The 114241-nt window shown below is 34.2% G+C and overlaps 17 protein-coding genes across 26 annotated transcripts; 8 read left to right on the forward strand and 9 right to left on the reverse strand.

Moving 5' to 3' along the window:
• Positions 1 to 4604: 4604 nt before the first annotated feature.
• On the reverse strand, positions 4605 to 7682 carry LOC117906008 (G2/mitotic-specific cyclin-2-like). Of its 2 annotated transcripts, XM_034818936.1 has the most exons (10): positions 7390 to 7682; positions 7150 to 7232; positions 6882 to 7014; positions 6533 to 6592; positions 6380 to 6434; positions 6016 to 6294; positions 5757 to 5846; positions 5434 to 5655; positions 5064 to 5341; positions 4605 to 4974 (listed from the first exon to the last, which is right to left on the reverse strand). In XM_034818936.1, the coding sequence occupies exons 2-10, from the start codon at positions 7208 to 7210 to the stop codon at positions 4827 to 4829; spliced, it is 1326 nt and encodes a 441-aa protein (XP_034674827.1). In that variant the 5' UTR covers positions 7211 to 7232; positions 7390 to 7682; the 3' UTR covers positions 4605 to 4826. The 2 variants fall into 2 exon arrangements, with proteins under 2 accessions (XP_034674827.1, XP_034674828.1); XM_034818937.1 differs by lacking the exon at positions 6533 to 6592.
• A 1003-nt stretch (positions 7683 to 8685) lies between these two features.
• Positions 8686 to 11805, reverse strand: LOC117906400 (U-box domain-containing protein 15-like). The gene is made up of 4 exons (XM_034819407.1): positions 11311 to 11805; positions 11033 to 11149; positions 10154 to 10579; positions 8686 to 10020 (listed from the first exon to the last, which is right to left on the reverse strand). Exons 1-4 carry the CDS (start codon positions 11662 to 11664, stop codon positions 8968 to 8970), a joined length of 1950 nt encoding a protein of 649 aa, XP_034675298.1. The 5' UTR covers positions 11665 to 11805; the 3' UTR covers positions 8686 to 8967.
• A 4721-nt stretch (positions 11806 to 16526) lies between these two features.
• Positions 16527 to 20468, forward strand: LOC117905700. The gene is made up of 4 exons (XM_034818585.1): positions 16527 to 16566; positions 17931 to 18446; positions 18552 to 18635; positions 20107 to 20468. The coding sequence occupies exons 2-4, from the start codon at positions 18137 to 18139 to the stop codon at positions 20205 to 20207; spliced, it is 495 nt and encodes a 164-aa protein (XP_034674476.1). The 5' UTR covers positions 16527 to 16566; positions 17931 to 18136; the 3' UTR covers positions 20208 to 20468.
• Positions 20469 to 21692: 1224 nt separating this feature from the next.
• LOC117906373 lies at positions 21693 to 22404 on the forward strand. The gene has a single exon (XM_034819369.1). It carries the CDS (start codon positions 21713 to 21715, stop codon positions 22112 to 22114), a length of 402 nt encoding a protein of 133 aa, XP_034675260.1. The 5' UTR covers positions 21693 to 21712; the 3' UTR covers positions 22115 to 22404.
• A 261-nt stretch (positions 22405 to 22665) lies between these two features.
• Positions 22666 to 24315, reverse strand: LOC117906372 (WEB family protein At1g75720). Its single transcript, XM_034819367.1, has 2 exons — positions 24021 to 24315; positions 22666 to 23344 (listed from the first exon to the last, which is right to left on the reverse strand). Exons 1-2 carry the CDS (start codon positions 24162 to 24164, stop codon positions 22847 to 22849), a joined length of 642 nt encoding a protein of 213 aa, XP_034675258.1. The 5' UTR covers positions 24165 to 24315; the 3' UTR covers positions 22666 to 22846.
• Positions 24316 to 29374: 5059 nt separating this feature from the next.
• Positions 29375 to 34089, forward strand: LOC117906935 (hexokinase-2, chloroplastic). The gene is made up of 9 exons (XM_034820219.1): positions 29375 to 29788; positions 30259 to 30409; positions 30519 to 30701; positions 31549 to 31623; positions 31710 to 31865; positions 31950 to 32045; positions 32137 to 32267; positions 33002 to 33083; positions 33472 to 34089. The coding sequence occupies exons 1-9, from the start codon at positions 29532 to 29534 to the stop codon at positions 33796 to 33798; spliced, it is 1458 nt and encodes a 485-aa protein (XP_034676110.1). The 5' UTR covers positions 29375 to 29531; the 3' UTR covers positions 33799 to 34089.
• A 226-nt stretch (positions 34090 to 34315) lies between these two features.
• Positions 34316 to 38046, forward strand: LOC117906936 (AP-2 complex subunit sigma). The gene is made up of 6 exons (XM_034820220.1): positions 34316 to 34626; positions 34709 to 34807; positions 34880 to 34930; positions 36350 to 36523; positions 37652 to 37711; positions 37794 to 38046. Exons 1-6 carry the CDS (start codon positions 34624 to 34626, stop codon positions 37833 to 37835), a joined length of 429 nt encoding a protein of 142 aa, XP_034676111.1. The 5' UTR covers positions 34316 to 34623; the 3' UTR covers positions 37836 to 38046.
• Positions 38047 to 39412: 1366 nt separating this feature from the next.
• LOC117906768 (mastermind-like protein 2) lies at positions 39413 to 45117 on the reverse strand. 5 transcript variants are annotated; one of them, XM_034819950.1, is made up of 14 exons: positions 44949 to 45117; positions 43854 to 44075; positions 43384 to 43607; positions 43220 to 43277; positions 42629 to 42753; positions 42331 to 42541; positions 41913 to 42201; positions 41758 to 41818; positions 41628 to 41664; positions 41422 to 41491; positions 41192 to 41279; positions 40709 to 41059; positions 40412 to 40636; positions 39413 to 40164 (listed from the first exon to the last, which is right to left on the reverse strand). In XM_034819950.1, exons 2-14 carry the CDS (start codon positions 43942 to 43944, stop codon positions 39706 to 39708), a joined length of 2289 nt encoding a protein of 762 aa, XP_034675841.1. In that variant the 5' UTR covers positions 43945 to 44075; positions 44949 to 45117; the 3' UTR covers positions 39413 to 39705. The 5 variants fall into 5 exon arrangements, with proteins under 5 accessions (XP_034675841.1, XP_034675842.1, XP_034675843.1 ...); XM_034819951.1 differs by having other exon boundaries at positions 42331 to 42538; positions 43854 to 44083; XM_034819952.1 differs by having other exon boundaries at positions 39413 to 40158; positions 43854 to 44083.
• A 7751-nt stretch (positions 45118 to 52868) lies between these two features.
• On the reverse strand, positions 52869 to 53680 carry LOC117907910 (snakin-2). The gene is made up of 3 exons (XM_034821592.1): positions 53543 to 53680; positions 53405 to 53453; positions 52869 to 53326 (listed from the first exon to the last, which is right to left on the reverse strand). The coding sequence occupies exons 1-3, from the start codon at positions 53606 to 53608 to the stop codon at positions 53145 to 53147; spliced, it is 297 nt and encodes a 98-aa protein (XP_034677483.1). The 5' UTR covers positions 53609 to 53680; the 3' UTR covers positions 52869 to 53144.
• A 4587-nt stretch (positions 53681 to 58267) lies between these two features.
• LOC117907909 (ER lumen protein-retaining receptor erd-2.2-like) lies at positions 58268 to 64196 on the reverse strand. The gene is made up of 6 exons (XM_034821591.1): positions 63682 to 64196; positions 61244 to 61443; positions 60974 to 61114; positions 60007 to 60087; positions 58845 to 58969; positions 58268 to 58755 (listed from the first exon to the last, which is right to left on the reverse strand). The coding sequence occupies exons 1-6, from the start codon at positions 63902 to 63904 to the stop codon at positions 58707 to 58709; spliced, it is 819 nt and encodes a 272-aa protein (XP_034677482.1). The 5' UTR covers positions 63905 to 64196; the 3' UTR covers positions 58268 to 58706.
• Positions 64197 to 68422: 4226 nt separating this feature from the next.
• On the reverse strand, positions 68423 to 70590 carry LOC117905412 (probable alkaline/neutral invertase B). Its single transcript, XM_034818338.1, has 4 exons — positions 70162 to 70590; positions 69456 to 69887; positions 68810 to 69368; positions 68423 to 68718 (listed from the first exon to the last, which is right to left on the reverse strand). Exons 1-4 carry the CDS (start codon positions 70588 to 70590, stop codon positions 68423 to 68425), a joined length of 1716 nt encoding a protein of 571 aa, XP_034674229.1.
• Positions 70591 to 86916: 16326 nt separating this feature from the next.
• LOC117906278 (CAP-Gly domain-containing linker protein 1) lies at positions 86917 to 89815 on the forward strand. 2 transcript variants are annotated; one of them, XM_034819256.1, is made up of 5 exons: positions 86917 to 87266; positions 87386 to 87497; positions 88539 to 88612; positions 88694 to 89335; positions 89446 to 89815. In XM_034819256.1, exons 1-5 carry the CDS (start codon positions 87063 to 87065, stop codon positions 89563 to 89565), a joined length of 1152 nt encoding a protein of 383 aa, XP_034675147.1. In that variant the 5' UTR covers positions 86917 to 87062; the 3' UTR covers positions 89566 to 89815. The 2 variants fall into 2 exon arrangements, with proteins under 2 accessions (XP_034675147.1, XP_034675148.1); XM_034819257.1 differs by having other exon boundaries at positions 88706 to 89335.
• A 1081-nt stretch (positions 89816 to 90896) lies between these two features.
• On the forward strand, positions 90897 to 92929 carry LOC117907342 (flavanone 3-dioxygenase). 2 transcript variants are annotated; one of them, XM_034820847.1, is made up of 3 exons: positions 90897 to 91340; positions 91953 to 92381; positions 92482 to 92929. In XM_034820847.1, the coding sequence occupies exons 1-3, from the start codon at positions 90981 to 90983 to the stop codon at positions 92767 to 92769; spliced, it is 1077 nt and encodes a 358-aa protein (XP_034676738.1). In that variant the 5' UTR covers positions 90897 to 90980; the 3' UTR covers positions 92770 to 92929. The 2 variants fall into 2 exon arrangements, with proteins under 2 accessions (XP_034676738.1, XP_034676737.1); XM_034820846.1 differs by having other exon boundaries at positions 90898 to 91340; positions 91953 to 92384; positions 92485 to 92929.
• Positions 92930 to 94753: 1824 nt separating this feature from the next.
• On the reverse strand, positions 94754 to 95155 carry LOC117905413. The gene has a single exon (XM_034818339.1). It carries the CDS (start codon positions 95153 to 95155, stop codon positions 94754 to 94756), a length of 402 nt encoding a protein of 133 aa, XP_034674230.1.
• Positions 95156 to 95852: 697 nt separating this feature from the next.
• On the forward strand, positions 95853 to 98649 carry LOC117905899 (protein PXR1). Its single transcript, XM_034818767.1, has 4 exons — positions 95853 to 96127; positions 96433 to 96564; positions 96659 to 96729; positions 98168 to 98649. The coding sequence occupies exons 1-4, from the start codon at positions 95936 to 95938 to the stop codon at positions 98442 to 98444; spliced, it is 672 nt and encodes a 223-aa protein (XP_034674658.1). The 5' UTR covers positions 95853 to 95935; the 3' UTR covers positions 98445 to 98649.
• A 660-nt stretch (positions 98650 to 99309) lies between these two features.
• Positions 99310 to 100771, forward strand: LOC117907163. Of its 2 annotated transcripts, none has more exons than XM_034820596.1 (4): positions 99310 to 99765; positions 99937 to 99984; positions 100080 to 100109; positions 100324 to 100771. In XM_034820596.1, exons 1-4 carry the CDS (start codon positions 99409 to 99411, stop codon positions 100627 to 100629), a joined length of 741 nt encoding a protein of 246 aa, XP_034676487.1. In that variant the 5' UTR covers positions 99310 to 99408; the 3' UTR covers positions 100630 to 100771. The 2 variants fall into 2 exon arrangements, with proteins under 2 accessions (XP_034676487.1, XP_034676488.1); XM_034820597.1 differs by having other exon boundaries at positions 100340 to 100771.
• Positions 100772 to 103449: 2678 nt separating this feature from the next.
• LOC117907508 lies at positions 103450 to 105605 on the reverse strand. 2 transcript variants are annotated; one of them, XM_034821058.1, is made up of 4 exons: positions 105206 to 105605; positions 104250 to 104309; positions 104067 to 104141; positions 103450 to 103956 (listed from the first exon to the last, which is right to left on the reverse strand). In XM_034821058.1, exons 1-4 carry the CDS (start codon positions 105569 to 105571, stop codon positions 103612 to 103614), a joined length of 846 nt encoding a protein of 281 aa, XP_034676949.1. In that variant the 5' UTR covers positions 105572 to 105605; the 3' UTR covers positions 103450 to 103611. The 2 variants fall into 2 exon arrangements, with proteins under 2 accessions (XP_034676949.1, XP_034676948.1); XM_034821057.1 differs by having other exon boundaries at positions 104250 to 104312.
• Positions 105606 to 114241: the final 8636 nt, after the last annotated feature.

Consider the following 114241-nt stretch of genomic DNA (forward strand, 5'->3'; position numbering starts at 1 on the left):
AATTAAAACTTCTAATGACCATAAAAATTTAGAAATATAATAAGTTAATCACTCAAAATAAAAATATATTTTAATTAAATTTTAGAAATTAATCAAATTTAGATTTAGATTTTAGAAGCTTTGTGAAATTAAGTTTCCTTTCCAACAATAGCAAGAGTCCTTGGATTTATAAATCTTTAGTTTGTGAGGATCAAACTCTAATCATAATCCATTTAAGTTTTCAATTTTCATTTTCTCAAACTCTTAAGCTTGTGAAAAACAAACTTTATTCCTACTCCAACTTGAACTTGGGGTTTTGGAGTTAGAATCAAATACTACAAATGCTAAATAAAAGGTCAGAGGTAGGGCCAAAAAAGAAGAGAAGAGTTGAATAAAAATAAAAATTAACTATTTTTCAAGATTGAAGATAGTAGAGCTGATTTGGTTTGATGGGCAAGGGAAAGGGAAAAGGAAAGTTGAAGGGCAAATCCGTTGGTATGCGTCAATTCTCCACCGATGAGGAGATTGTGGCTAGTATCTCTATTCATTCTAGTACTTTCAATCAAGAAGAAATTGAAGGAGAAGAAGAATACTCTGGAGAAGAATTTGAAGAAGAACCTCGTGAGGTAAGGCGAAAAGGTGTCCAAGGTTTGATTGAGGTTGAGAATCCTAATTGGGGGAAGCCAAATGTCTTGAAAGTTAAAGACATTGATGTTGAAAAAATAACTCAACTTTCCAGGCATGAAAAAAATGAAATAGATAAGCAGAAAAGACATGAACGAGGTATGAAATTACATGAGGAAGGGAAAACAGAACAAGCAAAGAAAGATTTAGAACGTTTAACTTTGATTCGGCAACAAAGAGCTGATACTGCTAAGAAGCGAGAAGAAGAAAAAGCTTTCAAAGAGAAAAAGAAGGAAGAAAAAGCTTTCAAAGAGAAAAAGAAGGTTGAGGCTCGCAAATGACCTTAATTGATGATAGAAAATCATGCAAATAGGCATTTTTATTGAATGTTTGAATAGTATTTTTTGTTTTATTTTATATTTGATTTTTTTCAATTGAATCCCAAAGAGTATGTTTGGAATGGAATATTAGTTTAAAAGTATATAATAAATATTTTGTTTTAACATTTTCTCTACAGAAAATAATTTTTTGAAAATTTATTTAGAAAAAAGGGTGTTCTTTTAGAACATGTTTTTAATTATTTTTCAATCATGAAAAATGTTTAAAAATAAAGCATTACAATTAAAATTTATTTTTAAGAAATATTTAGATACACAGAAATCACATTGAGAACATTTTAAGTTAATAAATAGACTTTTGTTTTATTTTTTAAAAACAACTTTTTACTTTTCTTAATTAAAAAAGTATTTTGCAAATCAAACACAACCTAATATCTAACTCTTTTTTTTTTTTTTTTACGTTATTTAAAGTAATATAAGATCGATTGATTGAAAAAATATTTTCAAGATTAAATCGTAAATAAGTTTTATAAATATTGTTGCTTCACTATTTAATAATTTAAGTTATTAAACTAATTGATAACTTAATATAATATGAATGTCCACCCAAAGTGATTAGTTGACTACTTACATTAGTGCATGACCATCTAACCCCATCACTTTGGTCGATCACCCTTGAATCCAAAATCTTAGATATTAATATCGATATTTCATAAAATTGAATTATCATAAAAATTTTATGGAATCCAATATTTTCGTCATTGCATATGATATGGAATACCTTTTCTTGTCCTGATGAAGAGTTATCCCAAATTGAATTGTACGGCAGGAGAATGAAGGAATCAAGAAGCAAAGCAGAGATTCCAAGCCCAATGACAACTTGTTTGGGCTAAGGCCCATATAATCTTGGGCTAAAAGCCTAAATAAGGGTCACTTATTTTAATGAAACACATAAATAAATGTATAAAGAGAAAAATAAATTTGAACCTTTAATAGGATTAAAAACATAGAAAGAATTACATTAAAAATAATATTATTGTAAAAAATAAAAATAAAAAATTGTTTTTTACTGATGTGATTCAAATATGAGAGGATACTTAAATATATAGAAATTAAAATTCTAAGTATAAAGATTTTAAGATATTCAATTACTTTAATGTAGAAATTAAATCAATAGCTCAAAATAAAAATATTTTAATTGCATGTTAGAAATTAAATCAAATTTAAATTTCTAGGAAATTTGTAAAATTAAGTTTGAAGAGAAACATGAGAGAAAAATAGCAACTAGCTCGTTTTCAATATTGGAGATTATAACAAGATAAGGGCAAGGGGTAAACCTATATTGGCATGCGTCAATTCTCCACCAAGATAATTGAGGATGAGAATCCTAATTGGATTTTTTATTTTATTTTATCTCACTTCACTATTATCTTTATTTTTATTCCCATTTTTTATTTTTATTAATTCAAATATAATTTAATTTATTTTAATTTAATAAGAGTTAAAAATATCATATGAATTGGATTATTATTTTAGTATTCTAAAAGGTCAAGAAATATTGTGCCTAAGGAATGATTAATAGTTTGTTCTTTTTGAAATTTTGGGAGAAATAATGTGTGTTTATTTATTAAATAATAATAAAAATTTATTAGGTATAATTATATTAGTTATGATTTCTTAATTTTAAAAAATAATTAATTATTTTTTATTTGATATCTAATTTTTTTATTATCCATCTAAATATATTTAGAAATTTTATCTAGATATTTAAAAGTTTTTCAAGAATTCAAACAACACATAATAAGTATTCATATGAGATAATAATTTCTTTGAAGATAATCCGATTTATAAAAAGATAAAGAGAATTTTAAATCCCTCCGGGATTTTACTAAAAATAATTAAAAAAAAACAAAGAAATAAATAATATTTAAGGATATCTTATTTGTGGTCTGTTTTAAGAATTTTATTAAACATCTTAAAAACCCATATTTAGAATAAATATTTAGATTTAATAAAAAAATCTAGATACCAAATAAAAAGTAATTAATTATTTTTCATGAAATTAATTAATCATGATTAAAATAATTCTACCTGATTATTTTTTTTGTTTAATAAATAAGTATATGTTATTATTTGTTGAAGTCGGTAGGTAAGTATAGTCTAATTAAATAGAATTTATTTGATAAGATTTTCTCCTGAAATTTTAAGTAATAAAAAAATAATTTAGAAAACTAAAATAACTATGTTATTTAGATAAGAAACTTAACTTTTATCAAATTAAAATAGAAAGAAATCAATCACAATCCTCTAAAAAAACAAAAATATTAAAGTTAGCCATCGAGGTGAGAGAGTTTACAAATCCCAACAATATAATAATTACAAAATAATTTAAAAATTAAAATTAAAATTAAAATAATTATTTGAATTTTGAAATGAATCTATCTTTTTATATATATATAAATATAAGTAAATAAATTATTTATAGTAAAAAAAGAGAAAAAAAAGGTGAAAATAGTTGGTTTTTTTTTTTATACCATTTTACGGAAAAGGGATTGGAGTTGGTTGAAATTACAGAAATGTCACTAGCCACTTAAAGAAGGGAATGGTCATTTGTACTTTATACAAATCACAACAAAATGTGTTCAAACGGGGAAGGAGGGTTAAAGTTGGAAATTACAATATAAAAATAACAGTAAACATCAGTCTGAAGACAAAACCAGAGTGTTATCGTGATGGTTAATGAAAAAACAAAAACAAAAACAAAAACTTTATAGTATACGGGTGGGAATTTTGAGCAGGATTTAGCGGGGGAGAATGATGACAAAGCGAGGGGAAATTCAAAGGGAAGCCATAATTTTCTTGAACACTGAAAAGCAATCAAGAGACTATAATTTTCTGGAGGAAAAAGGACGGTCGAGAACAGTTTTCTGAAGAAGAAAAAGGGACAGAAAACCAGAATTCCCAAAGGGGATAATTTTCTGGAAACTGGTCCTGAGTTCCCTGACGAGATTGGATCTACAAAGAAGAACCAGATTACAAAGATGAGCTTCACGTTGGGTAATATCTCTCTTAATCCTTTCTTTTGATCCCTCTAAATTAAATTCTCATGCAGTTGTAAGAAGATATTGGTGGCTTTCATGTTTGGCCTGCTAATGAATAAGGGTGGTAATGGGACGGGTTCGGGATGGATCGGGGAAAGATTGCGCCGATCCCATTCATTTCAACAAAAAATAAAAAAGAAATTTATTGTAATTTTTTTATTATAAAATTAATAAATTTATTATAAATTCATTTATTACCAAATTAATAAAATATTGATTTATTGTAATTTTTTATAAAATAAAAAAGTATATTTTAAATATAATATATATATCTACCATCAATTTAAAATTTAATTTTTTGATTTGTAACCTTTTTTTTTTTGTCATTTGTAACTTTTTTGTTTTGTGCGTTTTAAAAAACAGCATGTTTTTTTATGTCATTTAATTGTTTGATTCTTTTTTTGAAAAAAAAATAAAAATCCAGATGGACATCTAAAATTGGGTTTTTTTTTTATTTAAAAAGGGAGTATTATTTTCGGAAGATGTCAATTTCTATGATTTTATTACAACATTGGTTACTTTTTTCTCTGCCTACAGAAATTTAATTTGTACCCAGACCAAATATCATTTAGATGAAAACATGAATGAAGTTCAAAAACTTCAAAATTATTTTCATCAAACTAAAGATAGAACTTTGGAATTATTTCAGATCAGTGTTTATGTTCACAGATAGACATGGAAAACTAAAATTCTCCCAGGGGCAACTTATGTTGCTCGATTTCACCCACCCCCCCACCACAGCAGAATATAAAGTTAGCATTATCCTGTCGTTTTCTTCACTAGCTTAGCTTGGTCGCTCCTCTACAAGAAAGTGAGCCGGTTCAGATTTTGCAGTATGTCCAAACTTGGATGTGCTATATTTTCGGTGAACCCCTGTGAGTTTCCCCGTTCCAGCCTGCTGATGGAAGGAAACCATTAACCTTGAGCATTCCCTATAAACATTCCAAGAAAAACAACTCATCAGTAAAACCCCAACTGTTATCTACTGGCTTTTTTCAAAAAGGCCACAAAAATTACTCACAAGAGCTGCTCTTCTGTGTATCTAGTGTACCATTCACAAGTCCTGCTCCAATGCTTAGACCCGTTAAGAGTACATTGAGCAGTGAAGATTGCTGCAGCCGCTAACAAAGAAGGTGAAAACTTGAGCATTTCATACTCCACCAGGCATAGTTCAATTATGAAAAATGACAGAAGCTCAAGCTTCTTGTCAGATTGAGCAGCTTTCAGAAACCTTCTCATAAACACATATGGCGTGGGGACAGACATGTTAAATTGTAACGTATTGACCATTAATTTCTCCTGCAGAATCATACACCCAAATTGTAATTGTACAGAAAGAGAAACAATTCATCACCCCCACTCAACCCCATCACAGGTAATGAAAAACCCACCATGTCAAGAACTTCCTTTCTACTGTAAGCCTTGTCTGAGATCAAGATGAGATCCTCCACAATTGGAACAGTCACTTCCTCATACTTGCAGGCAAGAAGCATGGCTGTGACACCAACCAGCTGGAGCTTCTTCCTCACCACTGGTTGGAGCGCCAGAAATCTATCAATAAGATTGACAGTAAGATATAATGTCTCATCCATCAGTTCAAACTTGTAGTGCACCTGTAAGCACATAAGGTGGTTAGAAACAAATAAAATAAAATTCGTGCAACAGCCTATTTAACTAATTAATTCTATGCCATGTAATGCAACACTTCATTTACCTCAATCAGCCAATCAATAAGGATGCCTCTCATCCTGTCATTAATGTCAAATTGCTGTGACATATAATCTGGTGAGACACAGCTAGAACTCTGCACAAGGAAAAAAAAAAAGGAAGATATGTTATTTTTCCAGACTTTCCCATAAATCATCATCCTGTCAAATATCAATCAAAAACCCACCTACTGATCCCTAAGCATTGGACAGAGAAAATACGAATCTAAAGGTAAATAAAGCACGAAAGAGAAGATTCTGTATCACCTCTGTTTTCCTATAGTATGCATATATTTCATCAATGTACTCAACAACTGCAAGTGAATTCTTGTTATCGGAGCCGTCTATGTCCATCACAGGCTCTTTCACCAAATCTTCCATCTCGATCTCCTCCTCCATCCTATCAATTTCCTCTAGCATTGCCTCAGTATGTTGCACAGACATTGGCACAGGTAAGTCACTGGTTCCCTTGCAGTCTTCCGCATCAACAAAGACACAATCCTTTAATTCACTAGGTGCTGACTGTAGGACCAATTTCCTTGATTCCTGTTCAATAATGGACTATCATCAATCCAGAATTCATTCCATCAAGCCAAATGCGGACAAATAAAGTGGAAGAAATAAAGGGTACCTCAGGTATAGCTGCTCGCTGCTGCTTGTTGCTAGCCATTTGTGCAGCGAACTTCCTAAACGAAAGGCAAAAATCAAACAGAAAAAGCTTGATGAGAACATGAATTTTGCCAGAATCAGAAACATGGGAGACAAGGAATGGCCAACTACCAACCTAGTAATGGGTCGATGCATCGGAATTGGTGGGTGTTTCTTATCACAGGCTGCTTCTTTTCTGAATTCAAAATGAGAAAAGAAAAGGAATGAATGGCCGTTAAAAGATTACTTGATTGCAGTGAAAGTCAAAAGAAAAGAAATTTAAATTTTAAATCGTATGAAGTTTTATCATTATTTAGGCAGGGTATAAGAAAGGGAAAACTATCCTCAGGCGAACTAACATCTATTATGATTCAATTGTGAAGAAAAAAGACAACAGGAAAAAAAAAATCATCATTGTTTTCTTTTCCTCCTACATTTGCTCAGGAACCAAACAAAAGTGAGGGATCAAGGGTCAAAGAAATTACTCTGACAAAGCCCTTTTGTTTACTGCACAAGGGTAAGGAGGAACTCCGATTATATTCCGGTCAATGCTGCTCAAAGCTCTTCGGTTGTGCCCGATCCCAGTGGTGAATTTCCCAACTCCGGCACGTAAACCTCCTTTTGATTCACGATTAAAAAAAAATAAAAGATCATTTCTTAGATTGGGATTATTAGCACAAATCTCAGTAAACGAAGTTACTGATTTCTAAACACAAGACAGGGGAAAATGGATTCCCACTTGGTTCTATTTACCTTGATTATTTGCGGGTCCGATCACACCCACACCTGGGTTATTCTCATCTGTTCCGACCATTTTGACAAACTTCTGATCACAACTAAACAAGAAAACCCCAAAGAAATCAAAACCCGATCTGAAGAAAAAAAATCCCCTCAATAAAAAACACAAAAAGAAAAAAAAATTCAAATGATTCAGAAAATGAAAAAGAAACCTTCAAGAACTAAACCCCACACCATAAGACAAAAAGAACTAACCCACAAAATCAAGAATCCCCAAAAGTTCCTTTTTAGATCTCAATCCTAGAAATCGAAATTCCGGCAAAACCTCCCTTTTGCCCCGTCTCCTCTCTCCGGAACTCCGATCTTCAAACGTGAAGAAGAGAGAGACTACTCTCGGAACCCCATTAAACCAAGCAACACTCTCTCTCTCCCTCACTCAATCTCTCTCTTTCTTTGTCTCTCTCTCTGGTCCTCTCTCGCGGCTCCTTTCTTTGGGTTTTGGGATAACACAGAGAAAAGATGCCGAAAAAAGAAGAAATGAATAAGCGAAATTGGGACGACAGCAGCGGATATATGTCCGCAGATATGCCCTATGCATTTTTTTAAAACCAACGGCTAGTGAATTCCAGCCGTTGGATCTGTATATTGAAAAGTCACATTCCTCTGTGTGACCTTAACGGTTACTTCAGCACATGCTTTCAAATACTCTTTATATTTTGAGCTCCTATTTCTGTTTTTGTATTCGCCCTTTAATTAAAAGTTTGGTTTTGGATTGGTCCAGTAACTTTGCGACACGTTTTAAGAAGTCCATCTATTCAGAGAGTAGACCGTGATCTTATTGGACTTTGAGATTCACTTCTGTGACTGCATGTTACCAAATCAAAGATTAGTTTTTCTAAATTCTCTTTTTTTACGCAGCATGGGTGGCATGAGAGGCCTAGGAGCTTCGTTGTAACACGTGATACCTTTTTTCAATCTCCTGCCGTTTGAATGGCGCGTGGTCGCCACCTCCTCCTCTGATTTAAATGTGACACCCCGTAAAAGTCAATCCGCAACACCTTTAACCGTGAATTGGCGGTGGTGATGATGAATCCAACGGTTAAAAACAATTTGAAAACAAAGGAATTTTAATTTTAATTCTTACGATGGGGGGTGAATGGGAGTGATGGGGTCTTCAATAATCTGAACAATCGCCGACAAATGACGAATAGAGGGCTGACATTTGGGAAGTTTTTGCAGTGAGCACAGTCCTTGAAAATGCCGTTGGACCGAAGGAGTGCCAGTGGACCGTTGCTATTCCCACACAAGGACATCAATGTCATTTTTTATTACGGATTTTATTATGATCTATAATTTGAGTAAATATCAAAGATGGTGTGGATTCCTTTGTCTCAATCCAATGCTCTTTAACAGAATCTGAATAAAACTTTTGCAAAGTAAAGAAATATGTTTTTCTTCCTTAAGATATGGTTTAATTATGCCGTCCTCTCGCATGATTTAAATCACACAGACATGTTCTCTATCAAGAAAACAACTGTAAAGAGACGAGTGGGGAGAATGTGTCGTAAAAACTTCTTGCCAAAAGTAAGTATATTCACTACACACATCTGCCTTAAGAAACTGATTCTTAGAAACAACAATTTGATGAAGTATAAAAGAGTTTAGCCAAAGGTACAGTAAGGGAAAGAACAAGAAAGAAAAACAAGAAGGCTGTGTTTGGACAGGGTTCATGAAGATCAGCCCAAGCACTGAAAAGGTACAGTAGACGAACACCATTGTAAGACTCCAATGCAGGATGAAGGCAAGCGAAACCACCAACCTGAAATTATAACTTCAAGGAATTTGTTCGCACCTACTCATGAGCTGTAAAAGTGAGTTAGCTTTCCTTTGGGCTCTGCTGTTTCCACTCTTTGTAATCTCAATCAAATGCTCTAACACACCATACTGAAGTGCAGCCAAAATGAAAGAGGAATTGCTAGACCCCAGCTCAAGAAGAACCGATGTGGCGCATTCCTTGTTCTTGGTGGTCCCATCTCTGATAAACTCAACAAGAGTTTCAATGACTGAGAGCTGTCCAATCTCTTGCCGCCCGTCCGGATGTGATGCAAGGAGGAACAAGATAGATAGGGCCTCGTCAATCATGCCCGAGTTTGGGCTCTTAATTAACTGGAGTAAAGGTGGAATAACACCAGCCTCAATGGCCCTGGTCTTATTTGCCTTGTTGAGAGATAGGTTAAAGAGTGCTGTGGCAGCATCCCTTTTGCCTCTGATTGTCCCATGCTGCAACAAATCCACCAACGGCGGGATGCCATTAGAGAGCCCGATTGTTGCTTTAATATCATCATCTATCGACAAACTGAATAATGCCGCTGCAGAGTTCCCTTTAGCCTCAACGCTTCCTTTCCGCAGGACATCTATTATAGCTGGAATGGCTCCTTCTATAGCAATGAGTTTCTTGTTGGCCTCATCAATTGACAAGTTCAACAGAGCTGTTACAGTGTGCTCTTGAATCTTGGAATCTGGATAGGACAGGAGTTGCACTAATGGTGGGATTCCTCCACTCTGGGCAATCAGAACTCGGTTCACTGGATTCTCTTTCGAGAGCATTCGGATCTTCTTCACTGCTTTTCTCTGCACTTCCAATTGATTAGAGGATAGGTTTTGAACCACAGACAAGACAGACTCTTTCTGTTCAGAGGAGCCCTCAGTGCTTGAAGAAGCATCCTTTTTGGGAATTTGAAAATTATTGTTCTCACACCACTGAAGGATCAGGTTTCTGAGGGCATAGTTTGGCACAAGCGAGGAGTGAACCAAAGGTTGCATTGTCTTTGGACAGGTTTTATGGTTGGAGTCCAACCACTTCTGTATGCTTTCTCTTTCATATGTCTTCAGTGGATAACAAAGACAAACATACTGTTAGTTTCCATGGCAATACATGATGACTGAAAGAAATACATTTGCTTCTTCTAAGATGTAGTTCCTAAAACTAATTTCTATGAGTTGGCAAATTTGAGATCACCTGTCCAGTTGCTACAAAAACAGGATCAGTCATTATTTCTAATGTGATTGGGCAGAGGAACTCATGAGGGATAGCCAAAGATGGGGATTTCTCAAGAGTTTTAGGCACAATGGGATCATCAAGCACATTGATCTCTTCAAGCCCTTCACTTTGTCTGAATTTATTCAGAAGTTCAATCACATGCTGGGTGCTCTCTGCATTTTGTCCTCCTCTTTCTTTCACAAATTTTCTTACAGCTATTGTTTCTGCATTCAAGTCCTCAACTGTATGCAGTTCCAGCTTCTTTGCCAGCCTCACTATTATTGCACTATCTGCATTCCGTTCATCGTCTTTTGAGAATACCACCATCATATCCATTGCAAGTTCAATATCCTGAGTGTCTGTTCGCCTCTTGGATCGTTTGAGGTGCATGCGCACCAAATCAAGCTGAATGAATGAATAAACTCAACTCACAATCTGAGTGAAAAGAACTTATCGCAGAAAATTAAAACACCTTACTACCAATTTTCAAACCATTGCATGTTTAGTGAAAACTTTTGGCTTAAACCCGTTCTTCGCTCAGATGCAAAACCACGCCCCATTCGAGCCTCTCAGGCAATTTTTTATAAATTTTTTTTTTTTTATAAACTCACTCGCTTTTGAACTTCCATTCTTCCAGCTGTTCCAAGTCATTTTTCTCTCTCTAAACATGAGATTTCCACATCATAATATGGTGCAAAACTACAAAAATGTAAGTTAATATTTCAGTGTTATGCTAATGAAAGCAGCGCCAGATTAAAAATCGTGTCTGTGCACGGGATAATCTCAAGAGAAGAGGCACAAAGAGCAAGGAAAAGGAAAAAATATATTTAAAAGAAGGGAAAGAAGAAGAGTGCACACCTCTTCTTTTACTTCCTCTGAGACTCCAAGCTCTTCATAAGGCAAATCTTCCAAAGCTTGACTTAATTTGTCATTGGCACGATGAAATCTAGCCATGACTGCTTCATTCTCAAGTGCCTGAATCAGGATACGCAGAAAAATAAGCAATAAAAATCTCAACCCTAATAATATTTCAAAATAAACCATGTGTCCGTTTATTTCATTTTGCTATGATTTGTCGGGAACCAATCAGAGCGCTCACATATTAAAAAATGAAAATAAAAATAAAAATCCCTTACCAGATAAATCTTGCTTCCCTCACTGCAAGTTATCAAGAGTTTCTTGACACGTAGAAGCGCCTTCTTCAAATTCCAGAATGGATTTAAAGACTTCTCGGAAACTTGGCCATGGTGGTCCTTTACATCTTCTAAAAGCGGCAACAATAACTTCAACCGCCTTACTAGGTTTTGGCACTCCTTCTTCTGCGTCCTCCTATAATCTCCAATGGCTACAATGGACCCAATCACGACCATCAGTTCTTGAACCTCACAGGTGCACCCTTGAGTGTTGGACGCATTGGGAGCAGTCTCCTCCTCCCCAGTCTCCACCACTTGTCCTCCTCCGCCTTCTTCGACCTCGCCATCCATCACCATTTGCAAACCGAACACACCCCTGTAATAGTAAGGATTTTAGAGTAATGGGAATCTGGCCATGCAAGAAAATTAGGCCTTCTTCCAAAAGGGAATGGAGATTTGCCAGAGGGACGAGTGAGAAGAAACGTGAAGACAAAGAAACCCTGGCCCTAATTTCCATGGGATTCAGGTGGCGCCTGTTTCTTGATGGGGCGTGGAGCCTTTCGCGGGTTTTCAAACGTAGGACTTATGGTCATTATCGATTTTGAAAGTTCGTTATTTTCAAACCTACTTCCACACCGTTTGTTCGATGCGATTCCCCTGCCTCTCCGTCGTTCACCCTTCTTCTTCTTCTTCTTCTTTTTTCTTTTTTCCTTATTTTTTCCTTAATCCTCTTAAATTATTTTGCCATTATTTTAAGAATAATAATGCTATAAATAACAATCTTATATGTTATCTATCAATTCAATAAATTTAAAATTTTAAAAAAATAATTGAATAAATTATTAGAAGCTATGTGTTTTGAACTTACATGTTTTCTAAACTCAAAGACGATATACTTGGACAATTTAAGCCTTTTGATCTTACTAAGTTACAATTCAAGCTACTTAATCTTGTTAAATTCGTCTTGCGATTTAACAATTATGATGCTCAACGAATACAACATTTAACTAAGAAGGAAGCTTTGTATTGTATAAAAATACTTTATAATGCTAAGAATCTTTCAATTTGCTTAATGTCTTGATCAAATGAGGTCACCTTCTATTTATAGGTACCCAAAGAACTCTTTGGAACCTATAAAGGTTCTTACATTTTTCAAGTTCTCTAAAACTTCTATATAAATCATAAATACATGTATGTACAAAATGATTCTGAAACTTTTTAAAACACTTTACTTTTTTACCTTGTTTTCCATCTCTTATGTCCATGTAAGTGTTTCTAGCCTTCCTTACAATCTTTCGTACTTTTCTACTAGTAGCCAAGTGTAGATTACTTCAAGAAGATTCATAAGCTTCATGCTCTCCTATGTAAGCTTAAGAAAAGGTTATTTGAGTAGGTTGTGACTTACTATTGATATTAATCATCGTTGATATTAATCATCAAAAATATTTTCTTGAAATTGACTGTTTAAGAATTTAAAAATTCTTTTAGGCCATGCTATCTTTCCTTATTTTATTTTATAATATTATTAGTTAGAAGAAACTTTGTTAAACCAAATAATAATAAGTAATTTGAGATATTATAAGAGAAGGACAATCAATTTGAATTTTTGAAAAATGATAAAATCATGCCTTTTTTTATTTTATTTTATATATTCTTACAAAAAATCAGATCAATTAAATGACATCATATGTGTACATTGAAGTTTAATTATTTTATACCAAGTTGGATTTAATTGCTTCATATTTTTATTTTATTTTATTTTTTTTTATACTTTGATTTCATAGTCTATGTAAATAACTTAAAATTTATTATATACTTTTAGCAAATAAAAAATTTGGTAAATTCCGAATCTTAAGTTGATGTAATTATATTTGTATTTATCCTATCTACTTAGTCCACACTTGATTTTACTATTCCTTTTATATCTCTATTTTTAGTATTGAGTTTATAAAATTATTCTCCATTTTTAAAATTTAAAATGATTATTCAATTAATATACTTTTTTTTTTAATTACAAATCACCCATCCATGAACATTGTCAAGTTGTTCTCACTTACAAATAATAAAGGTTATTGAATTAACTTAAAAATCATATTTGGTAATCAATTTTTATTACTCATGGGAGTAGCATTGAACCACGCCAAATCAGCTTATCAATATGTTCAATTAGAGCCAAACCCAACCCAATGTCATGTTGAGAATTCCTAAACCATGGTAAGGCTACCAACATGGCCAAATAAGTAAAACAATTCCTAATCGTCCCCTATCAACACGTGTGTGTGAGACCCCCTCTGCAAGGCTATCTTGTACTCCTCTGCTCTCTCATGACTGTTTATGTGGACAAGCCATTTGGGAGACCATTTTCGGTTTTATGGCCCAATGGCTCTAAGGCCAAGTGACTAATTTGTCTTAAAGTAGGTCAGACGAACAAATCTTACGTGGATACAACAAGATTGATACCTGATTGTACTTCATGCATTTTTTCACTTATTAATGCATAAATTGCATGTCAGACACATTCCATGTTAAATCCAACTGGAAAACATTCCATTATGATCAACTCATCAATACAAGACAATTGTTATGCATCGATAATCAATGTCATAATATCGAGCAATCAAGCGCAGTTGAAGTACTATTAAGACACCTGAAAAGGCGTTACGTTGTAATAAGTATAAATAACCATGCAGACTCCATAAATGTGATGCACTTTCTTTTTGACAAATTCCCTTACTTAAGCCACTTATTGACTTTAGCATCGGAGGGGCGTGTCCAGATAAACCATTCGAACAACCTTTTATGTAGATATTATAGTCGTCTGCATCTCGAGCGAGCTAGACAGAACCATTGATCGTGCCATTCATCCGATTCTTGGAAGCTAGACGAAACCATTTATTTGGACCGTGCAACAACAGTGTGGTTCCACAATCTCCTTGGAGGATCCATTTCTTCCTTCTCAAAATTATGCACTACCTCCATTGCCACGATATAGATCCCATTTCTAGAAAGAAGAGATTGGAATTCTTTCTTCAATGTTCACATGATAGAAGAAGAAGGTATATATACGAGAATATGGTAAATGGTTTAGCATAGCTTTGGTTCATGTAAAAGGCTATGGTGACTTACAATCATGATCACTTTATGTGGGGTCTACCCACAAGCTTAGATTTATTATGCTTGCTGCATTAGAAGAAGTTGTCCAGCATTGAAGAAACATTTACTAGAGAGCCTAGAAGTACGCCAATTTAAAGGACTTGGCGACCCCTCTTTCAAAAGTGGTTGCCCCTGCTAACTTTGGTGGAAGAATGACTAATGGAGCTATGTCAAGGGTAAAAGGAAAGTGACAAAGGGTAGGACGAAACTCTAATTCTTTGAGGAAGAAAAGACAATAGTTAGGGTTCTGAATACAATTTTAACAAAGTTGATGGAATCATACTCTTTTAATCTTCAAAGAATCATCAAAGTTGTTGGATTTTGAGTGGCTACCCTATCCTTAACGAGACACTTTTAAGAGGGACCCTATGAAATATATTTTTATGTTTTTAAATATTATATTATACATAATATATTATTTTTAAATTTTATAAATATAAAATTATGTATAATATAATAAAATCGAGGAAAGGAATAAGATTCCCGACCTAATTCCAGTTTTTAAATTTTTCTCTATTATTGATTTTGAATTTGATTTGTTATTCCTTATCCTTGTCCCATTAGTTTATTTTACCAACCCTAATTTTTTTTAGTGAAACAAAATCTTCGAGGATGTTCCACATATGCAAAGTTAATGGAATTACTACTTTGACTAAAGTTTTAGGCATTTAAGCATTCTCTTTCTTTATCTTCTTAAGAATGTACAAGAATGATCGATAACATAATTATATTGGGGTGAATTTGAGAGGGTTGAATGTTGAAAAAGTGTAAGCCACGTAAAATTCAAAAAACAAAGCCCTTCTTAGACGGACGCAACCACTCATGAAAGCCACTATGGCCACAAAGCATTGAATGGCCGCACGATAGGAAAACTGGATTTCTCTCTCTTATGGATTCCATGTGTGGAAGCAAGCCTCGTATGAGGAGTGTAGGTACAACAGTGGATGAAATTGGCAAATCTTAGTGTGCCACTAAGTTGGTGTGAAGGCAAAGTTAGTTGGATCCGTCTCCCTTTTATCCCTTCAAATTAGGGGAACGTGGCAAGTTGCAGATGGGAATGCTTTGGATAGTTTATAACAGTTCAAAGAAAAAGAAGGAAGACGCCTTTTTAGTGTTAGGACATAAATCAAACATGTGTAATGTTTCTAAAAATTTGAAAATTTATTTTTATTTTTATTTTTTTAATAAATAAATAAAAATAAAATAGATCAAAACTATAATGTTTTGAAAGAACAAGCATTGCAATTAAATTTACTTTTCTTTTTATTTTTCCAACATTTTCCTTTAATTTTTCTAGTAACCAAACAATGGGTTGAATGATTGAGAAGGAATGAATAATTCAAAGCAGACAATTGAAAATTTTGAACCCCACTCACTAATGTAGTCCGCGCCAGTATGTTTTTTTGGATCATTGGAGTCTGGACCACCATCGATTGAGTGGACCGTCAAAAATTTACGAAGTTGACCCATTTTCTCTTCTGAATCGAGAGACTTTTCTTCATCATGTGGGCCACTGGTCAGTTCGAAAGCGGTCTTTGGTGTAACATAAGATCTTGCTACGTGGAAAAGGTGGCCCATTGCAATGCTGATGTGGCGAAATCAGGGTGGAGTGCTGGACTTGCAGACTTGCCGTATCGTAGGTAGTGATCCCGCTATGTGTGCAAGTGCAAAAAAGGCGTGGGATGTGGTGTTGGAGCCAAAGCCTTCCCCTTTTGAAAACCTCTTCTTTCTCTCTCTTCATCCTCTCCAAATTTACACAGCGGAACGGTGATTTTCTCTCTCTATCTGTATGAGTTGTGATTCTGCTGTGTTTGGTTCTGTTGTGCTTGAATTTTCCGTTTGGTGGCCGAGAAAACTGAGGAGAGAGGGGAAAGAAGGAAAAATAACTTGAAGTTTTACAGTTTCTGCTGTTTTATTTATTATTATTTTTAATTTTTTTTTCAGTAAATCGAACAGTTCGATTTTACTGAGCAACCATGTGTTAGCAGAGTTCATTGCCCCATTTTCTCGTGAACTGAAGCTGAAACAACGGCAAAAGTAAGTTTCCAATTTCTTCTCTTTTCCTTGAATTTCTCGGCGGCCAAACGGGAAAGCAACCGGTTTCAGGTGAATTGATGGGGGTTTTACTTTTCCACTTCTAGCTTGTGAATGGCTTATATTGGTAAACTTGGATAATTTTTTATATGGGTATGTAGGAGTCGCTGGGATTCGATCCCTTCGAGCTATGGTCATGTGTTATTAAAGTTCGGATTTTTATGGGCATTTCTCATTTAGCTTATCTAAATGCTATGAAAGTGACCTGCTTTGGGTACTCTCCGATTTGATAAATTTGATTGACATGTGAACCTAAATTAATGGCAGATTCTTATTATTGAGCGCTTCAGATATTTGTATTAATTTTATTTAGGAATCTTCCTTCTTTGGTATGTAAACGTGTCTGATAATTTTGGAATGCATTAATAGGCTGTGTTTTGTATTGCTTCTTATTTGAAATGAGTCCTTGTTCTTGCGCATGTAATAGGATACAGGGAACTTCGTTAAGAATTCAAGAAATGACATCACTTCATTTGCTTTGATCATTTTGGTCGAGGACTCGGCCTTACTGTACATTAGCATGTCTGGTTTAGGTATATTGCTTTTTAAGTTTACCAGCATAGCTTGAGAACTAGTAATGGACCCTTAGCTGACATCTACACATCTCATTTAAGTATCCCCTTTTAGTTTACTGACATAGCTTGAGTTTGTGGGGAATTGGCAAGGGGCTGTCAGGATGCCTAGAGTTGATATTATGCACATGAACGAGACTTTCTTAATAGTATAACCGATAAAGCATTAGTGAGCAACGGCACATTTTGTTTAGGTATCTGTTTTAGTTGATGGGCATGGGCCTAGCTCAAGCAGTAGTTAATGTTCTTTATTGTTTATATGGTAGGTTTCATTATTTAATTGACAAGTTTCTTTATTTCTTGGAATGGAGCTTGCCTTTAATATTCACCCTTGCATAAGGAAGAGATTACTTAAAAAATCTTTATCTATGGATCATGTATTAGTTTTGTGTTTAGCACGAAAAAAATGGTTATATGGGTGTTGGTGATTAGCATCAAGAAAATTGGCAGGCATCTGATTGTGAATCTTTGTCCCATATGGACCATTAATGTATTCTAAGTGAATTGCTTTACAAAAATTGCTTGATTATGAGGGTGGTTTTGTTGATTTTGTCTTTCATCTTGTACTTAATATCTCCAGGCTAGTCCTTTGGCATTAGCTCTGAGTTGAATTAGTTCTGCTGGTTCCAAGAATGATCAACTCTAAACTTAATAGCAACAGGCTGGGGGACAATGGGAGTGGCTTGCCTACTTACCATAAACAGCCACCTGTAGCAATAAAAAAGATACCATTGAGAGATGTACAGAATGATAACAGGAGTTTGTTACACAGCCATACTGAATCGGAGGGAGGTTACATTGCAGATGCTATTAAGACATCGGGAACGAAAAGGCTTACACCTGACTGCCCTCAGAGTCCCCCTTGCCATCAGTTCTTCAGCAGTAATGGTGCGAATGACCATCTTGTGTATGCACGTAGAAGATTTGAGTCAGAACTAGGAAAGAGAAGAATTCTGGACCTGCCCAGCAAAAATGCTGATAATCTTCATTCAACACAGTTTTGCCAGAATATGCAGCAAATACCCCAACAGCAAACTCAGATGAAGGATCGTAATGCATATTGTGCTCCAGCTTTTGCACCAATTCCTTTGGCCTCTCTAGTGACCTTTGCATTTGGTGAGCCATCAGTTCCCCTTTCTATGGGGAAGCCTAGTAATGAGTTGCTAGATGTCGAATCCAATTACCTAAAGGTTACTTCTGAGGTTCCTCATTCAGTTCATTCAAAGGAAACTGATGATCAGCAGAGGAAAGAACGGTTTCTCCGCCTGCAAAAAGTCTTGAAACAGTGTGATGAATTTGACCAAAATGACTACATCCAAAGTAAGCCATCGGATTCCAATGGAGCCCCTTATAAAATTCTGTTATTTGCTGCTGTCTTTAATTTTTACAGTCCTGAACCTGCTCTTTGTTTATGTGTTTTGTTAGTGCTGCGAAGCTTTTCCCCAAGTGAGCTTAGCAGACATGCCATTGAGTTAGAGAAAAGAGCAATCCAGCTTACGGTTGAAGAAGGTAATAGTATTTTGGCACCTGCATTTCTTGCCTTATTCTTTGATCACATCTAGTATAATTTTTAGGTTTAGAATTCTTCTAACAGGGGAAATTTCCAAATGCTCTCAGTAATTTAGTAGAAATGAAATCTTAAACATAATTTGTCATTACAGAACTATAGCTTTACCAAGTTAAGATGCTCTATATGCTACTTGTATAACATGGACAGGACTCAGGCTTTTATCATTATGAAAATAGCAAGCCAAAAAACTGCTTCATTGGGTAATCATTTGGCATACCACAGGATTAACATCTGGGTATGGCAATACATAATTGGCATTCATTTTTGTTTGATAGAGTAGAGTCAGTAGACATGGTGAAATTTACAAGCCAAAAATTATTAGGCAATCCACAGGTTTAAAGAGAATCTTCTTCCATCTAGAGGAGATACTCATTTATTCAGTATCATGAGTAGGACTCCGACCATAACATAGTCGACAGATCCAAGATGTGCTCTTAAGTGTATGGCTAACCCAATAACGAAAGTTTCGCATACTGATATCTGATTGGTATTTACTTTTAATTGATGGAGTAAACATGTTGGTGCACATGCACAAGCTACTTGTAAAACTGCTTGACTGATCTAAATATTCGACCTAGATATTTTACTTCTTTTTTTTTTTTGTTCTTTTTCTTTGATGTGTTATTAATATTTATCTGGGTCCAATGAATGCATGGTTGTTCTATCATGAGTTTCCACATTGTTAAGTGAAAGTTTAGACAAGCACATGAAATGGATCTCAAGGCTGTCCAAGATATAATGCTTAGCATTAGGCTTGTATGTAAAGAAATCCATAAAACCAAATTTGCTGCAATTAAAGAGCAAGAAAGGCTTTTGTATTGGAGAAACTTCTGTAACAGATATCTATTTCTTTGTTTCCAAACCACTTGTTTTTCTGTGTTATTAAAATAAGGATTTTTTAGGATTTTTATAAATGATGGCCTAATTTCTGTAAAGATTATTATGGCAATATCTCCATAAAAACAGTCCTCTTGATGATTCAATTCACATAAGAAAAATGTAAGTTTTCTTATATTTTCTCACTGGGTTATGTTGCCCCAGGATGGAACATGGCACAGAGAGGTCAAAACAATCAAAGCATTACCGCTCGAAATGAATTGTAGTCCTTTCATCTTGAAATGGCAATATTTCTTTCACAGATATTCTATAAAATAACCGTGCTTGCAAGCTTGCCAATGCTACTTCTCTTCAGTACCCTTCTACTAATGACTTTTCTGCCCCCTCCTGAATCCTTTTATCTAGCTCTTAAGATAGCCTATTGTACCATTATTTTTTCTGAATCATTAATCTTCCTTCTTTCCCAGTTGGGGAAGTTCTGTTTATGCATTAACCAATGCTGGTGATAGATAGCAGTATGGAAGTTAGGGGCCAATCTGATAGAATGAGCTCATTGGTTATCCTCTATTGCAGGCAAAGAAATCCAACGAATGAAGGAGCTGAATATCTTGGGGAAATCTGTACCAAAAAATAATCCATCACCAATAACTCAACAAGTCCCGGCCAAGAAGTAAACAAGCAGTAACGAATCTCGGATAGATATAGTCTGTTTATTGTGTTGATCAGCCCAATGGGCTCGCTTCATCCGCTTCAGAAAAGAGTTTTAACCTTTATATTGTACTCTTTTGACTCCTTTTTTTCTGCATAATGAGCCATTTTTGTAGTTTGGCTAGTGTTTCTGTGATTGAGCCGTTGAGAATGTAGTTTCTGAAAACACAATAATGGGACGTTTCTTCAATAAATCCGACGTTATTTTATGAACCCAGTTTGGGTTTGTGAGTGGGGTTTCTGGGCAATGCACTATCGCATCGAGGTTATTTGTGGCATCCTAAGTGTTGATGGTTTCTATTTTCAATTTGGGTTACAAACTTACAACTTATGTAGTATCATTATCATCATCATCGGACCAATTGGACAGCGCAGGTGTTATAGAAGAAGCTGTCATGAGACTTGACGTTGTCTGATGAAAAATTGATGAGGCCGGTGGAAGCCACATCATTGCACCACTTCTTTAGTTTTGGGAAAACAAAAGTACAAAGCATGATTATAACATGTCTTCCTAAAATCATTATCTCAACCCCTTAATCTAAGTCTTCTCATTTTCATCTTCTCCTGTTAATTTCTTTTCAATTCAGGGCTCCCTTCCCCTGATCCACCTCAACTGATGGCACACATCTGGCAGCCAATAGAATTCTGCCACATTTGAATATTGATCTCCTCTTTTCTACATGTACATTTGATTCATGCCAGTAACTTATTACATCTACATACTAGATTCCTGGTATTAAGAAACTGAACAAAAGCTGCTTGATTATCAGACAATTTGGAAAGATTTAAAATAAAAAGGGGTTTGGGAATATAATTTTTGTGGTCAGACACATCAGAGAGACCCCACAGGATGTTCAAGTGGTCATTGGCAAGAGATCCATTAAAGGTCCATTATGGGACAAAGGAGGTCAGTCATCATTCTCTCCTTGCTTTTAAACTTGGGAAGTCAATTATGGCTTGGATTATCAACCTATGAGCCCCCAACTAATACGAGCCATTTGATGAAAAAGATGATTCATTTTCTCAATTGCCTTTCCAATTTTCTTCACCATAATCTCATAATGCCACATAAATGATAAAACCTCTTTCGAAAAATGTAAAAAAAAAAAAAAAAAAAACATTCATGCACTTGGCTTGAAAAAGGCATTTGAATATTTGACTCAATCAAAGTCATGGGCGAATGGGTCCAGTGGATTTGGGCAGAGTTGAAAGCAGGCCAGTGGTTGAAGCTTTCTAACACTGCTTTTACTAGAAGATAATCAAAGTCAGTCTAATAAACAAAGAGCTTGGTGTCTGGTGAGGACAAGGAAAGCCCATATAAATGATTTGGTCACATGGGGGTTAGCCTAGGCAGCACCCTTTTTAATTTTCTCTTAATGAATATGCTGTTTGAGTCATCCCAAATAGAATAAACCCCAAGCTTGGAAAACCTAGCTCACACTTTTTATATCCTCATTACCAAACGACACACATGATAGCATTACACTTCCCGGTGGTGGTGGTGGTGGTGGAGAGAATGTACAGGCCTCAAAGAGAGAGCTTTGTCATACAAGTAAGAGCTGAAGCCCTTGAACTCCCTCAACCTAATCCCAACCCTTCTAGCCTTAACTTCTCTGCCATGAAGCTCTTCCACCGCTTCCGCAAGATTCTCATGCGCTTCTTTTTCTCCTTTCCCTCCCGTGCTGCCTCATCAGCAACAACGTCATCAGCCCTTTCGCGACAGAAGGCCTACGATAAACCCGACCCTCCAAAGACTTCATGCAGCTCGTATTACTCATCCAACTCCCATTACACCGAGGCCATTGCTGACTGCATTGAGTTCTTCAATAAGGAGGGCATTTTGGATGGCCGCAAATCTGATGTTGTGGTCTGATCGATGATCAATTGATCATCATCATCATCATCATCATCATCATAATCATCACTGCTCTTTCTACACGTACGGTTTCATGGGTGTTGTGATTCAGTTTACTTGTTTTGCTTTTGGTTCCAAGCTTTTTATGTACACATTTGGGGGTTTTAGGTGTTTGATTTGTTAGCTTCTTCCTCTCTTAAGTTTGCGGGCTCTGTTCACATGCAGTACAAATACATGTTTTGTGCTTACAGCCATTGAGGTGTAAAAATGGAAAATAATTATCTTCATATGAGGGGGAGTGCTTTTGCGGTTTTGCCTATTTTCTAGCTTGGGCCTATTGGGTCAATAGCTCCTTCTGGAAGCTGGCCCAAAGTGGAACCCATGGGCCGTAGGTTTCTCTGGCAGTTGCAGTATATGCTTTCCCCTACACCAAGGGGGTATCATATCCTGTGAGGAACATGTGCACAAGCATGTCTTTAACAAGACTACTTGGTTTTCAAGAAACCATGATTTCATCAGAAGCAAGCAAGAGACCAATCCCCACTTAGTTAGCAGCAAGTCCATCTACATTGAAATGGAAATTTTTTTATTTTTCATTATGGTTTCTATCATATTTTCTTAGATGCCGCCTCAATGGAAACAACATTGGCCAACTATGGCTAGAGTAGTAACAAGTTCAAAGGGAAATTTTGGGGAAAGAAAAAAGGTAAAACGGTTGGGTGGTGATTATTGGGATGAATGAGGTAAGACTTATGGAGTGGCTGGTGAGCCGACTTGAGGGCTTCCTCTTCTCTTAGAGAAAAGGCCTCCTATGAGAGGGATGAGCGGCTTTTTTTTCTTCTTTTTAAGAGAAGGGTGTCTCTCTAGTACTGCCCTGCCTTGTGGTACAACGAATTGAGGTACTGATGGTGGATTTGCGAAGGTTACGTATCTCTTCTTTTGAAACTCAGTACTTGTTTCTTCTTCGCTAGTCCTGTTTTGTGTTTTCACCTCAACCACCTTTGCTGAATCTTCAACAAACTTGACATCCTCAATTTCTGACTCCATCACTAGCCGTTTCTCGGACTCTCGCTCCTTCAATCGTTCCAGCTCTAGCTTTGTGCGTTCAAGCTCTTCCTTGAGAGAAGAGAGGCAATTCGCCATCAGCATGCCTTCTTCTTTTGCTTTGCCGAGGCTATACTTTGTCTCTTCTAGCTCCGCCACCACTGTTCCAAGCTTGGACTGGCTTTCGCTATGTCCGTCGTGCATCTACACATTAATCAAACAAACAAATCATTTCTTAGGCATCAAACACCATACAATAAAACTTGGATTATGAAATTCCTATATCAAAATAAGCGAGAATATGGACTGTTACGGATGGATTAATTATGTGTTTATTTATTATACGTGGGGTATGAACAATGGATGGTTGCTTGTGACCCCTCCCAATGTCACAGGGTTTGGCATCTCTTCACCGAAAGCCAAAGAGATTGATTCCCATTTTCCCAATAAAGTTGAGTTAAATAATTGCTTGTACTAGAGTACTAAAAACTATTTGTTTATTTGTTTGTATACCTTTACCCCATCAGACACATGACCACCACAGACAGCCACTGTGGCAGCATTTTCAGGGTCGACCCACATACTGTAAGGAAGCTTGCACTCTCTCTGAAGCAAACATTATTTTTCACGGTATTCTTTTGGACCTTATGCACCCATAACTAATTACTCAGAAGAATTAACAAATTTAATGGCGAATGATTTTAATCTTGAAAGTGTCAACACTACTCGACGATTTTTCTTGAAAATGAGAACAAACTTTCAGGTGATAACAAATGAATGAGAGGAATGTAGCAATTAATCCCAGAATGGCCAATGTGTAGTCAAAGCTATTCGTATATGAAATAAGCAGAGAATGAATTAGGGAATAAAAGGTGATCACCTCTTTGATTTTATTAGAGGCATAAACCTCCCCAGCTAGAACTCTCTCCCCGAACAATACTACGGCCTCCTTCACCGATCGGAATGGCGCCCTTGTGTCGATCTCCGCCCTTCTGATCATCACCACTCCATCTTCGCCCTCCATGCTCTACTTACTTACGCACTTTCCAAGGAAAGAGAAGGGGAGAAATTCTGGGAATAAGATGGCAAAACCAAAACCAACAAGAAGGTTGTCCTTAGTTTTAAATTTCAGAGAAGGGATAAAGAGGGGTGGTTACAAGTAGGAGTGATTTGGTGCGGGCGATGTTACATACTTTTATATATATAAGAAAAATGAAAAATAATTGGGGTGGAGCTTCGTTACTTCGCGTTCACTTCACTAGAATTCTGTTATGTTTGAAGGTGAAGCCGGTGAGGATATCTGCATACATGGTCCCTTATTGTTTATTTATATGGCCATAGAGTGGGACGCTTCACCTATATGTATATAACTGAGCCTCTCATATGCCATAACCTCTTTCTGCATGTGGGTTCCATCTAAGCATGATAACTTTGCTCCACAGGTCCAACTGAGTTACCTTTGAGGCATGACTTAATATTCCTCCAAAAGTATTTGATGGGTTTGCTATAGAAATGGCCAAAACAAAAATTTTAGGTACCACATCCAATTGAAGTTGATCTACTCGATTTCTTTTCATGCTTTATGTTATTTATATCTGTTTTACAGGACAAACCATATGCTCATTAAAAACTACTTGGATTACGGGTGAAGGAGCTTGAGCCTCATTCATCCTCTATAGTAGTCAAGAGACTTGCCCATAACCTAGCACAACCTTCAGATTTGTAATTCCATACAACTTGATATTGGTCTATAGTCACTGTTTACAACTATATATGATTAAGGTTTCCCCATGGTCATTTTATTGGATTGTAAAGCTTGAATCAATTTTATTATGTTTTATTCGAGATGTCGAGGATCGATCTGCCTGGTTAGCTCGCAAGGGTTGAAGGGGCAACGGTCCTTAGAGAAATTCTATTTTAGTGATGATTAATAAGTTTGTTCCTATTATATATTTGAACTCTTTTATGTAATAGGATTTTTTTTTTGTTTCATTTTTTTAAGAGTGTGGTCATAATTGAGAAGTTTTTTTTTTTAAGTTTCACCATCATACTTCTTCTTATTCCTTTTTATGAGTGGATTCTTAAGTGTTGTTATATTTCATGTACATACGGATCACATTACATTATAGTTTTTGCCTAATGACTTATCTCATTCTCAATGAATTCCATAAATTTTTTTAGATTTCTCATTCAAAAATGGAAATAACAACAATAAAATCATACATTTGTATTAGATTTACTAAAAAGTTTTCAAAATTCAATGTCTTAAAATAAAGTTGAAATAAAAACACTATCACTAATTCTAATGAAAATTTAAAAATATAATTCATACTCATCTAAATATTTACTAAAATAGAAAATTCAGTTAATTTTGAAAATTAAAAAGTTAAAATTTGATACTCTCTCTCAAACATTTGAAAATACTAAAATTAATGAATTAATCTCAATAATTAGGTGCACAATTCAATCACAAATCCATGAATCCAAATATACACCACATAAAAACCATTGAATAATTAATGAAATTTAACCAAAATATTTCAAACATTTTGTTAGCAACCAATAAAATAATTAGAAGTTGCAATTACTATCCAATTAATAGTTTTCTAATTGCTCATTATAAAACTTTTATTAATGTAATAAATTATGGTATTGATATTTAGAGATAAATTAATTTTTTTTTCAAATTATTAGTTTTTGAATTTCTTTATCTTAATCATATAAAATAAAATAAATGTAATAATTAATCATGTTTTTAATATATAAAATAAATATATTTAATACTTATAGTGTTCAAATATTAATAGAAAATAATAAACAACTTAACCTTTAACAACATTCACGTATCAATAAAAACACTTAAAATGTATTTAACAGTGATTTTAAGAAGTGTTTCTAGTATTTTTAATACTTAAAAGATAAAAATTTTCAAATGTTAGAAAGATTAGAAACACTTTCTAAAATCACTGTCAAACGCACTCTTAATGACATTCAATTTTATTCAAATTTTAGTCGAATTCAAGTCTATTAATATTTTAGACCAAAAAGTAAATAAATGGACATTGGTGAAACATCTACAATGGTGACTAGCATCTTTCTCCATTGTCATTGAAACTCACAAGGAATAATTATGGTTTTTGATGCTCACTAGTTCTTCTTGCTATGCAAGCTCACGTTTTTTAAGGTTATTTACTAAGAACAATGTTTTATCCCCCTTGTTTTATTATGATTAGAGATGATGATTCTTCTTTAATCCATCTAAACTTTGTGACCTAGATTAGAACATATCGACTTATCTTGAGTTGACTTCTTTCTTCTCTTTTTAAGTCAATGCTTGTTATATTTTTCATTGTAATACTACTTTTAACATATGATGTACTTTTGATCATTTATTCATCATCAACTCTAAATATCAAGTTCAACATCTTCAAAATAAGTTGCAAGAAGTTTTAAAAGGCTATTTGAGTATTATTGATTATTTTATGTAATAAAAGAGTTTGCATATACTTTGTTTACAATTGATGAGCCTATTATCGATAATCAGTTGCTAATGTATATATTTGGTGAGTTATATAATGAATTCCGTTCTCATCATTATAGTAAAATTAATCAAACTAATCTAACTCTTTGAATAAAACTTTTGATCCTCTAGAATAATGCATTGTGATATTTGGGATCCTTCGCCCAATTTATCTACAAGGAGTTATTGATATTACATTCACCTTATTGATGATTTTAGTCATCGTACTTGGATCTTTCCAATGAAGTTAAAAATTAAAACTAAAGGAATTTATAGTGGTAAATGTAGGTCTAACATGATGTGATTTTCAGACAACAAAAAGATAGACATATAGATGAGGTTGGACTGACACTCATGGCACACATGACTTTTTCCTTTTTGATGCTTTTGTCGTTACTATATTTTTTATTAATAGGTTGTCTGCTCAGGTTCTTAATCATCTCTCACCCTTGGAATCTTTGTATCACAAAAGAAAAGAAAAAAATCTTAATCATTTTTTGCAAATTCTCATAAAAACTATGGTGTTTTTTTTTGTATAATATTTTGAAAAATAAATAAGAATGTGAATAATCAATAAACTTTTGCATCGAACATAAAATAGACAATCCTCACCCATAATGAATCGAGAACCTTGAATCATTATTTAAATTCTTCAATAAAATTTTGTTCTTGATTACAATTAAAAATTATTTTATAAATTATTCTCAAAAATTATTTTTAAAATATCCCCTCCTCGTATACTTGATTTTCATTGTCTTGATTGTGTGCCACCAAACTCCCACTTCAAGTGCCTTGCGTTAGCCCTCAGGTGAGGGGTGGGACCAAAAGATGTGCTCGAATGGGACAGATCAGGGCCTCAAATCAGTCCTGCTGCTGCCTCTATCCTCACCCAAGGGGCAATTACAGCAAGCATTATTCACAAAGTTAGTGTAGTGGGTGGGTTTGTTCTCCTCAATACATGATTAAACTCCAAAACCGTAGGACAGGGCAGCCCAGAGCCCACTAAAATTGGAACGTTCATGGGAATATGAAACAGGACAAATATGGTACTCCTTGTGCAATTTACAAAAATTACTCAAAATTAGCTCCTCAAATTTGAGCCAATCGAGTGTGGGAGCGACGGGCCCTGGCGGTCTGAAAAATCAACAATTCAAAATAATCGGTGATTTTTTTTAAAATATATATATATATATATTAATTATTTATTTTAAATTGTTATTATTATTTTATTTTTAACTAATTTTCATATTTATCTTATAATCATATTTTAAAAAATTGCTATCACTTCACTCTTAATTTTTTTCTTTATCTTTTTAATTTTAAATGTTTTTATTTTAAAATATAAAAATATAATTTTACTCAAAATTGCTACATTATAAAAAAAATAATAAAATCCTAATATTTTATAAAATAAAATTAATTTCATAAAATAAATTATTAATAATTTTAATTATTCAAATAAATTAATGTTAATAAAAAATTTCACCACATATTTCTAATAAAATTTTAGGAATTAAATATCAAGTAAAATATTTTATATAAATTAATTTAAATTTTTATGTAAAATATAATAAAACATATTTTAATAAAGGTATTTTTTAATTTTTAAAATAAATAAATATAAATATATTAAAAAAGCTTAAACTAATTTTTTATGAAAATTTAATAAATATTATCTTTAATAATAGACAGATAAATTACACTTATAAATTTATTTTAATATATGTATTTTTATTTATTTTATTATTTTTTCTTTAAAAAAATTAAATACTTTTATAAATTTTAAATAATTTTTATTATAGGGAGAATTATGTTTTGAGGGTAGATAGGTCCCCAAATTAACAAAAGGTCCATGTAACTCTTCAAATTGAGTCCAAAACCCAATGAAAGTATGGAAATTGAGTTGAAGGATATCATCCTTCAGTATTTCCAAAAATGTCATTTGTTGATTTTGAGAAAAAAAATTAATATTTTTGAAAAATACTTTTATTTAATTTAATATTTTTAAAAAATACTTTTATGTAATTTAATATTTTTTAAAATACTTTTATTTAATTTAATATTTTTAAAAAATAAATTTATTTAATTTAATATTTTTTAAAAATAAATTTATTTAATTTAATATTTAAAAAATATTTAATTTAATATTTTTTAAATACTTTAATTTAATTTAATATTTTTGAAAAAAAAATAATTTAATATTTTTGAAAAAAAATATTTAATTTAATATTTTTGAAAACTACTTTTATTTAATTTAGTATTTTTGAAAAAAAATTATTGAAAAAAAATTATTTAACTTAATTTTATAAAATATTTTATATTGTTCTTAAATGGTATATTTGTCCATTACTATTTCATATCCTTCAACTCAATTTGAAGAGTTATATAAACCTTTTGTTAATTTGAGACTCATCTACCTCCAAAAGATAATTCTTCCTCTATTCTATCCATATTTTATAAAAATATTCATTTCTCCAATATTTTTTATATATATTCATAAAATTTAATACCCATATATTCACGTTGACCATATTCCCGATCATCCAACTAGAAGTCAAGAACAAAGTCGAAGATTGTAGCGTCAACATCGTCATGTCCGCCCCCAGACCAACCGCCATTGGCTGTTAGCTACCCAACGCAACCCCGTTAACGACCAACTAGTTCTTTATTCTAATTCTATCAGTTTTTTTTATTTATTTAAAAAGGAAAAGAAAATCTCCGAAGGCCAACTGTTCAAACCTCCCCCATCTACGAATAAAGATAGTGGAGCAAATATTCACCAGGTCTCTATGTTTCAACGTCCCCATCAATCCTTCCCCGTTCTTCACTCTTTTCTTCCTTCCTTTTCATAGATCTCACCGTCTACCGACAATGTCGGTTTCCGCCGTCGGATCTTTCTGGCTTTCCCCATCTCCCGGGAAGTTGCCACGGCCCAGGATGGTCGTCCGATCTAGCGCCGTCTCCGTCGCTCCAATTTTGACTCATTTACAGAAGCAGTGTGCCACTCCTTTGCCTGTTCTCCGCCACGTGGCAGACGCCATGGCCGCTGATATGCGGGCCGGGCTTGCTGTCGACGGTGGTAGTGATCTCAAGATGATTCTCAGCTATGTCGATACTTTCCCCACTGGGTATGTCATGTTAATTAATTATAGGTTTTTCTCTTTTTCTTTGTGTCTTGAGTAGTAATACTTCAGTTGGCTTCTATTTGAGATCTGATCGTTCCCTGTTTTGGAAATTTGTTACTTTTTTCTTTTATTTCTTTATTACTTTTGTTTTCTTCTGTTGACTATCAAGAAATGATCAAACATATAAGATTTTAGCAAGAAAAGATCAAGAAAGCTGTAATCCTCTGTTTGGTTCTTGGAACCAATGAGAGAAAAGAAAGAACATGCTTAAATGGTTCGTTTTTTCTTAAAGTAGGTTTAAGCCTTTTTTTGACCTTTTCCCTCATTGATTTAAATTTCTATTGAAAATCGAAAAAATACAATAGCAGATTGAGTTCTTCTCCCCATATTCAGAGTTCTCTCTCCACCAGCTGAATTTTTATTAGTATACTTCTTTAACAATTTGTACTTCTTGATATTTTGTGACGTGAAAGGAATGAGAAAGGCTTGTTTTATGCTTTGGATCTTGGTGGCACGAACTTCCGAGTGCTGAGGGTGCAATTAGGGGGGAAGGATGAGAGAGTGATTGCCACTGAATTTGAGCAAGTAACAATTCCTCAAGAGTTAATGTTTGGTACCTCGGAGGTATGAGTTCATCATCACTCTGATAAAATGCATGGGGTTTCTGTTAAATTTCAATTTCCTTTTATTTTCTTGATAATGTTAATTGAACTCAGGCCTTTCCATTTGTTAGGAACTTTTCGATTTTATTGCTTGCGGACTGGCGAATTTTGCAAAGAAGGAGGGTGGAAAATTTCACCTGCCGAGTGGAAGGAAAAGAGAGATTGGCTTTACATTTTCTTTCCCAGTCAAGCAAACATCAATTGACTCTGGCATACTAATGAAGTGGACAAAGGGTTTTGCCGTCTCTGGAACGGTTTGTAATTTTTGCACTTTTATATTATATAAACAGCAATTATTATTCATGGTTTTATGGTGACTTTCGAGTTAGCAACAAAAATCATATTTGATGCAGATTATAAATTTAGGCTCCCAAATTCTGTTCCCCCTCTTAGATGATAAAGGGAACTGGGAAACCAAATGCAGAATTCTAGCACACTTCAGGGAAATCCTAAATGGAAACTGTGTTAAAAGGATAGAAAGCATTTCAGTGTAGGAAAACCAAAGTGTCGAGAGATTTAAATCTTTTAGTGATGCTTGGAAACCATTTTAGAAAGTTCTATAGATATTTCCAATGGAAACACTGAAAATTTTACATCAGTTTCATATCAGTTTTGGAAATGGATTTGTTGGGAAGCAGATTTCCCTACTTGGAAGAAATCTGGTAACATTGGTTCAATGTGGTATCCAGTGGAGCTCTAAGAACTATGGGGGTTAGTTGTTTACATTATTACTGGAACTCAGGGTAGGGCTTAGGTGAGGGAATCTGAAGAGAGGATGGTTGTGCAACGACTTTCACCCATGAGTTCAAGTCCAGTTAGGCCAGGTTGTCATAGTGGCTTCAGGCCTTCATGAGAAAGCTCCGTTTTAGCCAAAGATAATATGGTAAGATCTGTTTTTATGGGGCATAAACTGAAATTAATATTTTCCCCTCAGTGCTCTAGCATTGATGTTCCAAAGACAGAGAGAACTTATGTTTTCTGCTGTATGTCAAAATAGTAGTAATGTGCTTTTCTTTTATATATCTACTTTAGCTTTGTGACATTTCAAGGATCATGCTTGTTCTGAAATATGCATAATGGAAAACTTCAAACTCATTACAGGCAGGAAGAGATGTGGTTGCTTGTCTAAATGAAGCAATGGAAAGGCAGGGACTAGATATGCAGGTGTCAGCTCTGGTACGTCTTTCTCATGATGATGTCCTCCTTGAAGAATAAATCTGGATTGATAAAGTGACTAATTAGTGTTAACGTATGTAAATTAGGTTAATGACACTGTAGGAACATTGGCCGGAGCAAGATACTGGGATGATGATGTAATGGTTGCTGTCATTTTAGGAACTGGAACCAATGCGTGCTATGTAGAAAGAACAGATGTTATTCCTAAACTACAGGGCCAGATGTCTTCTTCTGGAAGAACGGTGAATCTCTAACTAGTTAAAGTGATGTTCCAAATCATGGTTTAGATTTCTAATGTTATTTTAACAAGTGTTTTCCTGATTCAGATTATTAGTACTGAGTGGGGGGCATTCTCAAATGGTCTACCTTTAACTGAGTTTGACAGAGATATGGATGCTGCTAGTATCAATCCTGGTGAGCAGGTATAACTTTAATTTCTATATGATAACTAGTTTATATTTATGATACTAGGTATCTAATATTTGGATTATTGTTCATATTTCATGGACACAGATATTTGAGAAGACAATCTCTGGTATGTACCTTGGTGAAATTGTAAGAAGGGTGCTACTCAAGATGGCTGAAGCAGGTGCTTTGTTTGGCGAATACGTCTCAGAAAAGTTATCCACACCTTTCATACTCAGGTAATTGGAATTTCTATTCTTTAGCAGGATAATCAGATAGTGCTAGAGGCCAAAAATGTTACCCTGAGCTACAACCCCAGTGCTACATGGTTGAGTTTTTGTGTGCATTAACATGATCACTGTCCTGATGCTATTTGAATCCCACTATTAAACCATTCTCCTTTTAGTGGGTCTCATATTCATAGAAGTAGGATCTCATGCTTTGGCCAATGTGTTCAGTACAAGCAATTCATAGATCACCTTTCACTGATTTTTCTTAAAATACTTTTTTGTTATATTTTTTACAATATCTGTTCACTAAAGAAGGAAAGATTAGAAATATATATATACACAAATAGGCTGCCAAGTTTCTTGATTGAGAAGCAACTTTGTACATTAGATGCAAGATAAAATGGATTGATAGGCGTGATAGCCTCCATAGGAGTTTCTAATATTTAGTTGATCATTCACATATGTTGCAATGTTCTATCGAAAGGAAAAAGTTTTTTGATTGTTTTTTCATGGCATCTAAAAGATCCCATTTTACCTTTCATAGTGTTTAACACATGAATTTCATGTTTGTATTTTTTCCCCTCTTATTGAGGGTTATGGGGAAAAGGCAGCAGTGGTGAGGGTGTGGACATCATTAGATTTTTCATGTTACAACTACTCTGAAGGATGATGCAACCAATATGCAAATTAATCAAGTAAGATTTGTGTTTGTTCTGAATTCTGTTCTGAACTGTACTTTGTAGGACCCCAGACATATGTGCAATGCAGCAGGACAATTCTGACCATCTGGATGCTGTTGGAGCAATCCTGTATGATGTAACTGGGGTAAATTCCACAGATCAGAACCTCCTTTTTGAAATTCTGTCTTTCCATGAAACAATAATAAACTTGAGATTTGGGATATAACCCTCACTGAGGTAAATTAGGAATATGGGAATTAATCAGGAATATATGCTGGATAATTTGCAATATGTAAGAATAATAGAGTAGCTTAAATAGAAGCAAATAATGCCAGAATTATTCACAACTAGAATGGGTGCAAAGGTTATGCAGATGAATAGCAATTACTAGTAGAAGAATCGAATATATGTAGGAATGATTTATAAATTACTGAGTTACAGGGATACATTACGTATGCATGTAAATGTCAAGCTTTAATGAAATCTTATCCCAATAATCTACAAATATGTTTTCTCCCCAATCTTGTTATCAGGTAAAGTCAGACCTGAGTGTCAGAAAGATGGTCGTGGAGGTTTGTGACACCATCGTGAAGCGAGGTGGGCGCTTGGCTGGTGCAGGCATTGTAGGGATTCTCCAAAAGATGGAGGAAGATTCAAAAGACCTCATCTTTGGGAAGAGAACCGTGGTGGCCATGGATGGAGGCCTATATGAGAACTACCCCCAGTATAGAAGATACCTCAAAGAAGCCGTGACAGAGCTTCTGGGGTTGGAGATGTCAAAGAATGTAGTCATAGAACATTCAAAAGACGGGTCTGGGATTGGAGCTGCTCTCTTGGCTGCTTCAAACTCCAAGTATTAAGGAGATTTCTAGGACAGGGTAAATTTCTTGCCCTGTAATTTTTTTCCAGTGTTAAAGCATCCCATGATTGGGATTTTGTATGTAGTTACTGGGTTGTGAATAAAGAGCGAGTAAAGCAGCCATTGAACAGAATTGAAGTATAGTTGTTTCAGGTTTAGATTGTAATTTTTAGTAGGTGCTTGAACTAATAAAGGTGATAGTCTGAGAGATGAACACAAATTTGTTGTGAACTAATGCAGCTGCATGCATTAATCCGATGAGGTGAACAAGGGTCTGTTTGGAAGTAGAGAATAAGAATTGTCTCTATATTTTAAATTAGTATAATTAAATATTCCCACTAAATAACCTCTTTTAGACACATTCCATGAAGGTTGGCAGGATGTCCAAACTAGCATTCAAATATTAAATTTTGTGAAAAATAGATTATTTTTCTTGGAATTTTAAAAAATACTAGAGTTGGAAGGTACAAACTTAATTAGTTCATATCGTGGATATAATATTTTTATATTTTATATTTTTTAATTTCATTTCTGAATGTTGAGGAGAGTAAGGTGGGAATGTGGAAGACGCGATGGTGTGGATGATTACGTGGAAACCTTTATCACATACATCGCATTCAGAACGACGTCGTTTCCATGTTTACAGCGAAAAGTACACCTTGGCGCTCGGCAGCAGCACCAAATCGCATTCTAACGCACGACCCGAAACGGAACCACGTACACTTGAAGTTTCGAAACCCAAAAGAAAGACAGCAAGGACGACCGTCATCGGATCTCGGAGGTTCACCGTTTGTTCTGTGTGCCTCTGCAGCCAAGTCTTTGGAGAATGGTACTCTCTCGATTATGATGATTCAATCTTGATTGCGAGGAGATTGAGTTGCTGACTCGTTCATTAATCTTTGATTTGGCAGATCCGATTCATAATTCTACAGAACAGGCAGGGCAAGACCCGCCTCGCCAAGTACTATGTTCCTCTTGAAGAATCCGAGAAGCACAAGGTCGAATACGAGGTATTATCCTCTTGATTTTCCTCTCTTTTCTACGGTTTTCTTTCTAGGGTTTTGAATGTTATTGTCTTGTAGGTTCACCGATTGGTTGTCAACCGGGATCCCAAGTTCACTAACTTCGTTGAGGTATTTTCTTTCTCGACGTTTGGCTTGTGAGAAAATCTAGGGAACAATGCAAATGTAATTATTTTATGTTGTTTCATTTTCACAAGAATTTTTAGAATTGAAAGTCTCTTCTGTTTTTTTTTTAATTTCTCTGCATCCAAGCGGATAATTTGCTTGCTAACATTAATATTACCCCCTTTTTTTAACCCAGGATTCAAGAAGAGAAATAAAAGTTAGTGGATGAGCCTTCATAATCACTTTAATCTTGTTTGGTTTTAATTTTTAATTGCGCCTATTACAGCACTAGGAGTGGTGCCTCGCCAAAGAATCCTTTAACCCCCTTGCTTTTCTTCAATTTCAAAGCACTATTCTTCTTTCCAACTCTAAATAAACCCGAAAAGGACATTTGGATGCTATATTGTTATGGCAGATTGGATGTTGAATTGTATTGGAACTTCCCTTAGGCTACATTTTATTTAAATTTCAATTATATATAATTGGAGTTTTTTTTTTTTTTTCCTTTTTCCCTTTCTCCTTTAGCTCATTTAGAGGCGGTGGGCTTGAGATTAAATTGCAAGTCCACTGTTTAAGATTTCTTGTGTTACAAACATAATTTGTATTTATATCAGGTTAAAAGAGATCGATTGTTACAATTTATTCCTTAAAATTATTGGAACTCATTCTGACCCACTACTGCCTTGCAAGTATTCAAATAATATGTATTGGCCTGCCTAGTTATGCTGAAGAATCACGCAAACATGGACCCACCTTGTTGGAGGAGACTGTTTCTAGGCAAAAATTTTGAATTACAACTGGAATTTAAAATTACTTTCTTTTTTCTTTTTTTCCTTTTTTTTTTTGTGGCTTCTCTTTCAATGTCTTACCTTTGGATGTCTGATGTGTACTTTTGGTGTACATTTTCTTTGGCTATTTATATATACATATCTTTCTTTGCCTGTAAAAAACCTATCATTTTTAGCAAATGTACATGCCCTTTATTGAGACTTAAGCACCTTTCCTTCCCAAATCCTTTCATGATAATTAGCTGACTATGTAACAGAAAGGGGCTTTGCTATTTTCTTGTTTCACTCATACAGATGTGTTGAATTATTCTTTCTTGAGGAACTGTTGATACCAGATTGCAGAACTAAGCCATATCTCTTGGTATATGGCTACAATATCTAACTCATGCCTTGCTTTCTGTCACATTCTTGTTTGATGTGACACATCAAAAAATTCACTTAAGATGTGAAAAACAGTTCTCTCTACATTTTTCTTCTTGCAATGGATTGCATGGTTAGCAATACACTCAGGTCATTGTTATATCTGATTTTTTTTTTCCAGCACAATTATTATCAATTATTTTACAACATTTCCTTTACATGCTGTTCTCTATTGGATTAAGGGCTGATTATACCTGATAATAAATTTTTCTTGCAGTTCCGCACACACAAGGTAATCTACAGGCGATATGCTGGATTATTTTTCTCACTGTGTGTTGATATAACAGATAATGAGTTGGCATATTTAGAGTGCATTCATCTGTTTGTGGAAATACTGGATCATTTCTTCAGCAATGTGTGCGAGCTAGATTTGGTATTTAATTTCCACAAGGTTTGTTACTTGATTTAGCGTTTCTTGTCCACTGGAATAATACCTTCCAATTCTCATCTGCTGTCAGGGAATTTTTTAATTGTAGCTTATGACTGATTCTTTCCCTCTTATTCTCCTGCCTTGCATGTGATTGTTACTCCTATTTAGCTACTGAGTCAATCGGCGACTCAATATTAGTATCATCAGTGAATGAGTTGAACAGAGGGATGGCATCCCTTAAGAGACTGGTGAATTAAACTTTCCCTGATGACAAGTGGTCACTGGGAGCTAAGTACTTCATAATGGAAAATTTGGAATAACATCAAAATGTTTCCTTGTATATCTACCCATGTTAGCATTGAATATTTTCCTCTTGATTTAACAGATAGATTCAGAAACATTAAGTTTTTACTGCATTTTTCTGTCAGATATGACATTCTTAATGTGTGTATGTGTGTGTGTTTGTGTTTTATTTTTTATTTTTAATTCGCTTGGGCATTATGGTATATGCAATCGTCTTTTTAGTGTCAAGGAATTTAAAATTGTAGACACTTAAAAACCCTACCATTTTAGAATTGTACATTTTATATGCACAAGATAAATTGAGTAAAAATGGAAATGGTTGCTGGACCTTATATGAAAAAAATGAGTAACTGATGATCCTCTGAAGTTACACAAATCTTTATTCAAACTGTTTTGAGAAAACCAATTAGCTGCCTTAGTGGCTTTTGATCGATTCTGTGGGCATTTACATGATTTGTCAGAGAAACATCTGGTGGCAATGTTCTGTGCTTATATTTTGCATTAAACCTTACAATTGTAATTTCCTGCGCATGTCAAAGCTAACCTCTCTGCAATGTGTAGTTAAAAATTTTTCTGCTCCATATAGGCATATACTGTTCTTGTTCATGCTTTCCATTTGAGGATGCCAGGTCTTCTGTTGTACATGCTGCTCTGGCGACATTCTTTATAATCTTATGCACTGTAGTCACTGTTAGCTATCCAGGAAAATGAACTACTGACCTTACATGCTTCATTGTGTCCAGTGTTTATGTGTTTGGGCTTGCTGACGTGTAGTTTGGTGTATATTATTGCTCATCATTATATTCTTTCCTTTTTGCTCATGGAAACTGTGTTTGTCTGATAAAGGTTTATCTTATACTTGACGAATTCATTCTTGCTGGGGAGCTCCAAGAAACAAGCAAAAAGGTGTGCATTAGTTTTTTACTCATTTGTTGACATTGTAAACTCGAGGATTGAGCCTGAGACTGATTTTCCCTGTAACTTGCAGGCCATCATAGAGAGGATGGGGGAATTGGAAAAGCAAGAGTGAGAACTTATTCTGTAGCAAGGATCTTTGGTTTTCTTGATTTTATTTTATTTTATTTTTTCCCTAGTTTTGGATTTTTATCCAATGTTGAAAGACACAGTTTCTCCATTATAAGATCAGAAAAATGAACTTTATTGAGACAGATGGAGTTGTAAGAGGTGCATTCTTAAATTGTAATATCAGAAAATTGAAGGTGATTGCTTCTTTCCTTCTCTACTGTTATACCTCCCCATGAATCCCTTTCCATAACCTGCCACTGTCCACCAGCTACCACCCCTTTCTCCTGTTTGCGACATAATGGGTAATTGTTATTCAGCAGCAATATCTATAAATAAGTTCGTCTTGCAATAAACTTATCAGCAAGGCCAAATCAATCCATTTTCGCACTCCTATAACTAATTAAGTGTAACTTTACTCGCATCCTCTCAGGATTGAATTAAATATACTTGGTCAACATAAGTTCAAAACTTCATCAAATACCTTTTTTATTTTTTAAGTTAAAGAAAAAAGTAAACAAAATTAAAAAATGAAAAGAGAAAAAAAGCACATTCGATGAAATTGTAAATTAATATTGATTAGAACTGGGGATTTTGTGGGAAGACTCAAAATCATTCTGCCGTGTGGCCTGCGCCCATTAGGCTTTTAATCTCAATATCATTCTTATTATCCTCAACTCACTTTTCAACCGCATAGGACTCAGATTTCCAGGGCAGCACATCCCCACTACAAGTTCACCCAACTTTTCCTAACAAATATGCCGTCTCTGCAGACTGCTCAGAAGCACTCTCCCTTCCTTTAAAAGGAGAAAGCACAGCGAAGTGGGTGCTCTACAAAAGGACCAAAAGGAATTGCTTTCTTTTTCTGTAGAATCTAAAGGAGAGTCAAAGCACCTCATGTTAGTAGGACCTCCGGAAGGCATGTTACCAACAACTAGTGCACCTGTTGCTTAAAGTTTACTCTTCCTTCTCCACTCCTAGGCCCTAGCCCCTGCAACTTCTTATTCATGATTCGTATCATAAAAATCATTTCTCATGACAGAGAAAGCGAGGTGTACTTTGTGGACCAGTAAAGCTGTAACAAAATTTAAATTTTCTCATTGAATTTTAATGATTATGATTGATTTCCAAGCATTAAATGATCATAACTACCAAGCACAGCGCAAGGTACCGTCCAAGTATTCAAACCCACTAGAAGAGAATTATTGAGGAGCTGAATTTCCAATATTGGTTCATGGAATAATGACAAGGAGGGACACCCATAACCAAATCCTTTGGCGAATTTTAGAATTCAACATCCACTCTTGATATGGGGGCCCGGCCATGCCAGTAAATGGGCCAGCCTAAATGGCCAATCGGTTCATATAACACAAATGTTGTTATGTCACCTTCACGAGGTGAAGATCTTTTGGGACACATCCAAAGTAATGATCTAAGGGCATCCAAAACTCATAATGTTGATATGGACATTTCCCCTTAACAGGACCCACTTACTAACAAATACCACAAGTCACTCGTTGTTTGCTTCTCAAGTAATCAATTCATCCAAGTATTCACTGTAAGCAGTCACACAACCATGCATGATAAGGCACAGGAAAAATAAAAATTTACTTTCATATTGGCAATACACCTTTTTCTTTTAGTTATGAGCAATAATAAGCTTTAAATACGCTCACGAAAAGATGACACTACAAAGGTCCTGGATTACTTGCCTCTGCAGCTGATAGCATTCCATTAATCCTCCTCCTGGTTTCCATATTTTGGCGGATCACCACCCACCACATGCCCACTTCTCTCCCCACTTCATCAGGCGAAGTTGAGCACCAAGTTGAAAGTATGAAAGAAAAAAAGGGAAAAGAATGAAACAATATCCCAGTTTAAAGATGCTCGTTGCAGAGTAACTGCAATGGCATGGCACTGTCGGAACGGAATCCACCACCGTTCTCATCTAAGCCTGAAGGGAGATGGTTGTGCTGCCTTTTGGCCTTGGCAGGTGACAAGGATGAAGTAATGGCAATGAGTTGCTGCTGCTGTTGCTGTGAGATTGGAGCATATTTGGGGCCTAGTACTTCTAGTGATGAACTGGGAGGGAGAATGGCTTGAGCATATTGGATTGGAGGGGTTGGGTCATGTCTTCCATTTTGCCAATTTGGAATATGGGATGCAGAAATACCCGCCGGTCTGTATTGAGTTGCCAGCTGAGCCCACATCCTTTGTTGCTGTTGTTGTTGCTGCTGCTGCTGCTGCTGTTGCTGCTGCTGTTTTGAGCCTGAAAGGGCCATATGAGGGGATCCACATAAATTGTTGCTGAGATATGGAGATAGCTGCAGCTGCACCTATAATCAACCATTATACTGTCAAGATGAGATGCTAGACAATTAGCAACTATAAGAAAAATGGTACTTGTATACCCATTTCCAATTTGGGATTCCAGTGGCTTAGCCCAAGGGATTCGTACCATTATCAATTATCAAATCTTTTCTCTGGACACCCCAGTTCAGTTGCAAAGCCATTGCTTTTAAACTACTTCTCTGGACAATCCAAACATACTGATGAAACTGAGATAAAAAGAAAGCAAAAAACCTGCTGAGCTACTGCTGCTGCGGCTGCTGAAAGCTGATCTGGGTAAGGAGAAGCAGAATAGCGAGTTTGATGCAGAGAAAAGGGGATAAGTGTATGATGTTGTGGAAGTGGATGTAGGTAAGGAACATGGAGTTGAGATGAGGGTTCCAGATCATTTACTGCTCTGTTAGAACTATTATTAGCTTCCCCACCACCTCCAGCCGACAAAGACAAGAAATCGTAACTCTGCCAAGAACCAGAGAATGATCAGAACTATAGGAAGGAGGAAATTTCAAGAGGTGTCAATATCAAGCTTACCTGCTTTTGAGAAGTGTAGGTCCCAGAAGCAGGAGCCCGCTGCTGATCTTGATGGAGCCCCTGCTGCAGAAGAATATCTTTTCTAGCTTCAGTTGAATTGTTCTCCACGGCTGAACCACCTATGCTGTTAGCAGAAACAACTCCATTCAATCCATTTCTCAGGCCACTGGGATTGTTGCCTGCCAGAGAACCTACTTGCTTTGATCCTTCATCTGTTCTCAATTGGTTTGGCTGCATTGACAACCTTTCCTTTCTCTCTGAATTTTGTAAATCCTGAATAAGACGACTTATGCGAACATGAGCTGCACATCTTTTCCATGGTTGCTTTTTATGCACCATAACTCTAGAAACCTGTATACTCAATAACACAACATAAACTCAATCAAATGCTTAAAAAAATTATATATAAAAACTTCTGCAAAGGAATGAATACCCATATTGCAGAACTTGTAAGCATCAGCTAGATTTGCTGGTGGTAGTTACCTTTTCGGTTGAGACACCATTTCCAAATGAACTAGGTCCTGTAGTGCCAGTAGCATTATCCAGCCAAGCTTGAGTTTTAGCTGAAGAACTGAAACAGCAATATGATCTAAGGATGAGAGAGAGAGAGAGAGAGAGAGAGAGAGAGAGAGAGAAGGGGGGGGGGGGGGGGGGGGGGGGGGGGGGGGGGGGGGGGGGGGGGAGAGAGAGAGAGAGAGGGAGAAGCAAATTACTGTAAGGGCAGGCCATGAATTGCTGTCCCAATCGACCCTGTTGATGACAAGCCCGGCCACAATACCAGATCTTCCAACCAAAAATCAAAGATTAAGGCACAATGAGAATATTAATATGCAGAATTACACACACGAGCTATGTTCTGCATTCTAAGCAATCACCAAAAAACCATGAAATGGGATATGTTCAAGGAAAAGATACATACCATTTTTCCTGCTGTCTTTGATGGTATGTTGTTGCTCCTGTTTATTTCCGAACGTTAATGGCCTAAAGATATTTCAAACTATGCTTATTCCTGAAAACTAATGTGACATAGGCTGGAAAATGAAACTTACAATCTCTGGTTTTGGTTTTGTCTCAGGAATAGGGGCCTCCTGTTGTTTTAACTGCATTAGTCTGTCCCCGAACATAAGAAAGTACAAGGAATTAAAAAAATAAAAAGAAAAGAAAAGGAATAGGAGCAGCAGAGTCAGTAGAAAACTATACACACCCAGTATCCAGGCTTTGTTCGTATGGAACATCAAACTTGACAGATCTGAGTACCAACTTTTCATCAGCGACTTCACCCTTGGACAAGGAAGGTATTGTTCGTATATTCACTTGAGGAACAGATCCATCTGATCCTGTATGTTCTTGCTCGCCAGTGGGAATGTTACCCTGTTCTTGAACAGTGGGTTCGTTCAAAGATTTTACTTTTTCCACAGTTTCTCCCAGTGAATTAGACAAGGGATTGGCAGCCACACCAGCTCCAGTTAGGCATTTAGAGTCCTCTTCTGAAACTGCAGAATCAGATAAACTATCAAAGCTTAACAAACCAGAACCCAAAACCCCAAAAAAAAAAGTAAATAAATAAATAAAAATAAAATAAAGACAAAAGAAAAGCGATCAATAGTAAATCAAGAAGAGACCTAATGCGGGTGCAGGGCTCTCCCCCTCCTCTGGCAAAGTTAAAGGCTTTGATTCTGATGATTCGCCAACCAATTCACCCTTATTGTCCGTCTTATCATTGTCCGGGAACATTCCTGCCAATGCGTACAGGGACTCCACTGCTTCTTCCTCCTCTTTGGTAATTGGTCCTGAAATGGGTTGCTTCTGAGACCAGTCTGAGCCACCATGCTTCTACAGTAGCAAATCCATTAGTCTAAGCACAAGAGCCCCATCAAGTAAGAAGGAAAAAAGAAATGAAAATTTGGGTAAGTGGCTAACCAAGTTCAGTTTAGATTTCTTTACACCACCCTTTGGAGGAGTGTCAACTTCATTAATTCCATTGTTCAGCTTCTTTGGCTCCGGCAAAGGCGGAGAAACAGATTCACGGCCGCGCTTCTTCATGGCTGTAAATGCAAAAACAAAATTCCCCAAAACATTAGTTTCAAAAAATTACAATCACCCCCCAACCATGCTTTTCTTCCTTTACTTCAGAGAGCCTTTCTGATTCATAAAAAGCTAAAGTATCTCCCTTGGAAAAGTAAACTTCAAAACAGAAAGAGGCAAAATTTCGAACTCAATATATATGCTTATATTAAAAGAATCAATACACCATGAAACCAAACAATCCGTATATTTAATTGAAGGGGAACATACAGAATCTACCATCCCTCAAAAAGTAGAAGGCCTCACATTCTCATTTAAAAATACCACAAAATATGACAAAATGAGGAAACTTCCTTCAACAGCTACCAAATATAACTAAATTAAAATTCCACAGTTCCAAAGTAATTTATTAGAAAAACTGAGACTGTAAATTTGAGTGTGATGTAAGCCAAAATTTTCCATTTTTGATCCTACAACAACACCCACCTGACCGAAGCTTCCGGGGAACAGAGGAATGATCCACGCCATTGCAGTCATCAAAAAACTGTAGATATTTTAAAATTAATAATAACTCCAAAAAAAATTATTTAAAAAGAAAAGGAAAAAAAAAAAGAAGAAAGAAAGAACCACCCTGATATATAATAACCTACCTTTTTGGGAAGCTTGAATCTCTTGCTACTGCCAGGACTAGGAGCTTGGGATCGAAGCTGCTGATCTTCTTCTTCTTCAGACCCATAAGTCCCAGAACAACCCATTTCCACGTCTTCGTTAACGGAATTGGCTCTACCAACAACACTCAATTTTTTTACCCTTTCTTTCTTTGGTTTCTCCGGGAAAACAGCGTCCCCACCACGACCCTCACAGCCATCCAAGCCTACAAATCATTTCAGATGCCGATGAAAATGAAAAATTTTCAGAAAAAAGAAAAAGGAAAACGCAGATATAAAGAAGCACCCAAGAAAAGGAGATAACGAGGAAGAGACTTTATCCGCGAACTCTTTATCACAAAGCAAATGAGAATATACAGAAAACGACAACAATGGGTAGTGTTTTGTATGTTTGTCGCGAGCGTCAATGGACCAGAAATGAGGGAGGGTTCAGTAATTTGTCATCTGCTTACCAGAGAGGAGCTTGTGTACCGATTGCTTAATCTGTCGCTTGGCAGGCGAGAACCGACTCTGTGCACGCCTCACGTCTCGACCTTTGTCCATTTCTGAGATAATAATAACAACGCTAACATCGAATTGAAAACGGCTTCGATGGCTCACAATCCACCAAAAAAACGTATCAGCTAGCGATCCCCAGATCTTTCATCTCTCTTTCTCGCCCCCCTCCTCACAATCTGGCTTTCTTCAATATTCCGGGAAAAAAAAAAGGACATAAAATTTAGAGCTCAGAAAATTTTCTTTGCTGTAATGTAATCAAGAAAAAGAACAGGGGAAATGTGAAGAACTGAATAATGAGAAAGTCGTAGCGAGTTGAGAGGCGGGAGTGTCGTATGAAGTATGGTTTGGTTTTTACGGAAAAGTTCGCCGGTTTGGTTTTTCCAAAGATGAAAAGAAAAATCAATCTAGTTTCCAAATATCTATCTCCCTGAGTGCGTGAGTCGAAAGTAGAGTTGTAAAGGATCTCGCCGGAGGGAGAAAAACAGAGAGCAGAGACAAAAAGATATCAAAGAGACTTAAAGAAAGAATAAAAGTGAATTCGTTTCTCGTGTTCAGAGAATCGGGTTCTTCACGAAATAAAGCAGATAAAGAGAGAGTAGTAAAGAGAGATAGAAAATGGGACGGAAAAAACTCACAAGAAAAATAAAGAAAAGGAAAAGAAAAGCTCTGAAACACCCGTGAAAAATTCTAGAGAAATACACCCGATCTCACCCAAATAATATAAGAATAAAATAAACCCATTAATCTCCGAATCTCACTCAACAAAACCCATATCGCTGAATCCAAAAATTCCCACTCTCTTTTATCGATTAAATACCACATCCCATCAAAGTTTATACGCTAACAGTAACAGAGAAGCAAGATATACTCGGTTTTTCCCATTCTTCAGATCTTCACCAACCCACTGATTAGAAATAACAAACAGAAACCCAAAAACGCTTTCAAGAAATGGAAACGGATGAAAAACATCACTTGCTATGGAATCTAAACGGCCATTTAATACGAAGAGAGTTGAGAGTTGAGATTAGTAGCCTCAACAATGAAACAACCTCTAACAATTCACAATCACCATGAGAGATTCAACACCAGAAAGCTCTGCACAGCTCATTCTCCCTCCCTCTCAAAGCTATCTGAAACTCTCCAAATTCCAAAGAAAAGACGGGACGGAAAAACCGAAGCTTTACTCGCTCTGGAAACTCGCGTTTAAATGAATGCATCACAAAAACGGCCAATCTCTCTCTCATCGCATTTATACAGACCGCTGTTCTCACGTCATTCCACGATCGACGGTGCACAGTCACTACCCACTCACAGCCGTTGGATTCTCACCGAATAATCCGACAATCAACATCCACGTGTCAGCCACATCAGACATAGCCACTGCCTTCTGTTGCAAGACTTGCCACCGTGTAACCTTTCCACGTCGCAATACATGCGCCACCTCAACATGGACGGTCCGGATTCCTTCTTCAAAACCTCGGCGTCTTTCGACCCTCGGATTTGTTTCCTCTTGCGATCGTACCTTCTTTTTCTGCGATGGAGACGGTTAGAATACTGAAAACCCACTGCTTTTACCTCAGAGTAACCGAAACCTAATTCCTTCATCCAACGGCTGTTATTACACTCCCAGTCGATGCCCTCCACGTGTACGTCTATATGCACGAAAAATTAGCCTGCTTTAGCCCTTCCCACCCATTTTTTGCTTAAACTTATTTCTCATTTTATGATTTTCGCTCCCGATGAACAAATTACAAGGAAATGTTCACACGCGTTTGATTGCTGCGAGGTGCACATGCCCAATGGCATGTGATTTGAGTGAACTGAGACTTCCTCACGTGAACGGCACGCGCACGTTAGATGCGTGAGGCTACTAGACCACTGGAGAGACTGTCTGCGTCTTGCGAACACGGAAATCCGCGACGCGAACTCTAGAAAAAAGTTGCCAGTCACGAGGTGGATGAAAGGACTCGGCGATTAATTGCGGGGAGGATGTGGGGGAAAAACCACGCCGATTATTTGATAGGGATGTGATGATTTGATTCTCTGCATCACGGCGTGGCAGAGGTCATGTAAGCTGCGTGACTCCTCGTTCCTTTCAGGTAGATCAAGCAGAAGTTGCGAAAATAGCCTTCCTTGTACCGTATATGACGAATTTGTCCTCCAAATATCAAGTGTCGACAAAAAACAAAGGGGGCGATGTAAGAACCAAGAACTAGGAAGAGCCGAAGAGGTAGGTCGGATGCCTAGCTTATTAAATAAAATCGTTCCCGCCTTCCCAAAAATCTCTCTGCCTTGTAAGTTTGTAACTTAATTCTTACTTGTCCCATGTCTATTTCTTGTCTTCGATCTTCTCATGCTTATCTTCCCCATTATATGCTCATTCTCACATTCATTATGTCCATGTCCCTACGAGGTTTTATTGCACTTCCTTCCATTCATTTCCTCGTCTCTAACAAATTTATATTTTTCAACTAGTTTAATTTTTCTCATTTTTTAAATCTAAGAGAATACAAGTAATTTCTCGTTAAGAAATCTTTCTTAAATTTTAGATTAATGCTAGAAAGGAAAACATTGACATCATGTGGTGGTTGAAACTTGACTATTCAATTGGGTTAGAGCCCATAAAAATTGATAATTTTGTAGGAGTCCTTCTAAACCCGAAATGTGCACTTCTTTAATGGGTGAGGTTGGTGCCATTGCTACCAATTCTCTATTTAGAATATCATAGATCAATTTGTCTTCATCTATTAAATCGTATTAAAGGTTCGTTACCCAATTTTTTCTTCTTTTCTAACTGTTCTAAGATTTGTTTAGCATTAAGGACCTTTCCTTTCCATAGGTACGTGCATCCCATTTTAAGCCTTTGCCCCACAACCTAAGCCCAATGCTTGGTTTTTGAACATTGTTTGATTGGTTTGTATATATACACAGATATAATTTGATTTAAATCTAATTAATCTCACATATAGAAAACTAGTTCCATACTCAAATTAATAATTGGAATCTAGTTTTTGGAAAGCAAACGTAACCTCATGATTAAATTATGGTTTGCAATGGCCTATCCTTGTTGATGCCAATTTCCCAAATGGATTCAATTTCTAAATTCATAAAAGTTCTTGTGCATCAAATTTTCATATGTTAATTTGCAGTTCTAGTATGGTGTTTCAATCCACAACTTTGAGTAGCAAAGCTTCTTGGCCGACGACCCAGGGGCCATTACTTAAAAACCGTTAAGACTACTTGATATAGATCTTGTTCGCAACGTCTTTACCTTTTGTAGTCAAAGTAAGCAACAATGAAGTACCACGACCAAGAGACAATGCCCCGTTTCCCAAACTCTTCACCTCAACCCGAGCCTTCTTCCCCAAATCCAGCCTGGAAACAAAGGCTGCTACTCCTCCGATTGCAATGTACTGCCTAATCAACGAAATCTGCCCCTTTGACTCTGTCATGTGGGTTGTGTTGGCAACCTTGGATGCCCCATGATCGAATTTTGGCAGTTAGGAGACGCTCCACCGCCGTTAGGAACGTTGAAATTTGTTACTCTCCCCTTTCTTTCCACAAAATTGAAGCGTTATTTGCTAAAACTTAATACTTTAACAACTAAAATTAACTTTAACTTAAACTTAAAACTTATTATTTATTTTTTATTTTAAATATTTAATTTTTTAATAAAATTAACTTAAATTTTATTTTAAATTATTAAATTAATGATATATATATCCTTATTAGTTATAATTAATGTTTTATTATTAAAAAATTTAATTAATATTTATTTCCATAAAAATGAGCCATGAACATGATTATTAAATATATTCTCATTACATTACATGTATATAAATAAAACAAAAAAAATTGAGATTAGGAATAAATTATTTATTTTAAGTGAATACTTAAAATTATTTTAAATTTTAAATAATAATATTAAATTATTTTATTAAATATATATTTTTATTTAATAACTTAAATTAAATTATTAAATGATTTAGGATTGATTTACCAAATACCCTCATCATTCTCTATCATTGACTTGACTAGGCATGTTCACACAATGAAGCTATAACCATACAAAGAGTTGGCGAAGACCAGGTGCAATCCGAGGAAGACGGGGCGGAGGATATGGAGAACGCCTCTACTGTATACTCCATGCTTAAGTGTAGCGGAGGAAATGAAATTGTCTTGCCTCTATAGGGGTTACACATCCGCAAGATCGTTGTGGAGGCTTAGATAAACTTTAGCAACAGCCAACCAAAATACACCGTCTCATCAGGATGAAAGCATGAAACCATGTAGTTATCAACCACATTTCAAATAGAAAAATAGGTAAAAAAATATTCTAGATTTTTAAACATAATTTTATTATAACCTCGTGATTAAATTATATTTTCATTATTTAAATTGTTAAATTGTATAAATAGAAAAAGGTTGTTGATGTCAATTTCCAAAACTGTCAAGACTCCTTGAAAATTTGTGGTGAAGATCTTGTCCGTAATTTCTTCATCTTTTGCAGTCAAAGAAAGCGACAGTGAAGTACCACGACCAAGAAACAACGCTCGATTTCCCAAACTCTTGACTTCAACCCAAGCCTTCTTCCCAAAAGCCAGCCTGGAAACAAAGGCGGCTACTTCTCCGATTTCCTTGTACTGCCTAATCAACAAAATCTCTCCCTCGGACTCCACCATGTGAGTTGTGCTGGCTACGTCCCTGGATGGCCCGTGATCAAATTTTAGTATGTTAATAAGGACGTTCCATTGTCGTTGAGCAACGTTGAAATTCGCGAGTCTTCCCTCTCTTTCCACAAAATAGAAGGCTCCTTTAAGGTAAGCAACGTCCATTCCTGCGTCGAAATTGCCTGCAAATTCACACTTACTCCATTCTTTATCACTAACACGACATGTTCCCACAACAAAACCACGGTATGAAGAGTTGGCGAAGACCATGCAGGTGCAATCTGAGGACGAAGGGGCGGAGGATATGGAGAGCGCCTCCACCGTATACTTCATGCTCAAGCGTAGTAGAGGAAGTGAAATTGTCTCGCCCGTAAAGGGGTTATACATCCGCAAGATTGTCGTGGAAGCTTGGGTAAACGTTAGCAATAACCAACCAAATTTAGTCCCATAATACGTAGTCAAAGCATGGAACTATGTATTCATCAAACATGCCTTTATGGGCTTTCTTGTAGTAAGGATCGTATAACGTAGTTGTGTGACTTGTGTCTACGTCCACTATTCCCAGCCATGGAAGTTGGCGGGTGAAGGCAACTCTATCAACAGAATACCAATCCTTGCATACTCCGCGTTAACTGATCCATGAAACTACATTTTCTAACGACCAAAGTCAGCATGTCTTGTGGAAGATCCGACCAAGGCCTCTGCAACTTCTTTATCCACTTGGTCTCTTTTTACTGTCATCGCTTTCTTCTTTGGACGCGCCATCCAGAGAGAATGAAGCATTCAATTTTTACAAGAGGATGTGCTTCTCTCTCTTCTGCTTTAATACGAAAAAGGATTTGAAATTAATAAGAAAAAAGATTACTAAGTATGTTATAATAAAATAAGGATTTTCAGATTTTTAAATTTTATAATAAATTGATTTGGGTTGTTGGTTAAATATAATTAGTAACATTTTCAAGTTTGATATGCCAAAAATTCTTTATTCATTTATTTTAAATTTACTATTTATCGTCCTCAAGCTTTTTGAATCATGTAAGGAACCTTGGCAATGTTTGTTTCTTGAAAAAATCGAGGAAAACAAAATAAAAAAGAAAAGTGAAAGGAATAAAATGAAAAAAAAAATTATGTTATGATTAATCCTCGAAAAGTAATAAGGAGAAAAATAAATATTAAAAAAATTATTTTCTGGTTTCAACATAAAAAAAAAAAAAAAAAGTTATAAATTTATATATTTTTAAATTAATTAATCATTATATAAAAAGGAAAAAATAAACAAAGCAGTTTGAAATAATATATAAAATAATTTATTAATTTTAAATTTATTTTTTATTTTTCTTAATTCTTTCTTTTCTTTCACTTTTCCTTTTTATTTTCTTTCCCTCACATATTCTAAGAACCAAATATAACCTTAAAATCAATAAATTATGTTCATTCAAAATCATTTCACTTATTTTTCTCCATTATTTACGAAATAAACAATTTTAAAATACATAAATTTTTAACTAATTTTAATTATATTTTATTTTCTTTCATATTTCTTATAACAAAACCAAACATAAGAAAACCATTTTTTTTAACATTTTTTTTCTTTTCTTAATACTTTCCATGAACCAAACATAACCTAATTTCTTTAAATCGAAATTAATTTGAATATTCAGATGTATTTGTTTTTAAATCAATTGAGTTTTTTTTTTCTTTTTTTTTCTTTTTAAATTAAGTTCTTTATAACTTATATTAGCACTGTTTATTTACCGGTATAGAAAATAGGATTGATTGAAAATGTAAAAATTCAATAAGGAAAAGAAGAATAAATATAAGGTGCAAAATAGGTTTGGGTTGAGAGATTGATTTTTTATTTATATTTTTGCTCTTATTTTTGTTTTTTTTTGTATATTTAATGTTTTATTTCTATTAATTTTCATTTAATTATTTAAGTTTGTATTAATGCCCAATATAATGAAATAAAGAAATAATTAACAAATGAGCATCAAGCTTCAAAAATATAGATGAGGATGGAATTTTTTGCTTGAATTTAGCAAGAGGTAAAATTAGGTTTTCCTTTTATGGCACTTGGGCGGCCGTTAATAAAATTTGAAGATGGCCCATCCCAATATTGATAAAGACGGGCCGCCGGGCTTGTTTGCTTACTGGACTAAGCAAATTAAGGGCCGACAAGATCCAACCTCTGTGTCACACCACAGGAAAAAAAAAAAGGGAAAAAGAAAAGAAAAGAAAATCATATAATATTGTGATATTAAAAAGTAACATTAGATCACCCATGAAGTAATTTTGTAAAGTATGAAAAGTAATTTGGTCAAATATTTCTTTAATGTGACCATAAATTCTTGTTTGAATACATTTTCTATTTTTTATTTTTAAAATGAAAAATAATAGTAAATTCTTTAGAAAATGTGAAAACTTACTTGCTTTTAAAAAAATAAGATTTTTTTAAACTAATTAAAAAATGGAATTTTTTTAAAATATTTTCTATTTTTAAAAATAAAAAACTATTTTTAAAAACTCTTCCAAACAAGCTCTTAAGATATTATAAACCTTTTCTTCATATTTTTCATACAAAAAGTATTATATTTTATATAAAATATTAAAATGAAATTTGCATGGAATACTCAAATGATGAGATTATTTGACAAAATACCAATTATATTACATTAATTATACTTTTTGGTTGAGGTTGTAGTAATGCCTCTCCATCTAAACAGTGACTCTAGAGTCTAGAAACAAACCAGGATGAATGAGATACGGCTAGATATTTATTACATTGTTGGGTAGCTATTTTTGAAAATAATTTTGAAAAATAATTTATAAGAACAATTTTTGAAAATTATTTTTTTTATTTTTGTATAACAATAATATATTTGAAAACTTAAAATACTTTTAATTTATTTTTAATATTTTTAAAAATAATTTTTATATCTAGTGTTTTATATTTAATGATTTTACATGTTTACATAATTATTTCTTAAAATAATCATTAAAAAAAAAAACAAGTGAAAACAAAAAAAAATTATAAAAAAATATTATCTAAAAACATACTATTTTATGTTCTTAAGAATGAAAAATAAAAAATAACTTTTTATTATCAAACCTTGTTTTTTGTTCTAAAAAATATAAAATCAATCTAAAAATTAGTTCCCAAATGAACTCTTAAATTTCGATACAAACAAAAGTCTCATCCCGAAATAGCCAAAGCCACATCCAACACATTTAGAATAGAATAATTATCATTGGTTAGAAAGGAATATTATAATTATTTTTACATTATACATTTTCTTGCTTGATATAAGTGACAAAATGAGTTAGAAATTAGATTACCCTTGCAAGACCGGGCCTAAATTTGATCTAGCCCAAACTCCACAAAAGGTCAGTCCATATGGGGTATTCAACCCAGAACGAGGTGGGGTTTCAACCCAGACTGGAAAAACACATTTAATAATTTGTTAACAAAAATGCTTTTTTTTGGAAAATAAGGATTTTTTTTAGAATATATTTTAATTATTTTTATTCGTTTTTAAAATTATTTTAAAAATAATTATATAAATATCGATAATAATTGAAAATAAAACATTAACAAACCTTTTACTGTCATGGAGACCTTTATGAAGCTTTCGGGTGACTCGAAAGCTCACGAGGAACATGTAGTAGCTCTGAAAAAAAAAACATTGTATCCATCATTAATGTTTTTGCTTTCTGATATTAAATTGCAAGTGAGGGTCCAATCTCATTTGCCCTCTACATGTTGCTTTTATTCCACTTTTTTCTTTTTTAATTTATTTCAGAATTTAAAATCTCTCAAATGGAAAATGTGCATTTATCATATACACACATTAAAAAGTGACAAGACACTGACCAATAATACGTACATGCATCAAAACATTTGAAGGTAGACAAATCATGTTCGACCCAACCCTTGATTAGGTTTGGATCATATTTATGTATCCCACATTCATCATGATAAATATGTGCCCTTTTTCCGAATCTAGTTGTACTAATTGGATTACTCCATTTCAATCTTGTCGTAACTATATATATGATAAATTATAACAATTATGATATCCTCTTTAGATACGAGAGAAATTTTTTAATATTGTATAAATATGAGTCTCTTTAAATCATATCGACATATTTTAAAATCGTGGAGGCTCAAAGATACACTATCATTGAAAAAATAATGAAATTTAATAATTTATAAACATTAACATATACTTCTATTTGATTTTTTATAGTAAAATTAAGCAGAAAATTATTTTTGTACTTTTCTATAAACCAAACATGGTATTAAACTAACAGGGAAAGTACTTCTTATTTCTTCTCAACTCAATATATTACACAAGTTTACGGGGATTGAATTGTAAACCATAGAAATGCCTAATTATTATTACGTATGGTAGAAGGAAGACAACAAGAGCGATTGTTCTCCAGTACTACTGTTCTTGGTAAGAGCCCACACCGAAAGAGAAAGCCACTCAGACCATATACAATCTATCATACTCATTTATTAATTATTAAAGGGCCCTTTATTTCAACCTGCCGGGTTCCACCTTAAGCAGTGGTTTAAGGGCACTTGCGTTTGTTGCCACGGGTGGTCATGTTGGCGTAGCAGGGGCAGATCTCTTGGTTACCAGAAGTGCCTGGAGGGACGCAGTTGCAACGAGCGCAGCAAGTCCCACATGCCCTTTTGCACAGATTTGGCCTCGACGACAGCCTACACCTCGCACTGCATGCTGCCCCGCAATCTGAAAATGGTGTATATATTAATTCATCAACCCTGCAATTCAAAGGAACTATAACTAGATGAATTCAATGATATCTACCCATTTTCTCGGTCGGAGAACTCGCTCCGTCGCCGCTGGTGGTCGCCGCCTGAAACTCCAAACGTATAATTAGTATTATAAGCAAAAATATTGAAACCCTGACATATACCAAACCAAAAAATCTTGAAAACTTACCGCCTCAGTAATCTGGTAAACAAGAAGAGAAATGAGAAGTGAAGCAATGAGAGTTTTGGAGATGGCCATGGCTTTAAGGGTGGGAAAGAGAGGTTTTGGTTTGTATCTTAGGATGGGAGGTATGGTATATGAAATGAGAGAGAGGTGTGTGTCGTATTTATAGGGAAAAAAAAACAGGAGAAGAACGCAATGAATAGGGTGGGTGCATGCCAGGACGCGACATTCCTAACCTATCACTGTATTACGCGGAGGCATTTGATCTTTTATTTGGGAAGAGGACCCCGCTTCAAGCCAATCAGCTAGTGAAAGTGGGCATACTCTCAGGCATATGTGGTTGATGTATCTATCTGGCCCTGGCTCTTTCTATTATTCCTTCTTGCGTCTTGGTTGGCGCTCCCTGTGCTTTTAGTAAGAGACGTTGTCTTCAAGTCTACTTGCTTTTACGCTTGGATTTTATGATTCTTCAATTCAAAACAAACGTCTATGAATAACATGGCCCTCCGGATTCATACACATTGAATAGAAAGTGCAATACCACTCGTCTTTTACCTTCTACCTTCTACTTGAAATTGTGGCTAAACAAGGAAAAAACATAAGATTAATGAACCCTGTAATGGGGTTACGTCAATTAAAAGATTTGATAAATCTGAAGTGGTTGATGGAAAGGATAAGGGGAGGGGGCAGGTCTGAGAGCTACATGGTGACCACCGTGATCAAGCGGCGGAGATTAATCCAATCCATGGTGCCATTTAAGCCTAATAAAATCATACACCTGTTACGCCGACTCTTTTGAACCCTCATATGTATTATTGTAGATTCCTTTCCTCTTTATCACAACCTAATCCGATTCCCTTCCAGGGGCCCCCACAACCAGCTATGTTTATCCTACTTCCTAAATATGTTTTTGTTTGGGGGAAGTACATCTTGGCGGTGCCATGCAGAGAAACATTACCCAGGGGAACCAAAGCCCTGTCAGAAGGAAAAAACGAAAACAAAGAGAAAACCACAACAACAAAACCGAGACGGAAGCAAAGGGGTGAGTCAAAGCGTCCACACGTGCGCTATCCGAAGCGGCGTCACTTTAGGGGAGTGTTTGGGGGCTGAATTGGAGTTGGTGAGAGCTTTGGTATTAATTAACTAGGACAGCTAGACAGTGTCTGTCATGGGATAGAGGGATACAGCTGTACTTGGTTGTGTTCAATGATCATCCCCTGCCACGTCGTCAGTCCAGTCGCACTCTTGGTCCGATTTGATAGCGTGAGTATCCAAGTGGTCCAAGGCTCCAGGCCCAACCCCACTCTGGGCCCCCAGAAAGGGCCGTTAGTTTTGTTTTTCTCTTGAGCAAGAGAACAGTGCGATAAGACGAGTTTCGTGTGACAATTTTTAACCATCGTGTTTTCGAGAAAAATCTTGGAAAGTGCTTCTTTTTCATTTTTTCGTTGAGATATTATAAGGTTATTCTACGCGTTTCTTTGAGTGGGTGGAAGCCTTTAGACTGCTTTTGTTTGGTATGGTGGAAAAGGTGTGATAGGAAAAAAAAATTATTCTAGGATGACATGGTACTTCAGTAACTCATGTTTCATACCAAGTGTTTTGGTTGTAAATTTTTTATTAATTCGCTCACAGAATCATGCTTCCTATTTATAGTTTGGTTATTTGGACAAGTGTACCACTTTGGAAGATGTGTCCAAATAACAGAAAAATATTCTCTTTCTTGATGAATCATGCTTGAATCCTTATTTTCTCGGAGAAATGAATACTCGATTTCTCGAGGAAATGAATACTCGATTTCTTGAGGAAACGATTCAACGTAAACAACTGTAAATGAGTTATATGGTATGTTTTGGAGTGATTCAAGCTACTCAAGTACAGTAGTCGAATTCACTTGACCAATACACTAGGTAATTTGATTTGTTGTTTTGTGTTCATTGTCCATCAACCTTTTTGAAATTCGTTTGAATTATGTAAAGTGTCTACCAATTAATATTTCATTTTCCCTTAAAACAATAACAAAAATAAGCCAAGGCTGATTTTCCAAATTAATAAATGAATAATCATTTCTAATAGAAATAAAATTGTTTAAAATAAAAATTAGAGAATGCAATATCATTGCATGATAAGTTTACAATGTGTTAGTAATCAATATTCATAATGATCCTTTGTTTAACAAAGTTAGCACAAATCCTCGCTCTTGGGTGACTTGTAAGCAAAGAAATGCTGGGGGAATGACTCGGAGATTCATCTTTAATGAATACATCGATAATCTCTTTTCTTTTAAAGATAAAGGGATGGAAGCCTAAAAAAGACTTTTTATTCTTTTTTACATATCTTGTTTTTTCTCACAATCATTTTTTATAGGCTTCCTAGCATTGGGCAAGTATCACCCACCTATTTTAGTGCTTATAAGGCAACAAATAGGTAAAAGCAACACATAATACCCTACTGGATTATCTTAACAAAAGGTAAAGAAAGACAAAGAGATTCTAGATAAAAGGATTTATTGAATAACAAAAATAGAACCTATGAGGAGGAAATCCCTTTGTACTTGGTTACAAGATTGAAGTCATGATAATGACAGATATCAAAATGTTTATACTAAGGGGAGTGTTAAGCTAGACCTATTGGAATAACAATGCGAGGTAATAGAATTAAGAATTTCCAACTACTAACAACATATTGTCGGTGCATATGGCAAAATGGTTCAAAAAATAAGGTTTGTTGAATGAGACTTGGTTCTCCGCAAAGTGTTTTGAGAATTTTAAGGACTCTAACGAAAGGAAATTACCCAAATTAGGAAGGACCATATTGAGCTTTGGCAGCCCAAAGGAAAGGAGTGCAAAAGTTGGCTTGGATGGATGAGATGGTCATACCACACTATAACATGCTTGTAAGTTAAAAAACTATATCAATGAACCTTTTTCCACAAAATTGATTCAATAAGCACCTTGTGCTTTTACCTTCAGAGTATCAACCTAAAGGTATTAGATAGTCCAAGAAAAGCAATTCTTGAACTAGTCTTTCTTATAAACACTTTGTACCTTCATCATAAAAGTCATCACCGTAAGGGTACTAGACAATCCAAGATAAACAATTTCTAAATTGAAACCCTCTTACTAAATAACATGAGACTTCATACTACCAATAACACATTAAGAAACGAGTAATAAAATAACGAAATTTCATTAATATAAACTCATATTTATATAATAAAAGGGTTCTTTGGCCCCATGACCATCGACCACTCCCCATCATTTTTTTTTGCCTTCCTCCTCTTTGCCCCTAAACTCCACAAAGGCATTCGCATAATCCCTCATCTTACTTTAGTTTATAAGATGCCTCTTTGATAAGAGTCTCCATGTGAGGACATCCTTAAGAGTCTAGGCCACATTCGCTCTAAGGATTGTAGTGATTAAAGTGTGACATTTCAAAGTTGAGGACTTTGGAACCATTGATATGGCAAAGGAGGTAGCAAAAATAAGAGAGTATCTTATATTGATTTATTTTTCCTTATCGGTTGTCCCCTTTATCCATCTTCACCTCCTCATTCTAATCTAGTTTTGATCACATTCCTCCCCTTACATGTGCTTTCGGAGTGCTAATAAAATGGACATAACAAATTCCATTAAGATAAGTAAAATATGCCTATATGTACAAGTTTAGAATGTTTCATCTCAACTTTAATTTTATCTTTCTTTTTCATCTTTCAACAAAGAATTGAGCATTTAACATTAATCATGGATATACCTTTTATCCAACACCCCAAAAGGTAAGTGGCGAGTGAGAAAAAAACTTGCAACATTTTCTCTTCAAAATTAATGAGCAATTTTCATAAAATTAGAAGGATATACCAATTTTAGAAAGAAAGAGCAATTTTCGTGAAATTAGTTTGTCCCGTAAAAGGATAAACCAATTTTTTATTTTTTATTTTTTTAAATCACAACTATTAATGCCAAACGAGGGACCAAGATCAGAAGGACCGTCATATATTTTGTACAATTCCAAAATTGAATAAAACAACTCCACAACATGGCCACTAGAAGCAAGTGTATATACATCAATGGCTCCATTTTTTTTCCAAAATCATGCAAAATTATAAATTTAAGATACTTTTCAATTCAATAATGGACTTTCATACACGCCTCAATTATACATATGGTTTCCATATATTTTTTTATTGCCACACACAACTCCTCCAATGCATCACCGCCGACACGATGTACTTAAAATCTTGCTTGAATTTATATTCATTAAAATAAATAAATATAAAATGAATATTCAAAATCCAAAAAATCCAAAATTTGAATGTCTTATCATTTTTGTGACAAAGAGTTAACAAAGCATCGACCATATTTTGAAAAGCAATCGTTTTCGTTCAACGAATTCAGAATTGCATTAAATATATTGCCTCATCTCACTAGGGTATATGAGGGCGATATGTTGAAATTTCAACCATCCTATGGATAAAACTGTAAACATCACTAGGAAAATATGTTAAAAAATGGAGTGGGATAAAAACCCAAATTTATAAAATTCAAATTTAATATGAATTTATATATTTTTTTAATAATATAGATATTTCCTTTACTTGAATAAATGTTACCTTTAACTAAGGATTATATAAGTTTTAAATTTTTTTAATTTTTAATTTTTTTTTATTATTATACCATACCACACATTTCCCTATTACCAAATAAAAATAATAATAATTAAAAAAAAAAAAAAAAAAAAGAGCTACAAAGCTAGGAGCCCACTCCATTATTCTGCTACAATGACACCCATTGCTTAGTGCAGAACAAAAGACCTGCACTTCTTTTTTTAAACATCATCTTCACATAACAGGGCACTCCATGCTGTTCTAAATTCTAATCACCATGTCGATTCTTTTCCCATTCATCAAAGTCTTCTAATTTTTTAAGAGCTCTATAGTGTAACAACTAACAACAGCTTTGGTTACTAAATAATTGTAAGGATAGCTTTTGGGAGCATGCATCATTTGAAGAGAACATTAACCCACTAGCTAAATACCAATGCTGACACCAATAAGTTAACTTGGCTTAAGTCGAATCACTGCTAAATTATATATTTACGGCAAATTGAGAGTACATTAGAGCGGCAAAACTTGCACATCTGCATTTCTTATCCTACCTGGGAAGCAAAATCTTTTAACTCACACCACTCCAGAGGGGAGGCGTAGCACAAGTTGTCCACCTACAAGGCTGCAACCAGAAAGATTTTTCAGTGTGCTCTCTAGTCAGGAAACATTAAATAAGGATGGATTTTTGGAGCATGAAGACACATTGCGCACCTCTTCACATAGTAATAGCAGAAGTCCGCCAAAATAAAAGTCTGGACAATTTCTGAAAGGAGGACCATTGAAGGCCATAGTCCATACCCCAATGCTGTTAGTATGCGTCCCTGCGAATCCATTACCTGCATCAACAAGGAAACAAAAGTCGATCAGGTTAGACCTATAGATAGCTGCATATTACCACAAACACTGACAATTTGTTGACCGTAATGTCTATAATATTAATTGAGTAACCAAATATTTGTACCCATCTACCATGAGATGGGCAGAACACTCCCCAACATGGATCTCCTAAGGCTTAAAAAAGAACCAGAACCAACCATCAAGTCTCAACCTCTTTCATTTCATTAATCTAATTCCTATGAACAGAAAATGGGAAACTTTCAAGTGCATTAAATACCATATCAAATCCATCAATCCTCTTGCTTAATGGGCAAAGCTTTGCTGATTAGTAGTTTAATACAATTGTCAACTTCATGAGACATAAGGATTCCTATAACAATTCTCCAATACACTAGATATATGTGTATGTGCTCTGTCAAACTTGGGACATGTGTATAGCTGTTTGGAATAGTGGGATAACAGTAGAAGGACCAACTCTGATAGTAAAAAGTCCAAAATTAGTGATCACAATTTAAACAATGTATCTCTTCCATGGGCATCACTTCATCTCAAATATTGAATAAGAAAGAGTGTAAAAACTTGTGCAGTTTTGTAAACGACAAAACACTTAAGAGGGTGTAAAGTATAGAAGAATATACTAAATATGTTTGCTAAAATGACTTTTGATTCTAAATTAATTTTACCAAACAACCCTAATACTTAAAGTAAGAATTTAGTAATATGTTTTAAACAAAAAAACTAAAATATAATTTAATTTAAAGTCATTTTTAAGTCATAAAACATTATGTTCTACCAAACGCTACCTTCACATCATACTTTCTCAACATATTTCAAAACAAAGATTAGCTTGCGAGTCCCCAAACTAGTGTTAGGCATTCCCATTATACTGAAAAGAGCCCCGGACTAATTTTTAGTATCTAGAGGTATCCTACAGAACATACTGGTTGGGAAGGTGATTATCGTACCACATAAGTTTCCATGAACCAAATCATATCAACACAGATGGAATTTATAGGAATTATCTGCAAGATCAAACCTGGAGGACCCAATGCGCACAACTCAAGAACCTTGCAACTCCCAGTGCAAATACATAATGAGCCGTAAAGGGCTCAACAATCTGAAAAAGAAAAAGAAATGAGAGAGAAAATAGTTGCATGACTCATCTGTATAAACAAGAGAAAAAATAACTGTATGATTATGATCAAGGATTTAATTAGATAGGGCATTAATTGTATCAGACATTTTTGAAAGGACATTAACAGAAAGTTTACCAGAATAGTTGTACTTGTCATTTCAACTTATGGAGTTAAAAAAGCAAAGGGGATTCCATTTGAACCACCTTTTCCCCCTCAAATCCCCTAATGCATTTTTTTAAATGAAAAAGGATATGTGAAGTTACAAAAGTATACTCATATTCTTCCCTTGTACAACACATAACCTGAATCTCATCTTCTAGCAGCTCCTCCCTCTCTCTCTTTTTCTTTTTCTAAAATTTAAAGTGGAGAAAAACATGGGATGAATGGGAAGGAAAGAAAATGAAATGGGGCACAGGAAGAAGGCAAGGGAAAAGAATGGAAAAAAATGGGATTAGAGGGGTTTGGAAGAAGGAAGAAGGGTACTTCCATAATTTCTCATATCATTTTTTATTTAAAAAAAAGAATAACAGAATTAGAAGCACATCACTAAGGTGGTATGTATATAGATATACTTTTCATTTTTTGTTTTCAAAAAAACAAAAAATAACAAGAACTCTTATACAAATAGAAGAGACTTACCTTAAAAAGATGATTTTTAAATCAGTTTACATAAATATAATAAAGTAAAAAGAATTTTACTACCTCAATGTAAAGTAAACTCCTATACTTATCAAAAAAAATGTAAAGTAAACTCCTACTCTTTGTATAAGAGTTCCTAACTTAAGTCATTCTGTTTTTTTAGCCTTACAATTTTTCCTTTTTGTTGGTTCAAAGGCATATATTTCTCTATGTCACTCTATATTATACCTTTGTGTTCTGCATCACACGTAGTTGGGGTAGTACAGAGATAGCTTCCAAATAAACACAGAAAGCCCAACAAACCCTGTTTATAATATGATGTGGAGTGGATGGATGAATAATAAGAGACAGTAGAGCACAAGGTATGACCTAGATCCAAACCAAAAAAACACACATTGATTAAGAAAAAATTAAATGATCAAATTGCACTGTTGAATTCGCTAATATCATTTAGTCAGGTTAGAAGTATCTGATTTTAAAATGGGTGGCAGCACTCACCACATAATAAATTTTAAAGTTGTCCTTGTCATCCATATAGCTGGACATCAGTTTAAAACGAATCATATAAATAACCCACAGGGTTGTTCCCAATGTGGCTGAATCAAGTATGGTGTGTATATCATATTCCATAACCAAACTGCAGTACAGTCTAACAGCTAAAAATATAGCAGTTAGTTCTTGTGATTTTAGCGAAAGTCCTGCAAAGAGTTCAAAACAATGAAGGACCTATCAAAAAGGTAAAATAAAATAACATAATAGAGCCGAAAGAGAAAAAATGGAAGTTACAATCAAGATCCATCAACAGCCATGTGAAAATAATACCAAAAGAACACGAATTAATCAAAAAGTCTGTGGTATAGTTTAGCTATATTGACCTCATTGGATGATAGAGCTACAACGAGACATAATGTCAAAAATGCTATATACACAACATGCTGACAATTTTGGCCCAATCAGACATTTAAGTGTGCCACTTCTGTCTTGGTCTTATTTGAGTTCAAACGGTGATAGCAGAGTTTCAATATGTTCATAAAGCAGATTTCACCTAAATTTCAGGTAACTATGGTGGTATGACTGATGGCACAATAATGAAATGTCCTGCTTTAAAATGGCATGGGCTGGCAGATCATCCCCTAGAGCCAATTCATTGTCAACATGACAATTTGTCTTCAACAACTTTCACATTCATGAACAATTGATTCCCCTTGAATGATGGATCAGCTTGCGATTTTTAGAGGTAAAAATTGATTTTCTAAATGTCTTTTACTAGCTAAAAATTAAAGAACTCATGCGTATGAATTCTAATCAATTAAGAATTTGTTTTTTTTAATTATAAAAAGGCTTCCAAATACGAAAAATCATAAGGCCTAATCGTGGAGAAAAAGTTAGAAATCTATGGTGTTATCTCTCATCTTTTAGAATTCAAAAACCTCAATAGTTAGAGATCAAGTTTTAAATTCACCTCTCAAGAAGAAGAAGAGGCGTTTAGTCAGCATGGTTAAGAAGGATAGGAGTTTGCCATGTCAAGAATGTGAAAGAGTGTGAGCATGATCGGGTATAAGACCCTCAACAGGAGTATCCATCTCAAATATGCTAAAACTCCATATCCCCTTGAGATTTACTAATTGTTGTTATGGCCAGAATATAAACCCATGGTTTTACCCCCAAAGAAAAGACATTTCAACAATGGTGAGTGTTGTGTGGTTAGGTTGCTTTCGTTAGCATAATCCCTTAACATTAAATCTTAATAAAGAGTACTTAGTGTTTATTTGGATGCACTTTTTGTTTTCTATTTTTAAAATTAGAAAATAGTATGGACTTTTATGTAAACTATAGAAATTTTAATATAAAAAGTTATGAATTTATCATATCCTTATAAATTAATTAGTAAAATTTTTAAATTTGAGGTAGTAAATTTTTTTTAATATCACAATTTTTTTAAACAGTTTTTTAAAGTTATTATCCTTTTAAAGTATATCCAAACGACACCTTAAAGATTGAATTTTGGATTAATGGAAATAAAATTTAAATTTTTTAGGAAGGCCTCTTCACTCCTGTCTAGGTGGTTATTTCATTGTGAAAAAATGAGTATTTATCCAATACACCCTTGATTGATAATACTCCATAAGCGGCAGAAGGGTTTGGTACTGCAATTAAATTTACTTCATAGAGGTAAATTGGACCAACCACAGGCCTGATTCAATTGTGTTGCCCGGGACGTCAGGGTGATACTATTAAAAATTTAACAGATTCCCCTTTTTTTTAAGACTATTTCTCCAGTTAAGGCAAGATCTTCTTCCAACAAACCTTGAACCTAACCCATCTTGAATATGGCTGGGCGTCACTATCACTGTTATCATTGAAGAACATAAAGATAGAGTTTGAAATTGTGATCTCTACAAAGAGGAACCCTTCAATTCCCACCCATAACATTGGGCTACAAAGCATTGGTAGAATTGATACAATCAAACAGATATATTCCTCAGTAAAAAAATTTCTGTTGTTTACAACAGTCAAATTTTCTCGTTCAAGAGTTTTCTTTATTTTCTATTTTTTTGGCTCCTTAGGGTCTGTTTGTTTTGATAGAAAATATTTCACAGAATTCAGAAATACAGAACCATTCGTTTCAATAAATGCCTGATGGTAAACGGCCAAGATAAAATTTACAATGCTTGCTCGATCCGAGAATCAGAGGAAAAATAATGACTTTCTAACAAATTATCCCTTTTTCTTTTTCCCTCGGGAAAATTTTTTGCATCCAAACAGACAGAACCTCTCCCAATAACTATTGAAATACGAGGAAAAAAACACAGAACAGTAATTCGAATTCGAAATCTATAAAAGGAAAAAAAAAACAGAAGCACTACGGAATATAGACAAAAATGAAAATAGATTAGAAGGGGAATGCAGAAGGAGAATGCAGAAGGAGAACGTACCGGCACAAGTCCCCTCCTTCGTGAGCTTGTAAATGAGAATAGAGATACCGAGGGCGTGAACAGCCTCGGCAGCAACAAAGAGACTGTCGTGATCCCGTACAACCATTCGGAGGAATATCACTGCCACAATCCCTGAAGCCACCGCCAGAAAGGCCTTCACCTTTGGCGGTTGTTTCCTCACCCATGTTGCCACTGTGTGGATCGGCGTTCTCTTTCCCTTCATTTCCCCCTCTCTTCTCTCTCTCCAACCACCTTTTTAGCTCTGCGAGGGACGCAAATCTTCCAGAGTTTGAAAATGTTTTCCCGAGAAAGATGACTTGAGATCTCGATCGTTGATTCCAACAATATCTGACGGTGTCGGTTATCAGAGTTCGGAGAAGATATGCAACACCGAGTAGCTGATTGGAGAGCCTTCGACACTTCATATTTTGTTTCTATGGTAGTGGAGGAAACCGTTGCACTTTGGTGAGCGGTCTTCGGTGGGGATCCGGACGGATATGAGCCGTTGCATGACGTCTGGGCTGGGCTGGTCAGCTACTAAGCCCCCACCCCACGCACCCAAAAGAGACTTTTCGGTTCAAATGTTCAATTCTTGAATACGACTATGAATATGAGCTCAATTTTAGCTTTCTTATTTTCTTCTTTTGGTAGCATGGCCCTACTCACTAGGGGATTTCTTGTAGATTTATTCAAGGGCATAGATTGGAGAAGTATTTTATACTATTATAAAGCAACAAATGACCTCCCAAAATTAGTTTATATAATAGATAAATCTTCAGCAAGTAAATAAAAAAGGAATTTTTTGTTAAAAGGGGCAAAATAACCCTTCATTTGTAAAATTAACCCTTTTGTTGTAGAAAAATAAAGTGAAAAAGAGAAAGTAGAATGCTCGATAAAAAAACTAAATGGATTTTCATTACATGTCTCCCCATTTTATAAGGAGTTATAAAGATATATACGTCATCACAAATGATCATCCATAAGTTCCCACTATGTTACAAATTCTCATATTTTATAGCATTCCCCTTGAATAATCATAATATGGTGATTATTTTGTTAAAACCTTGTTAGTAAAACTTAGTGGGACAAAACCTGGATGAAAAGAAAAAAAAATACGGTATATTTATATTAGTATCCTTTTTTTTATGTAGACATGATTATGATTTTTTCAATATGTCAATTAGTAAATCTTTCGATATTCACATTTCACTGTTGTACCTTAACTTTTTTAACATAGTCAAAACAAAAATTTTTATGAGTAGATCTGCTAGATTATCGCATCATCGATTTTGTTGAACCTCAATTTCACATTTTTTCTTGAAGCCTATGAGTATGAAGAATTAAGGAGAGATATATTTAGTTCTATCATATTTTATAAATCTTCATTTTATTTGTGTAATACAAGAAACATTATTTTCATATAACTCAATTGTATTATCTCTGATGGAGGACAATTCACATGTTTTCATTGTTTGTTTGATTGATCTATATGATATTGTCATACCATCATAGGTAAATACATATCCCATTTGAAATCAAGCTTTGTTGGGGTCTGAAAGATAGCCAACATGTGCATATCCAAACAACTGAAATTCTAATCCTTTAGAATAAAATAAACCTATGTTGGTTGTTCCACGAAGATATTGTAGTACATGTTTGACTCTATTTCAATGTCTTTGAGTTGGCATAAAACAATATCTCGCAAGCAAGTTAATAAAGAATGCAATATCTGGTCATGTATAATTTATAAGATACATCAATGCATCAATAGCATTGAGATATGGTACTTTTGAACCAGGTAGTTCTTCATTATTTTTTTAAAGACGAAATGGATCATTTTTACTTCAAGTGAATAAACTACTATGGGAGAACTTAATGGATATGATTTGTCTATATGGAAGCACTTTAGGAATTTCTCAGTATGTGTTGATTGATTTGTTCATATGGAAATGTTTTAGGCTAAAATAGAACTTTGTTTTTCCAAGATCTTTCATTTCAATTTTTTTTTTCTTTCAAATAATTTATTGTTCTTTGGGAACCCCAACAAGAGTTAAGTCGTCAACATATACTATAACAATTGCAAATTTGATTTCTAATTTCTTAATGAAAACACATAAACATATAGAGTTATTCATATACCCTTCTTTTAGTAGGTATTTATTAAGACAATTATACCACATATGTTTAGACTGTTTTAATCCATATAAGGATCGTTGTAACTTGATTGAATATATGTTATGATGATTTGTAATATTTGCTTCAAATAATTTAAATCAGGTATATATCATTATATATGGATCCATATAAATATATTGTGACAATATCCATGAGACGCATATCTACTCTTTCTGAAACTATCAAATTAATTAAAAATCAAAATGTGATTGTGTTCATGACGAGAGAGCACATTTCTTTATAATTAATATTAGGTCTCTATGAGAAAACATTGCACTACTAATTGCGCTTTATATCTTATGATTTTATTTTCCTCATTGTGTTTTCATATAAAAACCCATTTGTACCTAATAGGTTTTACGTTTTTAGGCGTTTGGATTACATGTCTAAATACTTTTCATTTTGCTAACAAATTTAGCTTTGTTTGGATTGCTTCTTTCCATTTGGCCAATAATATCTATATTGGCATTCATTCACAATTTTTGGTTCGGGATTCTCATCATTTCTTATAATGTCAATAACCACTTAGAAAGAAAATATATTATCGATAACAAGAGTATCGTGATCCTATTTTTCTCCCATATGTAAGTAATTAATTGAGATCTCATTATTTTGAGGTATTTGTGTGTCTTTAGGGGTTAATTGTATAATTTGTGTCTCTTAAGGGGTTATTTGGTTGTCAACTTGGGGCTAATCAATTAATTTTAATAACCCACTTTCAGGTGTAACTTCTACAATGACATCAATTCATGCTCAAGTATTTGCGGCTAGAATAAAAACATGCTTGGTCACTTTCCTAGCATCAGTGAATGATCTTTTGAACTTCTAGTTCACATTTATTTGTTCAAGGATCAAGGTGAGACAAAGTCGATGCATTCTAAGTAATTTTGTTATTTTCAAGTCATTATTATATGTAGTCAAAAGCTATATATTATGAATCTCTTTCTTCCTTTTTATTTTTCTTTTCATTGTCCATTTGTAAAAATACTTGTCATATATATATTTCTACATATATACATTACTATTCAAACCAAATTAAAAAGAAAACCTACACCCTCTATAAGAAATAAGGCTTTTGATTACCTTCTTAAATGCCCAAAATCCAAATTGGTTGTTTCATCGATGAATTTTCTATCGGTCTTTTTCTCTCTCTCATTCTTCACTATACATTTTTTATCCCTAACTCCCTCTTTAAGTTTACACTCTTTCAAAAGATAAAGATTAGCAGTAAAAGTTCTTCCATCTTTCTTTCTTCTTCAAGACATTCTCCATCTTTCTCTTTATTTTTTTATTGAGCTTCTTTTGTTGGAATTTTTTTGCAGTTGTTTTTTAGTTTTTGCCATATCTTTTTTTTCAAGATTTTTTGCTATTATTTTTTCTTGGGGATCTTATAATTATTTTTAATTCAGATTTTTATGCATTTATTTTTTGTTAAGGTTTGTAGTTGTTTGTGTTGAGGTGTTTTGGTTTTATATATTGTTATTAGGTTTTTCCACAATTTTTTTTTATATATAATTTCATTTAAACTTCTATCATGTTTTTTGTTAAGATATTATATAAATGTTTTTTCGAGGGGGTTTTTATAAAGTTATTTTTTGTTAGAGATTTTGGAGTTTTTTGCTGTTGTTTCTTATTAAGATTTTTTTGGTAGTTGAATTTTTATTAGGTTTTGAAGATGACTAGATGAATATTTTAATTAAGATTTGTAAATAAAATGGAAACTTAATCTCATTTTGATTCTTTCAAGTCATTCTAATTAAGTTCTATAAAAGGAAAACTTTAGGTAAGATTTAACCTTATTTATGTTTTTTAAAATCAAACTTAACTTTCATGCAATTGAGGTGAACATCCTTAATGATAAATTAATCTCAGTAAAAATAAAATAAAATGAAAATATAAATGTATTATAAAAAATAGCGAGAACAATATAATGAAAAAAGAAAAGTGGAAAGGTGATATTTTTGGAGGAAGTGCAATTTAGATGATCACCTTGAATAAGAATGAAAATAAGTTGTTTGAGAGATAAGAAATTGGATAGAGTATTAGGAGACGTGAAAGAATTTTCTCAAAGTATCATTAAGAGAAAGAAAAATAAAGTAAATTAAAAACATAAAAAATGTTCATGAGGCCAAAAAGAATGAAAGTTTGAAGACACCCTTAGAGTGAAAATGAAATGTTAATTGGGATCACTTTTAGGGTAAGCAAGAAAAAAATAGAATTCGAGGGATAAATTATTTGGAAAAAGATGAAATGAACAAAATAAATGATGGATAAAGCTTTTAAAGGAAAAATAAAAATAAAATAAAAAATAAAAAATAAAAAAAAAAGAAAGCACAAGTGTTGAAAAGGGTATCTTAGCAAATTAAAGAGGGAGACTATTTTTGCAATTTGACGGTTGTTATGACTTATTTGTCCTAATAACCCTATGAAAAAAGGAAGAGAAATCAATGACAAATTAAAATGCTATGAAACTGCATGGTCTAAAATGGTAAAAGCCAACAATGGATGCACAGATACACAGAATTAAGGATAGAACAACAAAAATAGAGAAAAAAGATATACGATATCAATGGGACCATGACAAGGATCTTTTAAAAAGGGGCTTCAGCTGTTTATCTTCTTCCAGAGATATCATGCCCAAATGAGATGGATCATCAAGCATCATCTTAGCCACCAAGTAGCCAGCAATGGACCAGGTCTGGAACTTACGAGCCTGCTTTCCAATATACCGACCAAGTTTGCCATCATAATACTCCGGCCAGTTATCTTTTAACAACCGGCTCTCAGCTAGTTCAATGGCTCGTCTTGCAATCTGTGGACGTCCAGTCTTAATACATGCGGCGGTAAGAAGCCATATAAGCACTGTGGCAACCAAACACAACATTAAATGAAACTTCATATATGAAGAAAATTCAATCCAACAGCAATATTAACCAAGATCAAGAAAGTCTACCTGGCCAGGATCCGCCATTGTGGTAACTCCACCTTGTATTCTTAGGGTCACAGCCAGTGACAATTCTCCATTCATGACTTTCAAAGGCTGGATAACAGATCTTAAGTGGCATTTCTCCAACCAACTCTTGCCAGCGTGATTCAATAAGATCCATGATGGCTGAAGATTGCTCAGGAGTTGCCAAAGACGACAAGATTGCAACACAATTTCCCAGGCAAAACCAACGGAAATCCATTTTCGCAGGACTTACATTTCCGATGAAGTAACCACCACGACTTGGCATGAAATCAAACACCCAATCCGGAAGAGAATCGGGCATTACATTGAATTTATTAACTGCTGTATGAGAGTACTCCTCTGTTTTATACCGATATATATCATTGAGCTGCTTTATGTCCAGCCAAAAGTAGCTTTGCATGTGGTAGCTTAAAGCATGGAGGCGTTTAGATATTAGCTCCACGAACTCCTTGCCCTTATCATCTTGCTTAAGCAAAAGCAATGCACATCTTAAAGCCATAAAGAAAAGTGCTTGTATTTCAATAGGATACCCATATACACCCTGAAAGTAATAGCAAAGAATAATAAGCTGGACGAGAATTCAACCAGTTATCATATTACAAACACAAAGAAGAAACAAATAACTAACCATTCTGCGGTCAATCATACAACAGCCATCAGCACAGAGAAGAGTTGGATATGTATCAAAGCCTTCTGAAAGACATAGACTCAGGATAAGACGCATGCCCCTTTGGCACTCAGGCATCTCAGCTAAGGAAGAGTCCCCTGTGGACTTTGTATAGGCACGAAGTAATATGATCCACCAAAATCCAGAATCAACAGGCGCCACTCTTCCAATTGCACTCTCGCCAAAATCTGCAATTAGGGTCTCATAGTTCCTCACAGGGTCGTGAAATACTTTAAAGCTTGCTGGCATTACTCCTTCTCCTAGCTTGAACTGGTCAACCTTTTTCTCCCATGATTGGAGACGAAGAGTTTTCAAGATGAAATTCTTAACTATTTCAGGTTCTCCATTCATCAAGAAAGCCAAAGCACTAGGGACAAAGTCTCTCACAAACACCTGCCAAATAAAGGGAGTTAGCACCTACAAGCATCAAGTCACAGCTTCTGATACTTCCCAGAAAGCATCAAAATAGAGGTGAAGAAATTGTAAGCTGGAATGATAATTTAAAGGGAAACAATCAGGATACCCAGCGCTAAAACCTTTTCCCTTGGATGATGAAGATGAAAGCAAAGTAACATCGATACAAAAAGCATATGTTATGAGTCAATACTGCTTTTCTAGTAATTTAACTGTCAAATGGAGAAATTGGTAATCCAACAGGACAACACACCTGATCATAGTTAAGTTCATCAGAAGAATGGTCGATCGCAGCGATGGTCCCAACCGGTTGTCCACGGAAGTAAACCAGTGAACGCCTCAAAGCCTCCCATGCATCAGTGAACACAGGATGTGGCTCAAAGCAATGGTTTGATCTGGGTGTGTTCAAACTGGACCTAACAGGAGAAAATGTGTGATCAAGAAGGTCAAATATGTGGAAGGAGTTCTTCTCCACATTTCTATGAAAAAGAAGGGGCGATAGAGTGGAAGACAATTCATTGAATGACTTCTCTTCAAATGATCTATTCCTTTCTATGCTGATGGGTCTGGGTCTGTCCAATAACCTCAAAAAATCAGAGTCATCAATTTGAACAGTGGTGGATGCTGTCTCAAGATTTTTCACATTTCCATTTGAATACACATCCATGGGAACTGGAGACATTCTTGATATTATTCTTCAATGTTCAAACCCAAAATCTGCATTGATTTGATCAACAAAAACAAGCCCTTTTTACTATCAAATGTCACACCGAGAAGTCATACTTCCAAAAATGAACACCAACAACATCTCATAAAGTGACAAACTTAACCAGGATTATTTGTGGGTCATGTTTGAAACATACAAACATTAACAACTTATCACAACATATCATTCAAAAAAAGCAAGCATGCAATTACCATAAAATGTCAAGAAAAGGTTAAATCACAATGAGAACTAAGAAAGAGACCTTGGAAGCGCCGGGGGCGCGCAAAAAAAAAACCTACACCACCTTGGAGCACGACAGCTTGCTAAAATTTAAAATGAAAGAAGCATGTCTGTTTCCAGTGGAGGTATTTATAGGTGAGAGTTGTTGGTGGTGGGTGCTGGATGAAAAGGGACTTTGTTGACTGGGTACCGGCAATGTTTACCACACGTGACCGGCTAAAACCGTGAGATGTTCGGTTTGGGAAGTTTGAGGTAGGTGGGAGTAACCGCCAGGACAGGTGAGACGTGGGACGACATCTTGGTACCCCCGGACAAGGGCATAGGAAAAACACCCAAGATCTTGTCCTTTCTAATTTTGAGGAGGCTCCGAGCTCCAAGCCCAAAAATGGAATAGTTTCAGAATTTTCCTTGCTATCAACGATCTTTGGAGATTCCCGCGAGGCCACCGCCGTTTGTCAATTCTAATCATTTTTATAACTAATGTTAAGCATATTATGGTGTTATAAAAAGGTCCAGATCATTTTATGATATGGAATTTTATATGTATATATATAGAAAAATACAGTAAAGTGATGGGTATTTATTGATACACACATTCATTAATTTAGAAATTGTCTACTCTTAAAATTATATTTTTAAAATCAAATCAAAAAATTTATTGAAAATTTTTGTTTGTTTCAAATATATATATATAAAAGAAACGTTTTGACCATTTACAATTTCTATTATCAAATAAAAAAAAATCATTTTTTAAATAAAAGCCAATTAAAATAGTTTCTGACAAATTATCATAAATAAATTTTTTATTTGTTTTACATAAAAATTTTAATTTCGAGAAGAATCTATTTGGATGTTACAAAAAGATTCAAATGATGTATGGTAAGTTTTTTAAAAATAAAATCAAAATCTATCCAAATTTTAGAAGGATGTGTGAAGTGCTCACTTGCATGTGTAAGAAAGCATATGTCCAATAATGGTCAATAAAAAGCATCATATGTTTATATAATTATTAGGCTTTGTCCACTCATGCAAGATACATGAATGGTTAGCTAATAACGTATTTTTTTATATTTAAATTTAAATTTAATTATTTGATATTATTAAAAAATTAATTTTCATCCATTTTATGGTTGTACATGTTTGAATATATTTTATTTTAAAATATTTATATTTATTAAATGATTATATTAATAGATAAAATCATATTTATTTTATTGAATAGAAAATAAAATAAAATTTTATTCATTATTTTTAAAAAATTTCAAATTATAATTTAATTATTTACCATCTATATCAAAATTAGAAATAAGTTTATAATAAATTAATAAATTATTTAATTATTTTCTATATTTATTTTTATTAATACTTAACTTTATTCAAAATTGAAATTAAGTCTTATAATAATTTAATAAATTTATTATTTATTTTTCATATTTGTTCTTATTAATTTTTTTTTATTTTTTTAATTAGTAAATTCAAATATGAACTCAAATATATAACGAGTGATTAAAAATATTGAAATTAGAATTAGAAGGATTATGACATATCTATGCATATATTCTAATGTTAATATTTTGAATAAAAAAATAGATATTAAATAAAACATAATTAATTATTTTTTATTAAATTAATTAATCATAATGAAAATAATCACACTTAATTTAATTTATTCTTTATTATTAAATAAACAAACATATTTATTATTTGTTGAATTTTGAAAACTAAAATAATAATCCTATCCAAATATGATTTCTAATTCTTATAAAATTAAAACTAAAAGAAACTATACTTTAATCATAATTTTCTTCAATAATGTATCAAAGCTAACTATAAAAATAGGGACATTTATAAATATTGAAAAAAAAAAAAGTAGGCCTTAATTTTGTGACACCTATCATAACTAAAAAAATAAGTATATTTTAAATTAAAAAGAAACTTAAATTTTAAATTTAAATAATTATTTTAATTTTGAAATCAATTTATCCTTATTCATAATTTTATATAAATAGAAAAAATATTTAGAAAAAAAAAAGTGAAAAGAGTTAGATAAAATTTTATAGTTTTGTTGCAATTCTTATTAGTTTTTTACTAAGTCTATCAAAAGAGCAACATCTTTCAAGTAATATTTTCTATTTGGAAGATGGGATAAAAAAATTATATATTTTTTGTTCTAAAAATATATCAAATTCTTGATATTTTCTTATTCTTTAATTTCATAAATTGAAATTTTTTCTTTTAAAATAAAAATAACAGTTTAAATTACAAACTATTTCTATCTTAATTTTATTTATTTCATAAATATTTATTTTGCAATCATTAATATTTTTTTTTGTGATGAATAACTTTTTTTTTTTATTTTAACTAAAATAAAAATGGAAAAGAGAATGATCGATATTTTATTTTTCTATATATATATATATATATATATATATTTGTGGACCCCGCATTTCGGCTTATGCGTTTCCCACTCGATGGCGAACTCGATTTTTATTTGAAAATTTGATTTTTATTTGATTAAGAAAACTGACTTAGAGTTGCCACTTATTTTTGTTTTATTTTTAAAAGGGTAAACAAAATAAGAAAGAAAAACCCTAAGTGTGACTCCTTATTTGAAAAAGGTGGTCTACGAAAAAAAACCGGATTGGGTTCGGGGGTCAGGTTACTTATCGAGAAGGTACGGTAAAGACCGTAGCACCCCTCTAAGTCCCTAAAAACGGGTCTCTACTAATAAAATAAAGCTGACGTGACAATTGATGTGTAAATCAGAGAATACCTAGAATGATTATGCACGTATGAAAATCAGAACACTCAATGAAGAATGATCAAAGTGAGAGTGAGGCGTACCTTAGCATCAAACGATCAATGTGCTATCACAAAAAATTGGGTCAGTGTATAATAAAAAGCATAAACATAGCTCACATGTCACTAAATCGAACACAAAAGTCATCACATGTCGCAATTTATTCAAATTGATTTTTATTTTAAAGAAAATTCTTTGATGTAGGGCCCTCACCAAAGCCCGTTTTATTTTGAGTGAATTAATTTCATAAATTCTATAATTAAGAATTACGAAAATAAATTCGCTTATTTCAAAACATTTTAAAATCATGAAAGTTATGAAGGTTGCATGCCAGAAAGAAAAATGCCAGCAAAATTTTATTAATAATGGGATTCTAAAAAAACCCGAGGATGAAAATTAAAAATAAATAAATAAGTAAATAAATAAAAATGGAGTTTGGAAAACTAAAAAGAAAACTAGAATCGGGAAATTATATTGGAAGATGAGAGTTCTAAGACCTAAAAATAAATCTAAGGATGAAAATTTGAAAAACAAAATTGTTTGAGGGATTTGTAAATTGGAAAATTATTTAAGGAAATAAGAATTTTAAAAAATAGAAATCATTTGAGAGCTAGGGGTGCGAGAAGCCACTTATGAAAACAGAATAATGATGGAGAAGTGGGAATGTGCCACGTGGCCACAAAGTGGCCATGCAAAAGCATTTTCTTCTAAGTCTGCTTAGTCTGGGGACTAATGCAGTTTCGTCCCTGTTGCTTTGCTAAAGATGTATCCAAAGAACACTACCAAAAAACCCCATGTAGTATGTGTACCATTTCCAGCGCAAGGGCATGTGATTCCCATGATGCAACTAGCCAAGCTTCTACACTCGAAAGGGCTTCTGCATCACCTTTGTCAACACCGAGTTCAGTCATAGGCATTTGGTTCGGAGCAAAGGAGAGGACTAGGCTAAAGGCTTTGATGATTTCTGGTTCGAGACAATATCAGATGGATGGCCACCTTCCGATCCAGATGCCAACCTAAATCCCACTATGCTCTGTTACCACATTCCAAAGCACTGTTTGGCTCCAGTTCGACATCTGCTAGCTAAGTTGAATTCATTGCCAGAAGTGCTTCCAGTTACATGCATAATTTCAGATGGGGTTATGAGTTTTGCGTTGAAGGCTACGGAAGAGCTGGGTATACCTGAGGTTCAGTCCTGGACTGCCTCAGCTTATGCCTTCATGGCATATCTGCAGCACACTCATAGGAAGATGGCTCAATGCGCTGCCAAATGATGAATCTTGATTGTCGTCCATCTCTAGTACTCCTGATTTTAGCTGTAGTGTAATTTGATCCACCTAAGTCTGCTCAAAATTCATACCACCACACAGGCAGTAATATCACTTAGTGGCACCTGATAAGCTAAAGCCATTCTTCTCCCGACAGCAGCACCCTGTGTCAGATCAAGGCCCCACTTGTGACTCCACAAATCACAAGGTACACGAACACCAGCGCCGCCGCCATCCTCGTCTCACCCTTCAACAACTCATAACTCTTCTGATGAGAATTTAAATTGCATAGGATCACATGTTGACAATTAAGCATGCATTTAATAGCAAAACTCAGTCCGTTACCTTGGTTCGTGCTTTGAGAAGCCATTTATGCTCCCTTTGATTTCCAATGATTTGCTTTCCGGGTGCGTGATGCTCCGAGGATGAACAATCAATGAGCTCTTCCCTTGTCTCCCAAAATTCAGTCCAAAGTGGAGTGTGTGCGTGTGTTGCCGGGAGTGCTCTTCAAAAAAAAAAAAAAAAAAAGAGAAGCTACTCCAAAAAGGCACACACTTCTCTATATATATATATATATATATATATATATATATATATACAAATAAATACATATTATATATATATATATATATTGCACATTACACACTTTAGTTGGACGACTTGACTTAATGGGCCAGTCAAGTGAATTAGGGTGAACCCATAAAAAATCAAGCAACAATATGTATCCAGTCCCATTATAGACCACAATGCAAAAAATAAATTAACACTGATTTATGATATTATCAAATTAATTATGTAAGTCCACACATAAAAATTCCAACAATTCTCCCACTTGGACTACATAATTAAACATCACAACATATACACAATCATAAATCAATGTCCCATAGAATCTCATCAGAAATAAATAATCAAAAGCAATCATATATGCTTCATTGCTTGATTCATAGGGAAATGTACAATAATAGCAAACCTTTCAACAATAACATAGTATTACAATACCAAAAAATGGCTCCCACTAACTTAATACAACCTAGGCTTCCAACAACCCTATTTGAGATACATGTTCCTGAAATGCAATTATGGGTAAGCCTTTTGTTAATGGATCCGCCAACATACTTTTTGTGGACATGTGTTCAATATCAACAAGAGACTCTGCCACTTTCTCCTTAACAAAATAGAACTTTACATCAATATGTTTGGAGTGAGAAATACTCCTAGTGTTCTTGGAGAAAGCAACAGCTGCGGAATTATCACAAAATAATTTCAACGGTCTAGAAATGGAGTCAACAACTCCCAAAGCTGAAATAAAATTCCGCATCCACATAGCATGACAACAAGCCTCATAACATGCCACATACTCTGCCTCCATAGTTGAGGATGCTGTAAGTGTCTGCTTGACACTTTTCCAAGATACAGCTCCTCCTGCCATCATAAAAATATAGTCTGTAGTAAATTTCTTATCATCTATGCAGCCAGCAAAATCAGCATCACAAAACCCAACTACATCAAGTAAGCTGGTGCGCTGATATGTCAACATTAAGTCCTTAGTTCCTTGCAAATACCTAAGGACCTTCTTAGCTGCTTTCCAATGTTGACTCCCAGGATTGCTCGAGTACCTTCCCAACATGCCCACAACAAAAACAATATCAGGGCGTGTACATACTTGAGCATACATAAGGTTGCCCACCATAGATGAATAAGGAATGATCTTCATTTCCTCTCTCTCATCATCATTTTGAGGACACTGAGCCTTTGAAAATTTATCACCCTTCACAATTGGCGCTTTAGAAGATTTACAGTTGTGCATATTGAACCTCTTCAATATCTTTTCAATATAGGCTCTTTGAGACAATTTAAGCACTCCATTAGCCCTATCACGAAGAATCTTTATACCCAAGACATAAGAAGCCTCACCAAGATTCTTCATGTCAAAATGGGTTGACAACATGTGTTTTGTCTCAATCAACAAGTCAGGATCATTTGATGCGAGTAGTATATCATTAACATATAAAACAAGAAATATGTAACTACTCCCACTGACCCTCAAATATATGCATCTGTCAACTGTATTCTCATTAAAGCCATTTTGGGTGATAATCTTATCAAACTTCAGATACCACTGCCTCGAAGCCTGTTTAAGACCATAAATGGACTTATTGAGCTTGCAAACTAAATCTTCCTTTCCAACTTCTACAAAACCAGTAGGTTGCTCCATATACACCTCCTCATCCAAATCACCATTCAAGAAAGCTGTCTTGACATCCATCTGATGTAGCTCCAAATCAAAATGAGCTACTATGGCCATAATCACTCTAAAAAAGTCCTTGGTCGATACAGGTGAGAAGGTTTCTTTGAAATCAATTCCTTCTCTTTGACTATAACCTTTAACCATAAGTCTAGCTTTATATCTCTCTATTTTCCCGCTAGAATCACATTTGGTCTTAAAGACCCACTTACACCCAACTGGTTTACAACCATGTGGCAATTCAACCAAGTCCCAAACACCATTCATATACATAGAATTCATTTCATCATCCATGGCTTCTTTCCAAGATATGAATTGAGAACGATGAATTGCTTCTTGGTAAGTGACTGGATCAAAAGCATCATAACCATCATACTCATGCTCCTGCAAATAAACCATATAATCATCTGAAATAGCCGGCTTACGAACCCTCTATGATATTCTCAAAGGAACCTCATCAACAACAATATCATCTACAGGAAGGCCGGATTCCACTTGATCACCATGCTCTCCTTGATTAGTGGCTGGTTTTTGAACAATAGGAACATCCATATTTGGAACATGAGATGTAGGAAAAGGAATCACAACATGCTCTTCTCCAAAAGGTATCTCACGAGGCACAAAATTTGGATCAGCATTAACTTCATCCTCAAAATATACAGCCCTATCTGATTCAATGATCCTGGTGGTATGAGATGGACAATAGAATCTGGAACCCCTTGATCCAATGCAATAGCCAACAAAGAAACCACTAATGGTTTTAGGATCAAGTTTCTTTGACTGTGGGTTATAGAGCCTAACCTCAGCCTTACATCCCCAAACATGGAAATGGTGAAGGCTAGGTTTCTTTCCTGACCATAGCTCATAAGGTGTCTTAGGCACAGACTTACTGGGCACTTGATTCAAAATATATGCCGCAGTCCTTAAGGCTTCACCCCACAGAAATTCTGGTAAAGAGGAATTGGACAACATGTACCTCACCATATCTAACAATGTGCGATTCCTCCTTTCTGCAACCCCATTCTGTTGAGGAGTGTCTGGCAATGTATATCTTGCATCAATGCCACATTCCAACAGAAACTTAGCAAAAGGTCCAGGATTCCATCCAGTCTCATCATATCTCCCATAATACTCACCACCTCTATCAGACTTCACAGCTTTAATGGGCTTTCCCAACTACAACTCCACCTTAGCCTTAAAGGCTTTGAACACATTCAGGGAGTCAGATTTCTCATGGATTAGTTCAACATAACCAAATCTAGAGAAATCATCAATAAAAGTGATGAAATATTTATAACCCCCTAAAGCAGTTGGTGACAACGGACCACATATATCTATGTGGATCAAGTCTAAAGTACTTCCACACTTATCAATCTTCTCCTTTCTGGTCTTTGCTGTCATCTTCCCCTTTAAGCAAACAACACAAGTTTCGAAGTCTGAGAAATCAAGATTAGAAAGCACACCATCTTTTACCAATCTCTCTAATCTTTGCCTAGAAATATGACCTAGGCGTTTGTGCCACAACATGGAAGAACTCAAATTCATTCTAGCATGCTTGCAACCAACAACAGAATTAACAGAAGATGAATCACATAATAAACCATGATGCAAACTGAGATTATAAATATTTCCAAACAAAACACCATTGCCAATTAAGACTGAGTTGCAAAAAATATCCATTTTTCCACCTCCAAAGTGAAAAGAATAACCATGTCTATCCAAAGAAGATACAGAAATCAGATTCCTCCGAAGTGAGGGTATGAAAGCCACATTGTGTAACAACAAAAAACTTTCTGTGATCAACTTCAGCTTTATCATGCCAAAAAATTCCACTTTCACTTTGCTTCCGTCACCCATATACACACATTCTTCATGCTTTGACGGCTTCCTTCTGTTTGTCATCTCCTTTCTTTTTCTTCTCTAGCCAATTTTTAAATTTGAAGCAATCAGCTTGCTTGTGGCTAATCTTATGGCAAAAGTTGCACGTCCCCTTGAATTTCTCACTCTTTGCAGTATTAGAAGAAGTTGATGCATTGGAGGTTCCTTGATTTGAATTCTCTTTTCTCTTGAACTGCTTAGAGCCTCCAAAATTCTTGTGTGGAGGTTTTTTCTTTATATTACTGGCTTGATCAGTTACAAGAGCAAGGGAGTGAGTCTCATGTTTCTTCAATGAGACTTCATGTTGCACTACAATGGACATCAACTCCTCCAGAGTCCATTCTTCCTTCAAGGCATTGTAAGTCAACTTCACTGCATCAAAGGAAACAGGAAGAGACTCAAGTATCAACCATTTCAGAAAATTTTCACCCAACTCCACTTTCATCTCATTTGCCTTGTTGAAGTAGTGTCTTAGCTTAATGATATCATCTCTAACCCCACTGACTCCGTCATATACAGTAGTTGTGAGAAGCTTCAAATGAGTTGTCATTTCTGCCTTATCAACTTTGGTATAATTGGCCTTCACATATTCCAAGAAGTCTTTGGCCCTTTCCGTCTTTGGCCCGCATTCTTTGATAGATTTATCCATAGTGTATTTCATCACCATCAAACAACTCCTGTTGGAGTGCTCTCATCTTTCATAAAATAATCTTTCATCTGTAGAGCTCACATCAGTGGGCTTACTTGGCTCATCAACCCTCAAAGCCAAGTCCAGATTTTGCAGAATCATATGCACGTTAAAGGACTCAAACCATTCTTCAAAATTATTTCCAGTAAGAGGTTTGATGGCAGATAATTGCAGAGAAATACCAGGATTGCTGGTAGCTGGAAAATAGCAAAATTCAACAGTATGCATGTTATTACAATATCATGCATTTGCTAGTTTCCATAATTTCTCAATTTAGCAATAACTTGGAATTTTGAAAATTCCACGGCGGTAAGGACAACTAATTAAATATTACAACCAAGATGTACTAATTTTATTACCGAAAGGGCAAAGAAAATTAGTACGGTTCATAATATACAATTAATTTCCTTCACCAATCTAAGCATCCTACCAAGCATTGTTATCATCGATAGGACAATTACAATACCCATATGGATCTTAGTAATCACAATAATAAAGCGACTAAATGTGGGAGTTAAATTATCTCAGCAAAGACAATTTGACACATATAGGGTCACGATAGGCAACCACATATATGTTCACTATTGTCATGATAAACTGAAATATTTAATTTGCGCAACTTGACACACTTGGAATTGCGATAGGCAATCACACAAGTGTTATAAATTGCCACAATAAATTCAAATAGTTAACAAAATTGACCTTGGACAACATTATTGGTACAAAATAAAAATTATACCATAAAACCAATAATTATAATAATTGTCCCAATAAAGTCAATTTTAACAATTGCATAATAATTCTAACATATACATAATCAATCCAAGAACACCAAGGCAAAAAAAAAAAATGTTTTTTTTATGACGTCATGATGACGTCAGCATGCTACTATTCATCTTCTCCCCCGCTGAGCACGACCTGGTTCTGGAGAAGAAGAAAAAAAAATTTTCGCCCAAAATTTCACGCATTTTTCGACAAAAATACTTAGATTTCCTTCCTCAAACATCAATTCTTCAATCCAAACCCAAAAAAATGCACAAAAACCGCATAACAGCAAGAACCAAACAAACCCTAATTTTCGTAATATCATCAAATGAGCTCCAAAAATCACAAAAATTGATGGGTTTTGCTCCAAACAATATTCTCTACAAGTTTCCAACCTCAATCAGGCTTGAAAACCAAGAATTAACACCAAACGGAAAAAAAAAACCCCCAAAAATTGTCTTCCGCAACCAGAAAACGGGAAAACAAAAAATTAATCCAAAATTGCAGCTCAAATGTCAATCATGCTTGCTCTGATACCAATTGATGAGAATTTAAATTGCATAGGATCACATGTTGACAATTAAGCATGCATTTAATAGCAAAACTCAGTCTGTTACCTTGGTTCGTGCTTTGGGAAGCCATTTATGCTCCCTTTGATTTCCAATGATCTGCTTTCCGGGTGCGTGATGCTCCGAGGATGAACGATCAATGAGCTCTTCCCTTGTCTCCCAAAATTCAGTCCAAAGTGGAGTGTGTGCGTGTGTTGCCGGGAGTGCTCTTCAAAAAAAAAGAAAGAGAGAAGCTACTCCAAAAAGGCACACACTTCTCTCTCTCTCTCTCTCTCTCTCTCTCTCTATATATATATATATATATATATTGCACATTACACACTTTAGTTGGACGACTTGACTTAATGGGCCAGTCAAGTGAATTAGGGTGAGCCCATAAAAAATCAAGCAACAATATGTGTCCAGTCCCATTATGGACCACAATGCAAAAAATAAATTAACACTGATTTATGATATTATCAAATTAATTATGTAAGTCCACACATAAAAATTCCAACATCTTCTTCATCGCCGCGAATCCGTACACCGGCTCCAGTATGCTAGCAAGGACTCCGGCGCCACTACTGGCAGTGGCCAGTGTTGTTCTGCTGTAGAACGAGCTCGTCAGGCATCCAGAGCTTCATGGTCTTCATCGAGAGAGCCAGTGAGGAGGAGCACGGGTCGGGATTCGATGGCAGGAACCCAGGCGGTAGCCCACACCGATTCATCATGAGCGTCTTCGATGGATTTCAAGCTGGCGAGTTTCATGGCTTGAGAGAGCCATGAAGCTGGGACCCTCGCTGATCATGAGTCCATGGCTGTGGTTGCTTGGCGTTCTGGTGACGACAAAGGCGTTTCGCCGCCGGCGGCTCTGAAAATCAAAGCTCTCTGCATCATAAGTGATTAAATTCTCTTCCCTTTCAAATGGCACTGTTGTTTCCCTAACAATAGACTTCAAATCTTCAGAATCATTGGTTGTTTCAGATGGAATTCCAGTTTTTACTTGGACAGCAGAATGCTCAACTCTCTCATGCTCCAATTCCTTGCACCAATACGTTCTCCTTCTCTAAAAAATACTCCTTCTCTGTTTTTCTTTTCCAGACTTTCCTCCAACCAACTGTCCAAGATATACTTCGATACACTATTTGAGGTAAGGATTTTTGCAACCACAGCTTACACTACAAGGGATCCCAGGTGATGATATATGGGCCAAGGCACTCCGCAACCAGTTACATGAGAGCAGAGGAGTACAGAGGAGGGAATGGCTAATAACAGAGTAGAAATGAAGAAAAACTCCAGGGGTTATTAGGCAAAGCCCCGTTTCATGAATAACGAACGGGCTCAAAACCGGTGGTACAAACTGGAAATCTACAATATAACTATCAAACATCGAACTGAGCTCCTCAAGTAAAATGGTTCAACTCCTTCTCCTCTAGAATATTTAGTTCCTCTGCAACTCTCCTCCCTCGTTTTGGCTTGGGTAAATACTCAGCTCAAAATCCCTTTTAAAAGGCTCCTCAAGCAATATAAGACCAGAGAATATCCCCAAACAGAATACTCTGCTCTTTCCTCAATCCTTTCCATCTCGTTCTCTTTTTAATTCCCTTTGGTTTTCCTCCTCCCAGTTACTCTTTAAACTCTGCTTCCCCTTCTTCCTCTAAAGCTCTCTGGTTCTCTCAGCTTGCCCTCTCTGTTGTCCCTCTCTCCGCAAAAAAACCTCCAAAAAAAATATCTTCTCAACGGCCAAAAGAAGGATCCCTGCAACTGGCAAAACGGTTTGCAGCTTTTGCAAATTCCTTGGACGCGTGTCATCTTCTCATTGGCTTCCTAATCCCACTAACCTGATTATTCAGCAGCCAATGAAGAGGCAACACGTGGCCTCCTGAAGCTGCTCCACTTGGTCAAATAAATATCATAAAAAATGACCCTACGTGGGGTCTACAATATTATTTCCATCCAAATAAGTGTAATTATTTTATGGCATTTAATTTCTTTATTTTCCACTCTTTAAATGAGAAAAATTCTAGTTTGAAGAAAAAAAATTCAATTTTTAAATGAATTCTATAATCATTCACAATACTAAAAAATAATAATAATAATAATTAAAAAATTATTATCTAGACAGCTTCTTATCTATAATTTTATATAAATAAATTATGGATAAAATTTTCATAATCTTATTATACTCTCAGCTAGAGACAAAATAAGAAAATTATATATATTATTTATTTAATAACTAGAGACAAATAAGAAAATTATACATATCTTTATTTAAAAAAAATATCCCCAAAGAGTGTACTAATATATTTTTCTTTTAAATATAAATTTGTTAATATATAATTATTATTTAATTTCATATATTAACATTTGAGTTTATAAATTTTATTATGTGATGTGTATATTTCAAAAAATATATATATATTATCTCTAAATCTTATATATTTGATAATGCATGGGGTAAGCACGAGAAAATCATCAAAGGGAAGAAAAGGGTGTCATCATTCTATCTTTTCTCTCTATTAGCACTACAGATTATATAGAAGTAAAGAAATCGCAATTTGACTTTTTTGCTCTCCTTCTCCCCCATATATATATATATATATAATTATCAAAATAAAAAAATATGATGAATTAATAATTAAAAATTTATTATTAATTCTTATAAATTAATTTAATTTTATCTAATATTTTCTCCAAAATTTACAAATATATAATTTTGATCAATAAATAATATTTCAACTATGAAGACTATTCAAGTTTTTTGGACAAAATAGAAATATAAAGTTGGAAGGATGACTTAGAAACCTTAAAAGCTCTTCAAACATCACTTTGATAAGCCAAAATTCTAACATTCTAAATTTTTGAAGTCCAAATTTGAAAAATTTTCAAAATGAAGTCAACTTTCAAAGATTCTCCAAGAACAAAATTAAAGATTTAAAGTCTATTAAAAATACATTCCACCCCTTTGGAATCAAGTTTTACATGAGTCCGATAGGAGATTAAATATTTAAACTCTTATATTAATGTTATTTCCTTTTCATACAAAGAATATGATAAATAAAGGCTAAAGTCGTTCTTCAAATCAATAAAAATTTAATTTGACTACCCAAATTTCTTAAAGAGAAATTTATGGTACGACATGTCTCCCTTCCTCTTGATTAGACTAAAATATTTTGACCTGAGCTGATTTTGCTTATTCCACAATACATTTCAGGGAGAATTGTGTTTTGGGTCCGGTTGGGCCCAAAAATTAACATTTGGTCCTCCAACTACCCATATTTAAGCCCAAGACCCAAACAAAGTATGAAAATTAAGATGAAAGATATTGTCTTTCATTAATTCCTAAAATACCATTATCCCTTATATACCTACAAGTGAGTGTGAATTTTAATTTTTTTTTGTGTTTTTTTCCTTTTCTATTCCCTATTAAATATTACTCATTTCTAACTTTTTTTTTCCTTTTTATTCCAATATATATTTCTATTTTATGTCAAATAAAAAGCAATAATATTTTTTTATTTTTCATTTTTAACGATATTAAATCTTTTTGCTCTTATTAAAAGCAATGATAAAAATTTTAGGATTTTTCATCCAAATATTTTTTATCTTTTAGTTTCATTTTCATTTTTTATTTTAAATTTATATTACCCTTTCATCTATATTTTTCTCTTATTTTTAATTATTTTTTATATTTTCTACATTAACCATATTTTAAAAAAATTTAAAATTAACTATCACTTCACTTTATTTTATATATATATATATATATATCTTTTTAGCTTTTTAATTTTTAATGTTTTTATTTTAAAATTTTTAAAAAGATAAATTTGTTGAAAAAAAAAACTAAGATATGAAGTTCTAATACTAATATTATATTAATAATTTTTCTTATCTAAATAAACTAATATAAAGTATTTTAACCCACAATAAGAAAATTGTCAATACAATTTTTTAGTTGAACTTTAAAAATTAAGTTTCAAATAAAATATATTATATAAAATTTTATCTAAAAATTATTGAAAGTGGTACTTAATTTTTTTATTTATTAACTTTCAAACTTATCTAATTTTTTACTTGAAAGGTAATAGAACATGTTTACAAAAATATATATATATATATATATATATATATATATATATATATATATATATATATATATATATAGTTTTTCATTTTTTAAATAAATGAGTATAAATATATTAAAAGAATTAAATATAATCTTAGTAAAAATTTTTATAAATATGATTATAATTTTAAATATAGATTCATTTGGATAAAATTTCACAAAAAAAAAAAATAGTGAAAAGAAAGAACATTGCTAAAACTACAAAAACAAAATATGCAATTACAAAATTTTGATGATAAAATTTAAAAATAAAATTCGAAACAATTCTTGAGTGAGAGAATTTGAGTGAGGGAAAAATCTTTGAGTGAAAAAAAATAGGAAAGTTTTTCAAAATCACTTGAAATCCTTAACAAAAAGTAGTTTTATACACCCTTGTACAATTAGTAAATTTGTCTTGTACAGTTAGTGTAATACCCTTGTACAATAACTCAAATAACTCAAAATTTTATTTCTTATGTGTTAATTTTTGTAGGGAATGTCTTAATGAAATAGTTTGGTAAAAAAAAGAAAAAAAAAACTATCAATAATCGTCTTCATGTCAAATTCAAGTTGTTTAAAAATCGTACAAAACCTATTAGGAGCCTTGTACAATGACACAAATTTTATATTTGTCATAACTTAAACGTATTTTAAAAAAGAGACAATATAGAAAATAAAAATAAAAACTAAAAAAATATTTTAAAACCAAACTCAAATATAATTTATATAATTTTTAGTTACTTGTTTTCATCTAAAACAAGTAAATATACATTTCAACCCTTTTATATATATATATATATATATATATATATATATATATATATATATATATATATATATAAATCAATCTCTACTATATATTGATATAATCCACTTTTAAAATTAGGTCATATGAAAACATTTTAATTGAGTACTTAAAATAAAAACTCTTCATCCATCCTCATTTTAATCGAGTACTTAAAATAAAAACTCTCAATCCATCCTCTTTATTTATTTTTCTTTTTCTTATTTTAATAAATTTTCAATTAATTCAAATCATTAAAAAAAATCCTTAATAAACAAATTTGTAGCATTTCATATAACTTATTACTAAAAGTCATGTTCAAAAAGTTATTAAAATAAGGAAGGAAGAATATTAAAAAAAAAATTGAACTTTTTATTTTATAATAGTAAAAAAAAAACTTTAAAATACTTTTTAATATAAAAAAAATTAAAATAGTGAATATATTTATTTTAAATGGTATTTTAATCATTAAATTATTTACTTCTAAAATGTAAACGATAAAAATAAATGTAAAAAATAATTTTTATTTATTTAAATTAATATTTTTTAAAAAAATATTTTCTAAAATAGTCTTTGAATCATTAATATAATTTTTTTATTTATAATTTAAAAATAAAAAATAATGTAATTTTTCAATTATTTATAAAAGAGTTTTAAAAAAATGAAAAATTCAAAAATTGTTAAATAAGAAAGAAGAGTGACAAGTAGAATAAAGACAAAAATGAGTCAAATGAGTATTTTTGTCAATTACTATCTCATATCATTGGGCTTAAATATGGGTGGTTGGAGAACCAAATGTTAATTTTCGGGCTCAGTTGGGCCCAAAACACAATTCTCCCTACATTTCAGCTAACAATATCCAATCAGAACTTTTTCACGGATGTGGAAGCAGCAAAAAGTGGTTGCGGCAATAACAATCCAAAAGCCCGAAAGAAGATAAGCGTAGCCACACCAGCGCATCTTAGAGAGAGCAGCGCTTTATGGGCTATCAAATACGCCGAGAGTCGACCGTTGGGAGCCCCTTTTGAGTACAACGGTCGTATTCTCATTCAAATCTAAACGATTGAAACAGCTTGTTTCTTCTTCTCCTTCGTTTTCGTCTTCTTCATCTTCTTCAATATTCAATGGCTATAGATAAAGATTCTCACGTCTCCTCAGATCGGCAAAAATGGCAGAAAATCTTCAACGCTCTGGTACACATGTTACAGACCCAACAAACACAGGTCGAATCCCTCGCTAAAGAGAGGAAACTTCTCGAAGATCGCATCAAATTTCAATACGACCGATGGCTATCTGATGTCCATTCATTACAAGATCAGATCGCTCAGGTACTCTCCTGATTTGCTCACTATTTCAAACATTAGGTTTCCTTTGAAGGCAATTTAGGGCTTTTAGGGTTCCCGAGAAATATTTCTGTTTTCATTATTATTTTTTTTCAATTTTACAGATGGAGATGAAATTTACAGTGCAAGAAAAAGAGCGCTTGGTTGAGGCGGCGAAGTTGGACTTGTTGATGGGTTTGAAAAAGAGAGAAGTTTCGCTTTGTAAGCTTAAGTTGGGTAAGTTCATTTTCCTGTGGATTAGGGTTTCTTCATCCCTTTAATATGGTTCATCTAGGAGGATTTCGCCCTTTTGTTTCCCCAAACCCCACCCCACACCACGCCCCACCCCCACCCCCACCCTCTTTTTTTTTTCTGAGAAATTGTAAGAAAAGAACAGAAAACTTAGGATTGGATGGTCTCTCTGAGATTGTGACCTTGATTTTCTTTTCCTTAGGTTTCTCTGAAATCAAACGTGGCATTCAGTTCTTTTGACTTTTTAGACCTATTTTGTATCGACAAAAATAAAAAATTAATTTCTGTAAAAAAGAGAAAGAAACCCAGCTTGCCGCTCTGGTATTGTGTTTGAATTCTTTCTCTGCCTGATAAAGATGGAACTCCCTCTACATTAGAGATGGTTTCTGTGGCAGGGCAAGGTTCACCAAAAAAATTTCAGTGACCTGCCCTATCCACTTTACCTCAATTCCTTTTGGCAGGGCCTTGAATACATTCCATTGGTTTTTGAAGTTCATATGCAGTAATGTCTGCCTAATCACAATCTGTGAATTTTAATAACACCTAGTGAGACATGCATCCAAGATCCCACTGAAGGAATTTGGGAGAATTTAAGTAATACAGGGTGTTCATGGGACACCGGCATACCTCAGGCCGCCACCATGCCACACATCGGCACATGCCACTGCAAATCCGAGGTCCCTTTGGAGGAATTTAACTCACATACAAAATAAAGAGAGGTTTTGGTATGGCAGAACTCATGCTGCCTCCATTCTTATTGAACTTAGGTTTAAGTTTTATTAAGAAATTGAGGGGTGTCATCTTCCTAATAGTTTTCTTGTCATCTACAATAGTTATCAATGCCTCTCGAACATACTACTTTTGATTGGTTTATGGTATTATAATAAGTAATCATACAGTTTTAGAAATTTAGGGTGGTTTTTATCTGATGAGGGTTGGTTATTGCCTGCTATGTTTTGAGGCGAGATAACCCTTTTTTGCATAATCTAATTATCCTCCATACCCTTTTGTCTTGTTGAACTGCAGAAAGTACAGACGATGAATTGGTAGATTTCAAAGTGTTAATTGACTTCCTCTCTCATGAATGCTTGGATCCAAATGTAAGTTCAATTGCATCATGTGGAGACCTTGTCATGGTATTTCTATTTCAAATTGAATGCGAACATTCAAATGATTTGCAGGATGATTATCAGGGAATTTCCAAGGTAGGTGACAAAGAAAAGGGAAGCAGGGGAGACAACAATTTAAAGTCTGTTAAAACCTCCAAAGAAGAAGAGCAGTGTGCCAAGAGATTGGAAGGTGAAGTAAGAAAGTTAAAGCGGGAATATGAGAATCTTGCTTCAAGAAACAGTGCTGAGGTATCTGCACTTTTGGCAGAGCAGAACTTTGTATGGAATCAGTATAAAATAATGGAGAGCAACTATTCTAACAAACTAAACAGTAAGCATGTTGAAGTTGAACAAGCAAATGAGAAGATAGACAACCTTCTTGTTGGTATGGAGCAATTGGAGTCATTAAACAATGAAAAGGATGATAAGATTGTAAAATTAAAAACTGACCTGGCTAAGATGGAGACTGAAACAAAGAAAAAGAATGAAGAGATCTCCAGACTTTCTAAGGAAGTGGAATTGTTAAGAAAGTCTAGAAGTGCTTCAGTTACCCCTATCTTAAATCGTTGCACAGAGAAACAGAAAACTTCTGGCCAAGGTAAAAACAAAAGCTGGATTGGAAGGAATATCTCTATCAAGAAAGAAACACCTGCTTCAGAGAAGAACACTGAAAAGAAGAAGGAATCATCTGCTTCAGAAAAAAACACTGAAAAGGTAACTCTGAATCAGATACTGGCTCTTGGGATTTTTGGATTGGTAATTTGCAATTGTAATATGGGTACTAATCAAACTCTTTTTTCATTTTTTTTTTGTTTATGTATTAGAAAAGCAGAGGTTCAAAGAGGAAGGAAATTAATGTGACTCCCACTTCAGGGACTCCCAGGTTGTTCACATCCACATTCAAAATTCCAAAGTTGAAGAACTCCTCACCTCAGATCATGTAATTTGACCTTCACCACATTTTCTGTGGGTGTATTATCAGGGCATCTAGTATGTATATGTTTGTGGAGCTTCTCTAATTGCTCCGAGTGTATTTCATGTGACCTGCTCTATAAATTAAGCAATTATTTCAGCCAGGTAGCAAATTTTTTTGTACAATATGTGTCCAGTTTCAAAACTGTTGATCTGGTCTAGCAGCATTCAAAACTGTTAATGAAGGGTATGCATCATACTCTGAAATTTTTTGTTCGTCAAGTTTGACCCTTTTTTTGGTGGATAGCCTAATTTGCTAGCGAAATTTGGTAGATGACATCATGACCAATTTTTCAATAAAAGTTTTAGGTGTGTTCATGTGGTAGTTCTTCTCATACCCAATCTGGTAATGGTAGCAGCTGGGCAAGGCTCCTACTACTTCTTCCTCTTTGCTTCTACCATTCAAGCTAGGGCTCACAAAAGCACAACAATGCTTAAGAAACTGTAACCCAAATTGTAACACTGTGCTTAGACACAGGCCCAACTGCTAGCTGACCCCTTAATGGGCTAGGCTTTAAATTGGGTTAGCCTTGAATCCGATGGGTTGCCTCAAATCTCATAAGCATCAAATTTTTCTCGGAAATTGTCTAACTTCTTGATTATATCCTCACTCCCTGTAAAACCATGTTCAGTCGAATTGTCTGGCTTGAAAAAGAAAGGAATGAAATATTTAGTCCTATCCTATTATTTTTCATAGTTTCAAGATATATATCTCCATACTTATTAAAACTTAAACCAGAAAATCAATATTTTTTTTTATTTAAAGAAAAAACCACGATTTATTCCACGAATCTAAAATATAAGGTGAAATTATTAAGATTATCACATGGGAGGAAGATTTGGTGGGTGTATGATAAATATTGCCGTGTGGATATGGGAAAAACAACAGGTGTACAGACAGCCTTTGTTTGGGAAAATTTCGCCAGCTACCCCCTTGATCAACTTCGATCTTTCGTTCAAAGTCGGGCTTGGTGGCGGTTCTTTCCGTACGGGGAGAGGAGTAGATGGTAGCCACGTGACGTGGCTTCACCACATCTTCTCTCTTTCTCACTTTCCCCTGCAACCTTTCCCAAAATCAATGATTACAATTACCATCCACTGGGAAGAAAATGACATCTTGACTTCATCACAACCATTCACTTGTTTAACGCCAAATAGATCAGTTGTGGGAGGGTCAGGTTTATCCAATACTAGAAAGCATGGCCGTATATCAATAACTTAACACTCTGCATAGCGTAATACGGGATAAATATCGCCCTCATTAAGACCAAGGAGTATGGTAGATGGTTAGCCATGAGAGGTAGTTGAGTCACCACACCATCAGCCACTTTATATTCTTGTGTCCGGTGCCTTGATTTTCCGCCGCAACCCAGAGGGAGTAAGTGCGATGGCGCCTTCAACACTGACTGCATTGGTAGAGGAGAAGACTCTTCAGCAAAGCTTTGTCCGGGACGAAGATGAGCGTCCCAAGGTGGCGTACAACCAGTTCAGCAACGAGATTCCGGTAATTTCTCTGGCCGGAATCGACGAATCCGAAGGCCGGAGGTCGGAGATATGTAGGAAGATTGTGGAGGCGTGTGAGGACTGGGGAATTTTCCAGGTGGTGGATCATGGCATCGACGCAAATCTCGTATCGGATATGACTCGCCTCGCTAGGGAATTCTTTGCTTTGCCTGCGGAAGAGAAGCTTCGCTTCGACATGTCTGGTGGCAAGAAGGGAGGATTCATCGTCTCCAGTCATCTCCAGGTACTCTTTTGGTTCCGTTTGATTCAAAATCAAGAAAGCGATAGACAGAGATTGCAGGAATTTTGAGTTATTGGAAGGTTGATACATATTAATCTTCTTAATCAAAATCTCTTAACAGATTCTTTAGTATTATATATGGACTCTAATCAGAGTTGTAATTCATAAATTTGATATTAAAATTATGTGATGTAAACCAAAGAATGAATAATTTTTATTAATTTATAAACCATTAAATTTAAATTCATTTGAATGATAGATGAAGGGGGTTTAGTGTTGTGTAGAGAGTCAAGACTTGAAAGAGTAGGTTTGAATTGAATCTAATAACTTTTACTATATGTCAAACAAGTAAATAAAGGAAAAGAACAACACAAAATCAATTATTAGTGTTTAGTGGTGGGGTCAGGGAATGCCACGGTCCTGTTTTGGACTGCTTGAGCTAAACAGGAAATTAGGCAGAACGACTCGGGTTTAATGCCTCACATGCGATTTGTGAACCTCTTAAATGAAAGTTATGAATATTCAAACGCATTGAATAGACGTGTCTCTATTAGAATTAGAAAGAAAGTAAATGGTCATGGGAATCTGATCATGAGTAGCTGGAACTGCTTTCAGGGAGAAGCAGTGCAAGATTGGCGTGAGATAGTGACATACTTCTCATACCCACTCCGCACCCGAGATTACTCCCGGTGGCCAGACAAACCGGAGGGATGGAGGGCTGTGACTGAGGTCTACAGCGAGAAGCTGATGGGTCTTGCCTGCAAGTTGCTGGAGGTACTGTCGGAGGCCATGGACCTTGACAAGGAGGCTCTCACTAAGGCTTGCGTGGATATGGACCAGAAAGTGGTGGTCAATTACTATCCCAAATGCCCACAACCTGATCTCACGCTCGGACTCAAACGGCATACGGATCCAGGTACCATAACCTTGCTGCTCCAAGATCAGGTTGGAGGACTCCAGGCGACGAGGGATGGTGGCAAGACTTGGATCACTGTCCAGCCCGTGGAAGGAGCATTTGTTGTCAACTTGGGCGACCATGGTCATTATGTGAGTAGTGATTCTCTGCTTATTCCTCTTTTGGATTCCCCATCGAAGGGGCAGAATTATATAATTAATTAACTCTGGATTCGATTGACGTGGGCAGTATCTGAGCAATGGGAGGTTCAAAAATGCGGACCACCAAGCTGTGGTGAACTCCGACTGCAGTCGGTTGTCGATTGCCACGTTCCAGAACCCAGCCCCAGAGGCAGTTGTGTACCCACTCAAGATCAGAGAGGGAGAGAAGTCGGTGATGGAGGAGCCCATAACATTTGCAGAGATGTACAGGAGGAAGATGAGCAAGGATCTTGAACTTGCCAGGCTGAAGAAATTGGCAAAACAGCAGGATCGGCAGGAGAGGAAACCCAAAGGCATTGAAGAGATTCTTGCTTGAGTATTTGAATTTCATGCTACATAATGACGTGACACGTCGTACTATGTATCTACGTTGTTCTCCTAATACACCACTCCGAGAACTTCATTACGCTATTTAGGTATTGAGGGTTATATGTAATCCGTGCAATAATAATGGGATCACATTTATCAAGAACTCATGCCTAATCTGTCCATTACAGAGGAAAGGTATCACAAACACCACTGTATGACACCTTTATTCTTTCATCTTTAAAACCAGGCCCTTTTATTCCCCTTTTTCCTTTTCATATATTCTCTACCCTCATTTGCATTTCAACTTTAGAAGAAAGACATATACCATGATTAGGACCACCAACTAAACACAGGTTTTTCTCAATAGTACGGTAATTTAAAAAAGTTATGCTTAAATTATTGTAGTAGAAGAAGTTATTACAAATATAAGGTAGTTTTTGCCATCTAGGAGAGAGGAGAGAGGGTGAACGGATAATTTTTTTTAAAATCAAAATCATCTTTTCAAATTTTAAAAGACGAAACAATTTTTAAAAAAAAATTCAAAAGGACTCGTCTCTTCAAGAGACGAGTTCCATGAAAAAATATATATATATATTTTAAAAAATTCCCAAATTATAAAAAAAACAAAAAAAAAAACAATTCCCAAATTAAAAAAAAATTCCTCAAGGGAACTCGTCTCTTCAAGAGACAAGTTCCCATGGAAAAAAAAATTCTCAAATTAAAAAAAAAAAATCCTAAAAAAAAAAAAACAATTCCTCATCTCTTTTTTAAATCTTTTTGTTTAATTTTTTTTTTCCATGGGAACTAGAGGAATTTTTTATTTTTATTTTTTTTTAAATTTGGGAATTTAAAAAAAAAAAAAATTCCATGGGAACTCGTCTCTTGAAGAGACGAGTTCCCTTGAGGATTTGTTTTTTTTTTTTTTTTTTAAATTTGGGAATTTAAAAAAAAAATTAATTTTTTTTTTCCCATGGGAACTCGTCTCTTCAAGAGACATGAAGAGACGAGTTCCCTTGAGGATTTGCCTTTTTTTTTTTTTTTTTAAATTTGAGAATTTTTTTTTTCCATGGGAACTCGTCTCTTGAAGAGACGAGTTCCCTTGAGGAATTTTTTTTTTTTTTGGGATTTTTTTTTAAAAATATATATATATTTTTTTTTCCATGGGTGAAGAGACGAGTTCCCTTGAGGAGTTGTTTTTTTAAAAAAAAATTGGGAATTTAAAAAAAAAAAAAAAATTTCCATGGTAACTCATCTCTTGAAGAGACGAGTTCCCTTGAGGAATTGCTTTTTGCTTTTTTTTTTTTTTTTTTTTCCTTTGGGAATTTTTTTTTATAAAAAATATATATATATATTTTTATAGAACTCGTCTATTGAAAAGACGAGTTCCCTTATGAATTTTTTTCCCTATATTTTTTTTTTTCATGAAACTTGTCTCTTGAAGAAACGAGTTCCCTTTCGAAAAGTTTGAAAAGATGATTTTGGTTTAAAAAAAATTTATTCGTTCACCCTCTCTCCTCTCTCCTCTCTCCTATCTCCTATCTCCTCTCTCCTCTCTCCTCTCTCATATCTCCTATCTCCTCTCTCCTCTCTCCTAGGTAGCAAAAACCACCATATATTTGTAATAACTTCTTCTATTACAATAATTTAAGCATAACTTTTTTAAATTACCGTACTATTGAGAAAAACCCAACTAAACACCATTGCTTCCAAAGCTGGCTAGCGGTAACTTATCTTAAATCCCTTTTCTCTTCCTTGAGAAAATCTAATTGCTATTTAGTTTACATGTAATCTTTGCATCCACATTAAATTAACCTTAAACTGTTCCCATCTATCATAACAAATTGATTACACAGGTTATCACAAAATGACCTTTTCCCTTGAATTTATCACATACGTACATAAATACATCAGTCATAGTCATGGCCAACAAAACAAGCTCAACCCTTTTTTTTCTACCAACAGAACAAACTGAAAAGCTATATAGACATGAACTAGTATGATGTCCAAAGTGGTCGAAACCACCTGGACTGTAAAGAGGACTGGTAAGAGACCAAAATCAACAGCAGCACCACCAACGCAGCCACCCCCCAAGGCGAACTCCCGGCTCGATGAATGGAGTTGTGCCCCAGTTTCGGCAGCCGAATCACGAACTTCCCATGGACAGAAATCGTCCGCGCTAATAAGAAGAGGATGACGGGCAACAAGAAGAGAAATAGTCTGAGGCTGATCACCGTCCTATGCACCTGCACCTTGTAGTCCAAGTAAGACGAAAGCGATAAAAGAAGAAAGACAATGACAAAGATGCCAAGCAAAGGCATAGGGGGTGGTGATACGGAGGCTAGGGCTTGGTCTTTCCACCCTGGACCTCTTCTTTCCCCGAACAACCAACCCATTTCTGTCTCTCAACTCTGAGGATGGAACGGAACTTTGATTATATAGGAGAAGTGATTGAGGGTTCTAGGCTTCTAGCGCTAATTTGCTTTGGCATAAATGCTGAGGTATGGATTCTATCTCCAACCGACCTTGCTTTTGGATTGATACCAAAATCAAAATAATTCTGTTTTAAAATTTTTTAAATGTACATGCAGGCCAAGAATATATTCTAGCTTTTTCAATGCAAACTTTCTCGATCCTTAGCGTTAACTGTTCACACGCTGCATTTCGTAGTCTTTCAAATCCGGCTCTTCATTTTCTATGCTCTTCCACACTGACAGCTGTTCTGAATCCTGACACTCATCGAGCTAACTATCCTCTTTTTCCTCCACAAAAGTCGGGTTAAATTTGTACGTGCCATACGGAGGAAATGCCACGTGGCAACTAAGGAAGACTAGGTGCTGTTTCTTTGAATCAGGGTTAATGGGGAACTCGGGTTGGCTTCCACCAATTAAAGATTGACACGTATCATGGGAATAATATAAGAATTAGCCACGTTAGTAAATCATCTAGTTTAGAGATGCGGTGTAAAGGCCACCTGGCATTGTTTATAAAGTCATACAGGGTTGGTTCTGGATGGCTGTATTCAATTTTGTGTTGGGCTTGCAAACCCAAGCCCTAATGGGCCCAAATATTTTGAAGGGTGAACCCAACCCGAGAAAGGTGGTCACGAGGGTTTAACAAATCAAAACTCTCTGCCTCTGGTTTTCCGCCACTTTCCCTCGGATTTTCTCGGAACGATGCCATCGGAGGACACAAAGCGTGTAAAGAAAGAGGAAAGCGAAGAGGACGAGAAAATCGTGGGAAAGAAAAAACCCATCAATGCTGGTTCAGGGTCTCGCTCGAAAGAAGCCAAAGTGAAGAAAGAAGAGCCTGAGGATGATGATTTTGAGAAACCCGTTCCTAAGAGGAATCTGAACAAGACGGACAAGGTTTCTGCCTGTATTCCATTTTTATTGTCTTGTTCTTTTAGTTCCCTTTTTCTTGTGCCTGTTTGGTTACTCCAAAAAATGGAGGAAAAAAAAAATAAAAAAATAAAAAAAAAAATCTAACTCTAGTGAGCAAAATGATTAAACTCTGTTGAGTGGTTTCTTTCGTTTTCTTAGGCTCTAATGGTGAATAATCTATGTGGAAATTTTGGTGTTATTTCATTTGCCTACATTTTCTCAGAAACAAAAGAAATGCCTAAAAAGTATTTGTTTTGCATTATTTTTGGTTGGGTGGGTGGGGCGTGAAGGAACAGAAAAAGAAGAAGAAAAAGAAGGACGATGAGAAGAAGAAGGCAGCTGCAAAAGCTGAGCAAAACGGGAAGAAGAGGGAAAAGAAGGTGTATGATTTGCCTGGACAGAAGCGAGACACCCCTGAAGAAGTATGATTTCTTTTTATTTTCTTTGTTAAATTACCCTAATAAATCTTGTTTGGGGGTTTTTGAGTAATGGGTTTTGTGCATTTTGGTTTTTCAGAGAGACCCATTGAGGATTTTTTACGAAACCCTGTTTGAGCAAGTGCCTGGTAGTGAAATGGCAGCATTCTGGTGAGAGATTTTTTTTTTCTGACTGTGCTATCTGTTTGATGTGTAAACGCTCTTTTGGAAATCAATATTTGGTCTACATTTAGGATTTGGAATTATATTTTCTATCCCTATTGTACAAAGGGAAACTTTAATCTATCACTGTCACACAAAACCTTGCTTTAGCAAATTACACAACCCTGGCTCAACAAAGGGGGATGGAGATGGGACAGGTGAAGCATCTCTGGACAAAATGGATAAAAGATTAGAACTAGGAAGGGGGAGAGTAGAAGACAATAAGAATATTGTAACTTGTATGAGGACATGTCAAGTAAAACATCCCTAGATAGAGTAGGCCGGGGATTAGAAGGTGTAGGATAAGAACACAGAAAAGGAGGCTTCCCTTGATTAGCTAGCTGATACTGCAGCTCGGTTAGTGGGTTCATTCGCCGATTTCTGAATGTTTCACCTCTTGATTAGGAATGCAAGACTGAATTTTTAAAAAATAGCTGCAGAAATGTCCCAAAACATGGAATCACTGGAAACCTTGATTTGTAAATTTGCATGAGAAGGATCTAAACAAACATCAAATCCTTAGCCATTTAGTCTTTTAGAGCCCCAAAATTTAGACTAGTCTGTTGGGAGGAAAAATCAACTGATGATCAGCAATAGCCCAAAGGCAAACTTGGCCTCACGGACACTGTAAGAAAGGACTGTTTTTTTAGCATTATATCTGTGCTGTTTGGAGGCAAAGCTTTTACTAGCAGACCCAACAAGATGTGAATTAGTTGTTCTGTTTCTTCTCAAGTGATGCTTATATATATATATGTATCTTTCTGTTCTTTTGGATAATTTTATCCTTCGATTGGAAACTTAATTATGAATTGTAATATGTAATATGCTTATTCTTGTAAGCAAAGGGTTGTTTTACTATTTCTTCATCCATTATTCTTGAGTAATGCCTTATGGTGCCTTGTTTTCTTAAGCTTCATTACAAATCTATTACAAGTGTTAAATCTCCTTTTGTTGTCACTTCACATATATAATTGCAATGGAGTGTGTCAATTTTATAATTTATATTTAAATGTACTTATTTTCATTTTCTATCTCCACACAAAAACCAAAACAGTTACTGTTTTTGCAAGCAAATGGGAATATTGACCTAAGAGTGATGGCTGCTTTCACTGTTTTTGTGTGGTCCAAATCTTGATTATGTATTGTCATGGATTCAACCTTGGGGACGGTAGTGAAGCGTGTAAATTCAAACCTGGCTTAGTTGCTTAAACGCTTAAGCTAGTGTGCCATGGCCTCTGACCCCGATCCATTCATGCATTCTCATTCTTTGTGGCTACCAAGTACTAACCCTCGCTTTGAAGGGTGTACATGATGGAACTGTGTATGCCTTGTCAAGTCGACCTTCTACATGCTTTCTAATTGCAAATCTACCTAAACATAATTGCAGGATGATGGAATCTGGTTTGCTCCCCAAAGACGTGGCGAAGAAAGTTTATGAGAAGAAACTGAAGAAGAATCAACAGCAAAAGGTCGCATCACCAGTGAAAGCTGTTGCTGTGAAGAAAACCACCAAGTCTGTCACCGTTAAGAAGAAAACATTGTCATCCCCTGTCTCATCAAAGCAGTCTACAAAGCGCAAGATTGAGGATGGCAGCTCGGAGGAGGATTCAGATGATGACTTGGTTTTATCTAAGAAAATTACCAAGAGACAGAGAGTAGCTTAGTCAAACACCCCTCTTCGCCTTGCTAGCAGTACGAAAAGAGGAAACTTGTAATGGGCCTTGGTTTACTAATGTTTGTAACTTGCTATAGAGCATGCGATTATGAGTGATGGCATCCTCATGGCCATGACATTGTCCAACCTAAACTAGAATTGAAGGCATTCCATTGCCATTTTCCAGAATGCGAAGTTGTTCCCTGTTGAGAATCTCCTGAAGTTGCAGACCGAGGCCAGTCCATAATGACATTGGGTGGACTAGGCTTAGGCCAGTATTAGAGAAGGTGGTCTGGGATGCTTGCCTCCCTTGTCCAGCCCACGCTAGAATCTGCTGCAAAAGTAGTCAGCTCCTACAAATGCATCTACGTTTTAACTTTTAAATACATGATCTACAGCAGATCTTTGTTACAAATCAAAAAAATACAGAAACACCACCATTTTATCCTCCAGTGCTGGATAGGTATATAGTAGATTTTTCTTTCCTTTGAATAGGCAAGAGGAGATTCTCTGACGAACTCTGATAATGGAAACTTTCCCTGTTTTTTAATGATCACAATGTGAAATTAAATTTATATTTATAATTTTCTTTAAGAAATAGGATTTTTATAAAAATAGGCTTAAAAAAGTACATTAATGGCTTTATTAAAATTCAAAATCAAGAAAAGAATATCCATGTCCCAATTTGAAGGGGTACTACTTGCCTATTAAAATCTGTCAAGCCCAAAATAAAATAAAATATAAAAAGGGGAGTTTCAGAAAGTAAAGAAAAAGGGAAAACCCTAGTGGGCCAGAAGAGGACACGTGGCGCCAAGGAGGTTTCCTTTCCAAATAAAAGACTAGTGAATTGTGATGAAGCTTTTGTAGGTTTTAGTCTCGCTCTTTGCTCCTCCTCCTCCTCTCGGAGTCTCTGTCTTCTGAGACTCCTTCCTTTTGCTTCGTCTTCATCTGGTAGGCTGTAGGGTGAGCTCAGAATGAAAGAGGAGGAGCAGAGCACCAGTTTTCGGGAGTCCTTTGATGATGATGAAAAGCGAGTGGCCGAAATTCTGCAACAATTCTCAGAGCTTGTTATGGAATACGAGTACAACACAGGTTTTCTTCCGTTGTGGGGTTCTAAAGCTTTAAGATCCGTGCTCGTCAACATCCCCCCTCCTTCTAACAAATCATCTCAACTTCCTCTGCCTTCTCTCCCAATTCTTCCTTGTACAGAGAGTAGACCACTGAGCAATGGTCTGTCTCCAATCCCCGAATCACTCCCTTTTTCCTCCTATGCTCGCCCTGCTAACATCCGCCTGCATCCCAAGAAAAAATCTCCTAAGATTACGCTGATGGTAAATCCTGTTTTCTTGGATTCTCCTCTATATCCATGTTTATCCATGACTGCCAGTGGGTGCGATATTATCTTTGATCTGTTTTTGGAAACCTAATTTTCTTTTTCACTTATACCAAACAGAGGTTTAGGGTTTCCCTTGTTTATTCTTACTTGTGTTCGTTTTTCTTAGAAAAAGAGGCAACTCTTGAGGATCTTGGAGGACGAACTCATTCAAGAGGTAAGGGGCTACTTCTTTTCAATGCTAAATTTTTGGCTTTGTTTTTCCGGTGGAGTTTGATGGAAACTGATTATTGTAAGATTGCAATGGAACAGGCGGCGGCCATTGTGGAGCCCCAACTAGAGGTATCTCTCAAATCCAATCAATCCTTTACCGTTCCAGTTGGTTAGATTTCAGTTAAAAATGAAAAAAAAATAGTACCACTTTGTGCCTAAGGTTAAAAATGGCGTTTTGACTTCATTAAATTCTTGTTAAGTCAAAAAAAAAAAAAAAAAAAGGAAAAGAGGTTTTGATTTACTATTGTTATTATAATTCCTTTTTTTTTTTAATGTTTTACAGTTGAATAATATTTCAGTGGGTGGGACAACATCCCATTTGATTGAAGAAGATGTGAATGGTGAAAAAGAAACACAAGGTGGATTGTGTAGGGAAAAAGGTTCATTGTTGGGGTATAGAATTGGAATTGATATGAGTAATGAGATGAGACCTCTTCCTAATCAGAACTTGATTCCAAATGACACTCTTTTAATGGGTTGCTTCATTCATCCGATTCAACTCACCAAAGAAGCTATCTATGCTGAGGCCAGAAGAAGAAGAAAGCTTGAGATGCAAAGGGCGAAGAGCTCCAAGCGCCCTCGCACGTGACTATCATCCCACCATTTTTTCCTTTTCTCGTTTGCAAATAACATTGAAAATTGTGGCATTCTTGTTTTAATCACATCTAAGAGTGTTCTTTTCTCTTTTCAATTGAATTGATGGAAGCTTACTCTTCTTATTTTTGTTCAAATTTCAAATTTGGGTACAAGAGAATTTTTCCCCTTTTTTTTTATCTATCTATAGGAATTAAAAATAAATGCCAATACTTGAATTATTTATCAATTTGAATTTCCTCTTATTTGCGCATTTTTCTTCTGTTACACATATTATTTAGTTATTTATTAATGAAAAAGTTTATTTGATTCACATGATAAAATAATTCATAAACTTATGAATCCAACATTTCTTATGTTTTTACTTAAAAATAACTCATTTTTAATGTAAATGTCTTTACCATTTCAAGTATTTATAGATTTTAAAAGAAATAGTTATTTTTATATGAAAATAATGAAGGTATTTTTATCAAAATAAGATAAAAAAAAATGAAAAAGAGTTAAATTTACAAACTTAAATTTTCAATGATCCTTTTAATTAAATAACTTATTTTTTATTCCACATATCATAGGGTTGAAAATATTCTATACATCATATGAAGGCTTTTTTTCAACCGTTAACCATCAAAGTCTAAATATTCATTCTACTATTAGGTCAACCCAAATAATAATAGTGTGAAAAATATAAACTCAAATAATATATTTAGCAAAATTATTAAATTGATCAATCCATATTAAATTTGTGTTATATGAGTAGACTTAAAAACATTCAAGTCAAATTCATGTTATATATATTGACCCAAAAATTGTTTATTTATTAAATAAGTTATATGACACGAATTTGATTCAAATCAAATTATATTTTGTCCAAACTCGAAAAACATGAGTTCAATTTGAGTTATGTTTTGTCACCCTCATCATAGTCATTATCCCTATTCATCACCTTGTTTTTCTTTAATGCTTTAAGCCTTTGCAAATTTTTACAATTTTACTTATAATTTTTTGAGCATATTCCCAATGTTTTTTCTTTTTAATCAACATTTGAGAATAAATTGACTAATTATTTTTTAAAATATATTATATCAATAAATTATGATTAATTAACTATTTATCACTAAAATTTTGTCATAGTTTTTAAAGAATTTTTTTTTTCATCCTTTTATTTTATTTAAATTACTTATTTATTAATCTTATAATTTATCCAAATTCTTTCAAATCAATGTTTTTAATATCGATTTTTCTTTGTTTAAACTTTTTTTTAATAATAAAGTTATATTATCTATATGGAATTTATATCTACCTCCTCAATTTCCCTTACCTTCTCAAATTCCCTTTCCTAATATATTTTCGAATACTCATTTTGTAAATACATGTAAAATGAGTATGAAGTTTTAATATATATATATATATATATATTGGAAAAATATTTTTAAAAAATAAAAATAAAAATAAAACCTTTGTGGTTAAAATTAATAAAGTGAAAAATACTAGGGAGGGTTTTGGTTTCACTATTCAATACTAGGAAGAATACAACAGATAAAATTATTTATTTTTAAAAAATGATAGTAAAATTCTTAAATTCTTTCCATGGTTAAACATAAATTAAACTTTAAATTTGAAAATTGATTCACAATGTGTACAATCTAAGCTATACATTAAATAGAATCATTTTATTCCACAAAGATTCCACTCGTCTAGAAAAACAAATACTATATTAGAGTAGCAAAAACTTTAAGTTGCTTCCTACACCAAAAGGAAATAAATTCCTCCGATTATTTTTATGCTGGATTTTGTCTTCCTCTTAATTTTGAAGTGATTCTTATTATTTTAATTCATTTTGATAACTTTTTTGTCACAATAAATTATTAAATTATTTTTATTTTTTATAATGCTTGAAGTATAGTCTCAATTTTTTATTTTCTATTTTTGCATTCACATATATAACTAGTTGTTTTTAAAAACTATTTTTTAAAAAATATATTATTTTAGTATATACTATATATTATAAAAATATGGATACTAACATCTTTGTAAAAGCACAATTATTATTATTTGTTACTTTAAACTTATTTTAATTGTTTTAACTTATCAATATAAAAATTAAATAATTTAAAAATATATAAAATTTTAACTAATTTTAATTATATTTATTTTTCTTTAAAAAAAATTATAATAATCAATCATGAGAAAATCTTTTTTTAATTTTTTTTTCTATTGAACCAAAGATAACCTAAAAAACAAAAGTAAGAAAGTATGTCATATGAATTTTGATTGCTCTTAAACTTTAAGGAGAGGATGTCGCTCTACTTTTAAAGCTGAAAAATTAGTAATTAAAATTTTTGAAAATATAAATATAAACAAAAAAGGGAAAGGGAAATTTATTTAAAAAATTAATGGCAAAATTTAGTAAAGAGGAAATTGTGAGGAAAAGTAGTTGTTTAATATCACCAAATTTTCTATGCAATCATCAGTTTTCCATGTCCACATTTAAACGATACGATATGGATGTCTATTTAAGTAACAAGCAGTCAATTCCTTAAACAACTTGGATTGTGCCCTTCTTATTTGTAGCTTTCACGAGCTTGTTTGGTGAGGGACTCACTTGGCTAAGTCCATAAGGATCCCTTTTTCATATTCCATCCTCAACAGTCAACACTCATTGCCACTCTTCATTCACCGCTATGCTCAACTGCTATGGCCCCATGTCTTCTATATATAAGCACAGATGAAATAGCAGAGCAACACCAAAATTAATAATTGAATGGTAAAACAAGTTTACATTGTTGCATTGCGACAGTCACTGTACATTCAAGAATTATAACATCAAAAAATTGATTTGTATCCTGCTTATTACTAAATTTGTTGAAGAGATGAAATATAACAACAAAGGTATATCTATTCTATCAGAGATTGGATCCATCATAAAAATTCCAAGAAAATAAAACTTCCATTGAAGAGATGAACCAATTTTGAACCGCTAACCAAGCGAGAGGATAGAGGGACTTGAACCGCCTTTGGGTTTCTTCACTTTGTAAATTTGAAGCCTCTTCTTCCTGGCCTGAGCAGCTGCAGCCCTATTCAGTTGTGTGGTATCAGCGTTCAGAGCAATACTGAGGTTGAGATCCAACGACGCAACTAGTTCCGGTCCAAGAGTCTCCTCCGGGGAGACGTTGAGATCAGGTATAACACGTGGGCCCATAGGGTTGGCCACCAAAGCACTGGCTGGGGCAGAGTCGTGAAGGAGGAGTGGCAGTGGCTGTTGATGTTGGTCTTGCTCTCTGCTCTCCACTCTGGCTTCGGTTATTGCCGTATCAAGATTCAACTGTAATCACCAAAATAAAATTCAAATTAGTTTAGACCCCACTTCAGAAAAGTTCAACAGGAGGAGAAAAAAAAACCTTAAAAAAAGGAGAAGGTTTTATTTCAAAGTACCTGTTGTTTTTTTGCCTTTAATTCTGAGTTGAGAGCTTTCAACTGGTTGTAGAACCGCTCGACATTCTCAATTTCCTGATTTAATTTTAAGCAAATATTAGAAACAATTTAAAGATAATGCCCTTTTTGGAAAAAAAAAAAAATATTCAAGAAAAAAACAAACCCTCGGATTAACAAACTCACCGTCTTTAGCGACTCTTTCTGATGAGTCAAATCCTCAACCATCTTCAACAAATTTTCCTTCTTCTGGACAACAAGAAAAGTAGTCACAAAGATGTCAGATTTTTTTTTATTTTTTTTTTAATCTCTACTAAATCTAAAAATCAAAAGGCCACCCTATTCTCTCACTCGGGCATCAAGAAGCCTTTTCTGAAGTTGCCCTCCAGACGAGAGAATCCCTAAAAAGGCCCTATTTTCCTCTGCCACTCTCAATCCTCGCAGGTACTAATCTAATCATGTTATTATTATTATTATTTTTTTTTGCAACCCCCGTTTGATTCCCAAGAAAATCCATCCTCCATTCGATTTCCGGGAAAATTCATCCTCGTTTGATTTCCGAGAAAATCCATGCAAAACCCCCAAGGAAAACCAAAAAAATTGCTTTTGTTTTTTTTGCTCCCTGTGTTTTCTGGATCTGTTCTAGGGTCTCTTTGCTTTTGTGCCATTGGATTTAAATTTCACGAACCCTAAATCCATGATTTTTGAGCCAGGCTGAAAAACACAACCTTTGCCTGCAAATCATGATCAGATTACCAAATAACATCTTATGTTTTTTATAAAAAAAAATTGGACAGATTTTGTATCCTGTGCGCGGGCTGGACTGGTAGGAAATATCGGGAAATTCCCCGAAAAATCGGTAAAAATACCGATAAATTCGGTGATATTTTGGAAAATTACCGAAATTTCCATCGGCCTATAATCGGTGACGAATATTTTGTCGGCCGATAAGCGGTATTTCGGATAAATATCGCCGAAATTTTTCGACATTTCAATCCTTGAATACAGGAACAGGACATGGGTACTTAATAAGACATAGTATTTCAAATATCAAGAACTGAAAACAAAAATCGGAAAATAAAAAAACGGAAACCTCACAGTAAACGAATGATTTCGAAATCAGAAATATTTGTGAAAGATACCTTTTTAGATGAAACACTCTTCTTAGAGCGCTTAGACTTGCCATCAGTTTCGCTGGGGGAGAAGGAGAGAGGCGTGGCAGGGCTGGGAGGTTCGACCTTCGCTTGAGGATCATCATCGTCACAAGTCGGACCCACACAAGTCCCGGGAAGATGAGGCGACGACGATGAAGGAACAGAAGGCTGATATAAGTCAGGATCAATGGCAGATCTTCTCTTCCTAACGCCCCATGGGACTAAAAGACGATTGCGATTCTCAGCTTGGAAGATGATGAGGGGAATTTGGATCAGGATTTCAGAAACCTCCAATTCATTATCATCAAAGAAGCTCTCGAGAGAGTCGCAAGGACTGCAACTCTTTCTCTTCATTGTGGCTCCAAGGATTCACAGATTGTGACTCAAAATCAACAAGAACGATGAAGTCTGGACTGAAGAAGTAAAAAAGGGGAATGGATGAGAGAGAGAGAGAGAGAGAGAGCGGGAGCGCGAGAGAGAGAGAAAAGCGGAAGCAGGAGGTGAAATGGAAGGAATGTCTCAGTTTTTAAGATTAAGCGTCATTCAAAACACGCAGGAACGGCTGGAAAAACTGAAAAAGTGATTATATCTATTTTCTAAAAGATTTGCGAATATAATTTGTTTTATTTATTTATTATTTTTTGGAAGATTTGGTTTGGTTTGAAGTTGATTGTGTTTGAGAAATAGAAATAGAAATAGAATTAGAGACAATCTAGGAATGTTAAGAGGATGAAGTCTCCTACTCAATTTCCTCTACTAAATTTTTGTTTATATATATATTTTCAGAAATTTTAATCACTAATTTTTCAGCTTTAAAAGTAGCATCCTCTCCTTAAAGTCTAATAGCAATCAAAATTCACATGACATACTTTCTTACTTTTACTTTTAAAAGAAAAAAAAATAATAATGCATTTTATTATGGAACAAAAACTCATTAAAAAGTTTGTAATTTTTAAGTTATGTTTAGTTCCAAAGAAAAAAAAAATTTTAAAGATTTTTTTATGTTTGATTATTATAAAAAAAATTCAAATAAAATTAAATATAATTAAAATTAGTTAAATTTTATATATTTTAAATTATTTAATTTTTATATTGATAAGTTAAAACAATTAAAATAAGTTTGAAATAACAAATAAAAATAATTTAACACTTTAATTTTATTTTTTATTTTTTTTCTATTTTTTTCCCTTATATTTTCCCTCCAATTTTTCTAGAGTCAAACATAACTTTAAATTCTTTCATATATGTACAAAAATTTAAAAAAATTTACTTTCTTTGGATTTTATAATATTAATATAAATTTTAAAAACTATAAAATAAGTATTTATTTTTACATAAAAGATTAAAACTACAACTTGAATAAATTGAATTTAAGCCGATAAAACCTAAAAATTATGATTAAAGCACTTTAAAATACTTTGTTGGTAAAAAATATATAATAAATGTGTACATATAATAAAAGACTTAACTCATTTATGTGTTAAAAAAGTTAAATTTTATTTATTTTTAAATTCATTTGAAATGAAATATTATTATTATTATTATTATTTATTCGATAACTATTTCTTAATCATTACGTATTTCAAAGGTGAATATAAATACTTAAAAATTAGTATAAATTATTTATTTCAAAACTTTTAGAATACTTCTTATAAATTTACCACATTTATCATTATTTTTTTATTTTAATTATATAATTTATTATAAATAATGAGTTATTTATATGTAGATTTATGATTAAACAAAATTTAGCTTTATCTAGCTCCCAAATAAATAATGAAAACTATTTAGGATACGGTGGATTCTTGAAAAATACTAAGAAAAGAAAAAAGAAAAAAATATTAAGAAAAGTTATTCTATTTTATTTAAATAATTTGAAAAATGAGATAGAAAAAAAAAATGAAATAAGGTATTATAAATGTTTTTAAATATTTTTCTGAAAAAAAAAAAGAAAGTTTTAAAAAAATATATTTATTTAAAATTAAACGTTATTTCTTTCAATGCTTTTTTGGCTTTCTAATCCCTGCTCTTAGAAACGTTTCTAGTAACTAAATCTAATACATATTATTTAAAATACATTATAATGATTGCAATTTTGCAACGGTAAGAAACTACTTTCAAGATTTCGCTCCCAGCTGGCGCTCGCTCTCTGCATCTCTTTTTCTGTCATCCATCCCCGTGTTCACTTCTTCAGTTGAGAATGGTTTCTTGTGGATTTAAATTTCAATTTGAGAAACCTTGGAACGACAATGAAGAGGAAGAATCGTCATCGCTTCGTTGACTATGATGAATTTGAGGTTGTTGACATCCTTCTACATATTCCTCACATAATCTTCGAATTCGAGTCTCGTCTTCCATTGACTTGGGGCTTTAGGAGGAAGAGATCGGCCATTGATCCAAGCTTGTCTTTGGCTTCTACATGTGCGAATGTTTCCAGTCCTACCACGCCGCTCTCCTTCTTCCCTAGCGAATCGGATGGGAAATGTAAGCGCACAAAGGTTTCATATAAAAAGGTATAGTTCATAACTCCTCTGGTTTTTTGATAGTTTACCTTTTTTTTATTTTTTCTTCTGGAATTTTTCGGAATTGGGATTTGAACAAATATAAAGAAGAAATAGTTAAAAAAAATTATCATATCTGGAAAGGAGTAGAATCAGTAACCCTATATTACAGATATTTTGATGAAAATATTAAAAGTATAGTATTAGATATTTTGTTCCGTGATAATGTGCGGTTTTCCAAAACTGCACAACTGCAAGCTGAGAATTTTTGTTGCCAGATGAGAAGACGTTAGCGATGGTTCTCAAGTTTTTTGAGGTGTTTTCTGACCTTGAGACTGGGCTAAGAATGCCATGTTCCAAGACAAATCCTCCACTATAAGTCTTCAAATGATAAAAATATGGTTTCATCCTACAAAAATGATCCCATTTTTTAAACCACCAAAGACTGGCTTCTTTTTTTTTTCTTTTCTTTTTTAACAAAAATATTTCCCAAAAAATATAATCTAAAAAAAACATCCTAGTTTTTAAATAAAATTTTAAAAACCTATTTTCTATCGGAAAAAGTTTATATAGGAAGTCGATTAGGATTCTAACTCTAAAACCCTAAGTTGGATTAGGATTAAAGTTTGTTTTTTCACAAGCTTAAAAGTTTGAGAAAATTAAAATTAAAATCCTGAATGGATTATGACTAGAGTTTGATCCTCACAAACTAAAGATCTATAAATCCAAGGACTCTTGCTATTGTTTGAAAGGAAACTTAATTTCACATAGCTTCTAAAATCTAAATTTGATTTGATTTAATTTTTAAAATTTAATTAAAATATATTTTATTTTGAGTTTAACTTAATTTTTATATTTAAGTAGTTGACTCTTATTAAACATTTATGGTTATTAGAAGTTTTAATTTTAGAATGAATGTGAGAGAATTCAAAGGGACATTTTTTTTTTCACAATTATATATATATATTTGGTAATTTTTTGTGTGTTTTCAATCCTATCCTTCCGGTCCAAGTTCATTTGGGCAACCTTATGTTAGCCTGTCTAGGAATGGCAACGGAGCGGGTTTGATATGAGTCGCTCCCATCCCAACCCCGCCCCGTTTATTAAAAATAATTCCCATCCTCGTTTAGCTTTTTTTTTTTTAAAAAAAAAATTACTTTAAAATTTTTTAATCATATTAAAATAAATATATTTTATAAATAATAAAATTATTATATTTTTATAACTTATTTTATTAAATTTTTTATTATTATCTATATATTAAAAGTAGTAAAATAAAATTTTAAATTAAATTATTTTTAAATTTTAAATTTAATTTAATTTTATATGTAAACGGGGCGGGATGGGGCAATACCCGAACCCGCCCCGGGTTTAAAAAAAAATCTCATACCCGTTTATAAAATTTAAACCTCGTCCCATTAGAGGCGGGCTCGCCCCGTTGCCATCCCTAAGCTTGTCCAAAGAAACTGGAATCCTTTTCAAATTTATCAACTTAAGTCAACCTTATGTAGGCTTTTAGCCCAAGATTATACGGGCTTCACTGGGCTTGGACTCTCGGCCTTTCTTCTTGATTCCATCGTATTCCTAACGTACAATTCAATGCACTTCTGCACTCTTTTAGCAATTTTCATATTTAAAAACAGTATAAAATCCTGTTTAAAAATTTATATACGAAAAATAATTTTCTCAATGAAAACATTATTTTTATCTGCAACATAAAAATTACCAATTCATTTTTTTTTGTGTTTTTTTAGACCAAAAATAACTGAAAACAGTCTAAATATATTTTTAAAAATTATCTTGTTTTCGGAATAAATTCTAAATATATATATATTTAATCTAAAATCTGACAAACACTTTTTTTTTTTCTATTATTTTTATATTAACATTTTTATTTTATCTTAAAATAAAGTAAAGATTCGAAATTCAAAGTCTTTCTCAAATTTATTTACAGTAGGGAGTTTGATGTGGAGGTCCTTAAGCTTCTTCTTATATCTGTTCAGAGTTATCATTCATATATATTCTATGATTATGTTTGGTAAATCTCTTATACATATCAATTGATTTTAGTGTCCTCTTATAATGATTCATAATTTAATAAATAAATAAATACTCATTAAATATTTTTAAGAGAATATTTGATTTAAAACATACATAAACTCATAATTTATTTATATTAATATTGATACTATGGATCTCAATACAAGATCTTTTTGGACTTGATTAAAAATAAAATAAAACCCCTATTTGAATATTCAGTCACATGTAGGAGGCGTTGTATCCTATTGGCATGATATGTTTTGCTACCTATTAACATCTTTTGCTACCTTCAACATTCTTTACCTTCTTTTGGTCTTTGATAATTTTTTCTTCTTCCTATTTTTTGGTAATATAAGCTCTTTATTGTCAAATCAAAGCTCAACATTTCAAATCCATCCTTACAGCCTATAGGGTGTAATGTTGAATGTCATAAAAGGTTTGACCTACACTCATAAAATATCAATTGGTTTTCAAATGAGATGATCAAAGTCTGATCAATTTGTTTTCTCATTATCAATATCTCTAACTTTTAAATTTTTTAAAACATTTCAAATCCATCCTTACAGCTTATAGGGTGATGTCGAATGTCATAAAAGATTTAACCTACCCTCATAAAATACCAATTGGTTTCCAAATGAGATGGTCAAAACTCAATCTAATTATTTTCTCAATATCAATGTCTCTGCTTTCAAAAATTTTAAAACATTCCAAATTCATCTTTATAGCGTATAGGGTATGATGTCAAATGTCATAAAAGATTTGACTTGTCCTTATAAAACACCAATTGGTTTTCAAATGAGATGGTCAAAGCCCGATCCAATTGTTTTCTCAATATCAATATCTCTAACTTTCAAATAAAAATAATTTAATGACTTTAATTTTATTTTTTATTTTATTTATTTTATTTATTTTTTTTTTTACTTTTTTTACTTTTTTTTTTTCTATTTTTTCCCTTACATTTTCCCTCAAATTTTTTTGGAACCAAACCTAACTTTAAATTCTTTTATTAAAATGAAATTATTTTTATTTATCACTTCAAACTTATTTTAATTGTTTTAAATTATCAATACAAAAATTAAATAATTTAAAAATATATAATTTTTTAACTAATTTTAATTATATTTAATTTTCTTTGAATTTTTTTTTATAATAATCAAACATGCGAAAATCATTTTTTTTATTTTTTTTTTCTATTGAACTAAAGATAACCTAAAAATTACTAAGTTTTTAATGAGTTTTTGTTCCATAATAAAATGCATTATTATTTGTTTCCTTTTAAAAACAAAAGTAAGAAAGTATGTCATGTGAATTTTGATTACTCTTAGACTTTAAGGAGAGGATGTCACTCTACTTTTAAAGCTGAAAAATTAGTAATTAAAATTTCTGAAACTATATATATAAACAAAAAAGGGAAAGGAAAATTTATTTTTAAAAAATTAACGGCAAAATTCAGTAAAGAGGAAATTGAGTAGGAAATTGTAAGGAAAAGTAGCTGTTTAATCTCACCAAATTTTCTATGCAATCATCAGTTTTCCACGTCCACATTTAAACGATACAATATGGATGTCTATTTAAGTAACAAGCAGTCAATTCCTTAAACAATTTGGATTGTGAACCCCACTTATTTATAGCTTTCATGAGTCTGTCTGGTGAGGGACTCACCTGTACTGCATATTCAAATCCAGAGTAAATCACTTGGCTAGTGATTTATTCTCTTTTACAAATCAGGACAAAAGTCCATGGAATATAAGAAAACAGAAAGAGCCCTTTAAATCAAAACAGAGGATCCCTTTTTCTATTTTCCTTTTTCTTATTCCATCCTCAACAGTCAACACTCATTGCCACTCTCCCTTCACCGCTCTTGCTTAAGCCAGTGCTTTGGTGTCATCTACTGCTGGATCAAATGTGGCCAACCCTAAGGTCCATGTGTTACATATAATGAATTTTGAACCGCTAACCAAAAGAGAGGATAGAGGGACTTGAACCGTGTTGATTTCCGTGCAATGATTTATGGTGAAAATTAGAGAAAACGAAAAGAAAAACACACAGATTTAATGTGGCTCGATAAATTGTCTATGTTCACGGGAACAGGGAAGAAGACTTTCACTATATCTCACATTAGAGTTACATAAAAAAGTATTTATACTAACCCTTAGATAATAAAAATTCCAAAAATACCCCTAAATTGTACCATGAGGGGCATTGCCCCCCGCACCCCCCAACCTATCGTTCGCCCTCAACAATAGAAATACAAACTTGAATGGCAAATGTCATCACTCCATCATTTCCTCTTTTTTTCTCTTCATATGTCTTTCACTCAATATAAGCCACATATTACAACCGACCGTCTTGGGGTTTCTTCACTTGTTAAATCTGAAACTTCTTCTTCCTAGCTTGAGCAGTTGCAACCTCTTCAGTTGTGTGGTATCGAAATTGAGAGCTATGTTGAGGTTGAGATCCAGCGACGGACTCAGGTTTGGTCCCGAAATAGGGTAGACCACATCTGACCCCGCTGTAGATGGCACCAAAGCTTTAGTTTGGGCAGAGTGGCGAAGGAGGAGTGGAAATGGTTATTGAAGATCGACTTGTTCCACACTCTCCACTCTAGCTTCGGCTATTGTCGTATTAAGATTCAACTGTTATCACCAAAGTAAAGTTCAAATGAGTTCAAATCCCAATTCCGAAAAGTTCAAGAAAAAAAGAAAAAAAAAACTAAAAAAAATTACTTGTTGTTTTCTTGCCTTCAATTCTAAGTTGAGAGCTTTCAACGTGCTGCACAACAGCTTCACATTCTCGATTTCCTGATTGGATTTTAAGGAAATATTAGAAACAATTTGATGATCATACCTATTTTGAAAAAAAAAAAAAATCAAGAAAAAGACAAATCCACAAACTCACCAATTTTAGAAACTCTTTCTAATGAGTCGAACCGTCCACCATCTTCAACAAATCTTCCTTCTTCTGTAGAAACAAGAAATCCCCAAAATGTCAAAAAAAAATTTCAATAATTCATAAAAAAAAAAAATATAAGACACGAAATTTCAAAAATATAGAACGACAAAAAAGAAAATCAGAAATAGAAAAAAGTAAACTGTCAAAAAACCAGAGGAGTTATGAACTATACCTTTTGATATAAAATGCGCTTACATTTCCCATTTAATTCCCATTTAATTCGCTGGGGAAGAAGGAGAGCGGCGTGGCAGGACTAGAAACATTCACACATGTATGAACCAAAGACAAACTTGGATTAATGGTCGATATCTTCCTCCTAAAGCCCCAAGTCAATGGAAGACGAGACTCAGATTCAAAGATTACGTGAGGAATCTGTAGAAAGATGTTAGCAACCTCAAATTCATCATCGTGGACGAAACGATTACGATTCTTCCTCTTCATTGTTGTTCCAAGGCTTCTCCAATTGAAATTCAAATCCACAAGAAACTATTCTCAACTGAAGAAGTGAACATGGGAATGGATGACAGAAAAAGAGAGGCAGAGAGCGAGCGCCAGCACAGAGCGAAATCTTGAAAGTAGTCTCCTTTCCGTTGCAAAATTGCAATCATTATAATACATTTTAAATAATATATATTAGATTTAGTTACTAAAAACGTTTCAAAGAGCATGGATTAGAAAGCCAAAAAAACAATAACGTTAAATTTTTAATAAATATATATATATATTTTAAAATTTTCAGGAAAATATTTAAAATAATTTTTTTTTCCTCATATGTGAGGAAGTGGGCCCCATATTCTTGGGGACCAAGTCATTAACATTAAAAAAAAACAGAGAGAAAAAAAAAAACGCATCTGCCCAGATTTCATCAACAAATCGATCTTGTTTCATCTGTGGTCCGATCGAATTGAAATTTGAAAGAGAAGTTTGAAACTCAAATAGCTATAATCTGAACGGTGGATATCAGATTTTGAGCTTGGGAACTGGTGTTACTTCCTGTGAACAATAACAACGTTTTTGGTATACTTTCTCATTTTTTTTTTTGTTTTTTGGCCAAGAGAGATTGTATTGTTCAAGGCTATATGTGCTCTTGATGTATTTGGCAACTGTAGGACCTCAGGCGCTACTAACTCTCCTAAAAGCAATTGCTTGTAGGAAAGACGCATACCCTAACCTTATAGTGCATTCACCCAAACGCCCACGGCGAACACAAGGAGAGTTGATGGACGCAGTCAACTCTCCAATCTGCTAACAATCTCGCCCCCAGCGACACCCTTGGGGTTCGAACCCGAGACCTCGGCTCTGATACCACTTGTAGGACCTCAGGCGCTACCAACTCTCCTAAAAGCAATTGCTTATAGGAAAGGTGCATACCCTAACCTTATAGTGCATTCACCCAAGTGCCCACGACGAACACAAGGGGAGTTGATGGACGCAGCCAACTCTCCGATCTGCCAACAACAACCTCTAGATATTATTCTAGAGAAGACAGGTGTAACCCATTATTGTTGATAGTGGAAGTTTGAACTGGACT

Source organism: Vitis riparia, chromosome 18 (assembly GCF_004353265.1).
Source record: "Vitis riparia cultivar Riparia Gloire de Montpellier isolate 1030 chromosome 18, EGFV_Vit.rip_1.0, whole genome shotgun sequence".
NCBI classification, from domain to species: domain Eukaryota; kingdom Viridiplantae; phylum Streptophyta; class Magnoliopsida; order Vitales; family Vitaceae; genus Vitis; species Vitis riparia.

Bases quoted from the DNA above. Each gene is read 5' to 3' on its own strand.
- LOC117906008 (XM_034818936.1), bottom strand. From the start codon at position 7,210: ATGGTCGGAACAGATGAGAATAACCCAGGTGTGGGTGTGATCGGACCC. The intron at 7,015-7,149 runs GTAAATAGAACC...GTGAATCAAAAG, and splicing joins CGGACCCGCAAATAATCAAG to GAGGTTTACGTGCCGGAGTT. The intron at 4,975-5,063 runs GTGAGTAATTTT...GAATGTTTATAG, and splicing joins TACACAGAAGAGCAGCTCTT to GGAATGCTCAAGGTTAATGG.
- LOC117906400 (XM_034819407.1), bottom strand. From the start codon at position 11,664: ATGGTGATGGATGGCGAGGTCGAAGAAGGCGGAGGAGGACAAGTGGTG. The intron at 11,150-11,310 runs GTAAGGGATTTT...ATCCTGATTCAG, and splicing joins AGGGAAGCAAGATTTATCTG to GCACTTGAGAATGAAGCAGT. The intron at 10,580-11,032 runs GTGTGCACTCTT...TCATTCATTCAG, and splicing joins CAGAGGAAGTAAAAGAAGAG to CTTGATTTGGTGCGCATGCA.
- LOC117905700 (XM_034818585.1), top strand. From the start codon at position 18,137: ATGCAGCAAATACCCCAACAGCAAACTCAGATGAAGGATCGTAATGCA. The intron at 18,447-18,551 runs GTAAGCCATCGG...GTGTTTTGTTAG, and splicing joins CCAAAATGACTACATCCAAA to TGCTGCGAAGCTTTTCCCCA. The intron at 18,636-20,106 runs GTAATAGTATTT...CCTCTATTGCAG, and splicing joins CCAGCTTACGGTTGAAGAAG to GCAAAGAAATCCAACGAATG.
- LOC117906373 (XM_034819369.1), top strand. From the start codon at position 21,713: ATGATAGCATTACACTTCCCGGTGGTGGTGGTGGTGGTGGAGAGAATG.
- LOC117906372 (XM_034819367.1), bottom strand. From the start codon at position 24,164: ATGGAGGGCGAAGATGGAGTGGTGATGATCAGAAGGGCGGAGATCGAC. The intron at 23,345-24,020 runs GTGATCACCTTT...ATTAATGTGTAG, and splicing joins CCTCTAATAAAATCAAAGAG to ATGCACGACGGACATAGCGA.
- LOC117906935 (XM_034820219.1), top strand. From the start codon at position 29,532: ATGTCGGTTTCCGCCGTCGGATCTTTCTGGCTTTCCCCATCTCCCGGG. The intron at 29,789-30,258 runs GTATGTCATGTT...GTGACGTGAAAG, and splicing joins GTCGATACTTTCCCCACTGG to GAATGAGAAAGGCTTGTTTT. The intron at 30,410-30,518 runs GTATGAGTTCAT...TCCATTTGTTAG, and splicing joins TAATGTTTGGTACCTCGGAG to GAACTTTTCGATTTTATTGC.
- LOC117906936 (XM_034820220.1), top strand. The intron at 34,931-36,349 runs GTATTTTCTTTC...TTTTTCTTGCAG, and splicing joins AGTTCACTAACTTCGTTGAG to TTCCGCACACACAAGGTAAT. The intron at 36,524-37,651 runs GTTTGTTACTTG...TGTCTGATAAAG, and splicing joins TGGTATTTAATTTCCACAAG to GTTTATCTTATACTTGACGA.
- LOC117906768 (XM_034819950.1), bottom strand. From the start codon at position 43,944: ATGGACAAAGGTCGAGACGTGAGGCGTGCACAGAGTCGGTTCTCGCCT. The intron at 41,819-41,912 runs GTGTGTATAGTT...GTTCGGGGACAG, and splicing joins GAACAAAGCCTGGATACTGG to ACTAATGCAGTTAAAACAAC. The intron at 41,280-41,421 runs GTAATTTGCTTC...TTGCTGTTTCAG, and splicing joins ATTCATGGCCTGCCCTTACA to TTCTTCAGCTAAAACTCAAG.
- LOC117907910 (XM_034821592.1), bottom strand. From the start codon at position 53,608: ATGGCCATCTCCAAAACTCTCATTGCTTCACTTCTCATTTCTCTTCTT. The intron at 53,454-53,542 runs GCGGTAAGTTTT...TTGGAGTTTCAG, and splicing joins TTGTTTACCAGATTACTGAG to GCGGCGACCACCAGCGGCGA. The intron at 53,327-53,404 runs GTAGATATCATT...CACCATTTTCAG, and splicing joins TTCTCCGACCGAGAAAATGG to ATTGCGGGGCAGCATGCAGT.
- LOC117907909 (XM_034821591.1), bottom strand. From the start codon at position 63,904: ATGAAGGGAAAGAGAACGCCGATCCACACAGTGGCAACATGGGTGAGG. The intron at 61,115-61,243 runs GTGAGTGCTGCC...GTTTGGATCTAG, and splicing joins ACTTTAAAATTTATTATGTG to GTCATACCTTGTGCTCTACT. The intron at 58,756-58,844 runs GTGCGCAATGTG...TTCTGGTTGCAG, and splicing joins TGCTATTACTATGTGAAGAG to CCTTGTAGGTGGACAACTTG.
- LOC117905412 (XM_034818338.1), bottom strand. From the start codon at position 70,590: ATGTCTCCAGTTCCCATGGATGTGTATTCAAATGGAAATGTGAAAAAT. The intron at 69,888-70,161 runs GTGTGTTGTCCT...TTTATTTGGCAG, and splicing joins ATGAACTTAACTATGATCAG to GTGTTTGTGAGAGACTTTGT. The intron at 68,719-68,809 runs GTAGACTTTCTT...TGGTTGCCACAG, and splicing joins CAATGGCGGATCCTGGCCAG to TGCTTATATGGCTTCTTACC.
- LOC117906278 (XM_034819256.1), top strand. From the start codon at position 87,063: ATGGCTATAGATAAAGATTCTCACGTCTCCTCAGATCGGCAAAAATGG. The intron at 87,498-88,538 runs GTAAGTTCATTT...GTTGAACTGCAG, and splicing joins GCTTTGTAAGCTTAAGTTGG to AAAGTACAGACGATGAATTG. The intron at 89,336-89,445 runs GTAACTCTGAAT...TTTATGTATTAG, and splicing joins CAGAAAAAAACACTGAAAAG to AAAAGCAGAGGTTCAAAGAG.
- LOC117907342 (XM_034820847.1), top strand. From the start codon at position 90,981: ATGGCGCCTTCAACACTGACTGCATTGGTAGAGGAGAAGACTCTTCAG. The intron at 91,341-91,952 runs GTACTCTTTTGG...AACTGCTTTCAG, and splicing joins TCGTCTCCAGTCATCTCCAG to GGAGAAGCAGTGCAAGATTG. The intron at 92,382-92,481 runs TATGTGAGTAGT...TGACGTGGGCAG, and splicing joins ACTTGGGCGACCATGGTCAT to TATCTGAGCAATGGGAGGTT.
- LOC117905413 (XM_034818339.1), bottom strand. From the start codon at position 95,155: ATGGGTTGGTTGTTCGGGGAAAGAAGAGGTCCAGGGTGGAAAGACCAA.
- LOC117905899 (XM_034818767.1), top strand. From the start codon at position 95,936: ATGCCATCGGAGGACACAAAGCGTGTAAAGAAAGAGGAAAGCGAAGAG. The intron at 96,128-96,432 runs GTTTCTGCCTGT...TGGGGCGTGAAG, and splicing joins ATCTGAACAAGACGGACAAG to GAACAGAAAAAGAAGAAGAA. The intron at 96,565-96,658 runs GTATGATTTCTT...TTGGTTTTTCAG, and splicing joins AGCGAGACACCCCTGAAGAA to AGAGACCCATTGAGGATTTT.
- LOC117907163 (XM_034820596.1), top strand. From the start codon at position 99,409: ATGAAAGAGGAGGAGCAGAGCACCAGTTTTCGGGAGTCCTTTGATGAT. The intron at 99,766-99,936 runs GTAAATCCTGTT...CGTTTTTCTTAG, and splicing joins CTCCTAAGATTACGCTGATG to AAAAAGAGGCAACTCTTGAG. The intron at 99,985-100,079 runs GTAAGGGGCTAC...GCAATGGAACAG, and splicing joins AGGACGAACTCATTCAAGAG to GCGGCGGCCATTGTGGAGCC.
- LOC117907508 (XM_034821057.1), bottom strand. From the start codon at position 105,571: ATGAAGAGAAAGAGTTGCAGTCCTTGCGACTCTCTCGAGAGCTTCTTT. The intron at 104,313-105,205 runs GTATCTTTCACA...CTTGTTGTCCAG, and splicing joins AGAGTGTTTCATCTAAAAAG to AAGAAGGAAAATTTGTTGAA. The intron at 104,142-104,249 runs GTGAGTTTGTTA...AAATTAAATCAG, and splicing joins AGAAAGAGTCGCTAAAGACG to GAAATTGAGAATGTCGAGCG.